General features: G+C 35.5%; 4 protein-coding genes across 4 annotated transcripts; all 4 read right to left on the reverse strand.

Moving 5' to 3' along the window:
- Nucleotides 1–22377: 22377 nt before the first annotated feature.
- LOC142866387 (uncharacterized) lies at nt 22378–57548 on the reverse strand. Its single transcript, XM_075999755.1, has 3 exons — nt 57386–57548; nt 44921–46105; nt 22378–23077 (listed from the first exon to the last, which is right to left on the reverse strand). Exons 1-3 carry the CDS (start codon nt 57510–57512, stop codon nt 22542–22544), a joined length of 1848 nt encoding a protein of 615 aa, XP_075855870.1. The 5' UTR covers nt 57513–57548; the 3' UTR covers nt 22378–22541.
- Nucleotides 57549–70730: 13182 nt separating this feature from the next.
- LOC142866375 (uncharacterized) lies at nt 70731–80464 on the reverse strand. Its single transcript, XM_075999747.1, is given in 2 exon segments — nt 70731–72007; nt 80443–80464. Coding segments are annotated over 2 exon segments (1299 nt in total).
- A 23942-nt stretch (nt 80465–104406) lies between these two features.
- LOC142866376 (uncharacterized) lies at nt 104407–105729 on the reverse strand. Its single transcript, XM_075999748.1, has one exon. The coding sequence runs from the start codon at nt 105727–105729 to the stop codon at nt 104407–104409; it is 1323 nt and encodes a 440-aa protein (XP_075855863.1).
- Nucleotides 105730–133859: 28130 nt separating this feature from the next.
- LOC142866377 (uncharacterized) lies at nt 133860–135265 on the reverse strand. Its single transcript, XM_075999749.1, is given in 2 exon segments — nt 133860–133895; nt 133898–135265. Coding segments are annotated over 2 exon segments (1404 nt in total).
- Nucleotides 135266–144179: the final 8914 nt, after the last annotated feature.

Raw genomic sequence — 144179 nt, forward strand, 5'->3', positions numbered from 1 at the left:
ATGTAACAAAAATATGACCAAATTATAAATATTAATGCGCTTGTTGGACCAGGACAAATAATGGCAAATTCTTAAAAGTTTTTTCAGCAGCCAGGTGATCCCCTTCCTCCATAAGGTGCCATTGGGGTGCGGTGGTGCGGAGCTGGTGCTGGGCTGCCTGGCTGAGCACAGCCACAGCATTGGTGGCTCAGCAGCCATGGCAGCGGTGGCACCATGCACTTTAATTTTGCTGGGCATAAAGCCGCTGGCATTTAGATTTAACATTATTAAAAGCCAATATATGTAAAACCATATTTCTTAAATTAGGAGGACTAACCATTTCTTGCACCATATCTTTCTTACAATCTAGCAATAAAATCTACATGAGTTTCATTAACATTTTGTTTAACATTTATATAGGAAGATACAGTCTAAGAGAAGCTATATTTTCCATTCTTAATACAGCACTGTTGAATTTGAGAAATAGCTTGATCACCATATTTTAGTTAAGCATTAATATCAAACCAAATTTCCTGTCCCTTCATTTGTGCCATCAATTTTTACTGGTGGGTCCATGGACTCATTTAGCTAGGGTTTCTGACACATCTAATTCCTGCACTAAGTGGTGAACTTTAAAAATTTACACGGAGATATAATGGTTCACACAAGAGATTTCCAAACCCAAGGAATTAATCTTTCCATTTGAGCCAATTCTTTAAATGAGTTAGTGGTGTAAAGAGAGTTTGTGCTGACCGGGTGCAGTTGCTCACACCTGTAATCCTAGCACTCTGGGAAGCTAAGGCAGGAGGATCACTCAAGGTCAGGAGTTTGAAACCAGCCTGAGCAAGAGCAAGACTGTGTCTGTACTAAAAATAGAAAGAAATTAATCAGCCAAATAAAAATATATAGATAAATCAGCAGGGCATTGTGGCATATGGTTGTAATCCCAGCTACTAGGGAAGCTGAGGCAGAAGGCTTGCTTGAGCCCAAGAGTTTGAGGTTGCTGTGAGCTAGGCTGATGCCATGGCACTCTAGCCTGGGCAACAGAGTGAGAGTGCTGTTTTTGTCATTCCACCTGTCATTCATAAACAAGGGAACTCTGATATTTACCAACAGATTAATAATGCAGCACAGAACACGAAAGGGGCTTTAACAATTTTATTTGAAGCTAAAGACACCTGGACTTCCTGGTACTGATGATTATGTTATGAAAGAGACTAAAGATGTATGTGGTGCTCACTGTCTCCCCTCTGGCCACTGTGAACAGAGAAAGCAGGATTGCATCCAAAATCACTAATGAAATTTTCAATCAAAAAGCAGCTATGATCCATGAGATTCCTCTAGAGAGAATGACCGAATCGTTTGTCAAAGTCAGATGACTAAAAATGAAAACTGTGCACTGTGTACTACATCCACTAAAATAAAGGAAGATAAAGTCATGTAAAATAAATTCTCTAGATTGAAATATCAGATGAATATTATTCCAAATATTTTAAATACACAGAAATAATTCTATTATATTCTAACACTGACAATACACACTCATAAGTAGATTCTAGATGGATGCACAGGTTGTACTATAAGTACTTTATAGAAAATTAAATTCAAACTTCTTTATTTACCCAAACTATTAAGAGATTGCCAGATTCTCATGTTTCTTTATATAGTACTTACTGTATGCATCACACACTTATTTATGCTTTACTTATTGAAATTATTTTCATATTTATGGCATTATATGTTAGGATCTAATAACAGTTTGCTTTTACAAAGCAAACAATACTGAGTTCTTGATTTAATCCTCTGGCATTCAGAATTGTATATCTGTCTTTGTTCTTAAGGCTCTTACTTTAAGCTTAGGATTCTGAATCTCTCTAATCTTAATTAAGTAATCAGAATACTGCATGTATAGCCAATAAATTCCCTCAAATTCTATAGTTAAATGATTTTCACCAAATTAAATTAATTCTATAATTCTCATCAGAACCTTTAAAGTATTATGTGAACTCTCAGCAGGTGAGTACAACAGTGAGAATATTGTAGCCCAAGTGCAGGCAGAAAAAAGAATGGCATGAATACATTTTTAGAAGGGAATGAAGATAAAAAGAGACCAAAAAAAAAAAAATCAAAACACTGGAAATAATTAAGAAATGAAAGAAGCTGAATTCCCACTGATAAATTCTGAGAGTTGTTTGTTCTGCAGGTCTCATCACTCCACATGAAAATCAGTGACATTTTCCACCCTGGACATTTCAATCTCTTACCTGGAGCCACAATTAAATTTTATAAAAATCATTCTTATAATTGCAGAGTAGGTCATATATACAATAAATACAAACTTTCAATTAATAAAATAATATATTAAGCCTAGCATGAGTAATAACTGTGTAAGAACAGAAGATAGGCATGGGCAGGTTCTGATTTAGAGACTTTAGAATTTTAAACAAATTCATTCAACATAAAGCAAAAAATATTGCTCTCAGAATCTGTGGAGTTTCTAGCTTGCTAGTATATTCTGAACAATTATGACATTAACTATTTTTTTCAATATTTCTACTTTTCTTTTCAAAATAAGTATACATCCATCTTCACACAAACATAATTACTTACTCTATATATCTACTGCAACCAAAGTTCATCTTATATGTGATGTATTTGTATATTTGATTCAGTATAAATAAAAAAGTGTGTTTATTTCTGTTTAACTGGCCAGACGGGTGGCACGTTGAAAGAAAAACATAGCATAAAATGTAACAAGTACTCATTCAGCGTTCAGAAATATATGGCTTTTCATTACGTGGACAAACTTTATTAGAAGCATTACAGTGACAATGAATTATAAAAATAATAAAAAATAAAACTTGTGGGAACATTATTCTTCAAAGAATTAGAAATTTGGAGCCACTGAAAAAAAGATCACAAATGATTTAATTTTACTGTGTAACCCAATAGTACATTTTTACAATCTATTGCCTCCAACTTTGAGTAACATGGAATAGGTTAATGTTGGTAACAAACTAACAGTTCATGCAATCAACAACATGTTTGACACAACAAAAACCTTTCTTAATTTAATAAAACAAATTAGGTTTACATGTAATCTAAAAATATTTAAAAATTCACTGTTTCATTATTCGAATGCACAAATAGTAAAACAAATTATTTGTAATATTGTCATTGTTTTATTCTGATTTTAATGAGAAGGATATTAATCTGTATACCTACATCATATATCACTTGAAATACTGTTTGTTAGAAGTCTACCACACAGCACCTCTCCATTTCATACATCTTACATTTCAGTGATTTTAGTTTTCTATGGAAAAGTATATGAATGATATGTACTTAATACACAAAGACTTCTAATAACTGTTACGCAGCTATCGTTAACCATAGACATTCACATACACACTAAAAATGAAGCATAGCATCTACTGTTTTTAAAGTTGAATAACATCAGTATTTCCTTGTCAAAGGTTGCAAAAAAAATTATAATTTATTGCATTTGCATCCCACCCTGATGAGAAAGTATGTTTTACACATCATTATAATTTTCAAAATATTTCTCGTTTTTAAAATTGATATAAATATACTTTATCTAACTATTTTAACAGAGTTATTCTCTATACTCAACAATGTGGTTTAAAGAAATGTTTAAATGTGTTAGTGCCTCAGCACATTTTCCTGTGAGTCCTCTGATATCTGTTTAGACTTAATATATGTGTTCTGAAATTTATTATATCTGTAAAGGAGTTTTAAGTATCAGTTCTTTGCTGTTCTCTAAATATTTTTTAAGTATCAGTTCTTTGCTGTTCTCTCATAAATATTTGTTCACATTCATTATATTTGTAAGGTTTCTATCTATGAAAATTTTTGTGATGTTGATCAATGTTTCAGAAAATATTGGAGAATTACTTTCAGTGAAAGTTCTCCCATGTCCAGTAAAATCTGTCATAACTCAAGATATTGTTGGCACTCTACATTATTATTGTTTATATAAGTACTGTTGTGTATTTTAAAGCTAATATTTTGGGAAAGTACTTCTAAAGTCATTGCATTTATCTCACTTTATGATTTCTTTGATGATGAGTAAGATTGGAGCAGTTATTAAAGACTTTGTCACAATTTTCACATTTATATAATTTTTTTCTGTTATGAACTCTTTCATATAGATTAAGGTGTGAGCACTGGATAAAAGCTTTGCCACAATCCTCAAATTTGTATGGTTTCTCTCCATTATGATTTCTTTTATGAAGACTAAGTGTTGAGCACCGGGTAAAGGCTTTGCCACATTCCTCACCTTTGTAGGGTTTCTCTCCTGTATGAATTCGTTTATGTCGATGGACATGTCCAATCTTGTTAAAGGCTTTGCCACATTCTTCACATTTGTAGGGTTTCTCTCCACTATGAATTCTTTTATGTTCAGTAAGGTGTTTGCTCTGGGTAAAGGGTTTGCCACATTCTTCACATTTGTAGGGGTTCTCTTCACTATGAATTCTTTTATGTTGTGTAAGTTCTCTGCACTGGGTAAAGGCTTTGCCACATTCCTCACATTTGTAGGGTTTCTCTCCACTATGAATTCGTTTATGTCGATTGAGGTCTCCAATCTTGATAAAGGCTTTGCCACATTCTTCACATTGGAATGGTTTCTCTCCACTATGAATCCTTTTATGTTGAGTAAGGTGTGTGCTCTGGGTAAAGGCTTTGCCACATTCTTCACATTTCTGGGGTTTGTCTCCACTATGAATTCTTTTATGTAGAGTACGGGTTGAGCACCAGGTAAAGGCTTTGCTACATTCCTCACATTTGTAGGGTTTCTCTCATGTATGGATTCGTTTATGTCGATGGACATGTCCAATCTTGTTAAAGGCTTTGCCACATTCTTCACATTTGTAGGGTTTCTCTCCACTATGAATTCTTTTATGTAGTGTAAGGGTTGAGCACTGGCTAAAGGCTTTGCTACATTCCTCACATTTGTAGGGTTTCTCTCCTGTATGAATTCGTTTATGTCTATTGAGGTCTCCAATCTTGATAAAGGCTTTGCCACATTCTTCACATTTGTAGGGTTTCTCTCCACTATGAATTCTTTTATGTAGTGTAAGGGTTGAGCACTGGCTAAAGGCTTTGCTACATTCCTCACATTTGTAGGGTTTCTCTCCTGTATGAATTCGTTTATGTCTATTGAGGTCTCCAATCTTGATAAAGGCTTTGCCACATTCTTCACATTTGTAGGGTTTCTCTCCACTATGAATTCTTCTGTGTTCAGTAAGGTGTGTGCTCTGGGTAAAGGGTTTGCCACATTCTTCACATTTGTATGTTTTCTCTCCATTATGAATTCTTTTATGTTGAGTAAGGATTGAGCAATGGGTAAAAGCTTTGCTACATTCTTCACATTTATAGGGTTTCTCTCCTGTGTGAATTCTCCTATGTATAGTGAGATTTGTGTAGCAGTTAAAGGGTTTTCCACATTCTTCACACTTGCAGGGTTTGTCTATGGTGTGAAATTTCCAATGCCCAAGAACTTTTGAGCTGTGCATAAAAGGTTTGCTACATTTATTATGTTTGAAACTTTTCTCTCCAGTATTTCTTATCTTAGGTTTATTTAGATTTGAGGACTTGCTAAACATTTTTATACATTTATAACCTTTCAAGATTTTCCTATTGTTACCTGACAAACATTGGATAAGACCATCATAACCTACTTTCTGCCTCTTACACTCATCAACACACTCCCAGTCTTTTCTTAAAAGTACATTTTCCTGGTCACAGCTTCCGTATAGTCTTATTATTGATTTCTGGAATGAATGTTTTATGCCCTGCTCTGGCATTGGGTCTTCAGTGCAATGGGAAGAAAGTTCTGAAAGAAATGAAAATAACAAAGTATCTCACTAATTATACTTAGGTAAATATACTTCATAATTTGAATATACAAAACTATACAGAGCACATTAGCAAGAAAGTGCAATAGACTACCATAGTCTTACTTCCATCATAGATGTATGACATTCAAAATATATTTGCAAACATGATTCATTGAGAAATCATAAGTGGTAATATTTCAAGGCACCCCAGATGAGTATGACACCAAGAAACATATGGAAGGGGAAGGAACATTTGTTACATTTACCCAGCAAAACTCTTCCTCCCCACTTATACATAGTTCTCACTTTAGCAGTAAATTCCATTTCCTGGATTCCCTTTCAAAAGAGATTCAAACCAATGGAACATGTGTCCATACATCTGGTTTTCGATGGCCTTTGAATATCTGGTTTCTATCTTCCAAGACAACTACATAACATTCTGGGAAAGATATGCACATATCAAAAATAAAATTCTGCAGTATTATATTGATGGTGCAAAAACATTTAATTATGCTATCAAATTTGAAAGACAAAATAAATATGATCATTCACACATGTTAATTGACATATGTAAAGAGACATAATTACTGACATCTATATCATGAAGTTGAGGGCAGATATAAATATTTTGAGTTTTTATGTATAATTGAAGTTAAGTAGTTATCAGTTTAACATAAGTTGCAGCTTCAAAAGATTTTAGGTAATTCTCACAGGAAACAACAGGAAAATGTTTAAAGAGGTACATAAACAAAGATGGCCACAGAAACAAAATATATCAATAAAAATCAGTGAGGTGGAATGAGGAAAAAGGAGAAATAAAGATAAATAGTGACAAAAGTTATATAAACAATTAATATTAGTGCAATTTTGAATCCATCCATTTTAGAAAATTATGCAAATATTTATGTATTAGTATTTCTACTCAGAAGACACATTTAAATAAAAAAATTAAAAAATCCAACTCTATTCTCTCTAAAGAGATTTGACTTCATACCTGGTGAAAGCAATAGACAAAAAGTGACAGGAAATAACAAGACATACCACGAAAATGTTCAGCATACAAGAGCAGTGGAGTTCAAAATTATATTAGGCACATGACTTTTGAAGTGCAAAATGTTATAGTTTATAAAATATACTTTAAGTCAAAACTGCCACAAGAGACAAACAAGGACATTTAATATAAAAGGAGGTCATTCACTGAGAACCCTTTAAATATAATTGATATCTCTGATATCTATCTATGTCTCGCATAAAGGTTCTCAAATATATAAAAGGGTTGACACCATTGAAGCAAGAAATGAACATAAAAATAATAGGATAGCATGGTATTCCACTTTCAATACTAATAAGGTCAGTCAAATTACTAATAAGAAAACAAGAGAGTTGAAATCACTAGAGAACAATAAGTCCTCACACATACATAGAATATAATAGAATATACAATATTCTTGATAGCTCATAAAAATTCTTCCTACAAATCTACCTGTTCAGACAGAAAACATGTCTTAACCAATTTTCGAAAATTGAAATTTTACACAGTTTAATTTCTCAACAGAATGGAATGAGACTGTAGATAAGTGACACAAAAAACACAGAGAAATTCAAAAGTATAGGAAAATAAACAACACACTCTTGAACATATTCTTGTTCAAGGGAAGAAGACCTAATGTTGTGAAAATGTCCAAAGTGATCTACAGATTAAATACAATTCCTTTCAAATTCTCAATTTCATTTTTTCAAAAATAGAAATAGCAAACCCCAAAATAATATGAAATCTAAAGAGACCACAAAGATGTGAACAATCATCAAAAAGAGAAGCAATGCTATAGGTACCACACTTACCCATTTTAAAACATTAAAAATGTATACTTTGGAATACTACTCAGCTATAAGAAACAACACTGATATGCACCTCTTGTAATTTCCTGGATAGAGCTGAACCCCATTATCCTAAGTGAAATATTCCAAGAATAGAAAAACAAGCACCACATGTACTCACCAGAAAATTGGTTTCACTGATCAACACCTAAGTGGACATATAGGAATAACATTTATCGGGTGTTGGGCAGGTGGGAGGGGAAGAAGGGGATGTGTATATACAAACATAAGGAGTGCGATGTGCACCATCAGGGCATGGACATGCTTAAAACTCTGACTCCGGGGGTGAAGGCAACACACATAACCTAAACATTTCTACCCCCATGATATGCTGAAATAAAAATAGAAAAATAAAAAAATGATACAGTAGTCAAAGAAGTTATCTAATGGCAGAGACACCTGGACCAATGAATGAGAAAGAAACACAAATAAGCTCTTGCATATATTGTAAAATAAAGAGTTATCTTCATATGCATATTCATTTCACAATCATTCACATAAGTCAGTAGATGAAAGCAACCCAAACTGCCTTTGCCAAATGAACAGATAAATACTATTTGAAATGTAGAAATAATGGATTATTTCTCAGCTTAAGAAAAAACAGATTCTCTAATAACATCCACAATATAGATAAACCTCGATGACAATATGCTTAATGAAACCTCAGTCACAATAAGACAGATGTATTTTGATTGTATGTATAGGATATTTCTAAGCTGTTACACTCCTAGGAACAGAAAACATAATGCTTTTTGTCAGCAGTTAGGCAATGGGCAAAACAGGTAGTTTTCTCATGTGTACTGAAATTCACATTTACTTAGTACATACATTCCAGACAATATAGTACATGATGATGTAAATATAGCTCACATGACTGATGTTAACAACTAAAAGTAATTAAGATTTCAATTTTTGTGATTTTACAATAATTAAAATAAAAAGAATATCTTAAACAGATACAGAGATGAACTTTTCAAAACTTTCTTACATATTACAAAATTGTTTTTTTAATTTCAAAATATTATGGGAGTAAATCATTTAGAATATGTATATTGCTTTTGCATCGACTGATCAGAGCTACAACTGTGCCCATCCACAGATCGTGTGCACCACACTCATTAGGAGTGGATTTTCCCAACACCTTCTCCCCTTTTCAACAGCCCAATACCCACTGAAATTTACTTCCATTTGTTCACATATTTGTTGATCAATTGGTAACAATTTGATAGGGACTATTTGTGGTGCTTGTTTTTCCATTCTTGTGATAGTTTACTTTAAAGAAAGGCCTCCAGCACAATCAAGGATAATATAAAAGGGTGTCATTTAGCCACTGAATTTGAGGCTCCGTAGTACTCTATGGTATACATATATCACATTTTATATTTATTTATAGATATATTTATATTAATGTATTTATAAGTACTAAGGATGTTTCTACCTCTTTGCAATTGTAAATTTTGATGTTATAAACATTCAAGTGCAGATGTATTTATTATAGGATGATGTTTTTACATTGGTTAGATAGCAAGTAGTGGGATTTCTGGATCAAATGGATGTTCTAAATTTAGTACTTTCCTGTGTCTCCATATAACTTTCCAGAGAGATTGTACCAGTTTGCAGTCCCACTAGTAGTATATAAGTATTCCTACCTCTCTACATCCACACCTACACTTACTTTGGGCTTATTGATAAAAGCCATTTTCACTGGAGTAGAGAGATATCTCGCTTTGGTTTTCATTTGCATTTCCTTGATGAATAGAGATATACACACTTTTTTCATATGCTTCTTGGCCATAGTACATGTCCTTTTTAAAACTTTCTGTTCATATATTGGCATGCTTTTAATCAGGTTGTTTGATTTTATCTTACTGAGTTCCTGGACTTATGTATAAATTCTAGCTATTAGCAATATATTGAATATACAGCATGCAAATATTTTCTCCCATTCTCTAGGTTGTCTGCTTGCTCTAGTTATACTTTTAATGGCTGTGTAGAAACTTTTTAGTATGATGATGCCTGATTTATTTATTTTTGTTGGTGGTGTGATTGATTTGGGGGTATTCTTCCTAATTTTTTTGTCTAGGCTGAAGTATGTAAGAGCATTTTCAACAGTTTCTTCTAAAATTCTATGGTTTTATGCCATAGGATAAAGTCTTTCATCCATTGTGAGTTGATTTTTGTGAGAGATGAGAGGTGTGGATCCTGTTTCACTCTTCTACATGTGGCTATCCAATTTTCACTGGACCATTTATTCAAAAGGGATTTCTTTTCCCTGTACACGTTCTTGTCTGCTATTCCATGGCTATATGAGGATGGTTTTATATCTGTGATCTCAGTTCTGTTCCTTTGTTCTATTTCCTGTTCTTGTGACAATGCCATGCTGTTTTGGTTACGATAGCCTTGTACTATAGCTGAAAGTCTAGTAAACGGATGCCTCTCAATTTGTTCATGTTCCTCAGTGTCGTTTTTGTTTTATGGGGCCTTCTCTTGTACCATATGAAGTATAGAATTACTTTTCTAAATCTCTAAACAATGATGTTATTAGTTTAACACAAATTGTATTGAATCTATAGATTACTTTGGGTAGTATAGATATTCTAACAATGTTGATTTTGCCTATCTTTGACCATGGGATGCTTTTCCGTATGTTTCTATTCTCTTCTATTTCCTTCCTCAGTGTTTTATAATTCTCCCTGTAGAAGTCCTTCTCATCCTTAGTAAATATATTCCTAAGTATTTCATTTGCTTTGTTTCAATTATGAAAGGCATGCATCTTTGATTTGGTTCTCAGTTTCACAGTTGTTGGCCTATGAGAAAGTTCCTGATTTGTGTACATTGACTTTGTAACCTGAGACTTTGCTGAACTTATTTATCAACTCCAGTAGCTTTTGGCAGACTCTTTGGTGTTTTCTGAGATCATTAATCTGTAAAGTGTGATGGTTTGACCTCTTCTGCTCTGATTGAGACTCCCTTAGTTTCTTTCCCTTGCCAGAAGCTCTGGCAATGATTTCCAGTACTATGTTTACAATAACTTAAAGGGATATATTATCTGTTTATAAGCAGGAATGCTTTCAAATTTTCTCTGTTCAGTGTGAGACTGACTGGGGGTTTGTCATATGCGACCTTTATCATTTTGAGGTAAGTCCCCTCAATGCCTATCTTGTTAAGCATTCTTACACCAAAGAGGCCTGATTTTGTTAAATGCTTTTTCTGGGTCTCTTGAGAATATTATATGGTCTTTGTTTTTACTTTCCTTTTATGTATATAATTACATTTATGGATTTGCCTATGTTTAACCATGCCTACATCTCTCGGATGAAGCCCACTTAACCATAATAGATTACATCCTCAATATATAAAAATGACTACAACTCAACAACAAAAATGAATGACTTGATTAAATAATGGACAATGGATTGATCTGGCATTTCTGAAAAGCAGATATACAAATGGCCAAACAGAATTTGAAATGGTCCTCAAAATTATTAATCTTTAGAGAAATGCAAAGCAACATCACAATGGGATATTACCTCACATCCATTACATTGAGAAGTTTTAAATAAGTAAATATATATACACATACATACATAGGTTGACAATGTAGAGAAATTGAAATGCTCCCATGTTTTTCTCAACCTTGGATTCTAATATTATAAGCCATAGACATGGAACAGATCAGAACTTAAAAATACATAAAGAATCATGAAGGTAAACAGACAACCTACAGAATGGGAGAAAATTTTTGCATCCTATGCATCCGATAAGGGACTGATAACTAGAATATACTTAGAACTCACGAAAATCAGGAAGGAAAAATCAAATAACCCCATTAAAAAGTGGGCAAAAGACTTGAACAGAAACTTTTCTAAAGAAGATAGAAGAATGGCTAACAAACATATGAAAAAATCCTCAACATTCCTAATCATTAGGGAAATGCAAATCAAAACCACAATGAGATATCACTTAACCCCAGTGAGAATGGCCTTTATCAAAAAATCTCCAAACAATAAATGCCGGCGTGGTTGCGGAGAGAGAGGAACACTCCTACACTGCTGGTGGGACTGCAAACTAGTTCAACCTCTGTGGAAAGCAATATGGAGATACCTTAAAGCGATACAAGTGAATCTACCATTTGATCCAGCAATCCCATTGCTGGGCATCTACCCAAATGATCCAATGGCACTCTACAAAAAAGACACCTGCACTCGAATGTTTATAGCAGCACAATTCATAATTGAAAGGCTGTGGAAACAGCCCAAGTGCCCATCAATCCAAGAATGGATTAATAAAATGTGGTATATGTATATCATGGAGTACTATTCAGCTCTAAGAAACAATGGTGATATAGCACATCTTATATTTTCCTGGTTAGAGCTGGAACCCATACTACTAAGTGAAGTATCTCAAGAATGGAAAAACAAGCACCAGATATATTCTCCAGCAAACTGGTATTAACTGAGTAGCACCTAAGTGGACACATAGGTACTACAGTAATAGGGTATTGGGCAGGTGGGAGCAGCGAGGGGGGCGGGTATATACGTACATAATGAGTGAGATGTGCACCATCTGGGGGATGGTCATGATGGAGATTCAGACTTTTGGGGGGAGGGGGGGAAATGGGCATTTATTGAAACCTTAAAATCTGTACCCCCATAATATGCCAAAATAAAAAAAAAAAAAAGAATCAAATGAGCAATATGGTCGGGTGGAAAATATACAGTTGTTTTATCCCAAAAAACAAAAATTAGGCAGCTATCCACAGAAAATTACATTTATGTGAATTTGGGGACTTAAATGGATGGTCATTAAACCATAGAGGTACCACAGATCTAGGAAGTCATTTTCAATATTCAGGTTCTCATCCAGTTGGCAAAATTAAGGACTCCTTGTCCTCACTACAGACTATAACATGAGTCAAGCAACAGGAATGCGCAGAGGTTCCAATGGTTCCCTGTGACAAAGTTGGAGTGGTACTGCTCATCCAGTGACTTTAGGAGAGACACACCTATGTGCAGCCATGAAGGCAGGCCTGTATTACTTGGTCTTGCTATCATCTGTGAAGCAGACCTGTGACTCTGCTACAGCAGTCTCAACCACAGTCCATGTCCAGTTTTCTTAGTATGTAGATCCACACGGTGAACTGAAGGGTAACTTCCAAGGTACTCATTAGTAGCCACACCCACCCACACAGCTGGTATCAGCCCCACCATATGCAGAGTCACTATACAACCAGGCCCTAATTGGTGTCATACAGATCAAACTCCTGAAGGAATGCAGTTTACCCAGAAACAAGAGAGGATTGAAAGTGGCCCATGTGCTTCAGAACTAGCACACCAAACGCAGACTCCACTGCAGAGCAAGGGGCAGTCTTGTTACCGAGCTATAGCAACTATCCATTGAAAACCCAGAACCCTAAAGAAAACATCTTTACCTTCCAAAATCACTTTATAAAAACTGCAAAAGTAATCCTTCACATGCACAGATACCAATATAAAGATAATATGCAACGACTCTTAACACATCTATTTTATCATATTACTACAAGATCTAATCAGAAATTTTAGGCAACAACATAAGAAGAATCCACTCAAATTATAAACAGAAGAGTAAAACTAACACTGTTTGCAGATGACATTATCTTATATATCAAAAACCATAAAGAAGATAGAAAAAAATTATAAAGTAGTAAAACAACTCAGCTATTCACAGGACATAAAATTTACATACAAATATCAGTTGTTTTTCTATACACTAGCAAACTATCCATTAAGTAAAGAAAACACTGTCAATTACAATAGCATCAAGATAATAGATTTCTAAGATATAAATTTAACCAAGTGGTAAAAAAGATCCTTTGCACTCACTACTAGAAGATATTAATAAAGGAAATTGAATAAGACATGAGTAAATAGAAAGATATTATCCAAAACAATGCATACATTCAATCCACTCCCTATCAAAATTCTCGTTATATTACACATAGTATCAACAAAAAAATTCCTAATATTTGTACCATATCACAAATACTTTGATGAGCCAAAACAATGTTTAGAAATAAGAGAAAAGGTTCTGGCATCACACTTTATGATTTTTAAGTGTATGTCAAGATGACAGTAATAAAAACAACAAAATATGAGTATTAAAAAAGCACAAAAAGGAAGAGAATGGAGAGCTCAGAAATTAACGGAAACATATAAGGTAACTAATCTTTATCTATGGCACTAGCAATGTGAATGTAGGAAGTATGGTGTCTTCAATGCTTGGTGCTGGAAAACTGGATACCCACAAACAAATTAATAAAAGTAGACTATTTTTTCTTACATGATACGCCAAAAATAACTTGAGATGTATTAAATATTTAAATGGTACACTTAAAACTGTAATGTTTCTTTAAAAAAAAGCATAAGTGAAAAGAAGAAATATGGGACAACCATGATATATGTCTTGAAATTTTGTTTTTTGTTTTTCTTTGGGGGGGGATATATATGACAAAATAAGCACTGGAAAAAATATAAAAAATATGAGCTGCATAAAAGTTCAAATCCTCTGTACAGCAAGGAAAAGAAAAAAACAAGAAAACTTAAGATAGGAGAAAATATTTTCACACTTTATATTCTATAATATGTTAATGCCCAAAATATAAAGGAAACTCCTATTAATCAAAAGCAAAAACAATATTATCTTCAACATCATTACCCAATCAAAAACAAGAAAAATATTGTGTAGATTTTTCTCACAGAAAACCTACAAGTTTACAACAAGCAACATGAAGAAAAACTCAGCATCACTACAACGTCATGCAAACACAAATCAAAATTTTGTTAAGGTATCCCCTCCCAACTGTTAATATGGGTAATGTCCAAAAGAAGAGACATAACAAGTGTGGGCAAGAGTGTGCAGGAAAGCAATCCCTGTACACTGTTATTGATTGTAAATTGGTACTGTCATCATAGAGATTCATTAACAATTGTAAAAAAGAGAACAGCCTTATCATCCATCAATTCTACTTATGAGTATAACCAAAGATGTAAAATCAGTATCTTAGGAAGATTCTGCACCTCCATGTATATCACAGCATTATGCACATGTGCCAATAAAATGGAAACAAACTAAATGACTGTTTATGATGAAAAGGCTAAAAAATGAGTATACAAACACATACAATAGAATATTATTAAGTCATAAAAATGATAAATATCCTGCCATTTCAACAACATGTATGGACATGGTAGGGATTATGCTAAGTAAAATAAGCCACTCCCAGAAACATATATACTGCTATAGGTAATACTAAAAAGTTGAACTTATAAAAATAAATAGTACAACATTGGTTTCCAGAGTGCAGAGGCAAGAAAAGTGGGCAGATGTTTAAGGGAAATAACTTTTAGTTATAATTCTTGGAGAACTAATGCACAGCATCATGGTTACAGTTATTAAAAATAATTTATATACATGAAACTTGCTAAGAACATAGACCTCACTATAAGTAAATGTTCTCACTATAAATAAATTATAAATGTGAGAGATGATGGATATGTTTATCACTTTAACTCTATTATTTTACAATGTATACACACATCAAATCATTACTGCATAAAAAATAAATGTATACAGTTATACAATTCTTATTTGTGTAAAAGTACACCTGTTAGACACACACACCACACACACAAATACACACACACACACACACATATATACGCACACATATGCACATAGGAATCACACATTCCTGATGGTACTAATTAGGGGAAAATTACAAAATATAAGTTATCAAAATACTATGTATCAATTGTGATTATAAACATATTTAGCAATTTGAAGCACTCAATGGGACAGTATGTTTAAGAATTCTATGAGGTGAGTATGCAAAATAAACTATATTACTGCTTGGAAACTATGGTCTAATAAGTTGTAATTTTACTCTTATTTTCTACTAGAAAAAAGGATATTTAGAAGGGAAATAACATTAGATTTTCTTATGTTTAGGAAGAGGCTATGTATTTGTATAAAATTAATGAGTCTGAATTTCTGTAGGATTGCCTCTGAAACCTTGGAATTGGAAATTATGATGCAGACAATATGAACATCTGTCCCTAGTGTTTCTAGCATGACTGAAACAAATCCTAATATCTCTAATATTCCACTTTATAAATTACAGTTATGAGGCAACAAAAGGAACTTAAAACATGTAGCTGGGTATGGTGGATCACACTTATAATCCCAGCACTTTGGGAGGCCAAGGAAAGAGGAACACTTGAGGCCAGAATCTTGAAACCAGCCCAAGCAACATAAGGAGACTCCATTTTTTTTTAAAAAAAACTATTAATAACAAAAAATAGCTTGCAATGGTAACTCCTGAACATAGTTAGTCCTAGCTACTTAGAAGACTAAAGTAGTAGGATCCCTGGAGCACAGAAGTTTGAGGTTGCAGTGAGCTATGATCAGCTACTATACTCCAGAAGGGGCAGCAGAGCAAAACTCTGTCAAAAGATGATTTAATGTAGAGGTCCTCAAAATATGTACAGATATTCTCATATCCCCACATGCAATAGAAATAGAGACAGATAATAGAGTCCCTTATAAGCCATGACAAGAAGTTTGGCTCTTACTGAATTCTAAGGAAAATCAGTGCATGGGTAGACTTTGTAGAGAGTTTAAGAGCATGGTACAGAAGATGTCCTTCTGTAAGTTAAAGAGAAACATACACAGGCTTCTAAAAATCATTGCCAACACAGCAGAATATTCCAAGCCACTTTTTAATATCTGCCTTCCTCCTTGAGCTTTACCTCTCAAACATTTGTTATCTGCTTCACTGAATCACACCTACCTGGATATTTGGCTGTTGTTTCCTCTTTCTTCATAATCCAGGGCTCTATCCTTTGCTCCAGACATGTGATCAGCTCTGGCTTTGAGACAACAAGACCTGTTTTATAAAAAAAAAAAAATTCACATGACTGTTGCTGAAGTCTTTCCAATTACTACAGCAGTACTATCCTTAGCAGAGAGAACATTATAGAATATTCTACAAATTCCTTTGCAAGATATTGTTTTCTCACAGACCTTGTAGAATGATAAAAAATTATTTCTAATTTATGACTAGAGCACCAATTCCCACTAGCACCAAATAAATAAGAGGTGGAAATTCTATTCTAACTTGCAGGCAAGAACTATATACCCTGATTTCTAGAGTAACTACTAATCTAGTGTGAAATATACATATCAGCCCAAGAAAAGGAAATGTTCAAGATAACCTGAGACATCTAATGATTTTATTTTGTACACCAAAACTTCAAATTTTCTTTATTAGCGGGGATATACAATTCATTCATATAAAGTAGAAACTTTTAAGAAACTACCTACAAAAATAAATTAATGACCTTAATGTTGAATAGGAATTCTGTACACAAGTGATCCTCACCAAGGGAGACCAGGTTTCCATAGTTCTCCAACATCACATCCCTATACAAATTCCGCTGAGCATTGTCAAGGCATGCCCACTCTTCTGGAGAGAATTCTACAGCCACATCCCTGAATGTCACCATCTCCTGTAAAAAGACATATATTTCCCAAGTGGCCATAGAGAGAGTTATTCATTTGATTACAAGGAAAATAAGTTATGAGAACTGTTTCTGACATATGAGTGACTAGACTTATCCAATGAGATATTTTTTTAGCATATTGATATTCTTGAACGTATTCTCTTATTCACAGGAATGAGGATCACTAAAGATGTTTGAAACTGTGTGCATATGATTCTGCTTTAGATAATAAAGTATTTAATACAAAATTAAAGGCCTCAGTACAGTAATATAAATTTATAGGTGTTATATTTACATCATATCAGTAAATTGTGCATATTTCTCACATAGGGAAACAGAGATTTAGAAAGTGTCACATAATTTTGATCAGTACAATAAAGAACTGAAGATTTTTTTTTAAATGCAGGCTCTGATTCAGTAGATCTGGGGTGTAGTCTGAATCTCTGCCTGTCACATAATATAACTACTGATAACAATGCTGCTTGCCTAAGGAGAGTATATTGTCAATGTCCAATAAGTGGTAGACTTTGAATTTATCTCAGTTCATCTGAACAGAACACAGAAAATAGCCCTCATTTTTCAAAGCAATGTATAAGAATAAATTAGAGCTTCCAGATTTAATGTGATGGCTCATGCACATCAGTCAGTAAATCTCCACAAGACACTTAACAATAAAGAAAAAAAAAACCAGTTAACTTTATATTGGATGAATCTGTCAGAGAGCATATTAAGCAAGTGAATGAAATTAACATAACTTTAGCTGCACAAATTGGTGTTAGGCATCGTTACAAAGAGGAGGACACAAATCACTGCTGGGATGGTAGTGGCCAACAATATGTAACCATGAAGAATCATCAATTTATACAAATTTCAGATACTGATACTTCCTATATTTTGTTGTCTTTAATAATGTATCTAAATAGTTTAGCATCATACAGAGCAACTCTTCTATTTTCGCTTTTCTCCATAATTTTCTGGTTATTCTTTTCAATCAATGCTATCTTCTTTTGAAATTTTCCTAATGATATTTTATGTAGAGCTAATGAAGCATCCAGATCATACATTGAGAGTACATGTTTCCCTTCCTCACTCAACTCCAAAGACTCTATCCTATCCCCAGGACAAATCTCAGACATTCACACTATTCCATCTTGACCTGTCACAATGGGAACATTTTCAATATTACATGTCATATAGTTCTTATGAAACTTGGTTATTGTAGTAAGAAGCTTGTGGGAGAGAATATAGAGCAGGTTCTGTTATATAGGAAGGAAGGATTTTCCAGAGCTCCTTGACTATCATAAGAAGAAAAAACATGTAGTTACAAAACTTTTTAGGCATATACATCAGAAGTAAAGAAGTAAAGGTTTACAAGTTCAAAAAATTGAGGTTCTACATGACTTTCTAGGAGAAAGAGTGGACACAACCCCTTAATTGGGACACACTTACCTGAAAACCAGCCATTTCTTCTCCCTCTTTTTCTACTCTGAAATTCCTTTTCAGGTGAGATTGTGTAGAACGATTATAATTAAATCTTCAGACTACGCTTAAAGGAGTCAGCACAATTTGTTCCCTTGTTTCCACAATATTCACAAGCAGGAGGAACATAAAACGCAGAAAGGCTTGTTCTTGGTCATAGAAAAGATTCAGCTATGATCAGCTCCTTCATGTAGACCAAAATGTGAGGTTCTCCTATCTTTTCTTCCGGTTACCTTCCCCTGCTACAGGTGCCAGGAGTTTTTGCTACAGGAATGGGAATCTGAACCAAACTGATCTGCCTCTACCAAACCCAGAGAGCAGAACCTGTGACTTCCCTCTAGAACAAAGGCTAAACTCAATTCACAAGAATATATGCAGAAGTCCTAATGCTTGACGCTGGTATCAAATTAGAATTTTGTGGGGCACAATTAAAACCACATGGATGTTCCCACCCAGCCCAACAGGCAGGTGATGGTGTTTCTTCAATCTAGCCAGGTTATCCTAACTGAAAGCTTGGGCTGAGAGGTAATTATCTTAAAATTGTCTCTGAAACATCACTGTGAATATAAATCATGTGGTACTGTGGGTCTCACTCTAAGAAATGTGGTCTGGTGGTGTGGAAGGGGTACATTAATTGGGTTCTTTGACATGTCCCCTTTTAGTGGTGATGTTGTTCAATCTAGATCCATTATTATTAGAACTCAGGTAGAGACAGCAAGCACAGCATACATACTGCCTTTTGCCCAACACTCATCATCATCAGAACATATACTTAATTTCCAATGTGAAGAGCAGCATAATGCAATGTCTACTGAGCATGTGCTATGTGCTCAAAAGTATAGTATGTTGCACTGTAAACAAGCCTTTACATTGTGTGATTTCATCCTTGCTGTGCCAGAAAAGGTGAGTACTAAGTGTCCAATAATTTACAGAAAATTTTAGATGTGGTGTCAGCCTTTCTATTCTTTTAACACAATTATAATACGACATTACACAAGACATTATAATACAAGACATTATAAGACATTATAATACAACATTACAGAAGATCTAGTAAATTGTCTACACTCACTCCAAAAAGGTTTTTTCAAACTCAACTTACAAGTCCATGTTGATCTCTAACACTGCAGCATATGTCTCCCCTGAGTTTTTGGCACATCCTTATTCCAGAGTATGTCCCTGTCTTGCGAATTCTAGGTTGAGGCCAGGTCTAGTTTCCTTCCCTCTGTAAAAGCAAAGGATACACAACATGTGTATACAACGTGTGTATACGTGTGTATACACTTGTGTATCCTTTGCTTTTACAGAGAGGGAAGGAAAACAGGAAGAAAATTTCCTCTTTGGAACCTGTCTAATGCATCTTGAGGAACCTTAGACCTTTCATTCAGAATTCAAATCTGCAGATTTAGGTCTCTAAAGAGGCATGGATTCAGTAGCACTCATGCACACTTCCAGGCATTTGGGCAAAACAGAAAGCAGAAAGGGAGTTTATGTGTCACACACAGTGCACAGTAACTTGTTCCCATTTCTGTCTCAGCCCCATGGTCTCTGAATCCATTTCAGTTCTAAAGATGTGAGATGCATTTACAGAAAGGATAGAACTACTGATTTTTATCCTATGAGATGGTATTCACAGGAATCTGGTCTAAGTATGCTCTGGAGGGACAGTAGACACCAAAAAGGCCTAGAGAACTTACTGTTTGCAAATGTGGGGACAGTGAAGCTCTGTGCTGCAGACTTGCCGGTTACAGACTGGAAGCCCAAGAAGGAATCTAGTGTCCAAAGCCCTTCTAATTTAGAAGTGGTGGGCACATTTTATGTTTATGTTGCATTTTTAATTCTGGAAAGTGTTCAGTAGATATTAAAAGTAAAGAGTCTCCAACTCAGAAAACCTATCCACAAAGTTAAAAGAGAATTGAAAAAAAAACCCTCTTATCACTCAATTAAAGCAGAATGTGATGTGCACAGTGCCAATCCACTGAGACATTTCAAAGGCACAACATAAAGTTGTTATTGGACATAGCTAGGCAAATCCTTTTACATACATGTTATCTAGATAATAATTTTCTGTGAACAAAGAAGAAAGAAGCCTCGACAGCCCTATTTGTCATAAACGGTGCATCCTAAACTTACTTGGTTATCAGTGAGACTTTCTTTTTTTGGTAATTGGTTAATTTCAAATAAAATACATGTGTCTGAAGTTATTGCAGGAGGAGATAATTTTGCAACTTAAAGAAAAATGTAGGATAGAATGTAATAAGTAGTCACGCTGTGTTAAGAAATGTATGGCTTTTCATTAAGTACAAAATCTTTATTATAAGCATTATAGTAACAATGTAATTATAAATATAATGAAAAAGAGCTTCGGGAACATTATTCTTCACAGTAGAGACACTGATAAAAAGGATCACAAGTGATGTATTTTTACTAGGTAACCCCACAGTACATTTTTACAACACATTATCTCCAACTTTGAGTAACATTGGATAGGTTAAAGTTGGTGCAAAAATAACACTTCGTTAAATCTACAACATGTTTGACACATTAAAATTATTTTTAATCTAATGAAACAAATTAAGTTTACATGTTATCTAAAAATATTCCAAATTTCATTTGATTTTATTATTTATCATAATGTATAATATTAAAACAAGTTATTTCTAATATTGTAATTTTTTCATTCTGATTATAATGAGAAGAATATTAGCCTGTATACCCACATCATACATCACTTGAGATACTGTTTGTTATAAGAAAAATCCATAGTACCTCTCCACTTCATAAATCTTACATTTCAGTGATTTTAATTTCCCATGGAAAAGTACATGAATAATGCCTATTGAATACACAAAGACTACTAATAAATGCAATGTAGCTATCATTAACCACAGACATTCACATACACACTAAGAATGAAAGCATACCATCTACTGTTTTTAAAGTTGAATAACATTAATATTTGCTTGTCCAAAAGGGAAAAAATTATATCTTTTTATATTTTTACCCCACCCTGACCAGAAAGTATATTTTACATGTAATTATAACTCTCACAAAATCTCTCTCTTTTTAAAGCTGACATACAAGTAAATCAACTAACTATTTTAACTGGGTAGTACTCTATAATCAACAACCTGGTTTAAAGAAATCTGTGAATGTGTTAGTGCATTAGTGTATTGCACTGTGAATCCTCTGATATTTGTTTAGACTTGATTCTTCGTTAAATGTGTTCTGAAATTCATTATATCTGTAGAGTATTTTTAAGTATCAATTCTTTGTGGTTCTCTAAGGTATATCTTTTGCATAAATATTTTTTCACATTCATTATATTTGTAAGGTGTCTATCTCTTAAAATTTTTGTGATGTTGAGCAATGTTGGGGAAAATATTGGAGCATTTTTTTCAGTGTAAGTTCTCCCATATCCAATAAGATCTCTGTTGTAACTAAAGGTATTGTCAGCACTCTACATTATGATTGTTCACTTTAAGTATAAGTACTGTTGTGCATTTTAAAGCTAATACTTAGGGAAAGCACTTCCATACTCATTACATTTATCTCACTTTTATCTAGTATAATTTATTTGGTGTTGAATAAAATGCGAGTAGTTATTAAAGACTTTGCCACAATTCTCACATTCACGGAATTTTTCTCTGTTATGGATTCTTCTATGAAGATTAAGGTGTGAGCACTGGGAAAATGCTTTGCCACATTTCTCACATTTCTATGGTTTCTCTCCTGTATGGATTCATTTATGTAGAGTGAAGTCTCGGAGCTGGATAAAGCCTTTGCCACATTCTACAACATTTTAGGGTTTCTCTCCAGTATGAATTCTTTTATGTTGAGTAAGGCCTGAACACTGGGTAAAGGCTTTGCCACATTCTTCACATTTGTAGGGTTTCTCTCCAGTATGAATTCTTTTATGTCGAGTAAGGATTGAGGACTGGTTAAAGGCTTTGCCACATTCTTCACATTTGTAGGGTTTCTCTCCAGTATGAATTCTTTTATGTAGAATAAGGGTTGAGGACCAGATAAAGGCTTTGCCACATTCTTCACATTTGTAGGGTCTCTCTCCAGTATGAATTCTTTTATGTTGGTTAAGGGTTGAGGACCATTTAAAGGCTTTGCCACATTCTTCACATTTGTAGGGTTTCTCTCCAGTATGAATTCTTTTATGTTGACTAAGGATTGAGAACTGGATAAAGGCTTTGTCACATTCTTCACATTTGTAGGGTTTCTCTCCAGTATGGATTCTTTTATGTTGAGTAAGGTGTATGCACTGGGTAAAGGCTTTACCACATTCTTCACATTTGTAGGGTTTCTCTCCAGTGTGAATTCTCCTATGTATAATAAGTTTTGAGCAACAGTTAAAAGGTTTTCCACATTCTTCACACTTGTAGGATTTCTCTGTGGTATGAATTTTTCTATGTCCAGAAACATTAGAGCTGTGGTTAAAAGTTTTGCTACATTCTTTAAGTTTGGAACTTTTCTCTCCAGTATGTCTTGTCTTGTGTCTATTTAGGTTTGATGATTTGTTAAAGACTTTTATACATTTGTAACTTTTGAAGATTTTTCTATGACAAGTTGACAAACATTGGGTAAGACCATCAGAACATACTTTCTGCCCCTTACACTCACCCACACATTCCCAGTCTCTTCTTAAGTGTGTATTTTCAAGGCCAGAGCTTCCATATAGTCTCATTATTGATTTCTGAAAGGGGTCGTTTGTGCCCTGTTCTGGTAACAGGTCTTTGCTGCAATAGTGAGATAGTTCTGAAAGAAATGAAAATAACAAAGTATCTCACTAACCAGACTCAGGTGAATATATTTCACAATTTGAATATATAAAACTGTAGAAAGAACATTAGCAAGAAAGCACAATGAATACCATGGTCTTACTTGCATCATAGATGTATGATCTTAAAAATATACTTGCAACCATGATTCTTTTACAAATCATAACTGCTAATAGTTCATAGCACCCCAATTGAGAAAAACACCAAGAACCACAGGAAGGGGAAGGAAACTTTGTTGCATTTACCCACCAAAGCCCTTCCTCCATGCTGACACTGAGTTATCACTTTAGTAGTAAAATCCCATCTCCTGGATTCCCGTTCAAAAGAGAATGAAACTATGGGCACATGTCCACACATGTGTTTTTTGTGGCCTTTCCAAAGGCTGGTTTCCACCTCCCTTGACAACTACATAACTCTCTGAGAAAAATATGCACATATTAAGAATAAAATTCTGCATTATCATAATGATGGTGCAAAATATTTAATTATGCTAAAAAATTTGAAAGGCAAAATAAAAAAAGGATCATTGCCATGTGTTAATTTCTATACAATATAAAAAGACATAATTATTGACATTGATATCATAAAGGTGAGGGAAGATATAAAGATTAAGAATTTTTATATGCAAGTGAAGTAGTTATTCATTTAACATAAGTAGTACGTTCAAAAGATTTTATGTAGTTCTCACAGTGAACATCAGAAAAAAATGTTTATAGAGATAAAAGAAAGCTAGGCAAAGAAACAAAATATGTCACTAAAAATCAGTGAGGCACAATGCAGGACAGAAGGAGAAGAAAGAAAGAAAAGACAGTGACAAAAGTTATATACAACAATTAACATAAGATAAATTGTAAGTCCTTCCTTTGAGAAAATTACATAAATTTTATGTACTAGTTTTTCCATTCAGAAGGCACAGTTAAATAAAGAGTTAAAAAAAATCCAACTATATTCTATCTAAAGCGACTTGACTTAAATCCTGGTGAGAACAATGGACTACAACTGGAAGGATATAGCAAGATATATCAGAAAAACATTTAGCATCTAAGAGCAGAGGAGTTCAAAATTATATTATGTACATTATTTTGAAGTAAAAAACGTTATGATTTTTAAAATATACTTTAAGTCAAAACTGTCACAAGAGAAAAAAGGGCAATAAATATAAAAAGTGGTCATTCACGGAGGGCCTATGACAATAGTACATTTATATGATATCTATCTTTATCTCACATCAAGGTTATCAAATATATTTTTATAAAGCATTGACAGAAATGAAGCAAGAAATAGACAACAAAATAATACGTTACTTTGATATTCTATTCCACTTTCAATAATAATAAAACCAGTCAATTATTAATAAGAAAACAAAAGATTTGAAAACACTACAGAGCAATTAGACCTAACAGATATATTGGAAACACTCTACAGAATAATAGTAGAATATACAATCTCATTGATAGCTCATAAAACGTTCTTCCTAAAAAACTACCTGTTCAGCCACAAGTCTTAACCAATTTTAGAAAATTGAAATTTTACTCACTTTAATTTTTGACTAGAATGGAATGAAACTGAAAATAAATAATAGAAGAAACACAGAAAAATTTACAAATATAGGAAAATAAACAACACACTCTTGAATACGTTCTTCTTCAACGGAAGAAGACCTAATGTTGTGAAGATGCCCAGATTGATCTACAGATTAAATGCAATTCCTTTCAAATTCTCAATTTCAGTTTTTGAATAATAGAAACAGTAGACTCTTCCTTCAGAAGTTTCATTAAATGTAAATGGTTTAGTCTCTCAAATGAAATATAAGATGAATGTATGTATAAAAACAAACAGAACTCTACAATATGCCACCTACAAAATCCTTCCTTTAAAAGCTCTAAAAAGTCAAATGGTTGAAAGTAATGTAAAACACACTACATAAATAATAGGAGGAGGATATTGTGGCAATAATTAAAGAAAATACACTTTAAGTCAAAAGCCATCAGAAGAGACAAAGACTTTTATAATGACAAAATGGGTCATTTAGAAGAAATCTATAGCACAGAACACAAATAGACAGATGATATACATGTAATGTACACATTTTAGGTTAGATATTATTTAAATATATATTATATATCAGGGCTTTGCATGATATATGATTATTTCAATGATGAATATATAAGGCTATGCCTCATATATATGATTTCAATGATGAATACAAAAATTTGACAGAAGATAAATAAGTAAACAGATAATGGGAAAGACATTATAGACTAGTTAGATGTAAAACACATTTAAAGAGGTCTTCAGTCAAAAGCAGCAGAATACACTATGGTTTCAATCATACATGGTAAATGCTATTATGACAGTTAAGTCTTATCAAGTTGAAAAACTCTAAAATCATACAACATATATTTTTTGACAAAATTGAAGTGAAACTAGAAATCAAAAGCACAGTACAAACTGGCTAATACAAAAATATGTCAAAATTAAACACACTCTTTAATGCATTCATGCTCAATGATCAGATGATTTAAAATTGTTAAGATGTCAATACTATCCACAGTGATATACAAATTTAATCAATGTCTATAATAGTTCAATTATACTTGTTTTAGAGATATATAAAAATAAATTCTAAAGTGTATTAGAACAAAAAATTGCCAGACTGTTTTAGAAATACAAACAAGGAGGAATAGCACTTCTTGACCTAAAAACAAATCTATAGGAATAAAAAAATGAGCAACTGGCACAAGGAGAAATAATGAGATGAAACAACAGAATGGAGAACCCAGAAATAAACTTTTGTGTCCATGACCAAAATTATGTTCCTCAAGATTGCAATGGCCATGCAATGAAAGAGAAGAGTCCCTTAAACAAATGTTGTAGAAAACTGAATATTTATGAGAGAAAAACCAGATGTTGGTACCTTCCCTTGCACTATATAGAATATATCTTAAATAAATTCAATACTTAAACATGAGAAATACATTAATAAAACTCTTAGAAATAACATAAGGGAAACATCACAATATTGGTCCTGGCACTGTTTTAGCAGATGTAACATCCAATGCATAATCATGAAAAAGGAAGAGAAGAAAAATGGGATGGTATCACACTTCAAATTTTTTGCAGAAAGGAAAAACTTAGTGGACTAAAAATGCCCTTTAAAAAATGGGTTAAAATAGATGCAAATCACATAATTGATAGAAGTTAACACAAATGACAACTATGATAAGGTATCACCTCACCACTGTTAAAATGGCTAATGTTCAAAAGAAGAGACATAACAAGTGTGGACAAGAGTGTGCAGGAAATCAATCCCTGTAGATTGTTATTGATTGTAAATGGATAGTGTCATCGTAGAGGTTTGTTAAAGAATGTAAATAATACAACTGCCTTGTCATTCACCAATTCTACCTATGAGTATAACCATGTAAAATCAGTATCTTAAGAAGATTCTGCACACCCATATATATTGCAGCATTATGCACATTTGCCAAGAAAATGAAAACAAACTAAATGCCTGCTTATGATGAATAGACTAAAAAATGACTGTACAAACACATACCATATAATTTACTAAGCCATGAAAATGATAAATATCTTTCCATTTCAACAACATGGATGGACGTAGTGGGTATTATGCTAAGTAAAATCAGCCATTCCAAAAAAGATGAATTCTGCTATAGATAATCTTTTTAAAAGTTGAATTTACAAAAATAAAGAGTACAACAGTGGTTTCCAGAGTGTGGAGTCACGAAAAGTGAGGAGATATTTAAGGGTAAAATCTTTTAGTTATAAGATGAATAGATCTTGGGATCTAATATATGGCATCGTGATTAGAGTTATTAACAATGTTTTATATGCTTAAAATTTGTTTAGACCATAGACCTCACTATTAATGAATGTTCTCACTATAATTAAATGGTAACTATGTGAGATGATGGAATAGTTTATTACTTTAATTATATTGTTTTACCATTTATACACGCGTCAGTTCACTACAGTGTCTACAATAAATATATACAGTTATACAATTTTTATTTGTGGAAACTTTCACCATTAAACACCACACACAGAGAAATATATGCACACATACACACATATGAATGACGCATTTCTGATGCTACTAAATAGGGGAAAAATATGGAATATAAGTTATCAATGTATTATGTATCAATTAGGAGTATAAATATATTAAGCTATTTGAAGCACTGAATGAGACAGTATATGTAAGAATTTCGTAAGGTGAGAAGGGAAAATAAACTATATTATAGTTAGGGAATTTGGGTATAATAAAGTTGAAAATTTACTCTTATTTTATATAACAAAAGGAGTATTTAGAAGTGAAATAACATTAGATTTTCTTACATTGAGTAAGAGGATATGAATTTATATAAAATTAGTGAGTCTGACTTTCTGTAGGATTGCCTCTGAAAACTTAGAATTGGAAATCATGATGCATAAAATATGAATATATGTACCTAGTGTTTCTAGCATTCCAGAAACAAATCCCAATATCTCCACTATTGCCCTTTACACATTTCAGAAATGAGGCATCAAAAAGAACTTAAAACATGGAGATGGGTAGGAAGGATAATGCCTATAATCCAAGGACTTTGGGAGGCCAAGGAGAAGGGTCACTTGAGACCAAGATCTTGATACCAGGAGTAGCAACCTGAGGAGACTCCATTTTTATAATAAAGTAATAATAATAAAAAGGGCTGGCCATGGTAGCTCATGCCCATAGTTCTAGCTACTTGGAAGACAGAGGTTGTAGGATCCCAGGAGCCCAGAGGTTTGAGGTTGTAGTGAGCTATGATCAGCCACTGTACTCCAGAAAGGGCAGGAGGGCAAAAACCTGTCAAATGATGGTTTAATATAGAAGTCTTCAAAATATGTACAGATGGGTCCATAACCCCTAAATAATAGAAATACTGATAGATAATGTAGTCCCTTACAAGCCATTGACAGTTTGGCTCTCACTGAATTCTAAGGAAGATCACTGCATGGGTAGAGTTCTCAGAGAGTTATAATCTTGGGACAGAAGATGTCCTTCTGGAAGATGAATAGAAACATACACAGGCTTCCTAAAATCATTTCCAACAGAGCAGAATATTCCAAGCCACTCTTTTGAAATCTGCCTTCCTCCTTGAGCTTTGGTTCTCTAACATTTGTTATCTGCTTCACTGGATCTCACCTACCTGGATATTTAGCTGTTGTTTCCTCTTTCTTCATAATCCAGGGCTCTATCCTTTGCTCCAGGCATGTGATCAGCTCTGGCTTTGAGATGGCAAGACCTGTATTATTAGAAAAATTTCACGTGACTCTTGCTGAAGACTTTCCAATTACTAACGCAGTACTATCCTTAGTACACAGAACATTATAGACAATTCTAGAAAATTCCTCTGCAAGATATCGTTTTCTCAGAAACCCTGTAGAATGATAAAAAAATATTTCTTATTTATGACTAGAACACCAATTCCCACTAGCACCAAATAAATAAGAGGTGGAAATTCTATTCTAAGGTGCAGGCAACAACTATATACCCTGATTTCTAAAGTAACTACTAATCTACTGTGAAATGTACATATCAGCCAAAGAAAGGGAAAGGTTCAAGATAACATGACACATTTAATGATTTTATTGGATACACCAAAAATTCTCAAATTTTATTTAAAAGAAGGGATATAAAATTCATTCATGTAAAGCAGAAACTTTTAAGAAACTATCTACAAAAATAAAATAATGGCCTTAATGTGGAATAGGAATTCTGTATATAAGTGATCCTCACCAAGGGAGACCAGGTTTCCGTAGTTCTCTAGCATCACATCCCTATACAAATTCCGTTGAGCATTGTCAAGGCATGCCCACTCTTCTGGAGAGAATTCTACAGCCACATCCCTGAATGTCACCATCTCCTGTAAAAAGACACATATTTCCCAAGTGGCCATAGAGAGAGTTCTTAATTTGACCACAAGGAAAATGAGATGTGAGAACTTTTTCTGACATATGAGTGACTGGAATTATCCAATAAGATATATTTTAGCACAGTAATATTCTTTCATATTTTCTCTTTTTCACAGGAATGAGGATCTCAAAAGATGCATGAATCTGTGTGCATATGATTCTGCTTTGGTTGATAAAGTGTCTAATACAAAATTAAGGGCTTACAACAGTAATATAAATTTATGCATGTTATATTTACATCATGTCAATAAATTGTGCATATTTCTCACATAGAGAAACAGAGAGTTACAAAGTACCACCTAATATTTTAAAGTACAATAAAGAACTGGAGATTTTCTTAAATTACAGAATCTGATTCAGTAGATCTGGGGTGAGGTCTGAATCTCTGCATGTCACATAATAAAGCTATTGATAACAATGCTTCTTGCCTAAGTAGAGTATTTTGTCAATGTCCAGTAAGTGGTAGACTTTGAATTTATCTCAATTCATCTGAACAGAACACAGATGATAGTCCTCATTTTTTAAAGCAAGCTATACGAAGAAAGGGGAGCTTCCAGATTAAATGTGATTCTTCATTCACAATAGTCAGTAAATCTCCATGAGACACTTAGTGACAAAGAAAAAAAATAACTTTATATGGAAAAAATCTGTCAGAGAGAATCTTAAGAAAGTGAATGAAATTAACATATCTTCAGTGGGACACATTGGTGTTAGGCACCCTTGCAAAGAGGAGGATTCAAAATTACTACTGGGATGGTAGTGGCCAACAATATGTAACCATGAAGAATCATCAGTTTTATGCAAATTTCAGATACAGATACTTCCCATGGTTCATTATCATTTAAAATGTATGTAAATACTTTAGCATCATACAGAGCAAGTCTACTGTTTTCTATTTTTCCCATAATTTTCTGATTATATTAGCCAATCAATGTTATCCACTTTCTGAATTTTCTTAATAATATTTTATGGAGAGCTGATGAAGCATCCAGATCAAACTTTGAGAGTACATGTTTCCCTTCCTCACTCAAATCTAAAGACTCTATCCCATACCTAATGGGAATCTCAGATATTCACACCATTCTATCTTGACCTTTCACAATGGGAAAATTTTCAATATTACATGTCATACATTTCTTATAAAACTTGGTTATTGTATTAAGAAGCTTGTGAGAGAGAATATACAGCTGGATCTGTTAAATAGGGATAAAGGATTTTCCAAAGCTCCTTGATTATCATAAGAAGAAATAAAAAAATTTACTTATAAAACTTATTAGTCATACACATGAGAAGTAAAGAAGTGAAGGCTTATAAATTCAAAAAATTGAAGTTCTATTCTACCCAAAATCCACTGAATATACGTACTTCTCATCAGCTCACGGGACATTCTCCAAGATTGACCATATCCTAGGACACAAAGAAAATCTCAAGAAATTTAAAAAAATAGAAATCATACCATGTACCTTCTCAGATCACAGTGGAATAAAACTAGAAATCAACCCTAACAGAAACTCACATTTCTACACAAAAACATGGAAATTAAACAACCTCCTACTAAATGATTACTTCGTAAATGAAGAAATCAAGACTGAAATAAAAAAGTTCTATGAAGAAAACGACAATGGAGAGACAAGTTATCAACTCCTCTGGGACACAGCTAAAGCAGTTCTGAGAGGAAAGTTTATCTCCATAAATGCCTATAACCAAAAGACAAGAAGATCACAAATAGACAATCTAATGAAACGACTCAAAGAGCTGGATAAAGAAGAACAGACCAACCCCAAACCCAGCAGAAGAAGTGAAATCAACAAGATCAAATCAGAACTAAACGAAATTGAAAACAGGGAAGCTCTTCAGGAGATTAATAAAACAAAAAGTTGGTTCTTTGAAAAAATAAACAAAATTGACACACCATTGGCTAAGCTAACGAAAAGCAGAAAAGAGAAATCTCTAATAAGCTCCACCAGGAATAAAAAAGGAGATATCACAACTGATCCCAAAGAGATACAAGATACAATTTATGAATACTACAAAAATCTTTACGCACACAAACTGGAAAATGTGGAGGAAATGGACAAATTTCTAGAAACACACAGCCTCCCTAGGCTCAACCAGGAAGAAATAGATTCCCTGAACAGACCAATCTCAACAGCTGAAATAGAAACAGCAATTAAAAATCTCCCTAAAAAGAAAAGTCCTGGTCCAGATGGCTTCACACCTGAATTTTACCATACTTACAAAGAAGAACTAGTACCTATCTTGCAGAAACTATTCCACAACATCGAGAAGAACGGAAACCTCCCCGACACCTTTTATGAAGCGAATATTACTCTGATACCAAAACCAGGAAAGGATGCAACAAAAAAAGAAAACTACAGACCAATATCCCTAATGAATATAGATGCAAAAATTTTCAACAAAATCTTAGCTAACCGAATCCAGACACTTATCAAAAAAATAATCCACCACGACCAAGTGGGCTTCATCCCAGGGATGCAGGGATGGTTCAACATACGTAAATCTATAAATGCATTCACCACATAAACAGAAGCAAAAACAAAGACCACATGATTCTTTCAATAGATGCAGAAAAAGCTTTTGACAAAATTCAACACCCTTTCATGATACGAACACTTAAGAAAATTGGCATAGAAGGGACATACCTAAAAATGATACAAGCCATATATGACAGACCCATAGCCAACATCATACTGAATGGGGAAAAATTGAAATCATTCCCACTTAGAACTGGAACCAGACAAGACTGCCCACTATCTCCACTTCTGTTCAACATAGTGCTGGAAGTCTTGGCTACAGCAATCAGACAGGAAAATGGAATCAAAGGTATCCAAATAGGGGCAGAAGAGATCAAACTTTCAGTGTTTGCTGATGATATGATATTGTATCTAGAAAACCCCAAGGATTCAACCAAGAAACTCCTGGAACTGATCAATGAATTTAGTAAAGTCTCAGGATACAAAATCAATACACAGAAATCAGAGGCATTCATATACGCCAACAACAATCTAATTGAGAACCAAATCAAAGACTCAATTCCCTTCACAATAGCAACAAAGAAATTAAAGTACCTAGGAATATATTTAACCAAAGAGGTAAAAGACCTCTACAGGGAGAACTATGAAACACTGAGGAAGGAAATAGCAGAGGATGTAAACAGATGGAAATCCATACCATGCTCATGGATTGGCAGACTCAATATCATCAAAATGTCTATACTACCCAAACTGATCTACAGATTCAATGCAATACCTATTAAAATCCCATCAGCATTCTTCACTGATATAGAAAAAATAATTTTACGCTTCGTATGGAACCAAAGAAGACCCCGAATATCAAGAGCAATTCTAGGCAACAAAAACAAAATGGGAGGCATTAATATGCCAGATATCAAACTATACTACAAAGCTGTAGTAATTAAAACAATATGGTATTGGCACAAAAATAGGAATGTTGACCAGTGGAACAGATGTGAGAATCCTGATATAAAACCATCCTCATATAGCCATCTAATCTTTGACAAAGCAGACAAAAACATACGCTGGGGAAAAGAATCTCTCTTCTATAAATGGTGCTGGGAAAACTGGATAGCCACCTGTAGAAGGCTAAAACAGGACCCACACCTTTCACCTCTCACAAAAACCAACTCACGCTGGATAACAGACTTAAACCTAAGATATGAAACTATTAGAACTCTAGAGGAAAAAGTTGGAAACACTCTCCTAGACATCGGCCTGGGCAAAGAGTTTATGAAGAAGTCCCCAAAGGCAATCACAGCAGCAACAAAAATAAATAAATGGGACATGATCAAACTACAAAGCTTCTGCACAGCCAAAGAAATAGTCATGAAAGTAAACAGACAACCTACAAAATGGGAGAAAATTTTTGCATCCTATGCATCCGATAAGGGACTGATAACTAGAATATACTTAGAACTCACGACAATCAGGAAGAAAAAATCAAATAACCCCATTAAAAAGTGGGCAAAGGACTTGAACAGAAAATTTTCTAAAGAAGACAGAAGAATGGCCAACAAACATATGAAGAAATGCTCAACATCTCTAATCATCAGGGAAATGCCAATCAAAACCACAATGAGATATCACTTAACCCCAGCGAGAATGGCCTTTATCAAAAAATCTCCAAACAATAAATGCTGGTGTGGTTGCGGAGAGAGAGGAACACTCCTACACTGCTGGTGGGACTGCAAACTAGTTCAACCTCTGTGGAAAGCAATATGGAGATACCTTAAAGCGATACAAGTGAATCTACCATTTGATCCAGCAATCCCATTGCTGGGCATCTACCCAAATGATCCAATGGCACTCTACAAAAAAGACACCTGCACTCGAATGTTTATAGCAGCACAATTCATAATTGAAAGGCTGTGGAAACAGCCCAAGTGCCCATCAATCCAAGAATGGATTAATAAAATGTGGTATATGTATATCATGGAGTACTATTCAGCTCTAAGAAACAATGGTGATATAGCACATCTTATATTTTCCTGGTTAGAGCTGGAACCCATACTACTAAGTGAAGTATCTCAAGAATGGAAAAACAAGCACCAGATATATTCTCCAGCAAACTGGTATTAACTGAGTAGCACCTAAGTGGACACATAGGTGTTACAGTAATAGGGGATTGGGGAGGTGGGATGGGGGAGGGGGGCGGGTATATACATACATAATGAGTGAGATGTGCACCATCTGGGGGATGGTCATGATGGAGACTCAGACTTTTGGGGGGAGGGGGGAAATGGGCATTTATTGAAACCTTAAAATCTGTACCCCCATAATATGCCAAAATTAAAAAAAAATTAAAAAAAATTGAAGTTCTACAAGACTTTCTAGGAGAAATAGTGGACACAACCCCTAATCTGGGACACACTTACCCAAAAACCAGCCATTTCTGCTCCCTCCTCTCCTACTCTGAAATCTCTTTTCAGGTGAGATAGTGTAGAACAATTAGAATTACATCTTCAGATTGCCCTGAAGGAAGTCAGCACAATTTCTTCCCTTGTTTCCACAAGATTCACAAGCAGGAGGAACACAAAATGAAGAAAGGCTACACTCACTTGTTCTTACTGAAAGGGAAGATTCAGCTATGATCAGCTCTTTCATGGAGACCAAAATGTGAGATTCTCCTGTCTTTTCTTCTGGTTACCTCACCCTGCTACAGATCCCAGGATTTTCTGCTACAAGAATGGGAATCAGGAACACAATGATCTGCCTCTGGCAAACCCAAGAGAGCAGAACCTATGACTTCCCTCTAAAACAAAGCTAGACTCAATTCTCACGAATATATGCAGGAGTCCTAATGTTTGAACCTGGTATCAAATTAGAATTATTTGGGGCACAATTAAAACCACATAGATGTTCTCATTCAGCCCAACAGGCAGGTGATGGTGTTTCTTCAATCTACCCAGGTTATCCTAATTGAAAGCCTGGGATGAGAGGTAATTACCTTAAAATTGTCTCTGAAACATCAATGTGAATATAAATCATGTGGTAATGTTGGCCTCACTCTAAGAAATGAGATCTGCTTCTGTCGAAGAGGTACATTCATTGGGTTCTTTGTCAGGTCCATTTTAGTGCTGAAGTTGCTCAAACTAGATCCATTATTAGTAGCACTCAGGTAGAGACAGCAAGCACAGCATACATACTGCCTTTTGCCCAACACTCATCACAACATATACTTAATTTCCAAAGTGAAGAGCAGCATAATGCAATGTCTACTGAGCATGTGCTATGTGCTCAGAAGTATGGTTTTTTGCACTGTGAAGAGCATTTACATTGTGTGATTTAATCCTTGTTATACCAGAAAAGGTGAGTAGTAAGTGTCCAATAATATACAGAAAAATTTAGATGTGGTGCCAGCCTTTCTATTCGTTTCACACAACTATAACATGACACTACACAAGATCTAGAAAATTCTTTACACTCGCCCAAAATAGGTCCTTTCTAAGTCAACTTACAAGTCCATGTTGATCTCTTACACTGCAGCATTTGTCTCCCCTGAGATTTTGGTCCTTCCTTAGTCCAAAGTATGTCAGTGACTTGTGAATTCCAGGTTAAGGCCAGGTTTAGTTTGGATCGAAGTTGTGTATTCTTTGCTTTACAGAGACGGAAGGAAAACAGGAAGAGAAATTCCTCTTTGGAAGCTGCTCTTATGCACCCTGAGAAACCTCAGACCTTGGATTCAGAATTCAGAGCTGCAGATTTGGGTCTCCAGGGAGGCATGGATTCAGTAGCACTCACTGCACATTTCCTGGCATTGGGGCAAGAAGAGAAGGCAGAAAGGGAGTTTATGTGTCCAAGCCAGAGTGCATTATCTTTTTCCCATTTGTGTCTGAGCCTCAGGGTTTCTGAGTCTATTTCAGTGATAAAGATGTGAGATGCATTTAGAGAAAGAATAGATCTACTGAGTTTTATCCTATGAGAGTGTATTCACAGGATCTGATCTAAGTATGCTCTGGAGGGACAGTAGACATCACAGAGTCTTAGAGAACTTACTGTGTGCAGATGTGGGCACAGTGAAGCTCTGTGCTGCAGAGTTGCAGGTTACAGACTGGAAGCTCAAAAAGGAATCTAGTGTTCAAAGCCCTTCAAATGTAGAAGTGGTGGGCACATTTTATGTTTATGTTGCATTTTTAATTCTGGAAAGTGTTCAAGAAATATTAAAAGTAAAGAGTCTCCAACTCAGAAAAGCTCTACACAAAGTTAAAAGAGAATTAAAATAAAACCCTTTTATTATTCAATTAAAGCAGAATGTGATGTGCAGAGTGCCAATCCACTGAGAGATTTCAAAGGCACACATAAAGTCCTTACTGTACATAACTAAGCAAATCCTAACTTTTACATACATGTAATCTAGACAAATAATAATTAGCTTTGAAGAAAGAAGAATAAAGTCTAGACAGCCCTATTTGTCATAAAGAGTGCACCATAAACTTACTTGGTAATTAGTGAGACTCTATGTTTTTGGTAATTGATTACATTCAAATAAAAAACAAGTGTCTCAAGTCAATGCAGGAGGAGATAATTTTGCAAATTAAAGATAGGTGCTCACTGAAGTTGGCATGCCATCTTCTTATGGAAATTGTGGGATAGGGAACTATCTTCCTTGATATTTCATTTCAAAGAGATATTTCTCAGTTTCAGATAAAGCATTTCTTTAAAAAAAAGAATATTTAAAAATCTTAGAAAAGGATTTACAATCAGGCAGATAGTTAGGAACTCTGGCTCTTCTTGGGACAATGGTACCCTGTTTTGGTGCTGTTTCCAGCAATTGCTCCACCTGGGGAGACAGATAAGGCTGCCATTCCATTTTGGTGCTGCTCCATCCTTAATTAAACCCTGAGCCACTTGTATACCTGAGGAAGGAGGGAATGCTTTATCAATCTAGCATTTCCCTAGCCAAGGCATAATAAGATTTACAAAGTGATCTAGGTGATCCTAAGGGATTAATACATCATTAGCTTTAATCTGCATTGCAGTTCACCCTCCTTCATGGGCTTTCATAGAGGGAGCTCCTACACCGTGATGAAATTCCCAGGACACCTGTTGATTATTTGATAAGAACCTACACCTCCGAAGATACAAATGCTGGTGAAATAAAATTAATGAGCATGTTACAATTTTAAAGTGAAAAAATAATAAAACCATCCAAGAGCTCCTCAATTCTTGAGTAGATTATTAATATTTGGTATGTGTTTACAATGAAATATTATTCAATTTTAAGTAATGACAGTGAGCTAGCACTGCTTATGGTTTCCTGGATTGAGTGAGCCCATTATGCAAAGTGCAGTGACACAAGATCAGAAGAAAGGGCTCCACATGTACTCGCCATCTAATTGGTACTGACAGATTAAAACTATGGTGCACAAATGGTGGTGCTGTTCAAAGAGGGATTTACGGGTTTGCAGGTAGACCCACATCTAAGGGAAGCCTTGATCATCATGGAGGGTAAGGGCATACCTCTAACCCTTGCTAGGTAGAGGAAAATATAAAAAATGTGACTAAAGTGTTTGTACTCTCATATTTTTTTGAAATAAAAAATATAAAAATAAAAACCATACATCTTTCCTTAACTTTATAAAAATACCAAATATTGAGTCGCAAAGCAAATATAAAGGTCAATCAAGTAATGATTGCAAACTAAATTAAGCAAAAATGTCAAGATTATTTAAAACTTAAAAATATATCAATAAATTTTGATTTAGTTATCTCATGCCAGGAAGTTAGAGTTAGGGTGACTTTAGGGGAAATTTCAAATTTAGGATAAATTATACATTAAAAATATAAATTATTATATTGTCCATAATGGCAGCATTAGAAGATTATTACAATTCAATAGATATATTTAGGTAAGAATACCAGGGTTCTTCTATTTAGAGGTCTATGAATTTTAAAAAATGAACAAACTGACACTTTGTACCCTTTGATTTTCTCTTTCCTCATCCCACTCTTTGTGGTAACCACACTGCCCACTATGAAATCAGCTTTCTTTAGATTCCACAGATAAGTGATATCATACTGTATTTGTTTTTCTGTGCCTGGCTTCCTTTACTTAGCATCATGTCCTCCAGTTCAAAACATGGTGTCACAAATGACAGAATTTCATTCTGTTTGACAGCTCATTGTGTAAATGCAGCTCATTTTCTTTATCCACTCATGTACTGGTGGACACTTAAACTGCTTCTATACCTGGGCTAGAATGAATAATGTTGTAATGAATATGGAAGGAAAGATATATATTTTACATGCTGGTTTTGTTTCAATTGAATATGCATCTAGAAACGGGAGTGATGGATCATATGGTAATTCAATTTTCATTGTTGAGGAATCACCATACTATTTTGTACAAAGGCTGTATTGAGAAAATACATTTTTAAGACTCAGAAGGGAGGAGGGTGATTGGGATTAAGGGACCAAATCTCATCTACAGCGTGAAAACTGTATTCATTGAATGAATAATGCACTAAATGTCCTCAATTTAACACTATATAATTCATACATTTATCAAAGAGAGAAACACGACTGGAGCCCCCCCAAATTTATTGAAATACAAATAAATTTGTCTGTCCTAATTTATATTCACAGCAACAATATGCAAGTGTTTCTTTTCTCCACATCCTCACGATCACTTAGCATTCATTCTATTGAGAACAGGCATTCTCACACATGTGAGTTAATAGCTCATTGTGGCTTTAACTTTCATTTCCATGATGATTAGATAGGTTGAGCATTTTCACATATATCTGTTGAACATTGATTTCTCTGTTTTGAGAAATGTCAATTAGTTTTATCATATCTTTCCCAAAGTATGCCTAGATAAAATCATCACACTGTGTCTAACATATTCATATACAATTATTTGTGAATTAAAACAAAAACATAGCAAAATAAATAACAATGACCAAATAAGATGATTGCACAGGAATAAAAAATGGGTATTTGATGTAATACACAAATAAGCCACATTCCAAATATTTTATACTGGAGTAAAGATACAGAAATGAAAATAAAGGAAGAAAATGACCAATTTACATATCAACTTTCAAGAGAGGATCATTTCTTTGTGTCTATTATCTATTCCCCAAAATATCTGGCTTTATAGTTAAATGCATATGAATATGTCTCTCTACATATGGTAAATCCCACCATTTCCATGTCTATGTTTCATTGTTTTAGATTTGGATTTTCAGTGGAAAGTTAAACATGTCATATTGCTGATTTTCTGAGAACTCTCCTGGAGGCTCCTAAGACATCATCATTTGTCAGACACCTCCATCATCGCCATTCTAAAACTTTACTGGCATGTGTTCCTTATCCTTATCTTTTACTCATGGGAACTGTTTATTGGAATCAGTCTGCAGGAAAGCTGACTTTCCTGGTAATTGTGCCCTATTTACTTGTATAAACTTCACTTCATGGGGCTACTTTTAACAAATCCTTACATAGTCTGTATTTTCTCAAGGCTCGTAAGGAGATATGGTTGCCTGTCAACCTATCTCGACCTTGGGGCGATTCAGTCCTGGTCACCACTCTTTTAAATAAAATAACTCCTCTGGCTTGTAGAATAAAAAGAGTCATTGGTCTGACAATCATGGCAGTAGTTGGCTTAATAGCTGTTGCTTCCTCAGTTGCTATTGCTGGGGTTGCATTACACCTTTCTGTGCAAACAGATGATTTTGTTCCTAAGTGGCATGATGTTTCACATAAATTACGGAAATATCAGCAAGAAATTGATACTCACCTGGAAGGTAAAATTATTCAGATGCAGAATACAGTTCAGTGGCTGGGAGACCAAATTCAGGTTTTGACAACTCAATATTTTTTTCCATTGTGATTGGAATTCTTCCCATTTTTGTGTCACTCCTATTCCTTTCAATAGTAGTCAACATTGGATGTTATTATGAAAATTGTTAAATGGAGGCCAAAACCTAACTGGTGACCTCCAAAAATTAGTACAGGAAATCACCTCTGCTTTTCAGGACAATCTGCCAGATTTTAATAATGAGGAGTTCTTTTCTGGCCTGGCCAGTCAATTGTCACAGGCCTATCCTTTGGCTTCATTAAAAACAATGCTCAGTAGTGTTGGGAATAATTTGGGTGTTCTCCTTGTATTATGTTTTTTGCTCTTAATCTACAGGTGCTGGCAAAAAAGGCAAGCAACTCAGCAACAGCAAAAATAAAATATCATGGCCGTATTCCAGTGTGTTCACCTTCAAAATTAAATAAAATCGGGGGAGATGTAGGGGACTGACATTATATATTCCTAGTTTAAGAATTAAATTTAGTGAGTAATGTACGGGCTCTACTCAGAGTGTTTGAAAGTAATGTGTTCCGGACAGGGTCTCTGTGATAAACAAGGTGTTGCCTAGAGGCATAACAAAGGTCCTGAGCTGCAAGTAAGCAAGAGCTGCCCAGCCCCAAGGCAGTGGGGGTCTGGAGGCCACATGATAAATACATTGTTCCTCTGAAGGCTGCTTAAGCCCCTTAAAAATGGATGGCTACTCAATGATGGATAAGACCCCTCAAGGGAGGGGTGACCTAAGCCAGGCACAGCTGCAGGGGATCAGCCTAAGAGAAACTGGGGGCGAGAAATGCTCCCTGTGGCTGCCTTGCCCATCCTTGCTAATCTTGATGCGTGATCTATGCCTGGTGCCTAGAGCAACCACCTGGAAACCTTGAGTAGGGGACATCTGTGTCCTTAAGGCTATGTGTTCCAGAATTTATGGCCATTGCTGCAATGCCTGGGTGGTAATGTACAAGGAAGTAACTTCAATTTTTTAGAGTATAAAAATATAACTTACCCAGTGTATTAACACTCAAGTCAACCATCTTTGTATGTGTCTCTGTGTTTTCTTCTGTGTTCTGTGTTCATACTCCATCCTGTAAATAGGCCACAGCACTGTGGTTTTAGGAAAGTGTACAACCGGGGCGGGGGGGGATGTCTTTTAAAGGATACATTATTTCTGCTGGGTAGAAAGAAAAAATTCAAGAGATATACTGTATACAGCATGCTTACTATACTTAATGATGATGTATTTTTAAAATATGCTGAGAGAGTCAATGATAAGTGTTCTTCACCACAAACATGATAAATATGGGAAGTAAAGCATCTGCTAATTAGCTAGACTAAGCATTAGACAGTGTTTGTGTGTGTATGTACTTCAAAACATCACATTTTACATGATAAATACAAATAATGTTATCTGTCAATTACAAGAACAAATCAGTAAAATCTTTGAAGTATAGCACTGTTCCAAATACTGAGCCTGGATCTTTGTCATGAGCTTAGCTGAACTGTATCAAAAATATAACATTTTAGTGCTGTTTTTGTCATTCCATTTGTCAATCATAAGCAAGGAAACTCTGATAATTACCAACAGATTCATAATCCAGCACAGAACACGAAAGGGGCTTAGACGATTTTATTTGAAGATAAAGATGCCTGTAACTTCCTCGTGCTGATTATTATGGTATAGAAGACACTAAAGAGGTATGTGGTGCTGACTATCCTACCTCTGGCCACTGTGAGAACAGAAAACAGAAATTGGATTGCATCCCAAATCACTGATGAAATTTTCAATCAAAAACTGCCATAATCCCTGAGATTCCGAGAGTCAGTGACCAAACTGTTGGCCACAGTTAGATGACTAAAAATGAAAACTGTGTGTTGCACACTGCACTCATTAAAATGAAAGAAGATAGAGTCATGTAAAATAAATTATCTAAGACTCAAATATCAGATAAAGATTGTTCCAATTATTTTCAATACACAGAAATCATTCTATTATATTCTAACAATGAAAATACATAAGCATAAGTAGATTCTAGATGGATGCCTATGTTGTACTATAAGTAATTCACAGAAAATTATATTCAAACTTATTTATTTACCTAAACTCTCTATTAAGAGAATGCCAAATTCTCATTTTTCTATATATAGTATTTACGATATGCATCATACACTAATTAATGCTTTACTTATTGTAATTATTTTCATATTTATGATATTATATGTTAGGATGTAATAACATTTTGCTTTTACAAAGCAAACAACACTGCATTCTGGATTTAATCCTCTGGCACTAAAAATTGATTTTCTTTCTTTGTACTTTAAGGCTCTAAATTTAACCTTAGGACACTGAATCTCTCTAATCTTAAATAATCAGAATGCTGTATGTATAGCCTATAAATGGTCTCAAGCTCTCTAGTTAATTTTTTTCCTCCAAATTAAAAAAAACTCTACACTTCTCATCAGAACTTTTAAAGTACTGTGTGAACTAGCTGGGGGTGAGTACAACAGTGAGAATATTGTAGCCCAAGCACAGGCAGAAAGAAGAATGGCTTAGATACAGTTGTAGAAGGGAATGAAGACAAAAATGGCCTAAAATTAGAAATAATTATGAAATGAAAGCAGCAGAACTTCCACTTATAAATTCCGAGAGTTGGTTGTTCTGTAGGTCCCTTCACTCCACATGCATAATCAGTGATTTTTTTACCCTGGACATTTTCAATCTCTTCTCTGGAGCCACAAGCTCACTCCCACAGAAATATTGACTGCTATTTATGAAGCATCTGTTACATATCTAACACTGTTCTGTCCTTATTTATTCTATTTAAATATAAAATCAACTCCATAATTTATAAATCCTTCTTAGTGTTTGCCTGAACAAAGTAGCCTGATAATGTCAATAAATCAATTGGTTCGATCAAGAAAAGTAAAAGAAACAGTAATCAAAAAGGTGCTTTCAATATGCTTCCCAAATTAGAATGAAAATATAGAATGTAATAAGTAAAATGAAATTACTACACTGCGGAATTACTCATACCTTCAGGTAATTTTATGAGCACCATTAAGTTTTATAACAATCCTTGTTGCAATTGCAGATCAGGTCATACAAGCTATATTTAATGAACTTTGAAATAATAAAATAACATAGTAGACCTAGCATGAGTAATAAGGATGTAAGAACAGAGCACTGGCATGGGCAGGTTCCGATTCAGAAGCTTTAGAGTTTTAAACAATTAATTCAACATAAAGCGAACAAAATATTTCCTTTCAGAATCTTTGAAGTTTCTAGTTTGCTAGTAAATTCTCAACACTTTTGAAATTACCCATTTTTTCTAATATTATTCTTTTCTGTTCAAAATAGTCATATATCCACATTCACACAAACATAATTACTTACTCTGTAAATATACTACAACTATAGTTCATCTTAACCGTGATGTATTTGTATATCTGATTCAATATAAATAAAAAACATGCTTATTTTTGTTTCACTGGCCAGGCAGGTTGCATGTAGAAAGAAAAATGTAGGATAGAATGTAACAACTACTCATTCTGTGTTCAGAGATGTATGGCTTTTTGATAAGTGCAAAATATTTATTATAAGCATTACAGTAACAAGGTAATTATAAACATAATGAAAAAAAAGCTTTGGGAACAGTATTCTTCAAAGTAGAGCAACTGATAAAAGGATCAAAAATGATGTCTTTGTATTGTGTAGCCCGACAGTACATTTTTACAATCGATTTCCTCCAACTTTGAGTAACATAGGATAGGTTAATGTTGTTGGCAAAATAGCACTTTATTCAATGAACAACATATTGGAAACAGTAAAAACATTTTTAATTTAATGAAACAAATTAAGTTTACATGTAATCTAAAAATATTCCAAATTACATTCTATTTTATTATCATAATGTGCAATAGTAAAACAAGTTATTTCTAATATTGTCATTTTTTCATTCTGATCATAATGAGAATATTACTCTATATACCTACATCATACATCACTTGAAATACTGGTTTTTATAAGATAACTCCATAGTACCTATTCATTTCATAAATCTTACATCTCAGTGTTTTTAATTTCCCATGGAAAAGTATATGAATAATGCCTACTTAATACAGAAAGACATCTAACAAATGTGATACAGCTATCATTAACCACACACATTCACATACATGCTAAGAATGAAAGCATACCATCAATTGTATTTAAAGTTGAATAATATCAGTATTTGCTTGTGAAAAATAGGAAAAAAATATATACTTTATTACATTTTCACCAAATCCTGACCACAAAGTATATTTTACATGTAATTATAACTCTCACAAAATCTCTGTCTTTTTTAAAGCTGACATACAAATAAATCAACTATTTTAACTGGGTTGTTCTCTATAATCAACAATCTGGTTTTAAAAAATGTGTGAACGTGTTAGTGCATTAGTGTATTGCACTGTGAGTCCTCTGATATATGTTTTGACTTGATTCTTCAGTAATTGCATTCTGAAATGTATTAAGGTAGTTTTAAGTAGCAATTGTTTGTTTTTCTTAAAGGTATATCTTTTGCATAAATATATTTTCACATTCATTATATTTGTAGGGTTTCTATTTCTTAAAATTTTGGTGATGTTGAGCAATATTTGAGAAGATATTGGAGCATTTCTTTCAGTGTAAGTTCTCCCATGTCCAGTAAGATCTCTGTTATAACTAAAGGTATTGTCAGCAGTCTACATTATTATTTTTTTTACTTTAAGTATAAGTACTGTTGTGCATTTTAAGGCTAGTACTTTGGTAAAGCACTTACATACTCATTATATTTATCTCGTTTTTATCTAGTATGATTTCTTTGATGTGGAATAAGACGTGAGCAGTTATTAAAGACTTTGCCACAATTTTCATATTTGTAGAATTTTTCTCTGATATGAATTCTTTTATGTAGATTAAGGGGTGAGCACTGGGAAAATGCTTTGCCACATTCCTCACATTTGTATGGTTTCTCTCCTGTATGGATTCATTTATGTAGAGTGAGGTCTCTGAGGCGAATAAAGGCTTTGCCACATTCTACACATGTTTAGGGTTTCCCTCTAGTATGAATTCTTTTATGTTGAGTAAGGGTTGAGAACTGTGTAAAGAGTTTGCCACATTCCTCACATTTGTAGGGTTTCTCTCTGGTGTGAATTCTTTTATGTTGAGTAAGAGTCCAGCACTGGATAAAGGCTTTGCCACATTCCTCACATTTGTAGGGTTTCTCTCCTGTGTGAATTCTTTTATGTAGAGTAAGGTGTGTGCACCAGGTAAAGGCTTTGCCACATTCCTCACATTTGTAGGGTTTCTCTCCTGTATGAATTCTTTTATGTTGAGTAAGGTATGCACACCTGGTAAAGGCTTTGCCACATTCTTCACATTTGTAAGGTTTCTCTCCGCTATGAATTATTTTATGTTGATTAAGCTGTGTGCACCAGGTAAAGGCTTTCCCACATTCCTCACATTTGTATGGTTTCTCTCCAGTGTGAATTCTTTTATGTCCAGTGAGGTCTTTAAGCCAGATAAAGGCTTTGCCACATTCCTCACATTTGTATGGTTTCTCTCCAGTATGAATTCTTTTATGTCGAGTGAGGCTGTAGAGCCAGGTATAGGCTTTCCCACATTCCTCACATCTGTATGGTTTCTCTCCTGTATGAATTCTTTTATGTCCAGTGAGGTCACTTAGCCAGATAAAGGCTTTGCCACATTCCTCACATTTGTATGGTTTCTCTCCTCTATGAATTTTTTTATGTCGAGTGACTACATCAAGCTGGGTAAAGGCCTTCCCACATTCTTCACATTGGTAGGGTTTCTCTCCAGTGTGAATTCTCTTATGTATAGTAAGTTTGGAGGAATGCTTAAAGTCTTTTCCACATTCTTCACACTTGTAAGGTTTCTCTCCGGTATGAATTTTCCTATGTCCAGAAGGTTCTGAGCTGTGGTTTATCATCTTGCCAAATTCATTACATTTGAATCTTTTCTCACCAGTATGTTCTATCTTATGTATATTGAGATTTGAAGATTTGGTAAAGACTTTTATACATTTATAACATTTGACGTTTTTCCTATGGGTATTTGACAAACACTGGGTAAGACCATCGTAACATACTTTCTGCCTCTTACACTCACCCACACACTCCCTGGCTTTTCTTAAGTGTACATTTTCAGGGCTACAGGTTCCATATAGTCTCATTATTGATTTCTGAGACGAATCTTTTATGCCCTGCCCTGGCAATAGGTCTTGGGTGCAATGGGAAGACAGTTCTGAAAGAAAGAAAAATAACAAAATATTTCACTAACTAGACTCAAGTGAATATACTTCACAATTTGAATATATATGACTATACCAAGCACATTAGCAAGAAAGCACAACAGAATACCATGATCTCACTTCCATCATAGAGGTATGACCTTAAAAATCTACTTGCAAACATGACTTTTTGAGAAATCATAACGGCTATGAATTCATAACACCCTAGTTGAGAATGACATCAACAACCATATGGAAGTGGAAAGAAAGCTTGTGACATTTACCCACCAAAGCCCTTCCTCCCCTCTGATATAGAGCAATCACTTTAGTAGTAAAATCCCATCTTTTGGATTCCCTGTGAAAAGAGAATATGACTATTGACACATGTGTCCAAAGATCTCTTTTTTGATGGTGTTTCCAAAGGCTGGCTTCTATCTTCCATGACAACTACCTCACCCTCAAGGAAAGATATTCACATATCAAAAATACAATTCTGCAGTATTATAATCATGGTGTAAAAGCATTTAATTATGCTATAAAATTTGAAAGAGAAAATAAAAGCCATCATTGCCGCATGTTAATTTTTATACAACATGAAAATACATAATTACTGGCATCAACATTGTAAAGTTGAGGGCAAATGTAAAGGTTAAAAATTTTGTATGCAACTGAAGTGAAGTAGTTACTAGTTTAACATATGTTGTGACTTCAAAACATTTTAGGAAATTCTCATAGCGAACATCAGGAAAATGTTCTTAGAAATACACAAAGGAAGATGAGCAAAGAAAAAAGATATGTCATTAAAAATCAGTGAGGCACAATGCAGGACAAATGGAGAGGAAAGAAAGAAAAAAATAGTGACAATAGGTATATAAAATAATTAACATTAGGGTAATTGTAAGCCCTTCCCTTTGAGTAAATTATGGAAATATTTATGTACTAGTATCTCTGGTCAGAAGACAAAGTTAAATAAAGGGATTAAATAACCCAACTATAATCTCTCTAAAGAGACTTGACTTCATGCCTGGTGAAAACAATATACTAACACTGGCAGGACATAAGATATACCATGAAAACCTTAAGCATATAAGAGCAGTGGAATTCAAAATTATATTCAGCACATTACATTTGAAGTGAAAATGTTATGGTTTATAAAATATACTTCAAGTCAAAACTGCCACAAGAGACAAACAAGGACATTTACTATAAAAAGAGGTCATTCACTGAGAACCTATGAAAATAATACATATATATGACATCTATTTTTACCTCACATCAAGTTTCTCAAAGATATGTAAAAAAAAGCATTGACATAATTGAAGATATGAACTGCAAAATAATAGGATACTTTGATATTCCACTTTCAATAATAATAGAGCCAGTCAAATTATTAATAAGAAAACAGAAGATTAGAAAACACTCTAGAGCAATGACACCTCACAGATTCACAGAGAACACTCTATAGAATAATAGTAGAATATACAATCTTGATAGCTCATATATCATTCTTCCTAAAAAACTACCTTTTCAGCCACAAAACAAGTCGTAACCCATTTTAGAAAATTGAAATTTTACACACACTTTAAATTTTGACCAGAATTGAATGAAATTGTAAATAAATAACACAAGAAACACAGGAAAACTCACAAATATATGAAGATAAACAACACACTCTTGAACATGTTCTTGTTCAAGGGAAGAAGACCTGATGTTGTGAAGATGTCCAAAGTGATCTACACGTTAAATGCAATTCCTTTCAAAGTCTCAATTTTATTTTGTTTCAAAAATAGAAACAGCAATCCCCAAAATAATATGAAATCTCAAGAGACTGCAAAGATCTGAACAATCATCAAAAAGAAAAAGAGTGCTATAGGTACCCACAGTTCCCCATATAAAAAAAAATCCTACAGTGGTCAATGAAGTTTTCCACTGGCAGAAAGACAGACTCTTGCCTGAATGAATCAGAGAGAAACACAAATATAAACACTTGCATATGTTGTAAACTAAAGAGGTATCTTCAAACCCATATATTTTTTCACCATTATTGACAAAAGCTGGTAGATGCAAGCAACCCAAACTGTCCTTACTAAACAAAAGGACAAATACAAGTAGAAATTTGGAAATAATAGATTAGTTCTCAGGTTTAAAAACCCAGATAATCTAATAATGTCCACAGTAGAGATAAACCTTGATGACATTATGCTTAATGAAATGTCAGTTACAATAAATCAGATGTTTTATGATTATACTTGTATGATATTTCTAAACCAGTTACACCCTGAGAAACAGAAAATGTAATGGAGTTTATCAGCACTTAGGCAAGGGGGGAAAATGGGTAGTTTTCTCACGTGTATTAAATTTTAGTTTCACACAATACATATATTCTAGAGATATATTGCATAATGATGGACATATATTTAAAGAGACTGATGTGAATAATTAAATGTAAATCAGGTTGTCATGTTTGTGGTTTTACAATAATTAAAATAAAAATTATATCTGAAGGAGATACACAGTTATGAAGTTTTTCAAAACTTTCTTACATTTGACAAAACTGTTTCTTTTTCTTAATTTAGAAATATTATGGGAGTAAATCATTTAGATTACATATATTGCTTTTGCACTGACTGATTGGACTACAACTGTGCCCATGCATAGATTGTGTGCACCACATCCATTAGGAGTCAATTTTCCCAATGCCTACACCCACTTCCTACTGCCCAATACCTGCTGAATTTTATTTCCATTTGTTAACGTAGGTGTTGATCAATTGGCAACAATATGATAATGAGTATGCGTGGTGCTTGCTTTTCCATTTTTGTGATACTTTAATTCAAAGAATGGGCTCCAACACAATCCAGGATAATACAAGCGTTATTTAACCACTGATTTTTTGAGACTCAGCAGTACTCCATTGTATACATACACTAATTTTTATATGTATTTATACATATATTTATATATATGTATTAGTAAGTACCGAGGTTGTTTCCCCATCTTTGCAATTGTAAATCTTTAGGCCATAAACATTCAAGTCAAGATATCTTTATTTTAAGATGACGTTTTTACATTGGGTAGATTCCAGATTGTGGGATTGCTGGATCAAACGGTAGTTCTTCATTTAGAATTTTGGGGATCAGCAAGATGGTGGATGAGAAACACTGCCAGGCAGACTGTCTCTGCAGAAAAGACAGACTCTGAAAAATAAGAGAAAGAAGCAAGCAGACAAGTATACAGCCGGCGAGGGTTGGAAGGAGGGGTACCGGAGACTACCAGAGACCCCATGGGAGGAGGTTGTGGAGGAGAACTGGAAGCAGAGACCTCCTGAGTAGCCTAAAGACCAGCGGCAAGGGTAGGTTGAACTGTTAACTTTCCCCTCCCTTGCATCTCAGACTGCTGGTGGGCTCCCCAGTGGTAGGAGAGACCTGCCGACATCAGCCCAGAGTGCCCCTCCCTGACAGCTTTTACAGGAAGCAGAGAACAGAACTTTGACCCCTGTTGATGGCATTGGTGGTGCCTGAGGGCAGACTGACCCAACCCAGCTCTGCCCAGACTCACTCCAAGATCAGTCCCCACTGAGGGGGAGAATGAGGATACATCCAGAAGTCCCAGGGACCGACCCACCACCTGAGGCACTGGAGTGCCTTTCTATTGGAACAAGAGCTGGATACAACACCCAAAAACAACAGTATAGCCTGCTCCTCCAAGCAAGCACCACCTGCTGACAGGGAGGACACCCTGCACACCCTCTTCATGGCACCTACTGATCCATCATACACGGTGTGGTTGAATCTCACCCACAGAAACCACCTACTGGCTCAGAGACTAAACAAGGTGTGTCAGTATCCAAACAAAAACCTAAAGGCAAGAAGCAACAACTGATCCAGATGGGAAGAAATTAGTGGAGGAACTCTGGAAATGTGAGGAACAAAACAGAAAGCACACCCCCAAAGAGGAGCACCGGACCCTTAGATATGGGCAATAATCAAAATCAGACCTCTAAAATGACAAAAAAAGAATTTCAAATGTGGATCATAGGAAAATTCAACGACTTGCTAGAACACTGGGACAACCAACACAAAGAAAACACAAAAAGACTCCAGGACCGGGAACAAAAACTCACTAAAGAAATAGAAACACTGAAGAAAAATCTAACGAAACACCTGTAAATGAAGAATCAATTCAGAGAACTACAAAACACAGTGGAAAGCCTCAAGAACAGGGTAGAACAAACAGAAGGAAATTTCAGAGATTGAAGATGACACCTTCCAATTAAATAAACCAGTTACAGACATAGAACAGAGAAACAAAAGAAAAGAGTAAAGCCTACGAGAGATGTGGGATTATGTGAAGAAACCTAATGTGAGGGTCATAGGGTTCCCAGAAGGGGAAGAAGACAACACTCAAGGGTTGGACAAGCTATTAGAAGATATAATAGAGGAAAATTTCCCAGGCCTTTCTAAAAATCTTCAGATACAAGTTCAAGAAGCTCTGAGGACCCCTGGGAGATTCAATGCAAACAGGAAGACGTCACAACATGCAGTCATCAGACCGACCAAAATATCAACTACAGAGGCCCTTCTATGAGCTGTAAGATGAAAGAAGCAAGTAAAATACAAAGGAAAAGTGATCCAAATAACTCCAGACTTCTCTTCTGAAACTTTACAAGCAAGGAGAGACTGGGGTACCATTCTCACTCTTCTGAAACAGAATAATGCCCAGCCTAGAATCTTATTCCCTGTAAAAGTAAGTTTTGTATATGAAGGAGAAATCAAGACATTCTCAGATAAGCAAAGTCTGAGGGAATTCACCAAGACAAAACCAGCCCTTTAAGAAGTACTCAAAACAGTGTTACCCACGGATCAGCACAATAAACACTCACGAATGTAAATCTACTCAAAGCTAAAGACCAAAGCCCAGATACCACAATGGCTCAAGAGAGGAAACAAAGGAACCAAGTTCAACCCAATATAATGAACAGAAATCTGCCCCCACCCATTAGTCATCTCAATAAATGTAAATAGCTTGAACTCCCCACTCAAGAGACATAGGCTGGCCAAATGGATCAAAAAATACAAGCCAAGTATCTGCTGCATTCAGGAAACACATCTAACCTGCAAGGATGCAGTTAGATTAAAGGTAAAGGGGTGGAGAACAATATTTCAAGCAAACAAAAGCCAAAAGAAAGCTGGCGTGGTGGTGCTAATTACAGAAAACTTATTTTTAACTCAACAAAAGTAATAAAAGAGAAAGAAGGTCACTATATAATGTTGAAGGGTACAGGTCAACAAGAAGACATAACAGCTCTAAATATATATACACCCAACCTTGGTGCACCCAGATTCATAAAGCAAACTCTACTTGATCCAAACAAATGGATAAACAACAACACCATAATAGTCGGAGACTTTGACACCCCACTGACAGCACAGGACAGATCCTCCAAACAGAAAATCAACAGAGAAATAATTGACTAAAACAGAACTCTAGAACAAATGGTCGTGACTGACATTTACAGGACATTCTACCCCAAAACCACAGAATATACACTCTTCTCATCAGCTCATAGGCCATTCTCTAAGAGTGACCATATCCTAGGACACAAAACATGTCTCCCACAATTTAAAAAAATAGAAATTATACCATGTATTTTTTCAGACCACAATGGAAAAAATGTAGAAATCAATCCTCACAGGAGTTCTCATTTCTACACAAAGTCATGGAAACTAAACAACCTTCTGCTCAATGATCACTTCATAAACCGGGAAATCAAGATGGAAATCAAAGGATTCTTTGAACTAAATGACAAAGGAGACACAAGTTACCAAAACCTGTGGGACACAGCTAGGGTAGTCCTGAGATGAAAGTTTATTTCCATAAATGCCTATATTCAAAAGTCAAAAAGATCACAAACAGATAACCTAATGCATCGTATCAAAGAGCTGAAAAAGGAACAGACCGACCCCAAAATCAGCAGAAGAAGTGAAATCATTAGATCAAATCAGAACTAAACGAAATTGACAATAGGGAAGCTATATGGAAAAAAACCCAAAAAGTTGGTTCTTTGAAAAAATAAACAAAATTGACACACCTTTGGCTAGACAAACCAAAAGCAGAAAAGAAAAATCTCTAATAAACTCCATCAGGAATAAAGGAGAAATTACAACTGATGCCATGGAGATACAAGATATCATTTATGAATACTACAAAAACCTCTATGCACACAAACTGGAAAATGTGGAGGAAATGGACAATTTCTTAGAAACACACAGCCTCCCTAGGCTCAACCAGGAAGAAATAGAATTCCTGAACAGACCAATATCAAGTACTGAAATGGAAACAGCAATAAAAAAAACCTTCCTAAAAAGAGAAGTCCTAGACCAGATGATTTCACAGCCAAATTTTACCACACCTACAAAGAAGAATTGGTGCCTATCCTGCAAAAATTATTTCACAAGATCAAGAAGGATGGAATCCTCCTCAACACATTTTATGAAGTGAACATAACTCTGATACAAATACCAGGAAAGACGCAACAAAAAGAAAACTGCAGACCAATATCCGTTATGAATATAGACACAAAAATTCTCAACAAAATCCTAGCCAATGTAATCCAGGTGCTTGTCAAGAAAGTAATCCATCACAAGAAAGTGGGCTTCATCCCAGGGATGCAGGGATGGCTCAACATACGCAAATCTATAAATGTAATTCACCATGTAAAAAAAAAGCAAAAACAAAGACGACATGATCCTTCAATAAATGCAGAAAAAGCATTTGACAAAATTCCACACACTTTTATGATAAGAACGCTCACCAAAATAGGCATAGGCTTACCTAAAAATGATACAAGCCATATATGACAAACCCACAGGCAATATCACAATGAATGGAGAAAAATTGAAAGCATTCCCACTTATAACTGGAACAAGACAAGGATGCCCACTATCTCCACTCCTTTTCAACATAGTGCTGGAATTCCTCGATACAGCAATCAGATAAGAAAGCAGAATTAAGGGCGTCCGAATGGAAGCAGAAGAGATCAAACTCTCACTCTTTGCTGATGACATGATATTATACATAGAAAACCCCAAGGATTCAACCAAAAGACTCCTTGAACTGATAAAAGAATTTGGTAAAGTCTTAGGATAAAAAAATCAATACACAGAAATCAGAGGCATTCATATACGCCAACAACAGTACAAGTGAGAACCAAATCAAAGACTCAATTCCATTCCAAATAGCAACAAAGAAAATGAAGTACCTTGGAATATATTTAACTAAGGAGGCAAAAGACCTCTACAGGGAGAACTATGAAACACTGAAGAAAGAAATAGCAGAGGATGTAAACAGGTAGAAAGAAGAAAATACCATGCTCATGGGTTGGCAGAATCAACATTGTTAAAATGTCAATACTACCCAAAGTGACCTAGAGAGCCAATGCAATCCCTATTAAAACATCATCATCATTTTTCACAGATATAGAAAAAATAGTTTTACGTTTTGTATGGAACCAGAGAAGATCCCGTATAGCAAAATCAATCCTAGGCAATAAAAACAAAATAGGAGGTATCAATTTACCAGATTTCAAATTACACTACAAGGCTATAGTCATTAAAAGAGCATGGTATTGGCACAAGAACAGAGACATTCACCAGTGCAACAGAACAAAGAACCCAGATATAAAACCATCCTCATATAGCCAATTAATCTTTGACAAAGCAGACAAAAACATACATTGGGGAAAAGAATTCTTATTCAATAACTGGTGCTGGGAAAACTGGATAGACACATGTAGAAGACTGAAACAGGACCCACACCTTTCACCTCTCACAAAAATCAACTCACGCTGGGTAACAGAGTTCATCATTAGGTATGAAACTATTGGAATTCTACAGGAAAACATTGGAAATACTCTTCTAGACATTGGCCTAGGCAAAGAATTTATGAAGAAGACTCCAAAGACAATCACAGCAGCAACAAAAATAAATAAATGGGACCTGATCAAAGTAAAAAGCTTCTGCACAGCCAAATAAACTGTCAAGAGAGCAAACAGACAACCCACAGAATGGGAGAAAAATTTAGCAAGCTACACATCCAATAAAGGGCTGATAAATAGAATCTATTTACAACTCAGGAAAATCAGCAAGAAAAAAAATCAAACAACCCTATCAAAAAATGGGCAAAGGACATGAACAGAAAATTCTCAAAAGTAGACAGAATAATGGCCAACAAACATATGAAAAAATGCTCAACACCTCTAATTATCAGGGAAATGCAAATCAAAACCACAATGAGATATCACTTAACTCCAGTGAGAATGGCCTTTATCAAAAAGTCCCCCAAAAATAAATGCTGGCATGGATGCAGAGAGAGAGGAACACTCCTACACTGCTGGTGGGACTGCAAACTAGTTCAACCTCTGTGGAAAGCAATATGGAGATACCTCAAAGTGATACAAGTAGATTTACCATTTGATCCAGCAATTCCACTACTGGGCATCTACCCAAAAGATCAAAAGTCACTTTATGAAAAAAGACACCTGCACTCGAATGTTTATAGCAGCACAATTCACAATTGCAAAGTTGTGGAAACAACCAATTCATGAGTGGATTAATAAAATGGCGGTATATGTATACCATGGAGTACTACTCAGCTTTAAGAAACAATGGTGATATAGCACCTCTTGTATTATCCTGGGTTGAGCTGAAACCCATTCTACTAAGTGAAGTAACTCAAGAATGGGAAAGGAAGCACCACAGGTACTCACCAGCAAATTGGTATTAACGGATCAACAATTCAGTGGACATATAGGAATAACATTTATCGGGTGTCGGGCAGATGGAAGGGGGGAAGACGGGATGGGCATATACAAACACAATGAGTGAGATGTGCAACGTTTTGGGGATGGTCACGCTTTAGGCTCTGATTTGAGGGGGGAGACAGGGCGTGGGCTGTATACGTAACCTTACCAATTGTACCACCATAATATGCTAAAACAAAATAAATTAGTTAAATTAATTAATTAATAAAAAAAAACAGGGGACCAGTTCACTGTCCCTCAGACTATTGGAGGGCAGGACTATAGTTTTAAAAAAACTATGAACAAATTGCTATGCACACTGCACATATCTTATTTTGAAATAAAAAAAAAAAATGGGCAAAAACACCCACACATGGCCCGCGGGCCGTAGTTTGAGGACGCCTGTTTTCATTGAACCACATATTGACTTAAAGTGTATGCAGAGAGTTGTAATGTCATATAAAATTATAATACCTAGGTGAAATCAAACACACAATAAACTGACGTCAAGGAAACTACCCTAGGCCGGGTGCGGTGGATCACGCCTGTAATCCTGGCATTCTGGGAGGCCGAGGTGGGTGGATTGCTTGAGGTCAGGAGTTTGAAACCTGCCTGAGCGAGATCCCAACTCTACTAAAAAAATCAAAAGTAACTAATAAACCAACTAAAAATATATATACAAAAAATTAGCCAGGCATGGTGGTGCATGACTGTGGTCCCAGCTACTTGGGAGGCTGAGGCAGGAGGATTGCTTGAGCCCAGGAGATTGAGGTTGCTGTGAGCTGGGCTGATGCCAAGTCACTCAATCTAGCCTGGGCAACAAAGGGAGACTCTGTCTCAAAAAAAAAGCATAGATGTTTTTCAAGGGCACAAACATTAAGTTACAAGATCCAAAAGTGTCATAGACCTAATCTACACCATGGTGTCTATAGATAATAATGTTTTGCATCTGAAAATTTGCTGAGTATAGACCATAAGTATTCTGACAACACATACAAAAAAGAATAAGTAACTGTGAGGTCATATATATTTTCACTAACTTGGTTATGTTAATCATTTCAAAACATATAAACACATCAAATCCTTACATTATCCATAATAATTATATAGTTACGCTATTCTTATTTGTGAAGAAAATTCATGACACACACAAACACATATATACACACATATAAACCTGTGAATGACACAGCCCCAGTAAGCATCAGACTAAAGAAGAGAAAATGATAGAATCAGAGTGAGTAAAAGTACAAACGAGAAGTTTAATGCACACTCAGCACTGTTCTAAGAGCCCCAAACATTTTTAAGAAATGTAGGGAGTAGATACATTAAACTATATTAAAAGTGAGAAATTTGGGCACATAGAGTTAAATCATTAATCAGAGTTCACAATAAAAACACAATTTTGAAATGAAGTAACAATAAAAATGCTAAGTGTTCTCATAATAAGTAAGAATTTCTATAGAAACACATTTAAATTCACAATATTCACAATAAAAACACAATTTTGAAGTAAAATAACAATATATTACCCTAGATTTAGGGAGATACTAAGTGTTCTGATAATAAGTATAAATTTCTGTAGAAACACATTTAAATTCACAATATTCACAGTAAAAACACAATTTTGAAGTAAAATAACAATATATTTCCCTAGATTTAGGGCAATACTAAGTGTTCTGATGATAAGTATGAATTTCTGTAGAAACAACATTTAATCCTTTCACAAAGGATAACAAATCATAAAGCAGAAAACATACGACATCTGCTTGTGGTCATCCTGGGATTTCTGTCCCAAATACCAATATCACCACAACACTCACACATTTCAGACGTGATGCAATAAATGCAGAGAAATTAAAAAATGGTTTGTAGACAGGTGTGATGCCTCACACCTGTAATCCTAGCACTCTGGGAGGCCAAGGGGGGAGGATCGCTTGAGCTCAGGAGTTCAAGAACAGTCTGAGCAAGAGCAAGACCCCGTCTCTACTGAAAATAGAAAAATTATCCAGAGACTGTGGAACATGCCTATAGTTCTAGCTACTCAGGAGGCTGAGGCAGGAGGATCACTTGAGCCCAAGACTTTGAGGCTGCAGTGAGCTTCCAAGATGCCATTGCACTCTACCCAGGTTGACAGAGTGACACTCTGTCTCAAAAAAAAATGCTTTACCATAGATTTTATTAAATATACACACATATTTCCATGTCTGCAATGGAATGGAAAGCAGTCAGTACCTGCAGTCCCTTATAAATCATGAGCAGGGCTTTTGTTCTCACTCTAACCTTAAATTAACTACACTGAAGAGAAATAAAGTCCTTAGATAATTTAACGGTAAGGGACAGGGAAGCCTGTATCAAAGATTAAGATAAGGAAACTCAAGCTTGCCAGAACCATGGAAGCAGAGTTTTGCAAACCACTTTTCAAGATCTGGCTTCCTCCTTGACATTTGGACCTCTCTCCTGTCCGTCACCTGCTTCATTCACTGCCACCTACCTGGGTGTTTGGCGACTGTCTCATTTGTCTTCACTTTCCAGGGCTCTGTTCTTTGCTCCAGACAGGTGATCAGGTCTGGCTTAGAGGCAACAAGACCTGTTTTATTTGAAGAAAAGTGACATGACATTTTTGAGATTCTTCCATTACCAATGGTGTACTGTGCTCAGTAGAGAAATGGGAACAGTACAGAAGACCCTAAAAAGAAATTAATCCCAAAACACTAATGCCTGACAGACACTTTATAATATTTAGAAAGTACTTAAAATTTGGGGGGTTCTTAGCTCCATTACCCAATACTTGTGGAATCAAATATTGGTGGTGGAAATTGGATTGTAAACTGTGAGCAACAAAATCTTACGCCACCAAATTTTTGGAATTATCACTAACGAAGAGTGAAAGATACTGATCAGTTCAAGAAAGAGAAAGTTTAATGTCAAGATAAAAATGATTGAAGATTTTCTTTCCTATACCAAGAAATTTCAATTTTTCCTTGGAAACAAACATCTGAACTTCACTCATGCAAAGCAGAAAATCCCAGAAAAATTCTGCATAAGTAGAATATAAAATTCTTAGTGGGGAATAAAAATTATGTATTGAGATGATCTTTACCCACAAACACCAAATTTCTGTAGTTCTCTAACATCACATCCCTATAAAAATTCCGCTGAGCATTGTCAAGACATGCCCACTCCTCCAGAGAGAATTCTATGGCCACATCCCTGAATGTCAACAGTCCCTGAAAAACAAAACAAAATGAAACACATATTTACCAAGTGGTCATGTGGAGATTTCACTGTTGGTGAAATAACAGAGTAAAGAGAACTGGTTCTGACTCATATGAGTAACTGGAATTATTCAAAACGACAATTTTTAACACAGAAATATTCTCTAATGTTTTATCTGACTCTGGGGAGAGACAATGACATAAGGTCCACAAAACTCATGTAGATATTATAGTTTTTTGACAGATAAGGTATAAAATTCAAGTTACCAACACAGGCATTTATATTTTTGAGTACTATATTTATATCATACAGCACAAGTCATGTATATTTTTCAGATAGAAAAGTCATGTTCAATTACATGGTATTAATACTTCTTCAGTGTTACAAAGATTTCAATATGTACAACAATGAACTACAAATCCTATTAAAATAGATTTTCATTTCAAATATCTGGGGCGAAGTTGAGTTGCTGAATTTCTAACAAGCTCAGCAGTGACATCAACGCTTCTGGCCAAAAGGGAATATTTTTCAAACAATTGGAAAGCAGCAGAGCCTACCTTTATCTCAGTTCATCTAACCAGGAAAGAAAGATGAGAGCCTTTATTTTCCAAAGCAGGTTATATGCAAAGGGAATCTAAAAAGAAAACGGGAGCTTCCAGATAAAATATGATGGTTTATGCCCATGATTAGGTAAAACTACCCAAGGTATTTAATAATTAAGAAAAAAAATAATTAACTCTATACTAGAAAAATGATAGAAAACACGTTAGCCAAGTGAATAAAATTAATGTCAACTATAATACAACAAATTAGTATCAGGTGTCAATGCACACAGACATACCACCACTGCTGTGATATTTCGATATTTTTAGCCAAAGGAAAAAAGTAAATTATAGTCTGAATCTAATCCTGAACATCAGTTTTATGCAAAGTTCAAGCTACTGATATCTATTTTGTTCTGTAATCTCTAATGAGGTATTTAAATAGTCTTTCTTTAGTATCCTACAGAGGAAGTCTCTTCTAATTATTCTTTTTCTCAGAATGTTCTGAGTTATTCTGAACAATTAATGTGTATTCTATTAATCTTATTTTACACCGAACTGACGGAGCATGTAGATAAAACCTAAATGGTACATGTTATCCGTATTCACTGATATCCTAGAGACTGAACTCATATCTAATAGTAATCTTGGGCATCCAAGATTCTGCTTCCAAGATGTTCAACAGCTACAAAGGGAATATTTTTAATATTGGAGGTTATAAATGTATGGTGACAATTGTTGATGGCCTACAAGAAGCCTGGATGGAAAGAAGGCTCTAGTATATAGACAAAAAGAATTTTTCAGAGATTCTTGACTATCTTTAAGAAAAGGGGAAAAAAAAGCAGTTGAGATGAACAGATTAGGTACAGAAATCAAAGGAGAAAAATTCAAGTTTGCAAAGTCTGAACATGACATTCCGAGAGGAAAAGTGAATACAGCCCCTGACCTGGGACACATTCACCTGAGAACCAGCCATTTCTTAGTCTGCTTCCTTCTCTGAAATTCCTTCTGTGTTAAGATTATCTGGAAAATTCACCCTTGCATCCTGAGAGTATGCATCTAAAGGTGTCAGCACAACCCTTCCCCCTGATACTTCCACACCCAGAGCAAAAAGACCATGAAGTGCAGAAAAAATTGACACTGCCTTGTCCTTTATTACAAGAGAGAGTAAGGAGCGTCAAACTCCTACATAAATATCAAAATTTGAGTCTTTTCTTTCCTACTCTCAGCTCCCCTTCCCTACCACAGTCATCAGCAATTTTTGCACAGGAGTGGATATATGGACCACACAGACCTGTCCTTATAAAACACAAGCAGAGCAGGGCCTGTGGCCTTCCTTTGGAACAATGTGTGAATTCAAGTCTCGTGGATATATCTCAGAGCCCTTGTATTTTCCCCTAGCTGCAACTTAGCACCATGTGGGCACTTCATTAAAATCACATCCATGGTCCCACCTAGACCAATGGACACTCTGTGGGAGAGGGCACAGGTGATGGTGCCTGGAGGGAGAATCTCTTAGAATGTGCCTACAAATCATTTGGTAATCTGGAGCCCACTCTAAGTAATGTGATCCTAGAGCCAAGGAATTCATCCAAGGGGTCCATGAATTGGCTTCCTGAAAAAGTCCCCTGTGAATGCTGACGTTGCTTCTCCTAGACCCACTTATGAGAAGCACTCAACTATAGACAGCAAGAACAGCACATAGAGAGCATCACACCCAACACTCTTATGACAAAAATACTTCTGATCCAAAGTGAAGACCACCAATTGCCATCCTGAAACATGGCATTCTATTAAAAGATTACAGAGGCTAGAGAAAACGGCGGTGTCTGAGTAAGTCTGCATTTCGAAAACAACATGAGCCATGGCTTAATGCTACATTTCCTGGGCATGTAGGATGTGTTCGCAAGTATGTTGCATCAGTGGTCCCCAACCTTATTACAGGTACCTGGGACCATTTTCAAGGAAGACAATTTCCCCCCACACTGGGGAGTTGGAGTATGGTTTGGGGATGATTCAATTACATTGCATTTTTTTTGTGAATTTCAGATTACTACATTGTAACACATAATAAAATAATTCTACAACTCGCCATAACTGGTGGATCACTGTGTTACAGTGCTGGAAAGTTCCAAGTTTGGGAGTTCTCATAATACCCTGGGAGGTGAATACTAAAGTCCCCATAATTTCCAGAATTTAGGTGATGGGCCCACCCTGTTTCTTTTATCTTTCTTTCTTTCTTTCTTTCTCTTTCTTTCTTTCTTTCTTTCTTTCTTTCTTTCTTTCTTTCTTTCTTTCTTTCTTTCTTTCTCTTTCTTTCTTTCTTTCTCTCTCTTTCTCTCCTTCCTTCCTTCCTTCCTTCCTTCCTTCCTTCCTTCCTTCCTTCTCTCTCTCTCTCTCTCTCTCTCTCTCTCTCTTTCTCTCTTTCTTTCTTTCTTTCTCACAGTGCCTTGCTCTGTCACCCAGGCTAGAGTGCTGTGGCATCAGCCTCACTCACAGCAACCTCCAACTCCTGGGATCAAGCGATCCTCCTGACTCAACCTCCTGAGTACCTGGGACCTCAGGCATGCACACCATCCTCAGCTAATTTTCTCTATACACATTTTTCGTTAACCAATTAATTCCTTTATATTCATAGTATAGACGAGGTCACTCTTGCTCATGCTGGTTTTCAACTCTTGACCTTCAGCAATCCATCTGCCTCAGCTTCCCAGAGTGCTGGGATTACAGGCCTGAGCTGCCACACCTGGCCCACCTCGTTCTTTTAACTATCATGATTTTAAAAGAAAAATGTAAGGCCGGGCGTGGTGGCTCACCTAGCACTAGTACTCTGGGAGGCTGAAGCAGGCGGATTGCTCAAGGTCAGGAGTTCGAGACCAGCCTGAGTAAGAGTGAGACCCTGGCTCTACTAAAATAGAAAGAAATTAATTGGTCCACTAAAACTATATAGGAAAAATTGGCCAGGCACGGTGGCCCATGCCTGTAGTGCCAGCAACTAGGGAGGCTGAGGCAGGAGGATAGCTTGAGCCCAGGAGGTAGAGGTTTCTGTGAGCTAGGCTGATGCCATGGCACCCTAGCCTGGGTGACAGAGCAAGACTCTGTTCCAAATAAATAAATAAATAAGAAAGAAAATGGTACAGAATAAAAGCTAAATATAATCAGATGGAACAGATAGACAAAGGAAAAGTGGACTGTAGTTTGCAGGGATTTTTCCATTGTCTTTATATTTACTGTCTTGTAACTTGTGCAGCAACTGCTAAATGCAGAGGAATACACTTAAGGCCTCAAAACAAATAGTCTTTTGTCCTTATCTATCTGAAAGTCTTTGCTTCAAGCCCCCCTGGTGGACCCCAGAAACAAACCATGGAAGATTGCTCTCTGATCCATAAATCTCTCTTTGGTCTAATAAACTCTGTCTTTTTTTTTTTTTTTTTTTTTTTTTTAGACAGAGTCTCGCTCTGTCACCCAGGGCTACAGTGCCGTGGTGTCAGCCTCACTCACAGCAACCTCCAACTCCTGGACTCAAGCGATCCTCCTGCCTCAGCCTCTCAAGTAGTTAGGAGTACAGGCATGTGCCATCACACCTGGCTAGTATATATATATACATATATATATGTGTGTGTGTGTGTGTGTGTGTATACATACATATTTAATTTTCCAGCTAATTTTTTTCTATTTTTAGTAGACACAGGGCCTCACTCTTGCTCAGGCTGGTCTCAAACTCCCCACCTCCAGTGCTTCTCCCTCCTGGGCCTCCCAGAGTGCTGAGATGACAGGCGTGAACCTCTGTGCCCGGCCTCTATCGTGTCTTCAAGGGGTGCCTTAGAGTAATTTTAACACCAGAGGGGAGGGACGGGGACCACAGGGCCTACAGCTCCTCCCATGCATGAACCCCGCACCCCAGTCGAAATCCTTCCCTGTTGACCCTGCCATAGTCCCTGCACAAGCTAGGGGAGACACAGGGCTGCACCTTGGAACCACCCGGAGGAACCCAGCTCTCAGCCGCATGGCCTGAGGGCAAAGCTGGGCTGGTGCATCCTCATGTCTGCAGACTCTGGACCGGCGGGAAACCGGGGACCTGCCCCAGCCAGTTCCAATGAGTTTCAAACCCCCTAAGCACAGCCGCCATGCACACTCACCATTTTCTCACTTCCGTGGTGCCCAGGGATCCTTCCTGCAGATGAATCCACAGGTGAGAGGGCGGCAGAAGCAGAGGGTCACCTGAGTTCTGCAAAGCAAAGAAGAACTGAACACACAGATGACAAACCGGAACTTGGAGGACTCGAAGGAGAAAAAGACCGGGCCAGGTCCCGGAAGTCTCGCCCTCCGACTGCGTGCCTGATTGGACAGTTCCCGCACCAAGATTTCTGATTGGGTAGAGCTCCAGGCCACACCCCTCGGAGCCCTGACTGACATATAATGGGATCCCACCCACTAATGGCGGCAATCAGGGCTTTCTCTCTGGTGCTTCCCGGAGGATGTTCCCATTTAACCTGGTATATACTGTGTTTCCTCGAAAGTCAGCCGACCCCATACAATAAGCACCTGCAGGATGTGTAAGCACAGGCACCATAGACGCCCCACCCCGAAAATCAGCCCTAGTGATGGGTGTGGCTACGCAGCACATCTGCACAACCCATGCGTGTCGCTGGGGGGCGGACAGAGGAAGAGCAGCCCTTCTCATCTGCCCCCTGAAAGCTCTGTGGCTAGACAGGAGACATGGGTTCTAGATGGTTCTAAAGGAAACAGAGTCAGAAGACATTCAGGATGGGATCCGGGGTTTGGAGAGTGAGGAGGATGTTCTAGAAGAAGACGACTTCACTCTATTTGAATCCATGGAGATGGTTGTACCGTGCTTCAAAAAAAACACATACCCTGAAAATAAGCCCTCGGTTGTCTTCTTGAGGGAAAATAAATAAAAGATCCTGTCTGATTTTTGGGGAAACGTGGTAGGTTATATCCATGTTGGACGTGGTGACTCACACATGTCATCCCAGCACCCTGGGAAGCTGAAGCAGGAGGATCGCTCAAGGACAGGAGTTTAAGGGAAGCCTGAGCAAGAGTGAGACCCTGTTTCTACTAAAAAAATAGAAAGAAATTAGTCGGACAAATAAAAATACATACAAAAAAATTAGCCAGGCATAGAGGTGAATGCCTGTACTCCCAGCTACTCAGGAGGCTGAGGCAGGAGGATCCCTTGAGCCCAGATGTTGGAGGCTGCTGTGAGTGAGGCTGATGCCACAGCACTCTAGCCCAGGCCACAAAGTGAGACTCTGTCTCAGAAAAAAGGAAAAATAAACGTTATCTCCATTTATGAATAACGTATATCATATTCAAAATTGGAAACTGTACAATGACAAACATTTTAACATTTCGGATTTGGTAAAGGTGGTATTATTTTACTGCTTAATGTTTCTGATGCACTTTGGTAGGTGTTGGGGTTTTCTACTGTCCTGATCTGTCTACTTTCATCAACACTACACTGCTTTAAGTACAGAACATTTATTTTCAAGTGTTTTAACTTCTTATGGGAGAAGAAAACCTCATTGTGTGCTTCCCACTGGAATTTTGGCTATACTTATAAGCTTGTTCTTCCATGTGCATTTTGCAAAATCATTGCTAGGTTTTAAAAAGCTGACAGAATCTATTATGAGATCCAATGCCGTGTTGAAGGCACAAAGGACAAAGGACCTCTTTATAGTATTGATTTTGTATCCCTACAAGAACAAGATAGAACTCTCTATGTGTTTAAGTCTTTGTTCATATATTTCAAGAATGCTCTTGTATTTTGTTTATATAGGCTCCACATTTCCCATTCAATTTGTTACTGATTGTATTTTGATTTTTCAAACTCACTTTATAGTATACTCTTCTGTTGCATGCTTACACTGTACTGCCAAACCTGGCAGGAATTGCTGCGTGGAAACCTACATATTCCTTCCACTTTAATACAAGGGGTGAGATGCAGCCAGTTCCCTCAGGCCCTCTTTGGAGTGGAATCTCCCAGCATGCTCACCAGATCAACACCCTCAACCACAGTGAACATCAGCAACCCCACAAGACACAGGAAATGAGCAGGAAGGGATGCATCAAGGTCTGGGACTTCAACCCCCTGGCAATAAGAGTCTTGTCTTTCAGCTTGACTGTCTGAATAAAGATAATTATACCCGTTTCTATAATTGCTATCTGCTGGTGGCACTCTGGTGGTGAGACAGGAAGCCAGTACTTTGCCCATTTGAGACTTGGCAGGTCAGACCTCATGCTTCAAGGCAGAACTGACATCCTCAGCTGCTGCCTGCTATGCCCTGGCCATCAGCCTGAGTTCCAAAGTCTGCTCCTCATGCTGTAATGTCACAAACATGAACAAGCAGACACTACTGAGGCCCAGGGTTAGTGCTGGGAGGCAGGGGGGTTTATGGGCCACTGGGTTGGCAGGGATGCCTAGCAACAAGGTTTCTTGAGGCATCCAACAATACTCACCACCAACTACCACCATACCACCCTGGATGTGACCAATCTGATCTGATTTGAAAGCTAATCAGGGTCAGGACAGATTAGTACTTGGATGGGAGACCGCCTGGGAATACCAGGTGCTGTAGGCTTTTGCCACTTTTCTGTAGCATGCCTTGAAGAGTTGGGTGATGTAGGGGAGGATGGGGCTGATGTAGGGGAGGGTTGGAAGGCCAATCCAGCCTATGAGGTTGCCACAGCTCCCATCCCCATCCACTAACACATATCATAAACACTATCTCTAACCCTAAACCTAAACCCTAATAACACTTATGTAACCCGAACACATAGCCCTAAACTGTAACCCTAAGCCCTAAACCCTAACACTAACCACTAATACCTATGCGAACCCTAAACCTTAACCAGTAACCTTTAACACTAAACACTACCCCCTACCCTAACCTAAACAATAACCCCTAAACCTAACACTCAACCCTATCCTCTAATCTGAACCTAAACAATAACCCCTAACCCTGACACTCAACCCTAACGCCTACCCTAACTCTAAACCCTACACTAAGCCTAAACCCTAACACAAGATATTTTTACATTTGTGACATCTTCAATTTTTCTCATCAATATCTTTTACAACGTAAACCTATTTTAACTCCTTTGTTAAATTTATTGCTAAAAAAGTCATTGTTTTGTGCTAATATAAATGAGGTTGTTTTATTCCTTATTCTATTTGATAGTTTGTTCTTAGTGTATTGAAACACTGATATTTTCATGTTCATTTAATACTCTGCAGATTTACTGAGTGTGTGTTTTAATTCAACAGGTTTTTGGCCTACTATTTATGTTTCTCTTTTATATGACATCATGTATTTTATAACTGACTTTTTAAATTTTCTTTTCTTTTTGGATACATTTTAAAAAATTTTCTTGCCTAATAGTTCTGCCTAGGATTTCCAATACTATGTTAAATGGAAGCATTGAATATGGTCATAATATACGTTTTCATTGGTGTTGTGTATTTAAAGGAGCAAACACTTCTTCCAGTTTTAATAAGCTAGTTTAAGTAGGTAAAGATTTTCCCTTCTTGGGTTCCCAGGAAGATGGGAATTTCTCTGGATTTTGAGATAAAAGGGGTTGTCGCTGGGTCACAAGTGTGCTGATGGGTATGTAGTGAGGACTGCCTTTAGTATGGGCCTGTTAGCAGAAGCTAGGGTAGTTGTGAATCCTGTCTTATTCATGGGCAGACTGGATTTCCTTCATGGCTTTGATCTTTAGGGCAGGCACTTACAGTTGGGTCTTCATAGGCTGGGCCTGATGCCAGGTTTATGGGTGAGTGTGGCTCCCACTGAATATCTGGGATACTTTCCTCAGGTCACTGTGTGGGTTCCTAAGTGGGCAGCACTGGTCGTGAACTGTGGCTAAGACAGGTGGAACTGAGTGACAGAAGGGCTTCAGAGATCACAGTGAATGCAAAGGGCTCTGGTCCTGTCTCCATGGCTACTCAGGGGGCACTTGAGTTGATCCCCCATCTTTGCCTTTTTGAATTGTGTTGCTATAAACATTCAAGTGAAGGTGTCTTTTTTTATGGAATATTTTTTTTTCCTTTGGGAAGAAGCCCAGTAATGAAATTGCTGGATTCAATTGTAGTACTACTTGTATCTCTTTGAGGTATCTTCATAATGCTTTCCACAGAGGTTGTATTAGTTTACAGTCCCATCGGCAGTGTATGGGTGTTTCTGTCTCTCCCCAACGAAGCCAACATTTATTGTTTGAGGACTTTTGATAAAGGCCATTCTCACTGGAGAGAAGTGATATCTCATTATGGTTTTTCTTTGCATTTCCCTGATAATTAGAGATGTTGAGCATTTTTTCATATGTTTCCTGGCCATTAGTTTCTCTTCTATTGAAAAGTTTCTGTTCATGTTCTTTGCCCACTTTTTCATAGGGTTGATTTTTTTCTTGCTGATTTTCCTGAGTTATATAGATTATAGTTATCAGCCCTTTATTGGATGTATAGCATGTCAATATCTTTCTCCCATTCTATAGCTTGTCTGTTTTCTCTCGCGGTAGTTTCCATGGCTCTGTAGAAGCTTCTTTAATTTGATCCTGTCCCATTTCTTTATTTTTCTTGTTGCTGTGATTGCTTTGGGGGTCTTCTTCATAAAGTCTTTGCCCAGACCAAGGTCTATAACAGTTTTTCCAACATTTTCTTCTAGAATTCTTATAATTACGCACCTTAGGTTTAAATCTGTTGTGCACCATCAGTTCACTTTTGTGAGAGGTGAAAGGTGCAGATCCTGTTTCAGTCTTCTACATGTTGCCATCTAGTTTTCCCAGCACCATTTATTGCATAAAGATTCTTTTCCCCAGTGTATGTTTTTGTCTGCTTTGTCAAAGTGTAGATGGCTATATGAGGATGGTTTTATACCTGGGTTCTCATTTTGCTCCATCAATCTATGTCTCTGTTCTAGTGCCGGCTCCATGTTGTTTTAGCCAGTATAGTCTTGTGATATAGCTTGAAGTCTGGCAAATTGATGCCTCCCAATTTGTTCTTTTTACTTAAGATTGGTTTTGCTATACAGGGTCTTCTCTTTTTCCATATGAAGCATAGAATTAAGTTTTCTAGGTTTCTGAAAAATGATGTTGGTATTTTAATAGTGATTTCATTGAATCTGTAGATCACTTTGGGTAGTACAGACATTTTAACAATGTTGATTCTGCCAACCCATATATATATACATATATAATGAGTGAGATGTGCACCATCTGGGGGATGGTCATGATGGAGACTCAGACTTTTAGGGGGAGGGGGGAAATGGGCATTAATTGAAACCTTAAAATCTGTACCCCCATAATATGCCAAAATAAAAAAAAAATAGAAAATGTAAAAAAAAAAAAAAGAAAAAAAAGATTTGATAGAGGATCAATAAGAAAACAGATAATGAGAAAAACATTATAGACCATTTAGATGTAAAAGACATTTTCAGAGCTCTTCAGTCCACAGAGGCAGAATACACAATAGTTTCAATCATACATGGCAAATGCTATTAGGACACTTAAGTCTTATCAAATTGAAGACGACTAAAAATATACAACATATATTTTGTGACAAAAATAAAGTGGAACTAGAAATCAAAAGCAAAACATAAACTGGCTAATAGAAAAATATGTCAAAATTAAATACACTCTTCAAGGTATTCATGCTCAATGGTCAGATAATTTAAAATTGTTAAGATGTCAATACTATCCACAGTAATATACAAATTTAATGCAATGTCTATAATATTCCATTAATACTTGTTTTGGAGGTATATAAAAATAAATTCTAAAGTGTGTTGGAACAATAAATACTGAGACGGTTTTAGAAAATACAAACACAGACATTGCACTTCTTGATTTGAAAACAAATCTATAGGAATAAAAGCAACATGGTCCCGGCACAAAAACAAATAATGAGATGAAAGAACACAGTGGAGAACCCTAAAATAAACCTTTGTGTCCATGATCAAATTACATTCCTCAAGATTATAATATGGAATGTACTAAGTAAAATTAAATTAATACACTGTGAATTTACTCATACCTTCAGGTAATTTTATGAGCACCATTAAGTTTTATAACAATCCTTGTTGTAATTGCAGATCAGGTCATATAAACAATATTAAACGAGCTTTGAAATAATAATATAGTAGGCCTAGCATGGGTAACAAGCATGTAAGAACAGGGGATTGTATAGGCAGGTTTCGATTCAGAAGCTTTACGATTTTAAACAATTAATTTAATATAAAGGAAACAAAATATTTTCTTTCAGAATCTTTGAAGTTTCTAGTTTGCTAGTAAATTTTCAATGCTTTTGAAATTACCCATTTTGTCTAATATTTCTTCTTTTCTGTTCCAAATAAGTACACATCCACAGTCATACAAACATAATTACTTACTCTGTAAATATACTACAACTATAGTTCAACTTAACTGTGATGTATTTGTATATTTGATTCAATGTAAATAAAAATTATGCTTATTTCTGTTTCACTGGACAGGCAGGTTGCATGTTGAAAGAAAAATGTAGGATAAAATGTAACAACTAGTCATTCCATGTTCAGGAATGTATGGCTTTTCATTAAGTGCAAAATCTTTATTATAAGCATTACAGCAACAAGATAATTATAAATATAATAAAAAAAGCTTTGGGAACAATATTCTTCAAAGTAGAGCAACTAATAAAAAGGATCACAAATGATGTCTTTGTACTGTGTAACCCAAAAGTACATTTTTACAATCCATTACCTCCAACTTTGAGTAACACGGGATAGATTAATGTTGGTGCAAAATAACACTTCATTCTATCTACAACATGTTTGACACATTAAAAATATTTTTAATTTAATGAAACATATTAAGTTCACATGCAATCTAAAAACATTCCAAATTTCATTCTATTTTATTATAGGAATGTGCAATATTAAAACAAGTTATTTTTCATATTGTAATTTTTTCATTCTGATTATAATGAGGAGAATATTAGTCTGTATACCTACATCATACATCACTTAAAATACTGTTTGTTATAAGAAAACTCCATAGTACCTCTCAATATAGTAAATCTTACATTTCAGTGTTTTTAATTTTTCATAGAAAAGTACATGAATAATGCCTACTAATACAGAAAGACCTCTAATAAATGTGATGTAGCTATCATTAACCACACACATTCACATGCACGCTAAGAATGAAAGCATACCATCGATTGTATTTAAAGTTGAATAATATCAGTATTTGCTTGTCACAAATAGCAAAACAAAATTATACTTTATTACAATTTCACCCCACACTGACAAGAAAGTATATTTTACATGTAATTATAACTCTCAGAAAATCTCTCTCGTATTAAAGCTAACATACAAATAAATCAACTAACTATTTTAACTGGGTAGTTCTTTTTAATGAACAACCTGGTTTAAAGAAATGTGTGAATGTGTTAGTGCATTAGTGTATTGCACTGCGAGTCATCGGATATATGTTTATACTTGATTCTTGATTAATTGCATTCTGAAATCTATTAAAGTAGTTTTAAGTATCAACTGTTTTTGTGTTCTCTAAGGTATATCTTTTGCATAAATATTTTTTCACGTTCATTATATTTGTAAGGTTTCTATTCTTTAATATTTTTCTGATGTTGAGCAATATTTGAGAATACATTGGAGCATTTCTTTCAGTGTAAGTTCTCCCATATCCGGTAAGATCTGTTATAACTAAAGGTATTGTCAGCAGTCTACATCATTCTATTTTACTTTAAGTTTCAGTACTGTTGTGCATTTTAGGCTAATACATTGGAAAAGCACTAACATACTTATTACATTTATCTAACTTTTAACTAGTATGATTCCTTTGATGTTGAATAAGATGTGAACAAATATTAAAGACTTTGCCACAAATCTCACATTCGTAAAATTTTTCAGTGATAAGAATTCTTTTATGTAGATTAAGGTGTGAGCACTGGGAAAATGCTTTGCCACATTCCTCACATTTGTATGGTTTCTCTGCTCTATGGATTCATTTATGTAGAGTGAGGCCTTTTAGCTGGATAAAGGCTTTGCCAGATTCTATACTTTTCTAGGGTTTCTCTCCAGTATGAATTCTTTTATGTTGAGTAAGGTGTGTGCACCAAGTAAAGGCTTTGCCACATTCTTCATATTTGTAGGGTTTCTCTCCAGTATGAATCCTTTTATGTCGAGTAAGGTGTGTGCACTGGGTAAAGGCTTTGACACATTCCTCACATTTGTAGGGTTTCTCTCCAGTGTGGATTCTTTTATGTCGAGTAAGGATTGAGGAATGGTTAAAGGCTTTGCCACATTCTTCACATTTGTAGGGTTGCTCTCCAGTATGGATTCTTTTATGTATAGTAAGGTGTGTGCACTGAGTAAAGGCTTTGCCACATTGCTTGCATTTGTATCGTTTCTCTCCCATATGAATTCTTTTATGTAGAGTAAGTTTTGTACACTGGGTGAAGGCTTTACCACATTCTTCACATTTGTAGGGTTTCTCTCCATTATGGATTCTTTTATGTTGAGTAAGGTGTGTGCACCGTGTAAAGGTTTTGCCACATTCTTCACATTTGTAGGGTTTTTCTCCAGTATGTATTCTTTTATGTTGAATAAGGATTGAGGACTGGGAAAAGGCTTTGCCACATTCTTCACATTTGTAGGGTTTCTCTCCATTATGGATTCTTTTATGTTGAGTAAGGTGTGTGCACTGTGTAAAGGTTTTGCCACATTCTTCACATTTGTAGGGTTTTTCTCCAGTATGTATTCTTTTATGTTGAATAAGGATTGAGGACTGGCAAAAGGCTTTGCAACATTCTTCACATTTGTAGGGTTTCTCTCCATTATGGATTCTTTTATGTCGAGTAAGGTGTGTGCACCAAGTAAAGGTTTTGCCACATTATTCACATTTGTAGGGTTTTTCTCCAGTATGTATTCTTTTATGTTGAATAAGGATTGAGGACTGGGAAAAGGCTTTGCCACATTCTTCACATTTGTAGGGTTTCTCTCCATTATGGATTCTTTTATGTTGAGTAAGGTGTGTGCACTGTGTAAAGGTTTTGCCACATTCTTCACATTTGTAGGGTTTTTCTCCAGTATGTATTCTTTTATGTTGAATAAGGATTGAGGACTGGGAAAAGGCTTTGCCACATTCTTCACATTTGTAGGGTTTCTCTCCACTATGGATTCTTTTATGTTGAGTAAGGTATGTGCACTGGTTAAAGGCTATGCCACATTCTTCACATTTGTAGGATTTCTCTCCAGAATGGATTCTTTTATGTCGAGTAAGGTGTGTGCACTGGGTAAAGGCTTTGCCACATTCTTCACATTTGTAGACTTTTAAAATGGCTAATGTCCAAAACAAGAGACAGAATAAGTGAGGACAAGAGTGTGCAGGAAATCCATCCCTGTAGACTATTATTGATTATAAATGATTAGTGTCATCATACAGATTTGTTAAAAAATTTAAATAATATAACTGCCTCGTCATTCACCAATTCTACCTATGAGTATACTCATGTAAAATCAGTATCTGAAGAAGATTCTGCACCCCCATGTATACTGCAGCATTATGCACATTAGCCAAGAAAATGGAAACAAACTAAATGCCTGCTTTGTTGAATAAAAAATGACTGTACAAACACACACCATATAATATTACTAAGCCATGAAAATGATAAATATCCTGCCATCACAACAACATGGATGGACATAGAAGGCATTATGCTAAGTAAAATCAGCCATTCTCAGAAAGATAAATACTGCTATGGATAATTTTTTTAAAGTTGAATTTACAAAAATAAAGAGTACAACAGTGGTTTCCAGGGTGTAGAGTAAGGAAAAATGAGGAGATTTTAAGGGTAAAATCTTTTAGTTATAAGATGAATAGATCTTGGAGATCTATTGTATGGCAACATGATTAGAGTTATTAATAATGTTTTATATGCTTAAAATTTTTAAGACCATAGAACTCACTATTAATAAATGTTCTCACTATAATTAAATGATAAATATGTGAGATGATGGATATGTTTATTACCTTAATTATATTGTTTTACCATTCATACACACATCAGATCACTACAGTGGGTACAATAAATTTATGCAGTTATACAAATATTATTTGTGGAGACTTCCACCCATTAAGCACCCCACACACAGAAATATATTCACACACACACACATATGAGTGACACATTTCTGATGCTACTAAATAGGAGGAAATTATGGAACATAAGTTATCAAAGTATTATATATCAATGGGAGTATAAATATATTCAGTTATTTGAAGCACTGAATGAGACAGTGTATTTAAGAATTATATAAGGTGAACAGAGAAAATAAACTATATTATAGTTTGGGTATTTGGGTATAATAAAGTTGAAATTTTACTCTCATTTTATACTAGAAAAAGATTATTTTAAGTCAATAACATTAGATATTTTTACATTTAGGAAGAGGATATGCATTTGTACAAAATTAGTGAATCTGACTTTCTGTAGGATTGCCTCTGAAAACGTAGAATTGGAAATCATGATGCAGAAAATATAAATATCTTTCCCTAGTGTTTCTTGTATTCCAGAAACAAATCCCAACATCTTCACTATTCCCCTTTACACATTTCAGAAATGAGGCATCAAAAGGAACTTAAAACATGGACCTGGACATGGAGGATCACCCTGATAATCCCAGCACTTTGGGAGACCAAGCAAGAAGGAAGCCAGGATCTTGATACCAGCCCTAGCAACATGAGGAGACTCCATTTTTATAAGAAAATAATAATAACAAAATGGTAGCTCATGCCCATAGATCTAGTTACTTGGAAGACAGAGGTTGTAGGATCTCTGGAGCCCATAGGTTTGAGGTTGCAGTGAGCTATGATCAGCCACTGCACTCCAGAAAGGACAGAAAACCGAAATACTGTCAAAGGTGGTTTAATGTCATGGTCTTCAAAATATGCAGATAGTCCCATAACTCCTAAGCAATAGAAATGCTGATAGATAATGTAGTCCCTTATAAGACATGACAACAAGTTTGGCTCTCACTGAATTCTAAGGAAGATCACTGCATGGGTAGAGTTCTTATAGAGTTTAAGAGCTTGGGACAGATGTCCTTCTGTGAGATAAAGAGAAACATACACAGGCTTCTAAAAATCATTTCCAAAAGAGCAGAATATTCAAACCCACTTTTTAATATCTGCCTTCCTCCTTGAGTTTTGGCTCTCTAACATTTGTTAATCTGCTTCACTGAATCTCACCTACCTGGATATTTAGCTGTTGTTTCCTCTTTCTTCATAATCCAGGGCTCTATCCTTTGCTCCAGGCATGTGATCAGCTCTGGCTTTGACTCGGCAAGACCTGTTTCATTAGAGAAATTTCACATGACTCTTGCTGAAGACTTTCCAATTACTAATGCAGTACTATCCTTAGTAGAGAGAACATTAGTGAAGATTTTAGAAAATTCCTTTGCAACATATTACTTTCTCACAGACCCTGTAGAATGATAAAAAATTGATCTAATTTATGACTAGAGCACCAATTCCCACTAGCACCAAATAAATAAGTGTTGGAAATTCTATTCCAAGGTGCAGACAACAATTTTATACCCTGAATTCTAGAGTAACCACTAATCTAGTGTGAAATCCCAACAAAGGGAAAGGTTCAAGATAACATGAGACATCTAATGATTTTATTTTATGCACCAAAATCTTCAAATTTTCTTTAAAAGTATGGATATGAAATTCATGCACATTGCTTTCCACAGACGTTGAACTAGTTTGCAATCCCACCAGCAGTGTAGGAGTGTTCTTCTGTCTCCGCATCCATGCCAGCATTTGCTGTTTGGGGACTTTTTGATTTCATTGAGGACTTTTAAATAAGTAAATATATATACACATACATACGTACATACATATGTTGAGAATGTAGAGAAATTGAAATGCTGCCATGTTATTCTGAATCTTGGATTCTAATATTATACAAAATAGACATACAACAGATCTGAAAATAAAAATACAGAAGGAATAAAATGATTTGCATTTCCCTGATGATCAGAGATGTTGAACATACTGCAATGAGATATCACTTATCTCCAGTAAGAATGACCTTCCAGTAAAAAGTCCCCTAACAATAAATATTGGCATAGATTTGGAGATAGGAACACTCCTATACTGCTAATGGGACTGCAAACTGATTCAGCCTCTGTGGAAAGCAATATGGAGAAACCTCAAAGCGATACAAGTAGATCTACCATTTGATCCAGCAATTCAATTACTGAGCATCTACCCAAAAGATCAAAAGTCATTTTATGAAAAGACACCTGCACTCGAATGTTTATAGCAGCACAATTCACAATTGTGAAGCTATGGAAACAACCCAAGTGCCCATCAATTCATGAATGGATTAATAAAATGAGGTATATGTATACCATGGAATACTACTCAGTTTTAAGAAACAATGATGATATAGCACCTCTCGTATATTCCTGGATACAGCTGGAACCCATTCTACTAAGTGAAGTATCTCAAGAATGGAAAAACCAGCACCACATGTACTCACCAGCAAATTGGTATTAACGGATCAACACTTATGTGGACATATAGGAGTCATTTATCTGGTGTTGGGAGGGTGGGAGGGGGGAGGAGGGGATAGGTATATACAACGACAATGTGTAAGATGTGCAACGTTAGGGGATTGGACATGTTTGAAGGTCTTATTTGAGGGGGGAGGGGGGCATGGGCAATATAAGTGACCTTAACACTTGTATCCCCATAACATGCTAAAATATAAATAAATAAAATAAAATAAAATTTATTCATGTAAAGTAGAAACTTTTAAGAAACTATTAATAAAAAAAGAATGGCCTTAATGTGGAATAGAAATTCTGTATATAAGTGATCCTCACCAAGGGAGACCAGGTTTCCATAGTTCTCTAACATCACATCCCTATACAAATTCCGCTGAGCATTGTCAAGGCATGCCCACTCCTCTGGAGAGAATTCTACAGCCACATCCTGAAATGTCACCATCTCCTGTAAAAAGACACATATTTCCCAAGTGGCCATAGAGAGAGTTATTCACTTGACTACAAGGAAAATGAGTTGTGAGAATTGTTTCTGACACATGAAGTACTGGAATTATCCAATAAGATATTCTCTAGCACATTGATATTCTTGAACGTATTCTCTTATCCGCTGGAATGAGGATCAAAAAAGATGTATGAATCTGTGTGCATATGATTCTTCTATGGATGATAAAGTATTTAATACAAAATTAAGGCCCCTACTACAGTAATATAAATTTTGGGGTGTTATATTTATATCACATCAATGAATTGTGCATATTTCTCACATACAGGGTCATAGAGAGTTAGATGGTATCACATAATTTTTACAAGTACAGTAAAGAACTGGAGATTTTGTTAAAATACAGCTTCTGATTCAGGCGATCTGGGGTGGGGTCTGAATCTCTGCATTTCACATAATATAACTACTGACAACAATGCTTCTTGCCTAAGGAGAGTATTTTGTCAATATCCAGTAAGTGGTAGACTTTGAATATATCTCAGTTCATCTGAACAGAACACAGATAATATCCCTCAGTTTTCAAAGCAAGCTATAAGAAGAAATTAGAGCTTCTAGATTAAATGTGATGGCTCATGCACATCAGAAAGTAAATCTCCACAAGACTCTTAATGATAAACAAAAAAACAATTAACTTTATATTGGATGAATCTGTCAGAAAGCATGTTAAGCAAGTGAATGAAATTAGCATAACTTTAGCAGAATGAATTGGTGTTAGGCATTGTTGCAAAGAGGAGGATACAAAATGACTGCTGGGATGGTAGTGGCCAACAATATGTAACCATGAAGAATCATCAGATTTATCCAAATTTCAGATACAGATACTTCCCATGTTGTATCTTTAATAATGTATGTAAATACTTTAGCATCATATGGAACAAGTCTTTTATTTTATAATTTTTCCATAATTTTCTGGTTATCCTAGGCAATCAATGCTTTCTTCTTTCTGAACTTTCCTAATAATGTATTACGTAGAGATGATGAAGCATCTAGATCAAACTTTGAGAGTACCTGTTTCCCTTCCTCACTCAAATCCAAAGACTCTATCCTATCCCCAATGGGAATCTCAAACATTCATACTATTCTATCTTGACCTCTCACGATGGGAACATTTTTAATATTATATGCCATATATTTCTTAGAAAACATGGTTATTGTAGTAAGAAGCTTGTGTGAGAGAATGTACAGTAGGCTTTGTTATATAGGAAGGAAGGATTTCCTAGAAAACGTTGACTACCATAAGAAGAAATAAAAATATGTAGTTACAAAACTTGTTAGCCATACACATCAGAAGTAAAGAAGTGAAGGTTTACAGGTTCAAAAAATTGACATTCTATATGACTATCTGGAAGAAATAGTGGACACAATGCCAAATCTGGGCCACACTTACCTGATAACCAGCCATTTCTTCTTCTTCTTCTCCTACTCTGAAATTTCTTTTCATGTGAGATTGTGTGGAACAATTAGAATTAAATCTTGAGACTTTCCTTAATGGAGTCAGCACAATTTCTTCCCTTGTTTCCATCACACTCACAAGCAGGAGGAACATGCAATGCAGAAGGGCTACACTCACTTATTCTTGCTCACAGTAAAGAGTCGGCTATGATCAGCCCATTCATGGAGACCAAATGGGAGGTTCTCCTGTCTTTTCTTCCGGTTACCTCCCCCTGCTACAGGTGCCAGGAGTTTCTGCAACAGGAATGGAATTATGGACCATACTGATCTGCCTCTACCAAACCCAAGAGAGCAGAACCTGTGACTTTCTTCAAGAACAAAGGCGAAACTCAATTCACATGAATATATGCAGAAGTCCTAATGCTTGACCCTGGTATCAAATTAGAATTATGTGGGGCACAATTAAAACCACATGGGTGTTCCCACCCAGCCCAACATGCAGGTGATGGTGTTTCTTCAATCTAGCCAGGTTATCCTAATTGAAAGTCTGGGCTGAGAGGTAATTACTTTAAAATTGTCTCTGAAACAGCAATGTGAATGTAAATCATGTGGTACTGTGGGCCTCACTCTAAGAAATGTGGTCTGCTGGTGTGGAAGGGGTACATTCATTGGGTTCTTTGTCAGGTCCCCTTTATGCTGATGTTGCTCAACCTAGATCCATTATTAGTAGCACTCAGGTAGAGACAGCAAGCACAGCATACATACTGCCTTTTGCCCAACACTCATCACAACATACACTTAATACCAAAGTGAAGAGCAGCATAATGCAATGTCAACTGAGCATGTGCTATGTCCTCAGATGTATGTTTTGTTGCACTGTGAAGAAACCTTCACATTGTGTGATATAATCCTTGTTATTCCACAAAAGGTGACTAGTAAACCCCCATTAATTTACAGAAAAATTCAGATGTGGTGCCAGCCTATTCTTCACACACAACTATAATACAACACTACAGAAGATCTAGAAATTTCTTTACACTCACCCCAAAGTTTCCTTTCAAAATCAACTCAAAAGTCCATGTTGATCTCTTACACCACAGCATGTGTCTCCCCTGAGTTTTTGGTACATACTTGGTCCAAAGTATGTCCTCTGTCTTGGGAATTCCAGGTTGAGTCCAGGTCTAGTTTGGAACAAACTTGTGTATTCTTTGCTTTTAAAGGCCTTGGATTCAGATTCATCATTTTACAGACCTTAGATTCTTGGATTCAGAATTCAGATCTGCAGATTTCAGTCCCTTGAGAGGCATAGACTCATTAGCACTCACTGTACATTTCCTCACATTTGGGCAAGAAGAGAAGGCAGAAAGGGAGTTTATGTGTTGCACCCAGTGCGCATTATCTTGTTCCCATTTGTGTCTGAGCCCTACAGTCTCTGACTCCATTTCAGTTCTAAAGATGTGAGATTCATTTAGAGAAATGATAGAACTAGTGATTATTATCCAGTGAGACTGTATTCACAGGAATCTGGTCTAAGTATGCTCTGGGGGGACAGTAGACACCAAAGAGGCCTAGAGAACTTACTGTGTGCAGATATGGGGACAGTGAAGCTCTGTGCTTTGGAGTTGCAGGTTAAGGACTGGAAGCTCAAGATGGAATCTCGTGTTCAAAGCCCTTCTAATTTAGAAGTGGTGGGCACATTTTATGTTTATGTTGCATTTTTAATTCTGGAAAGTGTTCAGGAAATATTAAAAATGAAGACTCTCCAACTAAGAATACCTGTCCACAAAGTTACAAGAGAATTAAAAGTAAACACTTTTATTACTCAATTAAAGCAGAATGTGATGTGTCGCGCCCGCCTCGCCAGCAAGGAAGACGCGGCAACCAGAGTTCTTCTGACAGCGCTTTATTGGGGAATCTGAAGATGACTAAAGCGGAAGACCCCAAGGAGCTCTCGGAGCGGGCTTATATAGGCACTAAGTACATTAGGCAGAATCTGATTGGCTCACGCAAGAGCCCTCATTAGCATACTTGATGAGAGACAGGAAAAACCCCTACACCTGCGCGGTTCACCCTGTTTATCAGTCTTGTGGTATGGGTATGACCAGGAAGTCGGCGCCATCTTGCAATGGCGTTAACACCGCGCCCCACATGATGTGCACAGTGCCAATCCACTGAGACATTTCAGAGGCACACATAAAGCCGGTACTGTACATAACTAAGCAAATCCTAACTTTTACATACATGTTGTCTAGATAAATAATAATTAGCTTTGAAGTAAGAAGAATGAAGACTACACAGCCCTATTTGTCATAAAGAGTGCACCATAAACTTACTTGGTAATTAATGAGACTCTTTTTTAGGTAATTGGTTAAATTCAAATAAAAAACAAGTGTCTCAAGTCAATGCAGGAGGAGATAATTTTGCAACTTAAAGCTAGGTGCTCACTGATGTTAGGATCTCATCTTCATGTGGAAATTGTGGGATAGGGAAATATCTTTGTTGATATTACATTTCAAAGATATGTTTCTCAGTTTCAGAAAAGCATTTCTTAAAACAAAATCTTTTTAAAAATCTTTCAAATGTGTTGCAAATCTTAGGCAGATAGTTAGGATCTCTGTCTCTTCTCAGGACAATGGTGCCCTGTTTTGGTGCTGTTTCCAGCAATTGCTGCACCAGGGAGGTGGAAAAGGCTGCCATTCCATTTTGGTGCTGCTCAACCTTTCATTCTACCCTGAGCCACTTCTACACCTGAAGAAGGAGGGAATGGTTTATCAATCTAGCGTTTCCCCTGCCAAGCCATAATAAGATTTACAAAGTGATCTAGGGTATCCTAGGTGTAATTAGTATGTCATTCACTTTAATCTGCATTGCAGTTCACCCTCCTCATGGGCTTTCTTGGAGGGAGCTCCTATAGTTTGATGAAATTTTCAGGACACCTGTTGATTAATTGATAAGAACCTACACCTCTGAAGATACAAATTCTGATGAAATAAAATTAATGAGCATGTTACAATTTTAAAGTACAAAATAAAAACCACTCAAGAGCTCGTCAACTTATGAGTGGATTATTAATATTTGGTATGTGTTTACAATGAAATATTACTCAATTTTAAGAAATGACAGTGAGCTAGCACTACTTATATTTTCCTGGATTGAGTGAGCCCATTATCCAAAGTGAAGTGACATAAGATCAGAAAAATGGGCTCCACATGTACTTGCCATCAAATTGGTACTGACTGATTAACACTATGGTACTCTAATGGTGGTGGTATTCACCAGGGATTCAGGGCATTGAGGGAAGACCCACATCTGAGGGATGCCTTGATCATCGTTGAGGGTAAGGGCATACCTCTAACACTCACTAGGGAGAGGCAAAGATATAAAATGTCACTATAATTTTTGTATTCTAATATTTTCTTGAAATAAAAAAAAATTATGAAAACCATACATCTTTCCTAAACTTTATAAAAATAACAAATATTGAGTCACAAAGCAAATATAAAGGTCAATCATGTAATGATTGCAAAGTGAATTATGCAAAAATGTCAAGATTATTTAAAAATTATAAATATATCAATAAATTTTGATTTAGTTATCTCATGCCAGGAAGTTAGAGTTAGGGTGACTTTAGGGAAAATTTCAAATTTAGGAAAAATTATACATTAAAAATATAAATTATTATATTGTCCATAATGGCAGCATTAGAAGAATACTACCATTTAATAGATATAATTAGGTAAGGATACCAGGGTTCTTCCATTTAGAGGTCTATGAATTTAAAAAAATGAACAAACTGACACTTTGTACCCTTTGATTTTTCTCTTTCCCCATCCCCCACTCTTTGTGGTGACCACACTTCCCACTATGAAATCAGCTTTCTTTAGATTCCACAGATAAGTGAGATCATACAGTATTTGTCTTTCTGTGCCTGGCTTACTTTACTTAGCATCATGTCCTCCCATTAAACACACGTTGTCACAAATGACAGAATTTCATTCTGTTTGAAGGCTCATTGTGTAAATGCCCCTCATTTTCTTTATCCACTCATGTGCTGGTGGACACTTAAGCTGCTTCTATACCTAGACTACAATGAATATTGTTCTAATGAATATGGAAGGACAGATATATCTTCTACATACTGGTTTTGCTTCAACTGAATATGCTTCTAGAAATGGTAGTGATGGATCATATGGTAATTCAATTTTCATTTTTGTAGAATCTCTATACTATTTCCTACAATGGCTGTGTTGAGAAAATAGGTTTTTATGACTCAGAAGGGAGGAGGGTCATTGGGGTTGAGGGATCAAATATTATCTACTGTGTGAAACCTATATTCATTGAATGAATGATACAATAAATGTCCTGAATCTAACACTATATAATTCATACAATCAAAGAACATACAAAGAAAAAACATGCCTGGTACTCCCTAAATTCATTGATATACAAATAAATTTGGCTGTCCTAATTTATATTCACAACAACAATATGAAGTGTTTCCTTTTCTCCACACCCTCACCAGCACTTAGCATTCATCTTATTGAGAATAGACATTCTCACAGGTGTGAGGTAATAGCTCATTGTGGCTTATCTTTCATTTCCATGATGATTAGATAGGTTGAGCATTTTGACATATATCTGTTGAACATTCATTTCTCTCTTTTGAAAAATGTCAATTCCTTTAATCATATCTTTCCCAAAGTATGCCTAGATAAAATCATCACACTGTGTCTGACATATACATACACAATTATTTGTCAATTAAAAACAAAAATATAGGAAAATAAATAACAATGACCAAATAAGATGATTGCACGGGAATAAGAAACGATATTTGATATAGTACACAAATAAGCCACTTTCCTAATATATTTATTGGGGTAAAAATACAGAAATGAATAAAAGGAGAAAATCACGAATTTTCATGTCAATCTTCAAGACACGATCATTTCTTTTTGTCTATTATCTGTTCCTCAAAATATCTGGCTTTATAGTTAAATGCATATGAATATGTCTCTCTACTTATGGTAAATCCCACCATTTCAATGTATATGTTTCCTTGTTTTAGATTTGGATTTTCAGTGTATAGTTAAATATGTCATATTCCCTATTTCCTGGGAACTCTCCTGGGGGTTTCAAACACATCCCCGTTTGCCAGATTGTAGATGAGATGGTTGAGCATTGGCATTAGGATGGTGTAGATGACAGAGACCAATTCTCCTGCTCAAGGAGATGAGACTTTTGTAGAAGGGACTTGGTAATGGAAGCCATATAGAATAGAGACTCCAGGGCCATTTGAGAGAAGTAAGTAGCCAGGGTTTCCATGTGACCCAGGCTTGAGACTGTCAACAGTCAAGAAGACAGGATGAATACATAGGAGACCATAATAGCTAAGATAGGAGGGAAGAGAAAAATAACACCATGGATAAAAAGAACCTTATATAGAGGGAAGTGTCAGAAGAGACTAGTTTAAATACAGCTGGGATCTCAGAAACAAAACAATGACCTTCTCTGGAAGTGAAGTTATGGACAGTCAGAGGGCAGAGCACTTGGATGAAGGCATTGAGCACTGCGCTTAGCCAAGATGGAAGCACCAGGAGAACACAGAGAACACGGGGAATGTGGATGGGGTAGCGCACTGGGGGACAGATGGCCAGGTAGCAGTCCTAAGTGAGGACGGCCAGCATCTGACACTCTGCTACCAACAGGGTGATGAGGAGGAAGAGATGAATGCCGCAGTCAGTGAGAGATATGTGATAATCCCTAGAGAGAAAGTTGAGGGCCATATGAGGAATAAACATGGACATACAGAACTGGCAAATGAGGGATGGCTTGCTCATCAGAAAATATATAGGGCAGTGGAAAGGTGGGTAGGGCTGAATGAGGAGGATGACTGTGGTGTTTCCAGAAAAGACCAGGAATTCCAGCATGATGAGGACTAAAAGAAGCCAGGGATCCTGGAATCTGCAAAATAAGCCTAAAGAATGACACAACCTTTGATGTCTGGTTGTTCAGCCTTGCTTGTTCCTTATTTGTTAACTTTCAAGACAGATTGAAAGAGATATATTCACAATCTGTACATAATTATTCTAAATTAAATCACAAGGCACTTTCCAACACTTCCAATTCATTTTTGCCCTACCCTTCTTCTTTTAGTTTCAGTAAATAATTACATTTGCATTTCACCAGGATTTACTAAGGAATCATAAAAGAGTTCTAGATTATGACACTTGACACATTGGAGGAGAGAGCATAATCACTGTTGCATTTGAACATGTACTTTTGAAATATTTTTTTCCTTAATTAAAGTTCTAGAAATTGAAATCCTCTCATAATTACAGTAAACATTTTTAAGAACTAAATAGAATAAAAAATGCAGTGTTTTAGTTACACTAGACACTTTTCAAGAGCTAAATACCAACATGTGGTTAAAGGCTACATCTGATACTACAGCACCAATACCGAACATTTTCAATATTGAAGAATATCTCTTAGATGGCAAGCAGAAACGAGCCTGAGGAAGAGAAAATATTGGCCTATACATAAGACAAACCCATAAGGCAGCCAAACAAGTTTAGCCAAAAAATGATCTACACTAAGAGTGCACATGGTAACAGAAGAGCAAAATCTACATTTATCCATTCAGGTCATAATTCCAACTGCACTGGAGAATTGGATGGAAACAAAAGACAGAAGGCTTCCAGGCTCCCTGAGCTTTCATTCTGTTTGTGGTGATTGACACAAATATATAATGTCAGGTAAATGTAGCTGTAATGGAGAGGAGTAAAGCAGGATTAGTGGACGGAGAGTTGATGGTGGGGTGGGGTGTGGGTGATGTTCCCCTAGGGAGATCCATTTCAGCAGGGGCTTGGATGAAGGTAGTGAGGTCACTGTGGGAGGATATGTGGGAAGAACCTGAGTGTGAGGTTGGTGAGTTTTGGCTCAAGTGGAGTGAGCTGGGTGGAGAGTAGAAGGAAATGAGCAGAGGTCAGTAGAGGACAGGTGTCCCTATACTTTTTATCTCAAACTCCTACAAGTAAAAAATTTGGGGGCATGCACCCCTAATTCATGTATATAGAGAGCCTTTATTTACTATTATCAGTATATTAGCAAAGCATCATCACTGCATTTGAGGATAAAAGTAAACATTAATACAAGTTCTAATATTCTCTCACTTTACTCCAATGTATCATTTGCCTAAGGGACATTAAGTGAGTGATTGTGCTTCCTTATAAAGTCTTGAAGTTTCCAGAGGGATTAATTAAATTGGTTGAATGCACCAAATTTTTGCTATTCAGCATATAAAAAAGCTTCTTCAGAGCAGAAAGCCCCTGTAAGCAGTGCAAAAAAGTCCATAAACAATCCATCTCTAAATAAGCTCTATAGCATGGTGATAAGTATCACTTTTTGGCAAATCTAGCTCCTCTACTTGCTGTATAACTTTGAACAAGTTCTTTATGCTTACTGACTCTCACTTTCCTCATTTGTAAAATGGGAATTGGACTTAATTTTTGCCTGAATTTAGTGACTGAGGGTTCCTACAGAAAACCAGGTAAGTTATAAGTAAAGAATACAAAATACATTTTATCTATGTAGTCAGTCTTCTATGGGCTATAGTTAATTAGGCACAGAGGTTGGAGAAGGAGTTCAGGAAGAAAAAAATCAATGTTTGTATAAGTAAAGTAGTAGAAAATGGCATGGTGTACTTAGGAAATCCATTTATTTGTAAATGGCGAGAGAGAGTATGGGATATGTGTAGGATCCTTGAGCAGTGGCTGGTGCATAGTAGACTCTTAAACATTTATGAAAATAACACAGGTGGAGTGATGGAGGGGAGTATGGGAGGAAACTATGGAGGAATCAGAGTCCAATACAAATGAGCTTTATACACTGATTCTGAGAGCCCAGAAAGTGTGGGGGCCCCTGAAGGAGTTTGTGGAATAATTGAGGTGATGAAAATGGCATTTTGGCAATCCTCTAGCTAGTAGAGTTGTAGGAGATGAGTTGTAGGGGCCAACTTGCAGGGAAAAAGAACACTTGGGAACCCATCAGACCAATCAAAATGGCAGTGACTAGGGCCCTGATGAGGCTTCAGTATTGAGGAAGTAGAGAGGTAGATTGAGGTAATATTAGAGGTGAGATGATATGCACAATGGTGTCTTTTTCTGAGGTAGCAACAGATGGGTCAGGTAAAAGAAATGTTAAGGAATCCATGGGGCTTATGGCTACTTAAGAATATGGAGTGAAGGATAGGCCTTGACAATGGCACTTAGCCTTCCAAATTGAGAGGGTGAATGATTGTGGTGTCTTTCACTATGACAATATGTTCTGAATTACCACAGGGGGTTGTGAAAGAAGCTGCACAGTGAGCCTAGCTTTCTACCTGGTAAGTGTGAGTTTCATATGGGTTGCCCAGGGCAGGCAGCTGAGAGGTGGTTTCGTGTGTGGATCTGAAGCTGCATTTTAACACTTGTAGCATTTAGGGGTGCTGAGGTGACAGGATGAGATAAAACTGCTTAAGGTGTGTGCACAGTGAAGAGTGGAGGGTAAGGTTGTTTTATCAGAGGAGCAACATAGCATTAGAGGCTACTATCTCTGGACTTTCAAAAATCTAAGACAATATCAGAAGGCTGATATAGAATCTCTAGCTTATTAACCACTTTGGTATGAGCGTTAACTATAGTTGATAGCTACAGATGAACATGCACAGCGACTTTAGCCGACAGTGGTGAAAGGAAGGCACACAGCCGAGCATCAGCTAAATGAACAGCCGTGACATGACTTTTCTAATTTTTCATTTATCAAAATAAAACTGTGAACATTTAAAAATAATGTAATAAAAATATATATGTATATGTTACCTATTCTGATTTACATTACAATTAAAGCTGCCTATAAATTAAATCAAGCTTTCAGTGCTTTCAGTCTTTCCTCATCACACAAGAGCAAAATGTATTCACCGTTTGGGGCCAGTGAGCACCATACTGAAGTGGTTAAAAACAAGCAAAAAGTACAAAAAAATAAAACACAAAACATAAAACCTTCCAAAACATAATTATTTCCAAAAAAAAAATTCTTAAAAGCCATTCTGCTCTTTTCCTACAACAAAATTATTGAATCATGAGGTGGATGCATTTGAATATAGCTAATATGTCTAATGTAATGTGGGATGAGACCCCTTCCAAATTTAATATTCTCGAAGTCTATGAAAGAGGTTGAGGTGTGTGACAATGCATCTTCACTTTCACTAGCACCGGCAACACCCATCCCTCAGTCTCTGACTCCTTCTTCCTGGGAAGTTCTCCCCACTCTTGCCCATTCTACACCTCACCAAATCCCTCGTTTTTCAAGGAAATTCCTGTAATACTCAGTGTAGACTTTCTGGGTTAGTAGTCCCTTGTGGTACTTTTCCCAATAGATTTAGCTCTTTTTAATTTTTTTTTTATTTCAGCATATTACTATGGTAAAAACGTTTAGGTTATGTACATGGCCTTTGTCTCACCTGAGTCAGAGCTTCAAGTGTGTCCTTCCCCAAGATGGTGAGCACTGCAGCCATTAGGTGTGTATATACCTGTCCCCTCCTCCACCCTCCCATTAGCCCAACACCCAATGAATTTAGTTGTGATGAACATTATCTTAGATCACCTTTTCCTTCTAGTGTGCCATGGTGGCCTTGCCTCTGGTTGATCCAGTCCAGGGCTCTCTCAGTACTCTCTGGCAGCTGACCTGCTCCAGGGTCTTCTGCTGTCTCCAGAAAAAAGCATTCCTGTGCTACTCCCCTGCTGGGGTGGACCTCAAAGAGGTCACTCACTTCACTGTCAGCATCCTTTCCACCATGTTCTCACCTCTCAGCATCTTATTTCATGCCCCACCCTCTTCTAGCTCTAATCACATGCCCTGGCTTCTGAGGAACTGCCTTGTTACTAGAACTTCCCATGAATACTGCCAGGAAAGAGCTGCTGTGTAGGGCAAACCCACAAGGTAATGGACATAATATTGGACCTCAGCTTGGGTGTTTATTTTTTAAAAAGATTCTGGGAGAGGTCTAAAACCTCTCCAAATTTTAAGCAGATACCTAGACTCAAAACCCTTAGGACTATCTGATAAAAACTAAAAATGAAAACAAAAATGAGGATTTCATGACTGAGGAAATATTCTGGCCAATGTGGCCAATATCACCAATGTGATCATATAGACAGAACAATCCTGTCCTATTCTAAATCATTTGCTGACTATATAGGTAATTTAAAATTGTTAATTGTGGTAAAATACACCCAACATAATATTTACCATCTTACACTTATTAGGTATGCAGTACAGTAGTGTTAAGCATATTCACACTATGTGAAAGAAATTTCGAGAACTTTTTTTCCCCGAACACCGATTAAACATAACTCCATTTCTCCATTCTTCCAGTCCCAGGCACAACCATTTTAATTTTTGCTTTTATGAATTTGAGTCTTCTAAATACTTTGTATAGCATAGTTTATTTTTTAAACAGACAATAACAAAATGTCTCCAGCAGAGAGAAAGAAGGAACCCCTGGTTTTAGTAAGTACCTAAATACTGACTTTAAGGCCTGTGATTTTCCTCACTGTATTTTTATTCATTCATTTATTAATTCAGGAAGCAATGTGATCTACAATGTGTTTAGGACTGAAAAACACAGTGTTTAACATATGAGCTAGTAGACATTTATGCAGTTTTAAGAGTCCAACAATCTATTCCATAATTCCTCCCTTATTACCTCCTGCTGTTTTACCTGAAGGCTTCCTACCTTCCATTTTTAACATCTATCTGGAGAAGGTACAACAATTTTTTTGGGACTTTATGGCCCACATTTTTATGTTTATTTGTGCTATGCTCTACCTGAAATCTAGAGGTGCTTTACTAAATGTATTTTTATATGTAAGTTACTTAAAATCAACAAATATATCTGATCAATCTCTGCATTACTAATGCCTGACACAGTATGGAGATGTGTGTGTTGGGTGTGTGCTGGCTGACTGTGTGACAAGTCAGCACTGTACTTTTATTCTTCTGCTTATATCATTACATAAACCAAGTGGTTTAAAAAAATCAATAAATTAAACAAAATTATCTTTTAATAAAACTAATACTTTTGTTTTAAATCATTTTCATTAAAGATTTTTGTATAGAATTGTTTCCCTTTCATTCCATTGATACTGTTTAGTTGGCTGTTGATTGTTTAGAGCAGGTATGGTGAAGGCAAATTTTTTTCTATCAGATATTTGCAAAAGGATAGTAAAAACAGTCTTTTAAATCTATTATTATAGTATGCCAATCCTTAGCCAAAAACCTTTAGATAAATTTTAATATCAGTTCCAGTATTTATAAATCCAACAAAAGATTTGTCATTTAGCTTAATTTCTAATTGAGGTTTTTGGTCATTAATAAAGTTTGCCAATATACTTTTGTTGCAGTACTTCTAGAACCTCCTTGTCTTAAAACATTAGATTTTTTAATTTGCATATTAATAGCAGAAGTTGTGCAATACAGTCTCTAGCCTGAATAACATAATCGGAAGTGAAACTCATCATAACGGAAATTTCATTCGAATAAGCTGAATCAGTTATACCTAAATGTGTTATTACTCTTTTTAATGTAACAGAAATATGACCAAATTATTAACTAATATTAATATGCTGGTAGGATCAGGCCAAATATATCTATAAGTATGTATATCTCAGTAGATGGTGTGAAGAGTCCATTGTCACAAGATGATCTTTGTTCTCTGAAATTACCTTTAGGGCCAAGAGTCTCAGCCAAAGTTGCATTTAAATGTCTGACCAGACCTTTTGGCAATTTCTGAAAAGTTTTTTTCTGCAGCCAGGTGCTCCCCTTGGGCCATAAGGTGCCATTGGGATGCAGTGGTGGGGAGCTGGTGCTGGGCTGCCTGGCTGAGCATGGCCACAGCCTGGGTGGCTCAGCAGCATGGTAGCCATGGCACCATGCTGTTTTATTTGCTGGGCATAAAACTGGTGGCATTTAGAATTAACATTATTAAAAGCCAATATATGTAAAATCATATTTCTTAAATTAGGAGGACTAACAATTTCTTGCATCATATATTTCTTGCCATCTAGCAATAAAATCTACATGAGTTTCATTAACATTTTGTTTAAAATTTCTATAGGAAGCTACAGTCTAAGAGAAGGTATCTTTTTCCATACTTTAATACAGCACTGTTGAATTTGAGAAATAGCCTGATCATCATATTTTAGTTGAGCATTAATATCAAACCAATATTCTTGATCCGTAATTTGTGCCAGAAATTTTTACTGGTGGGTCCATGGACTCATTTAGCTAGGGTTTCTGACACATATTATCCCTGCACCAAGTGGTGAACTGGAAAAATTTAGGCAGAGATATAACTGTTCGCACAGGAGATTTCCAAACCCAAGGAATTAACCTTTCTATTTGAACTACTTGTTTAATCGAGCTCAGGGTGTAAAGAGAGTTTGTGCCGGCTGTGCACAGTGGCTCACACCTGTAATCCTAGCACTCTGGAAGGCCAAGGCAGGAGAATCACTCAAGGTCAGGAGTTTGAAACCAGCCTGAGCAAGACATTGACTATGTCTCTAATAAAAATAGAAAGTAATTAATTGGCCAAATAAAAATACATAGAGTAATCAGCAGGGCATTGTGGCATATGCTTGTAGTCCCAGCTACTAGTGAGTCTGAGGCAGAAAGATTGCTTCAGCTCAAGAGTTTGAGGTTGCTGTGAGCTAGGCTGATGCCATGGCACTCTAGCCCAGGCAACAGAGTGAAAGTGCTGCTTTTGGCATTCCATTTGTCAGTCGTAAGCAAGGGAACTCTGATATTTACCAGCAGGTTCATAATCCAGCACAACATGAAAGGGGCTTTAACGATTTTATTTGAAGCTAAAGACACCTGGACTTCCTGGTGCTGATGATTATGTTATGGAAGAGACTAAAGATGTATGTGGTGCTCACTGTCTCACCTCTGGCCACTGTGAGCATCGAAAACAGGATTGCATCCAAAATCACTGATGAAATTTTCAATCAAAAAGTGGCCATGATCCCTGAGATTCCTCTAGGGAGAATGATCAAATTATTGGCCAATGTTAGATAAATAAGAATGTGTACTGTACACTCCAACTACTAAAATAAAGGAAGATAAAGTTATGTAAAATAAATTCTCTAAGATTGAAATATCAGGTAAGGAAAGATTATTCCAAACATTTTCAATGCAGAGAAATCATTCCATTATATTCTAACACTGAAAATACACACTCAAAAGTAGATTCTAGATGGATGCATGTTTTACTATAAGTAATTAATAGAAAATTAAATCCAATGCTCTTTACCTAAACTCCCTATTAAGAGATTGCCAAATTCTCATATTTATTTTTATAAAACTTACCATATGCATCACACACTTATTAATGCTTCACTTATTATAATTATTTTCATATTTATGACATTATATGTTGGGATCTAATAACAGTTTGATTTTATAAAAGAAAACAATGCTGAGTTCTTGATTTACTCCTCTGGCCTTCAGAATTGTTTATCTTTCTTTGGCCTGTAAGGCTCTTACTTTAACCTTAGGACACTGAACCTCTCTCATTTTACTTAAGTTATGAGAATGCTGTATGTATAGCCTATAAATGGCCTCAAGCTGTCTAGCTAAAATTTTTGTTCACCAAACTAAAAAAATTCTACACTTCTCATCAGAACTTTTAAAATACTGTGTGAACTGGCCAGGCTTGAGTACGACAGTGAGAATATTATACCCCAAGCACAGATGGAAAGAAGAATGGCTTAGATAGAGTTGTAGAAGGGAATGTAGATAAAAAAATGCCAAAAAACTTGAGATAATTATGAAATGAAAGAAGCAGAATTTGCACTTATAAATTCCAATAGTTGGTTGTTCTGCCAGTTCCTTCACTCTACATGCAAAATCAGTGATTTTTTACCCTGGACATTTTCAATCTCTTCTCTGGAGCCACAAGCTCACTCCTACAGAAATATTGACTGCTAATTATAAAGCATCTATTAAATATCTAACGATGTCCTGTACTTATTTCTTCTATTTAAATATAAAATCAACTCCATAATTTATATATCCTTCTGAGTGTTTACCTGAACAAAGTAGCCTGATAAAGTCAATAAATCAATTAGTTCGATAACCCAAAGTAAAAGAAACAGTAACCAGAATGTTCCTTCAATATCCTTCCCAAATTAGTATGAAAATATAGAATGTACTAAGTAAAATGTAATTACTACAATGTGGAATTACTCACACCTTTAGGTAATTTTATGAGCACCATGAAGTTTTATAACAATCCTTGTTGTAATTGCAGATCAGGTCACATAAATGGTATTTAATGAACTTTGAAATAATAAAATAACATAGGTGGCCTACCATGAGTAATGAGCATGTAAGAACAGAGGATTGGCATGGGCAGGTTTCCATTCAGAAGCTTTAGGGTTTTAAACAATTAATTCCACATAAAGGGAACAAAATATTTCCTTTCAGAATCTTTGAAGTTTCTAGTTTGCTAGTAAATTCTCAACACTTTTGAAATTATCCATCTTTTCTAATATTTCTTTTTTTCTGTTGAAATAGGTATACATCCACATTCACACAAACATAATTACTTACTCTGTAAATATACTACAACTATAGTTCAACTTAACCATGATGTATTTGTATATTTGATTCAATATAAATAAAAATATGCTTATTTCTGTTTTATTGGCCAGACAGGTTGCATGTTGAAAGAAAAATGTAGGATACAATGTAATAACTAGTCATGCTGTGTTAAGAAATGTATGGCTTTTCATTAAGTACAAAATCTTTATTATAAGCATTATAGTAACAATGTAATTATACATATAATGAAAAAGAGCTTTGGGAACATTATTCTTCAAAGTAGAGACACTGATAAAAAGGATCACAAGAGATGTCTTGTTACTGTGTAACCCTACAGTACATTTTTACAACCCATTACCTCCAATTTTGAGTACCATGGGATAGGTTAATTGTGGTGCAAAATAACACTTCATTCAATCTACAACATGTTTGACACATTAAAATTACTTTTAATTTAATGAAACAGATTAAGTTTACATGTAATCTAAAAATATTCCAAATTTCATTCGATTTTATTATCTATCATAATATACAATATTAAAATAAGTTATTCTAATTTTTTCATTCTGATTATAATGAGAAGAATATTAGTCTGTATACCTACATCATACATCACTTGAAATACTGTTTGTTATAAAAAATATCCATAGTACCTCTCCATTTCATAAATCTTACATTTCAGTGATTTTAATTTCCCATGGAAAAGTACATGAATAATGCCTACTGAATACACAAAGACTACTAATAAATGCGATGTAGCTATCATTAACCACACACATTCACATACACGCTAAGAATGAAAACATACCATCTACTGTATTAAAGTTGAATAACATTAGTATTTGCTTGTCAAAAAGGAAAAAAAATTATACCTTTTATATTTTTACCCTACCCTGACTAGAAAGTATAATTTACATGTAATTATAACTCTCACAAAATCTCTCTCTTTTTAAAGCTGACATACAAGTAAATCAACTAACTATTTTAACTGGGTGGTACTCTATAATCAACAACCTGGTTTAAAGAAATTTGTGAATGTCTTAGTGCATTAGTGTATTACACTGTTAGTCCTCTGATATTTGTTTAGACTTGATTCTTCATGAAATGTGTTCTGAAATTCATTACATCTGTAGAGTAATTTTAACTATCAATTCTTTGTGGTTCTCTAAGGTATATCTTTTGCATAAATATTTTTTCACATTCATTATATTTGTAAGGTCCCTATTTCATAAAATTTTTGTGATGTTGAACAATGTTGCAGACAATATTGGAGCACTTTTTCAGTGTAAGTTCTCCCATGTCCAGTGAGATCTCTGTTATAACTAAAGGTATTGTCAGCACTCTACACTATGCTGTTGTGCATTTTTTTTTAATTTTTTTTTTATTTTGGTATATTATGGGGGTACAGATTTTAAGGTTTCAATAAATGCCCATTTCCCCCCCCCCAAAAGTCTGAGTCTCCATCATGACCATCCCCCAGATGGTGCACATCTCACTCACTATGTATGTATATACCCGCCCCCCTCCCCCCTCCCACCTGCCCAATACCCTATTACTGTAGCACCTATGTGTCCACTTAGGTGCTACTCAGTTAATACCAGTTTGCTGGAGAATATATCTGGTGCTTGTTTTTCCATTCTTGGGATACTTCACTTAGTAGTATGGGTTCCAGCTCTAACCAGGAAAATATAAGATGTGCTATATCACCATTGTTTCTTAGAGCTGAATAGTACTCCATGGTGTACATATACCACATTTTATTAACCCATTCTTGGATTGATGGGCACTTGGGCTGTTTCCACAGCCTTGCAATTATGAATTGTGCTGCTATAAACATTCGAGTGCAGGTGTCTTTTTTGTAGAGTGTCACTGGATCATTTGGGTAGATGCCCAGCAATGGGATTGCTGGATCAAATGGTAGATTCACTTGTATCACTTTAAGGTATCTCCATATTGCTTTCCACAGAGGTTGAACTAGTTTGCAGTCCCACCAGCAGTGTAGGAGTGTTCCTCTCTCTCCGCAACCACGCCAGCATTTATTGTTTGGAGATTTTTTGATAAAGGCCATTCTCACTGGGGTTAAGTGATATCTCATTGTGGTTTTGATTTGCATTTCCCTGATGATTAGAGATGTTGAGCATTTCTTCATATGTTTGTTGGCCATTCTTCTGTCTTCTTTAGAAAAATTTCTGTTCAAGTCCTTTGCCCACTTTTTAATGGGGTTGATTTTTTCTTCCTGATTTTCGTGAGTTCTAAGTATATTCTAGTTATCAGTCCCTTATCGGATGCATAGGATGCAAAAATTTTCTCCCATTCTGTAGGTTGTCTGTTTACTTTCATGACTATTTCTTTGGCTGTGCAGAAGCTTTGTAGTTTGATCATGTCCCATTTATTTATTTTTGTTGCTGCTGTGATTGCCTTTGGGGACTTCTTCATAAACTCTTTGCCCAGGCCGATGTCTAGGAGAGTGTTTCCAACTTTTTCCTCTAGAGTTCTAATAGTTTCATATCTTAGGTTTAAGTCTGTTATCCAGCGTGAGTTGGTTTTTGTGAGAGGTGAAAGGTGTGGGTCCTGTTTTAGCCTTCTACAGGTGGCTAGCCAGTTTTCCCAGCACCATTTATTGAAGAGCCAACCCACTTTTTAATATCTGCCTTCCTCCTTGAGTTTTTGCTCTCTAACATTTGTTAATCTACTTCACTGAATCTCACCTACCTGGATATTTAGCTGTTGTTTCCTCTTTCTTCATAATCCAGGGCTCTATCCTTTGCTCCAGGCACGTGATCAGCTCTGGCTTTGACTCGGCAAGACCTGTTTCATTAGAGAAATTTCACATGACTCTTGCTGAAGACTTTCCAATTCCTAATGCAGTACTATCCTTAGTATAGAGAATATTAGAGAAGGTTCTAGAAAATTCCTTTGCAACATATTGCTTTCTCACAGACCCTGTAGAATGATAAAAATTGATCTAATTTATGACTAGAGCACCAATTCCCATTAGCACCAAATAAATAAGAGGTGCAAATTCTATTCCAAGGTGCAGACAACAATTTTATACCCTGATTTCTAGAGTAACCACTAATCTAGTGTGAAATCCCAACAAAGGGAAAGGTCCAAGATAACATGAGACATCTAATGATTTTATTTTATGGACCAAAATCTTCAAATTTTCTTTAAAAGCATGGATATAAAATTCATTCATGTTGTTTTCCACAGAGGTTGAACTAGTTTGCAGTCCCACCAGCAGTGTAGGAGCGTTCGTCTCTCTCTGCATCCACACCAACATTTGCTGTTTCGGAACGTTTGGATTACATTGAGAACTTTTAAATAAGTAAACGTATATACACATACATACATACATACATAAATATGTTGAGAATGTAGAGAAATTGAAATGCTGCCATGTTATTCTGAACCTTGGATTCTAATATTATACAACATAGACATAGAACAGATCAAAAATTAAAAATACATTAAGAATAAAATGATTTGCATTTCCCTGATGATCAGAGATGTTGAGCATACTGCAATAAGATATCATTTATCTCTAGTAAGAATGACCTTCCAGTAAAAAGTCCCCAAACAATAAATATTGGCATAGATGTGGAGAGATAGGAACACTTCTACACTGCTAGTGGGACTGCAAACTGGTTCAGCTTCTGTGGAAAGCAATATAGAGATACTTCAAAGCGATACACGTAGATCTACCATTTGATCCAGCAATTCCACTACTGGGCATCTACCCATAAGATCAAAAGTCACTTTATTAAAAAGACACCTGCACTCGAATGTTTATAGCAGCACAATTCACAATTGTGAAGCTATGGAAACAACCCAAGTGCCCATCAATTCATGCATGGATTAATAAAATTTGCTATATGTATACCATGGGATACTATTAAGCTTTAAGAAACAATGGTGATATGGCACCTCTCATATATTCCTGGATACAGCTGGAACCCATTCTACTAAGTGAAGTATCTCAAGAATGGAAAAACCAGCACCACATGTACTCACCAGCAAATTAGTATTAACGGATCAACACCTAAGGGGACACATATGAGTAACATTTATCAGGTGTCAGGAGGGTGGGAGGGAGGAGGAGGGGATGGGTGTATACAACCACAACGAGTAAGATGTGCAATGTTTGGAGGATGGACATGCTTGAAACTCTTACTCAAGGGGGGAGGGGGGCATGGGCAATATAAGTAACCTTAAGACTTGTACCCCCATAATACACTAAAATAAAAATAAAAAAATAAAATTCATTCATGTAAAGTAGAAACCTTTAAGAAACTATAAAAAAAAAAGTAATGGCCTTAATGTGGAATATGAATTCTGTATATAAGTGATCCTCACCAAGGGAGACCAGGTTTCCATAGTTCTCCAACATCACATCTCTATACAAATTCTGCTGAGCATTGTCAAGGCATGCCCACTCCTCTGGAGAGAATTCTACAGCCACATCCCTGAATGTCACCAGCTCCTGTAAAAAGACACATATTTCCCAAGTGGTCATAGAGAGAGTTCTTAATTTGACTGCAAGCAAAATGAGTTATGAGAACTGTTTCTGACATACGAGTGACTGCAGTTATCCAATAAGATAATTTTTAGCACATTGATATTCTTGCACATATTCTCTTATCCGCTGGAATGAGGATCACAAAAGATGTATGAAAAAGTGTGCACATGATTATGCTTTGGATAATAAATCATTGAATACAAAATTAAGGGCCTTACAACAGTAATATAAATTTATGGGTGTTATATTTACATCACATTGATAAATTGTGCATATTTCTCACATAGAGAAACATAGTGAGTTAGAAAGTATCACCTAATTTTTACGAGTACAATGAAGAACTAGAGATTTTGTTAAAATACAGATTCTGATTCAGGAGATCTGGGGTGGGGTCTGAATCTCTGCATGGCACATGATATAACTGCTGATATCAATGCTTCTTGCCTAAGGAGAATATGTTGTCAACATCCAGTAAAAGGTAGAATTTATCTCAGTTCATCAGAACAGAACACAGATGATAGCCCTCATTTTTCAAAGCAAGCTACAAGAAGAAAGGGGAGCTTCAGATTAAATATGATCCTTCATGCACATCACTCAGTAAATCTCCATGAGACACTTAATGATAAAGAGAAAAAAAACACAATTAACTTTATATGGGAACAATCTCTCAGAGAGCATCTTAAGCAAGTTAATGTAATTAATATCACTTTAGTGGGACAAATTGTTGTTAGGCATCATTGCAAAGAGTAGAATACAAAATCACCGCTGGGATAGTAGTGGCCAACAATATGTAACCATGAAAAATCATCAGTTGTATGCAAATTTCAGATACAGAAGTTTCCCATGTTTTGTTATCTTTAATAATGTATGTAAATACTTTAGCATCACACAGAGTAAGTCTTCTATTTTCCTTTCTTTCCATAATTTCCTGGTTATCCTACACTATCAATGCTATCCTCTTCCTAAATTCTCCTAATGATATTTTATGTATAGCTGATAAAGCAACCAGATAAAACTTTGACAGTTCAAATTCAAAGACTATATCCAATGCCCAACAGGAATTTCAGACATCCACACTATTCTATCTTGATCTGTCACAATGGGAACATTTTCATATTACATATCATACAGTTCTTATAAAATCGGGTTTTTGTATTAGGAAGCTTCTGGGCGAGAATGTAGAGTAGGCACTGTTATATAGGAAGGAAGGATTTTCCAGAGCTTCTTGACTATCATAAGAAGAAAGAAAAAAAAATGTAGGCCGGGCGCTGTGGCTCACGCCTGTAATCCTAGCTCTTGGGAGGCCGAGGCGGGCGGATTGCTCAAGGTCAGGAGTTCAAAACCAGCCTGAGCAAGAGCGAGACCCCGTCTCTACTATAAATAGAAAGAAATTAATTGGCCAACTGATATATATATAAAAAAAAAAATTAGCCGGGCATGGTGGCGCATGCCTGTAGTCCCAGCTACTCGGGAGGCTGAGGCAGGAGGATCGCTTGAGCCCAGGAGATTGAGGTTGCTGTGAGCTAGGCTGACGCCACGGCACTCACTCTAGCCTGGACAACAAAGTGAGACTCTGTCTCAAAAAAAAAAAAAAAAAAAAAATGTACTTACAAACTTCTTAGGCATACACAACAAAAGTAAAAAAATAAAGGTTTACAAGTTCAAAAAACTGAAGTTCTACATGACTTTCTAGGAGAAACAGTGGACACAACCTCTAATCTGGGACACAGTTACCTGAAAACCAGCCATTTCTTCTTCCTCTTCTCCTACTCTGAAATTTCTTTTCAGCTGAGATTTTGGAGAACAATTAGAATTAAATGTTGAGACTGCACTTAAAGCAGTGAGCACAATTTCATCCCTTGTTTCCACCACATTCACAAGCAGGAGGAACATAAAATGCAGAAGGGCTACACTCAATTACTCTTGCTTACAGTAAAGAGTCAGCTATGATCAGCTCATTCATGGAGACCAAAATGTGAGGTTCTCCTGTTTTTTATTCTGGTTACCTTCCCCTGCTACAGGTGCCAGGAGTTTCTGCTACAGGAATGGGAATCTGACCACAGTGATCTGCCTCTAACAAGCCCAAGAGAGCAGAACCTGTGACTTTCCTCTACAACAAAGGCTAAACCCAATTCTCATGAATATATGCAGGAATCCTAATGCTTGACCTGTTTTCAAATTAGAATTATTTGGGGCACAATTAAAACCACATGGATGTTCCCATCCAGCCCAACTGGCAGGTGATGGTGTTTCTTCAATCTAGCCAGATTATCCTAATTGAAAGCCTAGCTGAAAGGTAATTACCTTAAATTTGTGTCTGAAACATCAATGAGAATATAAATCATGTGGTACTGTAGGCCTCACTCTAAGAATTGTGGTCTCCTGGGGTGGAAGGGGCACATTAATTGGGTTCTTAGCCATGTCCCTTTTAGTGCTGATGTTGCTCAACATAGATCCATTATTGGTAGCACTCAGTAGAGACAGAAAGCACAGCATGCATACTGCCTTTTGCCCAACTCTCATCACAACATATACTTAATATCCATATGAAGAGCAGCATAATGCAATGTCTACTGAGCATGTGCTATGTGCTCAGAAGTATGGTTTGTTGCACTGTGAAGAAGCCTTTACATTGTGTGATTTAATCCTCATTATACAAGAAAAGGTGAGTAATAAGTGTTCAATAATTTACAGAAAAATTTAGATGTGGTGCCAGCCTTTCTTTTCTTCTCATGCAACTATAATATGACACTACACAAGATCTGGAAGATTGTTTACACTTATCCCTATTAGGTCTTTTCAATGTCCGCTTACAAGTCCATGTTGATCTCTTACACTGAAGCATATTTTTCCCCGGAGATTTTGATCCATCCTCAGTCCAAAGCGTGTCCCTGTCTTGCAAATTCCAGGTTGAGGCCAGGTTTAGTTTGGATCAAATTTGTGTATTCTTTGCTTTTACAGAGAGGGAAGGAAAACAGGAAGAGAAATTCCTCTTTGGAAGCTGCTCTAATGCATCCTGAGGAACCTCAGACCTTGGATTCCGAGTTCAGAGCTGCAGATTTATGTCTCTAGAGAGGCATGAATTCAGTAGGGCTCACTGCCCATTTCCTTGCATTTGGGCAAGAATTGAAGGCAGAAAGGGAGTTTATGTGTCCAATTCAGTGTGCATAATATTGTTCCCATTTGTGCTTGAGGCCGATGGTATCTGAATCCATATAAGTTCTAAAGATGTGAGATGCATTTACAGAAAGGATAGAACTACTAATTATTATCCTATGAGAGTGTATTCATGGGAATCTGGTCTAACTATACTCCAGAGGGACAGTAGACACCAAAGAGGTCTAGAGAACTCACTGTGTTCAGATGTGGGGACAGTGAAGCTCTCTGCTGCAGACTTGCTGGTTACAGACTGGAAGCTCAAGAAGGAATCTAGTGTTCAAAGCCCTTCTAATTTAGAAGTGGTGGGCACATTTTATGTTTATGTTGCAGTTTTAATTCTGGAAAGTGTTCAGGAAGTATTAATAGTAAAGAGTATCAAACTAAGAAAACCACTCCACAAAGGTAAAAGAGAATTAAAAGAAACCCTTTTATTACTCAAATCACAATGTGATGTGCACAGTGCCAATACACTGAGAGATTGCAAAGGGACACATAAAGTTGTTCCTGTACATAACTAAGCATATCCTAACTTTTACATAAATGTTATCTAGATGAATAATAATTAGCTTTGAAGAAAGAAGTCTAGACAGCCCTATTTGTCCTAAAGAGTGCACCATAAACTTACTGGGTAATTAGTGAGACTCTCTTTTTTTGATAATTGGTTAAATTCCAATAAAAAAACAAGCTTCTGAAATTAATACAGGAGGAGATAATTTTGCAACTTAAAGCTAGGTGCTCACTGCACTTTGGATCCCATCTTCAGATGGAAATTGTGGGATAGGGAGCTATTTTCCTTGATAACTGAAATTTCTTTTGAATAAGCTGAATCAATTACACCTAAATGTATTAATACTCCTTTTCATGTAACAAAAATATGACCAAATTATTAATATTAATGTGCCTGTTGGACCAGGACAAATAATGGCAAATTCTTAAAAGTTTTCTCAGCAGCCAGGTGATCCCCTTCCTCCATAAGGTGCCATTGGGGTGCGGTGGTGGGGAGCTGGTGCCGGGCTGCCTGGCTGAGCACAGCCACAGCATTGGTGGCTCAGCAGCCATGGCAGCGGTGGCACCATGCACTTTAATTTTGCTGGGCATAAAGCCGCTGGCATTTAGATTTAACATTATTAAAAGCCAATATATGTCAAACCATATTTCTTAAATTAGGAACTAATCATTTCTTGCACCATATGTTTCTTACAATCTAGCAATAAAATCTACATGAGTTTCATTAACATTTTGTTTAACATTTATATAGGAAGCTACAGTCTAAGAGAAGCTATCTTTTTCCATTCTTTAATACAGCACTGTTGAATTTGAGAAATAGCTTGATCATCATATTTTAGTTAAGCATTAATATCAAACCAAATTTCCTGTCCCATCATTTGTGCCATCAATTTTTACTGGTGGGTCCGTGGATTCATTTAGCTAGGGTTTCTGACATATCTAATCCCTGCACTAAGCGGTGAACTTTAAAAATTTACACGGAGATATAATGGTTCGCACAAGAGATTTCCAAACCCAAGGAATTAATCTTTCCATTTGAGCCAATTCTTTAAACGAGTTATTGGTGTAAAGAGTTTGTGCTGACCGGGTGCAGTGGCTCACACCTGTAATCCTAGCACTCTGGGAAGCTAAGGCAGGAGGATCACTCAATGTCAGGAGTTTGAAACCAGCCTGAGCAAGAGCAAGACTGTGTCTGTACTAAAAGTAGAAAGAAATTAATCAGCCAAATAAAAATATATAGATAAATCAGCAGGGCATTGTGGCATATGGCTGTAATCCCAGCTACTAGGGAAGCTGAGGCAGAAGGATTGCTTGAGCCCAAGAGTTTGAGGTTGCTGTGAGCTAGGCTGATGCCATGGCACTCTAGCCTGGGCAACAGAGTGAGAGTGCTGTTTTTGTCATTCCACCTGTCATTCATAAACAAGGGAACTCTGATATTTACCAACAGATTAATAATGCAGCACAGAACACGAAAGGGGCTTTAACAATTTTATTTGAAGCTAAAGACGCCTGTTCTTCCTGGTGCTGATGATTATGTTATGAAAGAGACTAAAGATGTATGTGGTGCTCACTGTCTCTTCTCTGGCCACTGTGAACAGAGAAAGCAGGATTGCATCCAAAATCACTAATGAAATTTTCAATCAAAAAGCAGCTATGATCCATGAGATTCCTCTAGAGAGAATGACCGAATCGTTTGTCAAAGTTAGATGACTAAAAATGAGAACTGTGCACTGTTTACTACACTCACTAAAATAAAGGAATATAAAGTCATGTAAAATAAATTCTCTAGATTGAAATATCAGATAAATAGTATTCCAAATATTTTAAATACACAGAAATAATTCTATTATATTCTAACCCTGAAAATACACACTCATAAGTAGATTCTAGATGGATGCATATGTTGTACTATAAGTACTTTATAGAAAATTAAATTCAAACTTCTTTATTTACCCAAACTCTCTATTAAGAGATTTCCAGATTCTCATGTTTCTTTATATAGTACTTACTGTATGCATCACACACTTATTTATGCTTTACTTATTGGAATTATTTTCATATTTATGGCATTATATGTTAGGATCTAATAACAGTTTGCTTTTACAAAGCAAACAATACTGAGTTCTTGATTTAATCCTCTGGCATTCAGAATTGTATATCTGTCTTTGTTCTTAAGGCTCTTACTTTAAGCTTAGGATTCTGAATCTCTCTAATCTTAATTAAGTAATCAGAATACTGCATGTATAGCCAATAAATTCCCTCAAATTCTATAGTTAAATGTTTTTCACCAAATTAAATTAATTCTACAATTCTCATCAGAACTTTTAAAGTATTATGTGAACTCTCAGCAGGTGAGTACAACAGTGAGAATATTGTAGCCCAAGTGCAGGCAGAAAAAAGAATCGCATAGATACATTTGTAGAAGGAAATGAAGATAAAAAGAGACCAAAAAAAAAAAAAAACCACTAGAAATAATTAAGAAATGAAAGAAACTGAATTCCCACTGATAAATTCTGAGAGTTGTTTGTTCTGCAGGTCTCATCACTCCACATGAAAATCAGTGACATTTTTCACCCTGGACATTTCAATCTCTTACCTGGAGCCGCAATTAAATTTTATAAAAATCATTCTTATAATTGCAGAGTAGGTCATATATACAATAAATACAAACTTTCAATTAATAAAATAATATATTAAGCCTAGCATGAGTAATAACCGTGTAAGAACAGAAGATAGGCATGGGCAGGTTCTGAATTAGAGACTTTAGAATTTTAAACAAATTCATTCAACATAAAGCAAAAAAAATTGCTCTCAGAGTCTGTGGAGTTTGCTAGTGTATTCTGAACAATTATGAAATTAACTATTTTTCTCAATATTTCTACTTTTCTTTTCAAAATAAGTATACATCCATATTCACACAAACATAATTACTTACTCTATAAATCTACTGCAACCAAAGTTCATCTTATACGTGATGCATTTGTGTATTTGATTCAGTATAAATAAAAAAGTGTGTTTATTTCTGTTTAACTGGCCAGACGGGTGGCATGTTGAAAGAAAAACGTAGCATAAAATGTAACAAGTACTCATTCAGTGTTCAGAAATATATGGCTTTTCATTAAGTGGACAAACTTTATTATAAGCATTACAGTGACAATGAATTATAAAAATAATAAAAAATAAAACTTGTGGGAACATTATTCTTCAAAGAATTAGAAATTTGAAGCCACTGAAAAAAAGATCACAAATGATTTAATTTTACTGTGTAACCCAATAGTACATTTTTACAATCCATTGCCTCCAACTTTGAGTAACATGGAATAGGTTAATGTTGGTAACAAACTAACAGTTCATTCAATCTACAACACGTTTGACACAACAAAAACCTTTTTTAATTTAATAAAACAAATTAGGTTTACATGTAATCTAAAAATATTTAAAAATTCACTGTTTCATTATTCAAATGTACAATTAGTAAAACAAATTACTTGTAATATTGTCATTGTTCTATTCTGATTTTAATGAGGATATTAATCTGTATACCTACATCATATATCACTTGAAATACTGTTTGTTAGAAGTCTACCACACAGCACCTCTCCATTTCATACATCTTACATTTCAGTGATTTTAGTTTTCTATGGAAAAGTATATGAATGATATGTACTTAATACACAAAGACTTCTAATAACTGTGATGTAGCTATCATTAACCATAGACATTCACATACACACTAAAAATGAAGCATAGCATCTACTGTTTTTAAAGTTGAATAACATCAGTATTTCCTTGTCAAAGGTTGCAAAAAAATTATAATTTATTGCATTTGCATATCACCCTGATGAGAAAGTATATTTTACACATCATTATAATTTTCAAAAAATCTCTCATTTTTAAAACTGATATAAAAATAATTTATCTAACTATTTTAACAGAGTTATTCTCTATACTCAACAACCTGGTTTAAAGAAATGTTTAAATGTGTTAGTGCCTCAGCACATTTTCCTGTGAGTCCTCTGATATCTCTTTAGACTTAATATTGATTATATGTGTTCTGAAATTTATTATATCTGTAAAGGAGGTTTAAGTATCAGTTCTTTGTTGTTCTCTAAGGTATACCTTTTTCATAAATATTTGTTCACATTCATTATATTTGTAAGGTTTCTATCTATGAAAATTTTTGTGATGTTGAGCAATGTTTCAGAAAATATTGGAGAATTAATTTCAGTGAAAGATCTCCCATGTCTAATAAAATCTCTGTCATAACTCAAGATATTGTTGGCACTCTACATTATTATTGTTTATATAAGTACTGTTGTGCATTTTAAAGCTAATATTTTGGGAAAGTACTTCCAAAGTCATTGCATTTATCTCCCTTATATCTAGTATGATTTCTTTGATGATGAGTAAGATTGGAGCAGTTATTAAAGACTGTCACAATTTTCATTTATACAATTTTTTTCTGTTATGAACTCTTTCATATAGATTAAGGTGTGAGCACTGGATAGAAGCTTTGCCACAATCCTCAAATTTGTAGGGCTTCTCTCCATTATGATTTCTTTTATGAAGAGTAAGTGTTGAGCACCGGGAAAAGGCTTTGCCACATTCCTCACATTTGTAGGGTTTCTCTCCTGTATGAATTCGTTTATGTCGATTGACATGTCCAATCTTGTTAAAGGCTTTGCCACATTCTTCACATTTGTAGGGTTTCTCTCCACTGTGAATTCTTTTATGTTCAGTAAGGTGTGTGCTCTGGGTAAAGGCTTTGCCACATTCTTCACATTTGTGGGGTTTCTCTCCACTATGAATTCTTTTGTGTAGAGTAAGGGTTGAGCACCAGGTAAAGACTTTGCTACATAACTCACATTTGTAGGGTTTCTCTCCTGTGTGAATTCGTTTATGTCGATGGACATGTCCAATCTTGTTAAAGGCTTTGCCACATTCTTCACATTTGTAGGGTTTCTCTCCAGTATGAATTCTTTTGTGTAGAGTAAGGGTTGAGCACCGGGTAAAGGCTTTGCCACATTCTTCACATTTGTAGGGTTTCTCTCCTGTATGAATTCGTTTATGTCGATGGACATGTCCAATGTTGTTAAAGGCTTTGCCACATTCCTCACATTTGTAGGGTTTCTCTCCACTATGAATTCTTTTGTGTTCAGTAAGATATGTGCTCTGGGTAAAGGCCTTGCCACATTCTTCACATTTGTAGGGTTTCTCTCCACTATGAATTCTTTTATGTTGTGTAAGTTTTGTGCACTGGGTAAAGGCCTTGCCACATTCTTCACATTTGTATGGTTTCTCTCCAGTATGAATTATTTTATGTCGAGTTAGGGTTGACCACCAGGTAAAGGCTTTGCCACATTCTTCACATTTGTAGGGTTTGTCTCCTGTATGAATTCGTTTATGTCGATTGAGGTCTCCAATCTTGATAAAGGCTTTGCCACATTCTTCGCGTTTGTAGGGTTTCTCTCCACTATGAATTCTTTTATGTTGAATAAGGTGTGTGCTCTGGGTAAAGGCTTTGCCACATTCTTCACATTTGTATGTTTTCTCTCCGTTATGAATTCTTTTATGTTGAGTAAGGATTGAGCAATGGGTAAAAGCTTTGCTACATTCTTCACATTTGTAGGGTTTCTCTCCTTTGTGAATTCTCCTATGTATAGTGAGATTTGTGTAGCAGTTAAAGGGTTTTCCACATTCTTCACACTTGCTGGGTTTGTCTATAGTGTGAAATTTCCTATGTCCAAGAACTTTTGAGCTGTGCATAAAAGGTTTGCCATATTCATTATGTTTGAAACTTTTCTCTCCAGTATGTCTTATCTTAGGTTTATTTAGATTTGAGGACTTGCTAAACATTTTTATACATTTATAACCTTTCAAGATTTTCCTATTGTTACCTGACAAACATTGGATAAGACCATCATAACCTACTTTCTGCCTCTTACACTCATCAACACACTCCCAGTCTTTTCTTAAAAGTACATTTTCCTGGTCAGAGCTTCCGCATAGTCTTATTATTGATATCTGGAATGAATGTTTTATGCCCTGCTCTGGCATTGGGTCTTCAGTGCAATGGGAAGAGATTTCTGAAAGAAATGAAAATAACAAAGTATCTCACTAGTTATACTTAGGTAAATATACTTCATAATTTTAATATACAAAACTATAACAAGCACATTAGCAAGAAAGTGCAATAGAATACCATAGTCTTACTTCCATCATAGATGTATGACCTTCAAAATATATTTGCAAACATGATTCATTGAGAAGTCATAAGTGATAATATTTCATGGCACCCCAGATGAGTATGACACCAAGAACCATATGGAAGGGAAAGGAACATTTGTTATATTTACCCAGCAAAACTCTTCCTCCCCACTCATACAGAGTTCTCACTTTAGCAGTAAAATTCCATTTTTTGGATTCCCTTTCAAAAGAGTCAAAGCAATGGCACATGCGTCCATACATCTGGTTTTTGATGGCCTTTGAATGTCTGGTTTCTGTCTTCCAAGACAATTACATAACATTCTGGGAAAGATATGCACATATCAAAAATAAAATTCTGCTGTATTATATTGATGGTGCAAAAACATTTAATTATGCTATCAAATTTGAAAGACAAAGTAAAAATGATCATTCCCACATGTTAATTGACATAATGTAAAGAGACGTAATTACTGACATCTATATCATGAAGTTGAGGGCAGATATAAATATTATGAATTTTTATGTACAATTGAAGTTAAGTAGTCACGAGTTTAACATAAGTTGCAACTTCAAAAATTTTAGGTAATTCTCACAGTGAACACCAGAAAAATGTTTAAAGCAATACACAAATGAAGGTGGCCACAGAAGCAAAATATATCACTAAAAATCAGTGAGGTGGAATGAGGAGAAAAGGAGTGGAAAGAAAGACTAAATAGTGACAAAAGTTAAATAAACAATTAATATTAAGGCTATTTTGAATCCGTCCCTTTTAGACAATTATGCAAATATTTATGTACTAGTATTTCTACTCAGAAGACACAGTTAAATAAAGAAATTAAAAAGTCCAACTCTATTCTCTCTAAAGAGACTTGACTTCATACCTGGTGAAAGCAATAGACAATAAGTGACAGGAAATAACAAGACATACCATGAAAATGCTCAGCATACAAGAGCAGTGGAGTTCAAAATTATATTAGGCACATGACTTTTGAAGCGCAAAATGTTATAGTTTATAAAATATACTTTAAGTCAAAACTGCCACAAGAGACAAACAAGGACATTTAATATAAAAGGAGGTCATTCACTGATAACCCTTTAAATATAATTTATATATCTGATATCTATCTATGTCTCGCATAAAGGTTCTCAAATATATAAAAAGTGTTGAAAACATTGAAGCAAGAAATGAACATAAAAATAATAGCATAGCATGGTATTCCACTTTCAATACTAATAAGGTCAGTCAAATTACTAGTAAGAAAACAGGAGAGTTGAAATCACTAGAGAACAATAAGTCCTCACACATATATAGAACATAATAAAATATACAATATTCTTGATAGCTCATAAAAATTCTTCCTACAAATCTACCTGTTCAGACAGAAAACATGTCTTAACCGAGTTTCGAAAATTGAAATTTTACACAGTTTAATTTCTCACCAGAATGGAATGAAACTGTAGATAAGTGACACAAAAAACACAGAGAAATTCAAAAGTATAGGAAAATAAACGACACACTCTTGAACACTTTCTTGTTCAAGCGAAGAAGACCTAATATTGTGAAGATGTCCAAAGTGATCTACAGATTAAATACAATTCCTTTCAAATTTTCAATTTCATTTTTTCAAAAATAGAAATAGCAAACCCTAAAATAATATGAAATCTCAAGAGACCACAAAGATGTGAACAGTCATCACAAAGAGAAGCAATGCTATAGGTCCCATGCTTACCCATTTTAAAACATTAAAAATGTATACTTTGGAGTATTATTCAGCTATAAGAAATAACAGTGATATAGCACCTCTTGTAATATCCTGAATAGAGCTGAACCCCATTATCCTAAGTGAAATATCCCAAGAATGGAAAAATAAGCACCACATGTACTTGCCAGCAAATTGGTTTCACTGATCGACACCTAAGTGGGCATATAGGAATAACATTTATCGGGTGTCGGGCAGGTGGGAGGGGGAGGAGGGGATGGGTATATACAAACATAATGAGTGCGATGTGCACCATCAGGGCATGGACACCTTTAAAACTCTGACTCTGGGATGAAGGCAACACACATAACCTAAACATTTCTACCCCCATGATATGCTGAAATAAAAATAGAAAAAAGATGATATAGTAGTCAATGAAGTTATCTAATGGCAGAAAGACAGACATCTGGACCAATGAAAGAGAAAGAAACACAAATAAACTCTTGCATATATTGTAAAATAAATAATTATCTTCATATGCATATTTATTTCACCATCGTTTACAAAAGTCAGTAGATGAAAGCAACATAAACTGCCTTTGCCAAATGAACAGATAAATACAATTTGAAATGTAGAAATAATGGATGATTTCTCAGCTTAATAAAACAGATTCTCTGGTAACATCCACAGTATAGGTAAACCTTGATGACTTCATGCTTAATGAAATGTCAGTCACAGTAAGTCAGATGTATGTTGATTATATTTATAGAATATTTCTAAGCTGTTACACTCCTAGCAAAAGAAAACAATGCTTTTTGTCAGCAGTTAGGCAATGGGCATAATGGGTAGTTTTCTCATGTGTACTTAATTTTACTTTTACTTAAAACATACATTCTAGACATATATTGCATGATGATGTAAATGTAGCTAACATGACTGATGTGAATAACTAAAAGTAATTACCATTGCAATTTTTGTGATTTTACAATAATTAAAATAAAAATAATATCTTAAAGAGATACAGTGATCAACGTTTCAAAACTTTCTTAAATATTACATATTACAAAACTGTCTTTTTAATTTCAAAATATTATGGGAGTAAATCATTTAGATTACGTATCTTGCTTTTGCACTGACCAATCAGAGCTACAACTGTGCCCATCCACAGATAGTGTGCATCACACCCATTATGAGTGAATTTTCCCAAAACCTTCACACCCTTCCTACTGCCCAATATCCACTGAATTTTACTTCCCTTTGTCCACATATGTGTTGATCGATTGGTAACAACTTGATAGTAACTATTTTTGGTGCTTGTTTATCCATTTTTGTGATACTTCACTTCAAAGAATGGACTCCAGCACAATAAAGGATAATACAAAAGGTGTTATTTAGCCACTGAATTTGAGGCTCAGTAGTACTCCAAGGAATACATATATCACATATTATATGTATTTATAGATATATTTATATAAATGCATTTTTAAGTGCCAAGGTTGTTTTCACCTCTTTGCAATTGTAAATTTTGATGATATAAACATTCAAGTGCAGATGTCTTTATTATAGGATGATATTTTTACATAGGTTAGATACCAATTAGTGGGATTTCTGTATCAAATGGTAGTTCTACTTTTAGTATTTTGATGTGTCTCCATATAACTTTCCAGGAAGATTGTAGCAGTTTGCAGCCCCACTAGTAGTTTATAAGTGTTCCTACCTCTCTACATCCACAGCTACACTTATTTTGGGCTTATTGATAAAAGCTATTTTCGCTGGAGTTAAGGGATACCTCCCTATGGTTTTCATTTGCATTTCCCTGATGATTAGAGATGTACACACTTTCTTCATGTGTTTCTTGGCCATAGTACATGTCCTTTTTAAGACTTTGTGTTCATATATTGGCACACTTTCAATCAGGTTGTTTGACTTTTTCTTACTGATTTTTTTGAGTTATGTATAAATTCTAGTTATTAGCAATTTATTGGATATATAGCATGCAAATAGTTTCTCCCATTCTCTAGGTTGTCTATTTGCTCTAGTTATACCTTTAATGGCTGTGTAGAAGCTTTTTAGTTTGATGAGGTCCGATTTATTTATTTTTGTTGGTGGTGTGATTGTTTTTGGGTGTTCTTCGTAAATTCTTTGTCTAGGCTGAAGTATGTAAGAGTATATTCAACATTTTCTTCTAGAATTCTTATGATTTCATGCCATCTATTTTGAATTGATTTTTGTGACAGATTAGAGGTGTGAATCCTGTTTCACTCTTCTACATATGGCTATCCAATTTCACTGGACCATTTATACAAAAGGGATTCCTTTCCCCAGTACATGTTCTCGTCTGCTATTACATGCCTACATGAGGATGGTTTTATGTCTGGGATCTCAGTTCTGTTCCTTTGTTCTATGTCCAGTTCTTGTGACTGTGCCATGCTGTTTTGGTTGAGATAGTCTTGTAGTATTGCTTCAAGTCTGGTAAACAGATGCCTCTCAATATGTTCATTTTCCTTGAGGTTGTTTTTATGTTATGGGGTCTTCTCTTGTACCATATGAAGTATAGAATTCCTTTTTCTAAATGTGTAAAATATGATGCTATTACTTTAACACGAATTGTATTGTATTTGTAGATTACTTTTTTTGGGGGGGGTAGTATAGATATTTTAACAATGTTGATTCTGCCTATCTATGACAATGGTATGCTTAATACTTGTTTTGGAGGTATATAAAAATAAATTCTAAAGTGTGTTGGAACAATAAATACCAAGACAGTTTTAGAAAATACAAACATGGAGCATTGCACTTCTTGATTTGAAAACAAATCTACAGGAATAAAAGCAACATGGTCCTGGCACAAAGACAAATAATGAGATAAAAGAACACAGTGGAGAACCCTGAAATAAACCTTTGTGTCCATGATCAAATTACATTCCTCAAGATTACAATGACCACACAATGAAAAAGAAGAGTCCTTTCTACAAATATTGTAGAAACTGAATATCTATGAAAGAATATAATGATGTTGGGCCCTTTCCTTCCACTATATATAGAATATATTTTAATTGAATTAAATGCTTAAACATAAGAAATACAATATAAAACTCTTAGAGTAAAATATAAAGGAAAGATCATGATATTGGTACTGATGCTGTTTTAGTAGAGGTAACATCACATGAATATGCAATAAAAATGAAGAAAAAATGAGATTGCATCAAACTTCAAAATTTCTGCACAAAGACAAAACTTAGTAGAGTAAAAATGCTTCCTGCAGACTGGGAAAAATAGATGGAAATTACGTATTTCATAAGACTTAATATCCTGAATATATAAAAAAAGACTACAGTTCAGCAACAAAAAGTGAATGGCTTGATAGTTAAATGGACAATGGATTGATCTGGCATTTCTGCAAAGCAGGTCTACAAATGGCCAAATGGAATTTGAAACGGTCCTCAAAATTATTAATGTTTTGAGAAATGCAAAGCAAAATCACAATGCAATATTACCTCATATCCATTACATTGAGAATTTTTAAATAAGTAAATATATATACCTATATACATAAATATATATGGTAAGAATGTAGAGAAATTGAAAAGCTGCCATGTCATTCTGAATCTTGAATTCTAATATTATAAAAAATAGATATAGAAGTGATCAGAAATTTAAAATACATAAAGAGTAAAATGATTTGCATTTCCCTGATTATTAGAGATGTTAAGCATACTGCAATGAGATAGCACTTATCTCCAGTAAAATGGCCTTTATCAAAAGGCCCTAACAATAAATATTGGCATAGATTTGGAGATAGGAACACTCCTAAACTGCTGGTGGGACTGCAAACTGGTTCAGCCTCTGTGGAAAGCAATATCGAGATACCTTAGAGCAATACAAGTAGATCTACCATATGATCCAAAAATTCCGCTACTGGGCATCTACCCAAAAGATTAAAGGCACTCTACAAATGGGACACCTGCACTCAAATATTTATTGCAGAAGAGTTCAAAATCGTGAAAAGGTGTGGAAAAAACCTAGGTGCCCATGAATACATGAGTGGATCAATAAAATGTGGTATATGTATACAATGGCATACTATTAAGTATTAAGAAACAATGGTGATGTAGCACCTCTTGTATTTTCCTGGATAGAGCTGAAACTCATTCTACTAAGTGATGTATCTCAAGAATGGAAAAACAAGCACCACATGTATTCACCTGCAAATTGATATTAACAGATCAACACTTAAATGGACAAATAGGAATTTCATTTATCGGGTGTTGGGCAGGTGGGAGGAGGGGGGGATGGGCAATATATATAACCTTAACTTTTGTACCCCTATAATATGCTGAAATTATAAAAAGAGTAAAATGAGCAATATGGTCGGAGGGGAACTATCCACTAGTTTTATCCCAAACAACAAAAATTTGGCAGCCATCAACAGAAAATTACAATTATCTGAATTGGGGGACTTAAATTGATGGTCATTAAATGCTAGAGGGACCACAGAAATAGGAAGGTCATTTTGAATATTCAGGCTCTCATCTAGTGGCAAAATTAAGGACTCCTTGACCTCACTACACACTATAACATGGGTCAACCATCTGGGATACACAGAGTCTCCAGTGGTTCCCTGTGACAAAGTTGGAGTGGTGCTGCTCATCCAGTGACTTTGGGAGAGACACACCTATGTGAAGCCATGAAGGCAGGCCTGTATAACTTGGTCTTGCTATCATCTGTAAAGCAGACCTGTGACTCTGCTACAGCAGTCTCAACTACAGTCCATGTCCAGTTCTTTCAGTGCATAGATCCACATGGTGACCTGAAGGGAAACTTCCAATGCACTCATTCGGAGCCACACCCATCCACACAGCTAATATCAGCCCCACTATATGCAGACTCACTATACAAGCATGCCCTAGTCGGTGTCCTACAGATCAAAATCCTGAAGGAAACCAGTTTACCCAGACACAAGAGAGCATTGAAAATCGCCCGAGTACTTCAGAACTGGCCTACCAAATGCAGACTCCACTGCAGAGCAAGGGGGAGCCTTGTTACCTAGCTATAGCAACTATCCATTGAAAACCCAGAACACTAAAGCAAATATCTTTACCTTCCAAATCAGTTTATAAAAACTGGAAAAGTATTGAATCCTTCACATGCACAGACACCAACATAAGGATAATGTGCAACCACTTGTAATGCTTCTATTTTATCATATTACCACAAGATCTAATCAGACATGTTAGGCAAGAACATAACAAGAATCTACTGAAACTAGAAACAGAAAAGTATAAATAACACTATTTGCAGATGACGTTATCTTATATATCAAAAACCATAAAGAAGATAGGAAAAAAATTATATAGTAGTAAAACCACTCAGCTAATCACAGGATATAAAATTTACATACAAATATCAGTTGTTTTTCTATACACTAATAAGCTATCCAATAAGAAAATAATTCACTGTCATTTACCACAGCATCAAGATAATAGATTTCTAAGAAATAAATTAAACCAAAGTGGTAAAAAATCCTTTGCACTGAGTACTATAAGATATTAATAAAAGAAATTGAAAATGACATCAGTAAATAGAATGATACTATCCAAAACAATGCATACGTTCAATGCACTCCCTATCAAAATTCTAGGGGTATTACTCACAGTATTAACAAAAATATCCTAATATTTGTATCATAGCACAAATAATGTTAATGAGCCAAAACAATGTTGAGAAAGAAGAGAAAAGGTTCTGGCATCACACTTTTTGATTTTTAACTGTATATCAATATGATAGTAATAAAAAACAACAAAATATGTGTACAAAAACTACCATAAAAAGCAAAGGAAGAGAATGGAGAGCTCAGAAATTAACTGAAGCATATAAGGTAACTAACCTAAGGCACTAGCAATGCGAATGCAGGAAGTATGGTCTCTTCAAAGCTTGGTGCTGGAAAACTAGATACCCATGAACAAATTAATAAAAGTAGACTATATTTTCTTACATGACACACCAAAACTGACTTGAGATGTATTAAAGATTTAAACAGTAGACTTAAAAGTGTAATATTTCTTTTAAAAAAAGTATAAATGAAAAGAAGAAATATGGGTAAACCTTGATATAAGTCTTGAAATTTTCTTTTCTTTGCTTTTTTTTTGTATTTGACAAAATAAGCACTGGAACAAAATATAAAAAAAATTTGAGCTGCATCAAATTTCAAATGCTCTGTACAACAAGGAAACAAAAATAATAAGAAAATATAGAATGAGAAAATATTTTCAAACTTTACATTGTATAATATATTAATACTCAAAATATATAGGAAATTCCTACTGTTCAAAAGCAGAAACAATATTATCATCATCATCATCACACAATCAAAAATAAGCAAAACTTTGTGTAGATTTTTTTCAAAAAAATCATACAAGTTTACAACAAGTAACATGAAGAGAAACTCAACATCACTACAACACCATGGAAATACAAATCAAATTTTTTGTTGGGTATCCCCTTCCAACTGTTTCAATGGCTAATGTCCAAAAGAAGAGCCATAACAAGTGTGGGCAAGAGTGTGAAGGAAAGCAATCCCTGTATACAGTTATTGATTGTAAATGGGTAGTGTCATCATAGAGATTCATTAACAATTGTAAAAAATAGAACTGCCTTATCATTCATCAAGTCTACTTATGGGTATTACTAAAGTTGTAAAAACTGTATGTTAAGAAGATTCTGCAGCCCCATGTATTTCGCAGCACTATGCACATTTGCCAGTAAAATTGAAGCAAACTAAATGACTTTATAATCAATAGAGTAAAAAATGAGTATACAAACACATACCATAGAATATTATTAAGCCATAAAAAGTATAAATATCCTGCCATTTCAACAACATGGATGGACATGGTAGGCATTGTGCTAAGTTATAAGCCATTCCTAGAAAGATAAATAATGCTATGGGTAATATAAAAAAGAAGAACTTTTAAAAATAAATAGTACAACAGTGGTTTCCAGAGTGTGGAGGCAAGAAAAGTTGGGAAATGTTTTATGGAAAAAACTTTTAGTTATAAGATAAATAAATCTTGGAGATCTAATGCATGGTATCATGATTACAGTTATTAATAATGATTTATATGCCTGAAATTTGTTAAGACCGTTGACCTCACTATAAGTAAATGTTCTCACTATAAATAAATGATAAACATGTGAGGTGATGGATATGTTTATTACTTTAACTCTATTTTACAATGTATACACACATCAAATCATTACAGCATAAACAATAAATGTATACAATTATACAATTCTTATTTGTGGAAAAGTTCACCTATCACACATACACACACATACAAACACACACACACACAGGAATGACACATTCCTGATAGTACCAATTAGGGGAAAATTATGAAATATAAGTTATCAAAATATTATGTATCTATTGTGATTATAAATATATTCAGCAATTTGAAGCACTCAATGAGATAGTATATTTAAGAATTCTATAAGGTGAGTATGCAAAATGAACTATATTACTGTTTGGGGATTTGGGTATAATTAAGTTGCAAATTTACTCTTATTTTGTACTAGATAAAAGGATATTTAGAAGTAAAATAAGATTAGATTTTCTGATGTTTAGGAAGAGGCTATACATTTGTACAAAATTAATAAGTCTGAATTTCTGTAGGATTGCCTCTGAAACCTTCGAATTGGAATTTATGATGCACACAATATGAACATCTGTCCCTAGTGTTTCTAGCATCACTGAAACAAATCTTAATATCTCTAATATCCCCCTTTACAAATTACAGCAATGAGGCAACAAAAGGAACATTAAACACAGAGCTGGATATGGTTGATCACACTTAAAATCCCAGCACTTTGGGAGGCCTTGGATCACTTGAGGCCAGAATCTTGAATCCAGCACCAGCAACATAAGGAGACTCCATTTTTTTCAAAAAAATATTAATATAAAAAATTAGCTTGCAATGATATTTCATGCCCATAGTTAGTCCTAGCTACTTAGAAGACTAAGGTAGTAGGATCACTGGAGCATAGAAGTTTGAGGTTGCAGTGAGCTATGATCAGCCACCGCACTCTGGAAGGGGCAGCAGAGCAAAATTCTGTCAAAAGATGGTTAATGTAAAGGTCTTCAAAATATTTACATATATTCTCATATCCCCCCAAACCATACAAATACTGACACATAACAGAGTCCCTTATAAGCCATGACAAGAAGATTGGCTCTTACTGAATTCTAAGGAAAATCACTGCATGGGTAGATTTTTAGAGAGCTTAAGAGCACGAGATAGAAGAAGTCCATCTGTAAGTTAAGGAGAAACATACACAGGCTTCTAAAAATCATTTACAACACAGCAGAATATTCCAAACCACTTTTTACTATCTGCCTTCTTCCTAGAGTTTACCTCTCTAACATTTGTTATCTGCTTCCCTGAATCTCACCTACCTGGATATTTAGCTGTTGTTTCCTCTTTCTTCATAATCCAGGGCTCTATCCTTTGCTCAAGACATGTGATCAGCTCTGGCTTTGAGACAGCAAGACCTGTTTTGTAAGAAAAAAGTTCACATGACTCTTGCTGAAGTCTTTCCAATTACTAATGCAGTACTATCCCTAGTAGAGAGAACATTATAGAATATTCTAGAAACTTCTTTTGCAACATATTGTTTTCTCACAGACCCTGTAGAATGTCAAAAAAATTATTTCTAATTTATGACTATAGCACCAATCCCCAGTAGCACCAAATAAATAAGAGGTGTGAATTCTATTCTAAGGTGCAGGCAACAATTATATACCCTGATGTCTAGAGTAACCACTAGTCTACTGTGAAATATACATATCAGCCCAAAAAAGGTGAAGGTTCAAGATAATATGAAACATCTACTGATTTTATTTTATACAACAAAAAGCTTCAAATTTTCTTTAAAAGAATTGCTATAAAATTCATTCATGTAAAGAAGAAACTTTTAAGAAACAATCTACAAAAATAAAATAATGGCCTTAATGTGGAATAGGAATTCTGTATATAAGTGATCCTCACCAAGGGAGACCAGGTTTCCATAGTTCTCTAACATCACATCCCTATACAACTTCCGCTGAGCATTGTCAAGGCATGCCCACTCTTCTGGAGAGAATTCTACGGCCACATCCTGGAATGTCACCATCTCCTGTAAAAAGACACATATTTCCCAAGTGGCCAAACTGAGAGTTCTCAATTTGACTACAAGGAAAATGGTTATGAGAACTTTTTCTGACATATGAGGGACTGGAATTATCCCATAAGATATTATTTAGCACATTCATATTCTTGCATATATTCTCTTATTCATAGCAATGAGGATCACAAAAGATGTATGAAACTATGTGCATATGATTCTGCTTTGGATGATAAAGTATTTAATACAAAATTATGGCCCTTGCAACAGTAATATAAGTTTATGAGTGTTACATTTTCATCATGTCAATAAATTGTGCATATTTCTCACATAGAGATACAAAGAGAGTTAGAAAGTGTCACCTAATTTTTACGAGTACAATAAAGAATTGGAGATTTTGTTAAAAGACAGACTCTGATTCAGTAGATCTTGGGTGAGGTCTGAATGTCTGCATGTCACATGATATAACTACTGATAACAATGCTTCTTGCCTAAGGAGCGTATTTTGTCTTTATCTAATAAGTGGTAGACTTTGAATTTATCTCAGTTCACCTGAACAGAACACAGATAATAGCCCTCATTTTTCAAAGCAAGCTAGAAGAAAAAATTAGAGCTTCCAGATTAAATGTGATGGCTCATGCACATTAGTCAATAAATCTCTACAAGACACTTATTGATAAAGAAAAAAAACAATTAACTTTGTATTGGATGACTATCAGAAAGCATCTTAAGCAAATGAATGAAATTAATATAACTTTAGTCGAACAAATTGGTGTTAGGCATCCTTGCAAAGAGGAGGATACAAAATCACTGCTGGAATGGTAGTGGCCAACAGTATGTAACCATGAAGAATCATCATATTTATGCAAATTTCAGATGTAGATACTTCCCATGTTTTGTTATCTTTAATAATGTATGTAAATACTTTAGCATCATACGGAGCAAGTCTTTTATTTTCTAGTTTTTCCATAATTTTCTGGTTATCCTAGGCAATCAATGCTTTCTTCTTTCTGAACTTTCCTAATAATATATTATGTAGAGATGATGAAGCATCTAGATCAAACTTTGAGAGTACTTGTTTCCCTTCCTCACTCAAATCCAAAGACTCTATCCTATCCCCAAAGGGAATCTCAAACATTCACACTACTGTATCTTGACGTGTCACGATGGGAACATTTTTAATATTATATGCCATATATTTCTTAGAAAACATGGTTATTGTGGTAACAAGCTTGTGGGAGAGAATGTACAGCAGGCTTGTTATATAGGAAGGAATGATTTTCCAGAGAACCTTGACTACCATAAGAAGAAATTTAAAAAAATGTAGTTACAAAACTTATTAGGCATACACATCAGAAGTAAAGGTTTACAAGTTCGAAAAATTGACATTCTACATGACTATCTGGAAGAAATAGTGGACACAGCCCCTAATCTGGGACACACTTACCTGAAAACCAGCCATTTCTTCTCCTTCTTCTCCTACTCTGAAATTTCTTTTCAGGTGAGATTGTGTAGAACAATTACAATTAAATCTTCAGACTGCCCTTAAAGGAGTCAGCACAATTTATCCCCTTGTTTCCACAACATTCACAAGCAGGAGGAACATAAAATGCAGAAAGGCTACAATCACTTGTTTTTAGTTACAGGAAAGAGTCTGCTATGATCAGCTCATTCATGGAGACCAAAATGTGAGATTCTCCTGTCTTTTCTTCTGGTTACCTTCTCCTGCTACAGGTGCCAGGAGTTTCTGCTACAGGAATTGGAGTCTGGACCACACTGATCTGCCTATACCAAACCCCAGAGAGCAGAACCTGTGACTTCCCTCGGGAACAAAGGTTAAACTTAATTCTCATTAATATATGCAGGAGTCCTACTGCTTGACCCTGGTATCAAATTAGAATTATTTGGAGCACAATTACAACCACATGGATGTTCCCACCCAGCCCAGCAGGCAGGTGATGGTGTTTCTTCAATCTAGCCAGGTTATCCTAATTGAAATCCTGGGCTGAGAGGTAGTTACCTTAAAATCGTCTCTGAAACATTACTGTGAATATAAATCATGTGGTACTGTGGGCCTCACTCAAAGAAATGTGGTTTGCTGGTGTCGAAGGGGTACATTCATTGGGTTCTTTGTCAGGTCCCCCTTTGGTGCTGATGTCTCTCAACCTAGATCCATTATTAGTAGCACTCAGGTAGAGACAGCAAGCACAGCATACATACTGCCTTTTGCCCAAAACTCATCACAACATATACTTAATTTCCAAAGTGAAGAGCAGCATAATGCAATGTCTACTGAACATGTGCTATGTGCTCAGAAGTATGGTTTGTTGCACTGTGAAGAGCATTTACATTGTGTGATTTAATCCTTGTTATACCAGAAAGGTGAATAGTAAGTGTGCAATAATTTACAGAAAAATTTAGATGTGGTGCCATTCTTTCTATTCTTCTCACACAACTATAATATGACACTACATAAGATCTAGAAAATTCTTTACACTCACTCCAAATAGGTCCTTTGAAAGTCAATTTACAAGTCCATGTTGATCTCTTACACTGAAGCATATGTCTCCCCTGAGATTTTGGTCCTTCCTCAGTCCATAGAATGTCACTTTCTTGTGAATTCCAGGTTCAGGCCAGGTCTAGTTTGGATTGAACTTTTGTATACTTTGCTTGTACAGAGAGGAAATGAAAACAGGAAGAGAAATTCCTCTTTGGAAGCTGCTCTAATGCATCCTGAGGAACCTCAGAACCTGGATTCAGAATTCAGAGCTGCAGATTTAGGTCTCTAGAGAGCCATGAATTCAGTTGGGCTCACTGCACATTTCCTGGCATTTGGGCAAGAAGAGAAGGCAGAACGGGAGTTTATGTGTCCAACCCAGAGTGCATTATCTTGTTCCCATTTGTGTCTGAGCCCCATGGTCTCTGAATCCATTTCAGTGCTAAAGATGTGAGATACATTTAGAGAAAATATAGAACTACTGATTATTATGAGAGTGTATTAACAGGAATCTTGTCTAAGTATGCCTGGGAGGGAGAGTAGACAACAAAGAGGCCTAGAGAACTTACTGTGTGCAGATGTGGGGACAGTGAAGCTCTGTGCTGCAGACTTGCAGGTTACAGACTAGAAGCTCAAGAAGGAATCTGGTGTTCAAAGCCCTTGTATTTTAGAAGTGGTGGGCACATTTTATGTTTATGCTGCAGTTTTAATTCTGGAAAGTGATCAGGAAATATTAATAGTATAGAGTATCCAACTAAGAAAACCACTCCACAAAGGTAAAAGAGAATTAAAAGAAACCCTTTTATTACTCAAATCACAATGTGATGTGCACAGTGCCAATCCACTGAGAGACTGCAAAAGGACACATAAAGTCCTTCCTGTATATAACTAAGCATATCCTAACTTTTACATACATGTTATCTAGATAAATAATAATTAGCTTTGAAGAAAGAGGTCTAGACAGCCCTATTTGTCCTGAACAGTGCACCATAAACTTACTGGGTAATTAGTGAGACTCTATTTTTTTGATAATTGGTTAAATTCCAATAAAAAACAAGCTTCAAAGTTAATGCAGGAGGAGATAATTTTGCAAATTAAAGCTAGGTGCTCACTGAAGTTTGGATCCCATCATCACATGGAAATTGTGGGATAGGGAGCTATGTTCCTTGATATTTCATTTGAAAGTGATGTTTCTCAGTTTCAGAAAAAGCATTTCTTTAATAAAAACCTTTTAGAAATCTTTCAAAAGGATTTACAAATCTTAAGAAGATAGTTAGTATCTCTGGTCCTTCTTGGGACAATGGTGCCCTGTTTTGGTGCTGTTTCCAGCAATTGCTCCAGCTGGGGAGATGGATAAGGCTGCCATTCCAATTTGGTGCTGCTCCACCCTTAATTCTACCCTGAGCCACTTTTACACCTGAGGAAGGAGGGAAAGTTTTATCAATATAGCATTTCCCCATCAAGACATAATAAGATTTGCAAAGTGAACTAGGTTATCCTAAGGGTAATCAATATGTCATTACCCTTAATCTGCATTGCAGTTCAACATCTCTGTGGGCTTTCTTAGAGGGAGCTCCTATAGTTTGATGAAACTTTCAAGACACCAGTTGATTATTTGATAAGCACCTACTCCTCCGAAGATACAAAATCTGATGAAATAAAATTAATGAGCATGTTACAATTTTAAAGTAAAAAAATAACCACCCAAGAGTCCATCAATTCATGAGTGGATTATTAATACTTGGCATATGTTTACAATGAAATATTACTCAATTTTAAGAAATGACAGTTAGCTAGAACTGCTTATATTTTCCTGAATTGAGTGAGCCCAATATCCAAATTTTAGTGACACAAGATCAGAAGAATGGGCTTCACATATACTTGCCATCAAATTGGTACTGACTGATTAACACTACAGTGCTCAAATGGTGGTGGTGCTCACCAGGGATTCAGGGCTGGGGAGTAGACATAAAAGAAAAAAACACAACTGATACCCTCTTAATTTATTGAAATACAAATAAATTTGGCTGTCCTAATTTATTTTCACAGAAACAATATGCAAGTGTTTCCTTTTCTCCACATCCTGACCAGAACTTAGCATTCATCATATTGAGAACAGGCATTCTCACAGGTATGAGGTAATAGCTCACTGTGGCTTTAACTTTCATTTCCATGATGATTAGATTGGTTGAGCTTTTTGACATATAGCTGTGGAACATTCATTTCTGCTTTTTGAGAAATGTCAATTAGTTTTATCACATCTTTCCCAAAGTATGCCTAGATAAAATCATCACACTGTGTCCAACATGTACATATACAATTATTTCTCAAATAAAAACAAAAATATAGCAAAATAAATAACAATGACCAAATAAGATGATTGCACAGGTATAAGAAATGGATATTTGATATAGTACACAAATAAGCTACATTCCAAATGTATTATATTGGAGTACAAATACAGAAATATATAAAAGGAAGAAAATGACCAATTTACATATCAACTTTGAAGACAGGATAATTTCTGATTGTCTATTATCCGTTCTTAAAAATATCTGGCTTTATAGTTCAATGCATATGAATATGTGTCTCTACATATGATAAATTCCACAGTTTCAATGTATATGTTTCACTGTTTTAGATTTGGATTTTTGGTGAAAAGTTAAGTATGTCATATTCCCTATTTTCTGAGAACTGTTCTTGGGGTTCCAAAGACATCCTCATTTGTCAGATTGTAGATGAGAGGGTTAAGTATTGCAATTAGGATGGTGTAGATGACAGAGACCACTTTTTCTGCCCAGGGGAATGAGACTTTTGTAGAAGGTACTTGGTAATGGAAGCCACATAGAATAGAGACTCCAGGGGCATGTGAGAGAAGTAAGTAGCCAGGGTTTCCATATGCCCCACGCTTGAGACTGTCACCAGTCGAGTGGACAGTATATATACATATGAGGCTGTAATAGCTAAGACAGGAGGGAAGAGAAAAATAACACCATGGATAAAAAGATCCTTATATAGAGGGAAGTGTCAGCAGAGACTAGTTTAAATACAGCTGGGATCTCAGAAACTAAATGATGACCTTCCATGGAGGTGAAGTAATGGAAAGTCAGAGGCCAGAGCACATGGATCATGGCATTGAACATTGTCCCCAGCAAAGATGGAAGCACCAGGAGAACACAGAGAACATGGGGAATGTGGATGGGGTAGCACAATGGGTGACAGATGGCCAGGTAGCAGTTCTAAGCATGAAGGCCAGCATCTGACACTCTGCTGCCAAAAGGGTGATGTGGAGGAAGAGATGAATGCCACAGTCAGTGAGAGAGATGGGATGATCCCTAGAGAGAAAGTTGAGGGCCATTTGAGTAACAAACATAGACTTAGAGAACTGGCACATGAGGGATGGCTTGCTGATCAGAAAATATATAGGGCAGTGGACAGGTGGGTTGGGCCGAATGAGTGTGAGCTTGGTGAGTTGTGGCTCAAGTGGAATGAGCTGGGTGGAGAGTAGAAGGAAATGAGCTGAGGTCAGTAGAGAACAGGGGTCCCTACTGTTTATCTAAAACTTGGGGGCATGCAACCCTAATTCATGCATATGAGAGTCTTTATTTATTATTATCTGTATATTAGCAAAGCATCATCACTACATTTAAAGGTAAAAGTAAACATCAATACAAGTTCTAGTATTCTTTCAATTTACCCCAATGTATCATTTGCCTAAGGAACATTAAGTGAGAGATTTTCTTTCCTTATAAAGTCTGAAAGTTGCCAGAAGGGATTAATTAAATTGAATGAATGGACCAAATTTTAGCCACTCAGAACATAGCAAAGCTTCTTCACAGCAGAAAGTTCCTGTAAGCAGTGCAAAGACTTCTATAACCGAGCCATTTGGAAAGAAACTGTATAGCATACTTCTAAGCACCACTTTGGGAAAATCAAGCTCCTCTACTTCCTGTATAACTTTGAACAAGTTCTTTATGCTTACTGAATCTCAGTGTTCTCATTTGTGAAATGAGAGTTGGACTTAATTTTTTTTTCCTGAAATTTGTGACTGGGGGCTCCTAAAGAAAACAAGGTAAGTTATAAGTAAAGAAAATACACTACATTTTTTCTCTGTAGTAACACTTCTATGGACTGTAGCTAATTAGGCTCAGGAATTGGGAAGGAGTTCAGGAAAAAAAACCCACAATGTTTGTATGGGTAAAGTAGTAGAAAATGACATGGTGTATTTAGAACATCCATTTATTTGTAAATGGTGAGAGAGTATGGGGCATGTATAGGATCCTTCAGCAGTGGTTGGTGCATAGTAGACACTTAACCATTTATGAAAATAACACAGGCAGAGTGATGGAGGAGAGCATGGGAGGAAACTATCAGGAATTGGAGTCTATACAAAAGAGCTTTATATACTGATTCTGAGAGCTCAGAAACTGTGGCGGCCTCTGAAGAATTTATTGAGCCATTGATGTGATAAAACTGGCCTTTTAGCATTCCTCTACCTAGTAGAGGTGTAGAAGATGGGTTGGAGTGGCCAACTTTCAGGGGAAAGGCATGTTGGGAACCCATCAGACCAATAAAGGTGGCAGTGACTGGGGCCCAGCTGAGGCTTTGGAATGAGGAAGGAGAGAGGTAGATTCAGGTAATATTACAGGTGAGATGAAGTGCACAATGGTATTTTTTTTACTGAGGTAGGATCATATGAGTCAGGTAACAGAATATTGAGGAATCAATGGGACTTAAGCCTACTTACCACTTCTATAGGAGCATCGACTATAGTCGACAGCCACAGATGAAAACGGACAGCTGAGTATTGACTTTAGCCAACAGCCATGATATGAAAGTGCACAGCTGAGGTAGACTTTAGGCAACAAGCAAAATCTTTTACTTTTACAGCTTTTATCTCTGTAGTTGTAGTGTGTATGTTCAGCATATAAGTTACTACCAATCTGTGACCTTTTAACAAATCCTTTGTATGAGTTATTACAGTTGTTTTCCTAAAGCTGCCTGTAAAGTAAAACAAGCTTTCATTGCTTTAAAGCTTTCCTCATCACACAAGAGCAAAATGGATTCATCACCAATGTACAGCACAAACTATCCTGTGGACTATCAGTACCAGCTCCAGGCAAGGTTCACAGCTGGTGAGCGAGTACCAAAGTGGTTAAGAATTTGGAGTGAAGGATAGGCCTTGATAACGACTCTTGGACTTACAAATTCAGAGGATGAATGATTGTGGTGTCTTCTGCTGAGACAAGATGTTCTGAAGTACCATAGGGGGTTGTGAAAGAAGGTACAGTGTGAGCCTAGCTTCCAACCAGCTAAGTGTGAGTATGGGTTGTCCAGGGAAGGCAACCACCTCTGGGTGGTGGTTTACCATGTGGACCTGAAGCTGCATTTTAGCACTTGTAGCATTTAGGGGGAGCTGATGTGACAGGACTAGATAAAACTGCCCAAGCAGTGTGCACAGTGAAGAGTGGAGGGTAAGGTTGTTTTATCAGGGGAGCAACACAGGCCTAAAAGCTACTACCTGTGAACTTTCAAAGGTCTAAAACAATATCAGCAGCCTGATGTAAAACCTCTAGCTTGTTAAAAACAAACCAAAATACAAACAAAAAGAAAACATGAAAACCTTGCAAAATATAATTATTTGCAAGGAGATATTATCAAAAGCCATTCTGTTTTATTCCTACAACATTATTGAATCATATTGTGGATGAATTTTCATATAGCTAATATGTGTAATGTACTGTGGAATGAGAGCCCTTCAAAAAATTTTTTTGAAGTCTATGAAAGAGGTTGGAGCATGCAAAAAGGCGTCTTTTCTTTCACTGGCACCTGCAACCCCCATCCCCCAGCCCCTGACACCTCCTTCCTGGGGTCCCCTCTCCATGCTTGCCCATTGTACCAATCACCACATTTCTCAATTTTGGAGGGGATTTCTGTAATGCTGAGTATAGACTTTCTGCATTAGTAGCTCCTTGTGGTACTCTTCCCAAAAGATTTAGTTCTTTTATAATTTTTTTTTATTTCAGCATATTACAGGGGTAAAGATGATTAGTTTATGTATTGCCTCAAAAGAGTCAGAGCTTCAAGTGTGTCCATCTCCCAGATGGTGAGCACTGTAATCATTGGGTGTGTATATAACCATCTCCTTCTGCACCCTCTCATCCTTCCAATATACGATCGATTTAGTTCTGATGACTATCATCTTAGATCACTTTCTCCCTCTGGTGTGCCATGGTGGCCTTACCATTGCTTCATCTAGTCCAGGGCTCTCTCAGTACTCTCTGGCAGTTGGCCTGGTCCAGGATCTTCTGTTGTCCCAGACAAAAACATTCCTGTGCTACTACCCTGCTGGCTGCCTGGGAGTGTGACAAGTCATCACTATAATTTTATTCTTCTGCTTATATCATTGCATAAACCATTGCATCATACAGAAACAAACAGATCTCATCACATGCTGGCTGAGCTAGTGAAGAAACTCATGTCTGAGTATCCTTACCTAGCACGGACTACACAGACCAATCAAGTAAAGGCTGGTTTATTGAAAATATCAACACCCTGGATAAACTTCTAGCTAGATCAATCTAGGGGATAAAAGAAAACACAAATGACCAATATAATGAATGAAGGTGGAACTTCATTAAAAATCATACAGATTTAAATTTATTATAAAGAAATAGTACTAACAATTTGATCAATACATTTGACAGCTTAAGACAAATGGGTAAGTTCTGTAAAGATATAAATTTTCAGAAATTATGAAACAAGAAATAGAAAACCTATATAGGCCAGGTGTAGTGGCTTACACCTATAATCCTAGGTCTCTGGGATGCGAAGGTGGGCAAATTGCTCAATGTCAGGAGTTTGAAACCAGCCTGAGCAAGAGCGAGACACCGTGTCTACTATAAATACAAATAAATTAATTGGCCAACTAATATATATAGAACAAATTAGCCAGGCATGGTGGCACATGCCTGCAGTCCCAGCTACTCAGGAGGCTGAGGAAGGAGGATTGCTTGAGCCCTGGAGTTTGAGTTTTCTGTGAGCTAGGCTGATGCCACGGCACTCTAGCCTAGGCAACAAAGTGAGACTCCTTTTCCAAAAAAAAGAAAGAAAGAAAGAAAGAAAGAAAGAAAGAAAGAAAGAAAGAAAGAAAGAAAGAAAGAAAGAAAGAAGGAAAGAAAAAAAAGAAAAGAAAACCTGCATAGCCTTGTATCTAGTTTAAGAAATCCAATTTGACACTAAAAACATTTTCTACAGTATGACCCTCTGGGTTCAAATGACCTTATTAGTTAATCTATTCAACATATACAGGAGTCACCCTTCTTCATAGGACATATATTTTAAGACTCTCTGTGAATGATTGAAGCTACAGATATACACCAAACCAATGTATACTTTGAATTTTTTTCTATATGTGCATACCTTTTATAAATTTTAATTTATAAATCATACACAGTAAGAGATTAACAATAATTAACATTAAAATAGAGCAATTACAGCAACATACCAACATTATTACTCTTGTGTTCTGTGTTCGTTATTCAGTAAAATAAGTGTTACTTGAAAACACACATGTTGGTAGCACGATAGTCAGTCTGATATCTGCGATAGCAACTCAATGACTAATAAAAAATAGTGGCATATATAGTGTGGACAGGCTGGAGAAAGGGATGATTAACATCCCAGGTGGAATAGAGGATGGGGAAGAGTTGAGGCAGAGCTGTGGGAAGATCAGTTGCCTTTCCCCGTGAAGCCTGGTCCCTTAGATAGTGGTCACCACAGAGGATAAGAAAATTGATAGGAAATAGAATAAAAGAATATACAGAGACTAAGGTATAGTTTATAGTTTTATATAAAAAGATCAGATATAACAGTGGGCTTATTCAGTAGACTAGACATATCACCATGAATGTCTAAAAGTATGGTTAGACTTACATAGGTTCTTATAATCACAGATATCAATTACCAGTTTTCAAGATAACATATTTAGATATCAGGCCATGCAGTTGCTATGGAAGACAGGCAGTTGGTTGGGGTCAAAAGTCTTTTCATAGGGTTTCTAGTCTATCTAGGTGAACAAATAGGTACAAAGTCTTTCAAGGGCTAAATTCTAAGTTCTAAGACATAGTCATCATTTAACAAAGGTATAACAAAAGAGGCATAGTGACATTATATTTTTTGCTCTAGTTGTTGTGGACTTAAAGGTAAACAGTGAGGAGAGAGCAGGAAAATGATCTCTATGAACAGATTGTTTAGAACACAGGGGCATCTCTATGGGCAAAGGGCACTCATTCTCTGGCTCCCATCCTGTGAGTCATATTTGCCCTGCCTTGTCTTCTAAGGAAACAGGGAAGCTCACAGATTTTGAGATACCAGGAAGCCTTTCTGGAAAACATCCCTATGGGAGCCATGAGAGCCCACCCTTGATAGCAGCTTCTGATAAGTGAACCATTGAGTTCACACATTCTTTCAGGGCTAAACCCTGCACACTCCTGTTTCTGTGTTTAATATAGTAACACAGGGTGATACTATAATAGTCTTATGAGCTACACTTCATTAATTCCTCAATCATGTTTTTCCAACAAATTCCCCCTTTTTTTTATTTTTATTAGACATGAGTTGATGCAGTTGTATGGCCATCACGGTGAGGCGTGGGTCCTCTGCTGTTTTTTTGGGGTTTTTTAGAGTTTTCTCCAGACTATAAATAAGCACAGGTAAATGAGTAAAATAATGTTACAAGTTATTATGGTGGAATTTTTATAGATTTTAAGATGAGAAAGTGGATCAGCTGACTCCAAACAAGATGAGATGCCAATAATAGTGTCAGACTTAGAGAGTAAATTCAGTTTGTGACTGAAGGTATTTAGGATTTTTTTGTTGTAAATTTCCAATCTGTTCAGTCAGACGTTCTTGATTGAGTAGATGTTTTTTAATGTTTTCCCAAGGAAATACAGTTTGATTTTATATAGAGAGACAGAGAAAGAGAGAGAAATACAAATGAGTAATATTCCAATCACAACAGAGCCTAAGTTGCTTTTGCAGACTTATGACCTGGTCTCCCAGTAAGGTGACTGCTTGTTGTTAGGTAGCCAATTTGCTGTCAATTTGATTCTGAGTGAACCATAATTGATTTGATTTGTGATGCAAATTTTGAACAAATTCAGTGGTTTGAGCTGTTTGGTGTAATGCTACACTGGCCTTGGTGGCAGTTGCAGTGACTGCAATAATTCCCAAAGTAGCTGCTATTAATAGACCAATCAATCGTTTGGTACATTTAAGAATCTGAGTAAGCAGTTTATGCAAAGCAAACTTTGCTGGGGTTTCCTGACAAATTCTATTCATTTTAACAGGTAACTACAGCCCTGCTCTGGCTTTAAGAATATAAAGTGCTTCTTTATGAGGATTGAATTTTATGGATTAATCGATACAGGAAAAATAAGAACAGTTGTTATAAGTCACTAGGAAGGAAGGTGCATCATAGATAGCATATTCAATCATGAATAAGTAGGGCAATTTAACACAAGGTTGAGTATAATGAGTAGAGTTTAGGTAAAATTTCACTCTCAGATGCTGTTTAGATCTAATGTGTTTGTGGTAATCCAGGCCTGCAAAGGGTGTAAAGCTGCCAATAATTTCCACAGTTGCTGATGAATAGGGCCATCTAAACTATGAGGAGCTGGAGTGCTCATACCATAATTAAGCCATGTAACATGACTTTCAAAGTTAGTGTCTGTTATAGACATCGAGGTGACAGGTTTTTTATAACAAAGTTTTTTAACTTTATAAGATGAGGCAGGATGCCCATAGGGACTCCAGTCTAATTAATACATAACCTCAAGAAGGTGAGCCAGTAAGAATGCGTCCCATGTGACTTTTACAATTTTTCCATTGTACCCAGGTTTTAGGGTCAGAAATTACTACCTCCTTACAGATGGGTACATCTGTAGGTGCAAATTTAGTATGTCTAGAAGCAGAAAAAAGGTTGCAGTTAAAAGAAATAACAAGGCTTTAGATTTATCACTGGTAGAGTTGCAGGTGACTAGCCAGATTGGAGTAGCAGGTTTTAAACAATGAATACCTTTATGGATACATATGGGAGGGCCTTCTGTTTCAGCTTCATATTTTTTAATTATAGTGTCCTGCTCATTGAGTTTCATTGGACCACAATAATAATAATGTCCTGGTAGCCAATTAGTATCATTATTAAATACTAAGAAAGGAATGTCAGCCCAATTGACAATTTTATTTAAAGGTGAATTGGGAATATAGGCCTAGTAATGATAATTCTGGTTATTGAAGATTCTTACCGCCATTCTCAGTATCCAGATCATGGCAAGAAAGAGGTTTACAGACGTCTTAGATACAGACATAGACTTCAGTATTCTGTCTGCTTCTTCATAGGTCCTCTTCAGCTGTCCACATGTCATGATCAGTGGCTGGCATGTTTTCTTGCTTCAGCACTTCCTATTCTTTATTTTCATCTTTTAAAGCCCTCAACCAGGGCCTCCTTACCTTCTGGTGGTCTCCTCCATTTTTTCCCCTCCTGTTTCCACTCTGGGTTTGATTCTTCTGCTTGGAATCCAGACTATTTGTCCATCAGCTCTCAAAAGACAAGGAAAAGCCTCTCCCCCACACCTTTGCCCATCCCTCTTTCCATTTATTCTCTATATCATCTTTCCACCAGATAGGCTGGTGAGGGAAAGGATCTGGTGGATAGCTCCCTTTCCAATACTTCTCTACTGCTGTTAAATTATCTTTTTTATGATAACTCAAAAAAAATTAAAGTAAATAAGGCTTAATTTTTTCTATTCTGGGGGAACATATACCTCCCCTTTTTGTTTCAATAACATATTTTAAGGTTTGATGAGTATGTTTTTTACTATTTTAGGTAATATCTATTGAGTTAAATGTAGAAACTGGAATAATTTATTTTTTGGATAATGATTATCAATTGTTTCTATAAAATCAGATATATGTGATTGCCAATCCAGATTTTGCTGATAAGCCTTTTGAATTTGTGAATTAGTAAGAGGAATAATACTTTATTCAGGATCTTGGCCACTCAGTTGTTCTAGTCTGTTGCTGTTTTTGTAGGTTATTTACCAAAATTAAAGAAAAACCTTATGTAGTCATAATTTTAAAATTAAAAACAAAACATGTTAAAGAATTAGGATAAGTATATTATGCCATTTTATTAAGAGTATATTAATATTAACCAAAATCTTTGTTTTAGTCAAAATTTCTTAATAAGTTTCCTATCATAAAGTTTATCTCATCATGTATATATCACACAACATCTATAACACCTTCCATAAAACTTTGTTTCGTCCTAAAATTCCTTTTTCCTACATAATGAATCATTTTAGGATAAAAAATTCTATGCAAGATCCTTTCTTTACATTATCTTTTCTTTAACCTTTCTAAATAAAGCTTTAAATTCCTTGATATCTTACATCTTTTTCTTTAAATAACCCACAAATTATACAAAGATATATATTTTAACAAGAATACATTCTGTTTCTTTTATGTTTCTTCCTATTAATACCATCTTATTATATGTTATATCTTATATGTAGAATTACATGCATTGAGTACGACAGTGAGAATATTGTAGCCCAAGCACAGGTGGAAAGAAGACTGGCTTAAATACAGTTGTAGAATGGAATGAAGATAAAAAATGGCAAAAAACTGGAGATAATTATGCAATGAAAGAAGCAGAATTTCCACTTATAAATTCCAAGAGTTGGTTGTTCTGCCAGTTCCTTCACTCTACATGCAAAATCAGTGACTTTTTACCCTGGGCATTTTCAATCTCTTCTCTGGAGCCACAAGTTCACTTCCACAGAAATATTGACAGGTAATTATAAAGCATCTATTGCATATCTAACACTGTCCTGTACTTATTTCTTCTATTTAAATATAAAATCAACTCCATAATTTATAAATCCTTCTTAGTGTTTACCTGAACAAAGTAGCCTGATAAAGTCAATAAATCAATTAGTTAAATGACCAAAAGTAAAATAAGGAGTAACCAAAAAGTGCTTTCAATATGCTTCCCTAATTAGAATGAAAAGATAGAATGTACTAAGTGAAATGATATTACCACACTGTGTAATTACTAATACATTCAGATAATTTTATGAGCACCATTAAGTTTTATAACAATCCTTGTTGGAATTGCAGATCAGGTCATATAAATGAACTTTGAAATAATAAAATAACATAGTAGGCCTAGCAAGAGCAATAAGTATGTAAGAACAGAGGATTGGGATGGGCAGGTTCCCATTCAGAAGCTTTAGGGCTTAAAACAATTAGTTAAACTTGAAGCAAATAAAATATTTCCTTTCAGAATCTTTGAAGTTTCTAGTTTGCTAGTAAATTCTCGACACTTGAAATTACCCATTTTTTCTAATATTTCTTCTTTTCTGTTCAAAATAGGCATACATCCACAAACACAAATATAATTCCTTAGTCTGTAAATATACTACAACTATAGTTCAACTTAACCATGATGTATTTGTATATCTGATTCAATATAAATAAAAAATATGCTTATTTCTGTTTCACTGGCCAGGCAGGTTGCATGTTGAAAGAAAACTGCAGTATAGAATGTAACATCTAGTCATTCTGTGTTCAGAAATGTATGGCTTTCATTAAGTGCAAAATCTTTATTATAAGCATTACAGTAACAATGTAATTACAAACGTAATGAAAAAAAGCTTTGGGAACCTTGCTCTTTAAAGTACAGCCACTGATAAAATGGATCACAAATTAGGTCTTTGTATTGTGAAGCCTGACAGTACATTTTTACAATCGATTTCCTCCAACTTTGAGTAACATGGGCTACGTTAATGTTGGTGGCATAATAACACTTTATTCAATCTACAACATGTTGGAAACAGTAAAAGCATTTTTAATTTAATGAAACAAATTAAGTTTACATGTAATCTAAAAATATTCCAAATTACATTCTATTTTATTATCGTAACGTGCAGTAGTAAAACAAGTTATTTTTAATATTGTAATTTTTACATTCTGATTATAATGAGAAGAATATTAGTTTGTGTACTTATATCATATATCCCTTAAAATACTGTTTATTATAAGAAAAATCAAAAAAAAAGAAAAAAAAAAGAAAAATCCTTAGTACCTATCCATTTCATAAATCTTACATTTCAGTGTTTTTAATTTTCCATGGAAACGTACATGAATAATGCCTGCTTAATACAAAAGAATTCTATTAAATGTGATGTAGCTATCATTAAACACACATTCACATACACACTAAGAATGAAAGCATACCAACTACGGTATTTAAAGTTGAATAATATCAGTACTTGCTTGCAAAAAATAGCAAAAATTTATACTTTATTACATTTTCACCCCACACGGACCAGAAAGTATATTTTACATGGAATTATAACTCTCACAAAATCTCTCTCTTTTTTAAAGCTGACATACAATTAAATCAACTAACTATTTTAACTGGGTGGTTCTCTATAATCAACAACCTGGTTTAAAGAAATGAGTGAATGTGTTAGTGCATTAGTGTATTGCACTGTGAGTCCTCTGATATATGTTTAGACTTGATTCTAGATTAATTGCATTCTGAAATTTATTAAAGTATTTTAAGTATCAATTGTTCATTGTTCTCTAAGGTATATCTTTTGCATAAATATTTTTTGACATTCATTATATTTGTAAGGTTTCTATTCCTTAAAATTTTTGTGATGAAGAGCAATATTTGAGAAAATATTGGAGCATTATTTTCAGTGTAAGTTCTCCCATGTCAGATAAGATCTGTTATAACTAATGGTATTGTCAGTAGTCTATATTATTAGTTTTGCTTTAAGTATAAGTACCGTTGTGCATTTTAAGGCTAATCCTTTGGTAAAGCACTTATATACTCATTACATTTATATCACTCTTATCTAGTCTGATTTCTTTGATGTGGAATAAGATGTAAACAGTTATTAAAGACTATGTCACAATTTTCACATTCATAGAATTTTTCTCTGATATGAATTCTTTTATGTAGATTAATGTGTGAGCACTGGGAAAATGCTTTGCCACATTCCTCACATTTGTATATTTTCTCTCCTGTATGGATTCATTTATGTTGAGTGAGGTCTCTGAACAGGATAATGGCTTTACCACATTCTACACATTTTTAGAGTTTCTCTCTAGTATGGATTCTTTTATGTTGAGTAAGGTTTGTGCACAGGCTAAAGGCCTTGCCACATTCTTCACATTTGTCGGGTTTTCCTCCAGTATGGATTCTTTTATGTCGAGTAAGGACTGAGGACTGGTTAAAGGCTTTGCCACATATTTCACCTTTGTAGGGTTTCTCTCCAGTATGAATTCTTTTATGTCGAGAAAAGTGTGTGACCTGGGTAAAGGATTTACCACATTCCTCACATTTGTAGGGTTTTTCTCCTGTATGATTTCTTTTATGTTGAGTAAGGTGTGTGCAGCGGGTAAAAGTTTTGCCACATTCTTCACATTTGTAGGGTTTCTCTCCAGTATGGATTCTTTTATGTAGAGTAAGGACTGAGGACTGGTTAAAGGCTTTGCCACATTCTTCACATTTGTAAGGTTTCTCTCCAGTATGAATTCTTTTATGTCGAGTAAGGTTTGTGCACAGGGTAAAGGCTTTTCCACATTCTTCACATTTGTAGGGTTTCTCTCCAGTATGGATTCTTTTATGTCGAGTAAGGTTTGTGCACAGGCTAAAGGCTTTTCCACATTCTTCACATTTGTAGGGTTTTTCTCCAGTATGGATTCTTTTATGTAGAGTAAGGACTGAGGACTGGTTAAAGGCTTTGCCACATTCTTCACATTTGTAGGGTTTTTCTCCAGTATGGATTCTTTTATGTAGAGTAAGGACTGAGGACTGGTTAAAGGCTTTGCCACATTCTTCACATTTGTAGGGTTTCTCTCCAGTATGAATTCTTTTATGTCGAGTAAGGTTTGTGCACAGGGTAAAGGCTTTTCCACATTCTTCACATATGTAGGATTTCTCTCCAGTATGGATTGTTTTATGTTGAATAAGGTTTGTGCACAGGCTAAAGGCTTTTCCATATTCTTCACATTTGTAGGGTTTCTCTCCAGTATGGATTCTTTTATGTCGAGTAAGGTCTGAGGACTGGTTAAAGGCTTTGCCACATTCTTCACATTTGTAGGGTTTCTCTCCAGTATGAATTCTTTTATGTTGAGTAAGGGATGTGAACTGGGTAAAGGCTTTGCCACATTCTTCACATTTGTATGGTTTCTCTCCCATATGAATTTTTTTATGTAGAGTAAGTTTTGTGCAACACATAAAGGCTTTGCCACATTCTTCACACTTGTAGGGTTTCTCTCCAGTGTGAATTCTCCTATGTATAGTAAGTTTTGAGCAACAGTTGAAGGGTTTTCCACATTCTTCACACTTGTAGAATTTCTCTCTAGTATGATTTTTTCTATGTCCAGAAACATTAGAGCTGTGGTTATAAGTTTTGCCACTTTCATTAAGTTTGAAACATTTCTCTCCAGTATGTCTTTTCTTGTGTCTATTTAGATGTGATGATTTGCTAAAGACATTTATACATTTATAACATTTGAATAATTTTCTGTGGCAAGTTGACAAACATTGGGTAAGACCATCATAACATGCTTTCTGCCTCTTATACTCACCCACACACTCCCAGTCTCTTCTTAAGTGTATATTTTCAAGGCCATTTCTTCCATATAATCTCATTATTGATTTCTGAAAGGGGTCTTTTATACCCTGCTCAGGCAACAGGTCTTTGTTGCAATGGGAAGAGAGTTCTGAAAGTGATGAAAATAACAAAGTATCTCACTAAGCAGACTCTGGTGAATATACTTAAAAATTTGAATATATAAAACTATATAAAGTACATTAGAAAGAAAGCACAATAGAATACCATGGCCTTACTTCCATCATAGATGTATGAACTTAATAATATAATTACAACCATGATTCTTTTAGAAATTATAACTGCTAATTGTTCATAGATGAGAAAAAAACACCAGGAACTACACGAAAGGGGAAGGAAACTTTGTTGCATTTACCCACCAAAGCCCTTCCTCCATGCTGAGACTGAGTTGTCACTTTAGTAGTAAAATCTCATCTCCTGGATTCCCTTTCAAAAGAGAATGAAACTATGGGCATATGTCCACACATGTGTTTTTGTGGCCTTTCCAAAGGCTGGTTTCCACCTCCCTTGACAACTACATAACTCTCTGAGAAAAATATGCACATATTAAGAGTAGAATTCTGCATTATCATAATGATGGTGCAAAATATTTAATTATGCTATAAAATTTGAAAGACAAAATAAAGAAATTATCATTCCCATGTTTTAATTTGTATACATTATAAAAAGACATAATTATTCACATCAATATCATAAAGGTGAGGGCAGATGTAAAGATTAAGAACTTTTATATGCAACCAAAGTTAAGTAGTCATTCATTTAACAAGAGTTGCAAGTTCAAAAGACTTTACATAGTTCTCACAGTGAATATCAGAAAAAAAATGTTTATAGAGATAAAAAAGAAAGCTAGGCAAAGAAACAAACAAAATATGTCACTAAAAATCAGTGAGGCACAATGCAGGACAGAAGGAGAGGAAAGAAAGAAAAGACAGTGACAAAAGTTATATAAAGCAATTAACATAAGAGAAATTGTAAGTCCTTCCTTTGAGAAAATTATGAAAATATTTATGTATCACTGTTTCCAGTCAGAAGGCACAGTTAAATAAAGAGTTAAAAAATACCCAACTATATTCTATCTAAAGTGACTTGACTTCATTCCTGGTGAGAACAATAGACTACAAATGGCAGGATATAGCAAGATATATCAGAAAAACATTTAGCATCAAAGAGCAGTGGAGTTCAAAATTATATTAGGCACATTATTTTGAAGTATAATTGACGTTATAATTTTGACGTTATAATTTTTAAAATATACTTTAAGTCAAAACTGTCACAAGAGACCAAAAGGGCAATAAATATAAAAAGTGGTCATTCACGGAGGGCCTATGAAAATAATACATTTGTATGATATCTATCTTTATCTCCAATCAAGGTTATCAAATACATTTTTAAAAAGCATTGACAGAAATGAACAAAATAATACGATACTTTGATATTCTATTCCACTTTCAATAATAATAAAACCAGTCAAATTATTAATAAGAAAACAAAAGATTTGAAAACACTACAGAGCACTTAGACCTAACAGATACATTGGAAACACTCTACAAAATAATAGTAGAATACGCAATCTCCTTGATAGCTCATAAAATGTTCTTCCTAAAAAACTACCTCTTCAGCCACAAGTCTTAACCAATTTTAGAAAATTGAAATTTTACTCACTTTTATTTTTGACTAGAATGGAATGAAACTGAAAATAAATAATAGAAGAAACACAGAAAAATTCACAAATATAGGAAAATAAACAACACACTCTTGAATACGTTCTTCTTCAAGAGAAGATGTAATGTTGTGAAGATGTCCAGATTAATCTACAGATTAAATGCAATTCTTTTCAAATTCTCAATTTCAGTTTTTGAATAATAGAAACTGCAAACTCTTCCTTCAGAAGTTTCATTAAATGTAAATGGTTTAGTCTCTCCAGTGAAAAATCAGATGAATGTATGGATAAAAAACAAACAGAACCATAGTATATGCCACCTACAAAATCCTTCCTTTAGCTCTAAAAAGTCAAATGGTTGAAAGTAATGTAAAAAAATTCTACATAAATAATAAGAGGAGGATATTGTGGGCATAATTAAAGAAAATACACTTTAAGTCAAAAGCCATCAGAAGAGACAAAGACTTTTATAATGACAAAATGGGTCATTTAGGAGAAATCTATGGCACAGAATACACATAGATAATATACATGTAATGTACACATTTTAGCTTATATATTTTTTAAATATATATTATTTATCTGGGCTATGCATGATATATGATGATTTCAATGATGAATATATAAGGCTATGCCTGATATATATGATTTCAATGATGAATACAAATATTGACAGAAGATAAATAAGAAAACAGATAATGGGAAAGACATTATAGACTAGTTAGATGTAAACGACATTTACAGAGCTCTTCAGTCAGAGGCAGCAGAATACACTATGGTTTCAATCATACATGATAAATGCTATTTGGACACTTAAGTATTATCAAGTTGAAGAAACCTAAAATCATACAACATATATTTTTTGACAAAATTGAATTGGGACTAGAAATCAAAAGCACAACACAAACTGACTAATACAAAAATATGTCGAAATTAAACACACTCTTTAATACATTCATGCTCAAAGGTGAGATGATTTAAAACTGTGAAGATGTCAATAATATCCACAAATTTAATTCAATGTCTATAATGGTCCTATCATACTTATTTTGAAGATATATAAAAATAAATTCTAAAGTGTGTTGGAACAAAAGATTGTCAGGCTGTTTTAGAAATACAAACAAGAAGGCATAGCACTTCTTGATTTGAAAACAAATCTGCAGGAATAAAAAAATGTGTTACTGGCCCAAAGACAAGTAATGAGATGAGATAACAGAATGGAGAACTCAGAAATAAACCTTTTTGTCCATGACCAAACTTAGGTTCCTCAAGATTACAATGACCATGCAATGAAAAAGAAGAGTCACTTCAACAAATGTTGTAGAAAACTGAATATTTCTGATAGAAAAAAAATGATGTTGGTACCTTCCCTTGCACTATATAGAATATATCTTAAATAAATTAAATATTAAAACATAAGAAATACATGTATAAAACTCTTAGAGAAAATGTAAGGGAAACATCATGATATTGGTCCTGGCACTGTTTTAGTAGATGTAACATCAAATGCATAATCAAGAAAAAGGAAGAGAAAAAAAATGGGATTGTATACAATCCAAATTTTCTGCACAAAGCAAAAACTTAGTGGAGTAAAAAGGCCTCCTAAAAAATGGGTAAAAATAGATGCAAACCACATATTTTTTTTTTTTTTTTTTTTTTTTTTTTTTTTTTTTTGAGACAGAGTCTCGCTTTGTTGTCCAGGCTAGAGTGAGTGCCGTGGCGTCAGCCTAGCTCACAGCAACCTCAAACTCCTGGGCTTAAGCAATCCTGCTGCCTCAGCCTCCCGAGTAGCTGGGACTACAGGCATGTGCCACCATGCCCGGCTAATTTTTTATATATATATCAGTTGGCCAATTAATTTCTTTCTATTTATAGTAGAGACGGGGTCTCGCTCTTGCTCAGGCTGGTTTTGAACTCCTGACTTTGAGCAATCCGCCCGCCTCGGCCTCCCAAGAGCTAGGATTACAGGCGTGAGCCACAGCGCCCGGCCAACAAACCACATATTTGATAGAAGTTAACATCGTGAATCAGTAAACAATGATCAAAATTCAAAAACAAAGGTGAATAACGTTACTAAGAAATGGACAATAGATTGATCTGGCATTTCTGCAAAGAAGATATACTTATGGCCAAACATAATTTGAAAGCATTCTAGAAATTGTTAATCTTTAGAGAAATGCAAAACAAAATGACAATGAGATATCACCCCACACCCATTACATTGAGAACTTTTAAGTAAATAAAAGCATATGCAGATACATACATATGGTGAGAATGTAGACAAATTGAAATGCTACTATGTTATTCTGAATCTTTGATTCTAAATATTATAAAAATTGAAATATAATAGATCACAAATTTAAAATACATTAGGAGAGCAAATCAGCTATATGGTGAGAGGGGAAGGATCCACTTGTTTGGTTTTTTTTCCCAAAGAACAACAAAAATTTGGCAGCCATTGAAGGACAATTACAATTATCTGAATTTGAGGACTTAAATGGAAGGTCATTAAACTCTAGTGGAACCATAGATCTGGGATGGTCATTTTGAGTATTCAGGCTCTCATCCTGAAACTTAAGGACCCATTGTCCTGAATACAGACTGTAACATGGGTCAACCATCTTGGATACACAGAGTCTCCAATGGTTCCCTGTGACAAAGTGGGAGTGGTGCTGCTCATTCAGAGACTTTGGGAGAGACAGGCGTATATGCAGCCATCTAAGCAGACCTCAATAACTTGGTCTTGCTATCATCTGTAAAGCAGAACTGTGACTCTGGTACAGCAGTCTCAACTATAGTCCATGTCCAGTTCTTTCAGTGCATAGATCCACACAGTGAACTGCAGGGACTCTTCCAAGGTATTCCTTGGGAGCCACACCCACCCACATATATGGGTTTAGCCCCAAAATATGCAGACTGAAATGCACAACCATGCCCTAGTATGTGTCATACACATCAAAATCCTGAAGGCAACCAGTATACCCAGCAACAAGAGAGGATTGAAAATCACCCAAGCCCTTTGGAACGGGCCCACCAGATGCAGACTCCACTGAAGAGCAAGCGGCAGTCTTGTGACCTAGCCACAGCAACTCTTCATTGAAAACCTAGTGGAGAGACCTTTAGCCTTAGTACTCAAAAGAAAAAAATCTTTACCCTCCAAAACCAGTTCATAAAGTCTTGTAAATGTATTTAATTCTTCACATGCACAGATACCAATATAAAAATAATGTGCAACTTCTCTAATGCTTCTATACTATCATAACACTACAAGACGTAAGTACAAAAATTAGGCAAGAACATGACAAGAATCCAATCATGTTAGAAAGAAAAAAGTAAAAATTACACTATTTGCAGATGACATTATCTTATATATCAAAAACCATAAAGAGGATAGGAAGAAAGCTTTAAAAGTAATAAAACTTCTCAGTTAAGTCACAGGATGTAAAATTTACATACAGATATCAGTTGCTTTTCTACACACTAATAAAGTAGAAAATAAAAAAGGAAAACAAACACTCTCATGTAAAATACCATCAAGATAATAGATTCCTAAGAAATATATTTAACCAAAGTTGTTTAAAAAAAACCCTTCACACTGAGTACTATAAGATATTAATAAAAGAAATTGAAGATGACATGAGAAAATAGGAAGATATTATCCAAAGCAATGTATATATTCAATGTACTCCCTATCAAAATTCCAGGGGCATTACTTGACAGTATTAACCAAAAAATCCTAATATTTGTATGATATCAGAAATACCATTGATGAGCCCTAAACAATAAGGCAAAAGGAGAAAAAAGGTTCAGCATCACACTTTATGATTTCAAAGTAAATTTTAAGGTGAGAGTAATAAAAACAGCAAAATATGCACATAAAAACCGACACAAATAACAATGGAAGAGAATGGAGAGCTCAGAAATAAACCAAAACATATAAGGTCAACTAACATTTATCTAGGCTTTAGGAATGCACGATGCAGAAAGTATGGCTCTTCAATGCTTGGTGCTGGAAAACTGGATACTCAAAAACAAATGAATAAAAGCAAACTATTTTTTCTTACATGATACCCCAAACTAACTCCAGATATAATAAAGATTTTAAATGGAATACATAAAACTGTAATGTTTTTTAAAAAAAAAAGTATAAATGAAAAGAAGAAATATGGGAAAACCTGACATAAGACTTGCAATTTTATTTATTTTTTTGTATATGATAAAATAAGCACTAGAACAAAATCTGAACAATTTTGGCTGCATCAAACTTAAAATCCTCTGCACAGCAAGGAAAAAAACAAAATAAGAAAATATATAGGACAGAAGAAAATATTTTCAAATTTTATATTGCATAATATGTTAACACCCAAAATACATAGAAAACTCATATTTTTCAAATGCAAAACAATGTCATCACCCACTTCAAAATAAGCAAAAGTTGATGTAGATTTTTTTCAAAGAAAACATACCAGTTTACAACAGGAAACACGAAGAGTAACTCAGCATTACCAAAACATCATGTAAACACAAATGAAAACTATGATAAGGTATCACCTCACAACTGTTAAAATGGCTAATGTCCAAAAGAAGAGACATAACAAGTGTGGACAAGAGTGTGCAAGAAAGCAATCCCTGTACACTGTTATTCATTGTAAATGGACAGTGTCACCATAGAGATTTGTTAAAAAATGTAAATAATACAACTGCCTTGTCATTCACCATTTCTACCTATGAGTATAACCATGAAAAATCAGTATCTTAAGAAGATTCTGCACCTCCATATATATCGCAGCATTATGCACATTTGCCAAGAAAATGGAAACAAACTAAATGCCTGCTTATGATGAATAGACTAAAAAATGATTGTACAAACACATATCATATACTATTACTAAGCGATGAAAATGATAAATATCCTGCCATTTCAACAACATGGATGAAAGTAGGAGGCATTATGCTAAGTAAAATCAGCCATTCCCAGAAAGATGAATATTGCTATGGATAATTAGTTTTAAAAAGTTGAATTTACAAAAATAAAGAGTACAACAGTGGTTTCCAGGGTGTAGAGTCAGAAAAAATGAGGAGATGTTTAAGGGTAAAATCTTTTAGTTATAAGATGAATAGATCTTGGAGATCTATTGTATGGCAACATGATTAGGGTTATTAATAATGTTTTATATGCTTAAAATTTGTTAAGACCATAGACCTCTCTACTAACAAATTTTCTCAGTATAATTAAATGGTAAATATGTGAGATGATGGAATAATTTATGCCCTTTATTATATTGTTTTACCATTGTACACACATCTGATCACTACAGAGTGGACAATAAATATACACAGTTATACAGTTCTTATTTGTGGAAACTTCCACCCATTAAACACCCCATACACAGAAATATATGCACACATACACACATATGAATGACACAATTCTGATGCTACTAAACAGAGGGAAATTATGGAATATAAGTTATCAAAATATTGTAAATCAATTGGGAATATAAATATATTTATGTATGTGAAGCACTGAATGAAAAATTATTTTGGAATTCTATAGGGTGAGAGTGCAAAATAAACTATATTATAGTTTTGGTATTTGGCTATAATAAAGTTGAAAATTTACTCTTATTTATACTAGAAAAAGATTACTTAGAAGTGAAATAACATTAGATTTTCTTACATTTAGGCAGAGGCTATGCATTTGTACAAAGTTAGTGAGCCTCACTTTCTGTAGACTTGCCTCTGAAAACTTAGAATTGGAAATCATGAAGCAGAAAATATGACTATCTGTCCCTAAGGTTTCTGGTATTACAGAAACAAATCCAAATATCTCCACTATTCCCCTTTACACATTTCAGAAATGACACATCAAAAGGAACTTAAAACAGGGAGCTGAGGCCGAGCGCGGTGGCTCACGCCTGTAATCCTAGCTCTCTGGGAGGCCGAGGCGGGCGGATCGTTTGAGTTCAGGAGTTCGAAACCAACCTGAGCAAGAGCGAGATCCCGTCTCTACTATAAATAGGAAAAAAAATAATTGGCCAACTAATATATACAGAAAAAATTAGCCGGGCATGGTGGCGCCTGCCTGTAGTCCCAGCTACTCGGGAGGCTGAGGCAGGAGAATTGCTTGAGCCCAGGAGTTTGAGGTGGCTGTGAGCTAGTCTGATGCCACGGCACTCACTCTAGCCTGGGCAACAAAGTGAGACTCTGTCTCAAAAAAAAAAAAAAAAAAAAAAAAAAAACAAAAAACAGGGAGCTGGGCATGGAGGATCACATGTATAATCCCAGCACTTTTGGAGGCCAAGCAAGAAGGATCACTTGAGGTCAGGATTTTATACCAGCCCTAGCAACATAAGGAGATTCCATTTTTACCAGATAATAATAATGAAAAATAATGGCTGGCCATGGTAGCTCATGCCCTAGTTCTAGCTACTTGGAAGACAGAGGTTTTAGGATCCCTGGAGCCCAGAATTTGAGTTTGCAGTGAGCTATGATCAGCCACTGTACTCAAGAAATGGCAGGAGAGCAAAACCCTGTCAAAAGATGGTTTAATGTAGTGGTCTTCAAAATAGGCACAGATAGTCCCATAACTCCTAACCAATAGAAATGCTGATAGATAATGTAGTCCCTTATAAGCCATCAAAAGAAGTATGGCTCTCACTGACTTCTAAGGATGATCACTTCATGGGTAGAATTCTTAGAGAGTTCAAGAGCCTGGGACAACAGATGTCCTTCTGGAAGATAAAGAGTAACATACACAGGCTTCTAAAAATCATTTCCAACTGAACAGAATATTCCAAGCCACTTTTTAATATCTGCCTTCCTCTTTGAGATTTACCTCTCTAACATTTGTTATGTGCTTCTCTGAATCTCACCTACCTGGATATTTTGCTGTTGGTTCCTCTTTCTTCATAATCCAGGGCTCTATCCTTTGCTCCAGACATGTGATCAGCTCTGGCTTTGAGACAGCAAGACCTGTTTCATTAGAAAAATTTCACATGACTCTTGCTGAAGACTTTCCAATTACTAATTCAGTGCTATCCTTAGTAGACACAACATTACAGAAGATTCTATAAAATTCCTGTGCAACATATTGTTTTCTCACAGACCCTGTAGAATGATAAAAAATTATTTCTAATTTATGACTAGAGCACCAATTCCCACTAGCACTAAATAAATAAAAGGTGGAAATGCTATTCTAAGGTACAGGCAACAATTATATACCCTGATTTCTAGAGTAACCACTAATCTAGTTGAAATATCAGCCAAACAAA

This window comes from Microcebus murinus, unplaced genomic scaffold (assembly GCF_040939455.1).
Source record: "Microcebus murinus isolate Inina unplaced genomic scaffold, M.murinus_Inina_mat1.0 scaf004_hap2_Mmur4.0, whole genome shotgun sequence".
NCBI classification, from domain to species: Eukaryota; Metazoa; Chordata; class Mammalia; order Primates; family Cheirogaleidae; genus Microcebus; species Microcebus murinus.

What these genes read in the sequence shown, in the direction of transcription:
- LOC142866376 (XM_075999748.1), bottom strand. Translation starts at nt 105,729, where the DNA reads ATGCACAGCTCAAAAGTTCTTGGACATAGGAAATTTCACACTATAGAC.
- LOC142866387 (XM_075999755.1), bottom strand. Translation starts at nt 57,512, where the DNA reads ATGTCATGTCACTTTTCTTCAAATAAAACAGGTCTTGTTGCCTCTAAG. An exon ending in GACAGTCGCCAAACACCCAG is followed by an intron (nt 46,106 to 57,385) that starts GTAGGTGGCAGT and finishes TCTTTCTTTCAG; the next exon opens with AACTGTCTTCCCATTGCACC. An exon ending in GTTCTCAACCCTTACTCAAC is followed by an intron (nt 23,078 to 44,920) that starts ATAAAAGAATTC and finishes AACTTATTATAC; the next exon opens with ATAGGAGAATTCACACTGGA.